We start from the raw sequence: 144,179 nt of genomic DNA, 5'->3' as shown, positions 1-144,179 counted from the left end.
GCTGTGCAGAATTCAGATGCAGGATGGATTTGAGAAGCCCCAAGGAAACAGATATTTAGATTATTACACTAGATCTTTGAGAGGTGTTTGGGGCTTAGCCTGAAGATAGAACAGAAGGAATGTGAGGATTTATTGATGTACAATGAACAGACTTCTACAACTTAACAGATGTGGGAAACCTCATATTCATAGACAGGGTGAATCAGAGGTGTTTTTTATTTCTTTATTTTTTTTAGTAACTGATTGATGCTTTTAGAAGTATTTTTAGGGAAATGTGAAGTTAAAAGTCAATGTGTACAAGTTCATTAACTAATCACAATATATTCTTCAGACCTTCCCTTTAAGAAACAGACAACTATATTTCAATGTAATAAGTACCAAAAATGGGATGGGCAAGAAACTGAATCATAAGAATTTCTTCTGATCAGATCTGGATCTGTTTTTGAGTCTTACTCACTCCATATGTGGCTCTGTTATTCATAGAAAATATCTGACCTTTTATGGGTTACATCATGGATTTTGAGTCTCTGAAATAGGTGTGTTCCTTCCTCACTATGCCCCTTAGTATTTGCAGCTCCCCTAGCATAATGCTCTTCCTGTTCAGTTTACGTGAGCAGCTCTTTCTCATTGCCTCTGTAAAGCTCTCTCAGAGAAGAGGCATACCCTACCAATAAGCACTTGTCTGTTTATTCCTTGAAGCAGGAATAACCTTGTCTGTTTATTCCTTTATTCCTTGTCAGCCAAGGTGTAACCATGTATCCTGGTTCATCCAACAACACATAAGCAGAAATTCATTGAAATGGGAATTCAACAAAAGATTTTACATCTCTGGTGTTGTTAAAAAAAAAAACTGATACATTCTTTTTCTGCTTTCTTTTTCAACCCACCTTGAACACCATTATAGTTTTGAAAATGAGCAATGAACAAATCATTTTGCAGCCATGTAGTACCAATGAGAGAAGGAAAGCCAGCACACTAAGCTGTGAAAGATGTGATAAGTGGGTCATTTTTAGGACTACCTCAGCCCTGTAACTAATTTTATCCTTCCTAGCATAAAAGATAAATAAATGCCTTCTTTCCAAGCCCCTATAACCATGTTTTTGCAGTTATTGTTTTTGTGTTTTTTAATGATCAAAGTCACATTGACACATTCTCAGTTATCTATTGCTGACTAACACACAATCCTGCAAAACTACAGGTCACCTGGGCAGTTCTGCTGCTCAGAGCCAGGCTTCCGCTGGGCTCTGCAGGCACTTTGGGGTCACTGGCAGGCACATTTGTCTAGGAGGGTATCAGCAGGGGCATCTTGTATCTGTATAGTCTATTCTTTAATACATGGATACAGCAGAATTTTTTTTTTTTAAAGTAGAGGGTGTGAGTTTCCAACATCACTTCCATCATGTCTTATAAGGCAAAACAAATGACTAGGCCAAATCCAGTATAGAATGGAGTTGAGAACTGGAGTCCTTATTGTGCAAAATCTATCACATAATCATAGAATATGAGAGATGCAAGACTGGGAATATGTGTTTACTTGTACCTCTTATATAGGAAGACTTCTCTAAACTTATTTTTACCTAAATGTTTTCTCTGTTTAATTCACAGGGCTGTTGGAAGAAACTTTTATTTCTAAGTCCACAGTAGATTAAATGGGAGGTCTTTAGAGGTGCAAGAAAACAGATGCTATATCACAAGCTGAATTGATGCTGGTATTATTATATCTTTGGATGCACAAGTGTGGGAGCAAATTTTTCAACCATCTTCAGGGATTTTGGAAGAAGACAAGGAAGGAAAGAGCTTCATGGAAGAGCTTCATTTTTGCCAGCTGATGTTTGAAAGCTGAATTAACACAAGGTGATCCCTATTCTTGCCACCCAGTAATGGCTGTGTATTCTCAGTGGATAGTACACTGCATTTCAGTCATCTAATCGGGTAATACTTGTCTTTTCTTGGAAGCAAAGCCTTTCTCCTGATCTGTATAGGATTTTCTAGGACCAATTTATATAAACCACCTGCATTGTTACACAGAATAATAGTTACAGAAGCTTAGGAAACATGTGAAATGTGAGATGACATGTTACCTTCCCACCCCCAGAAAAAAAAAAAAAAAAAACATTGCTCACATTAAGCAAGTTGGAATTAGACAGCAGTATATCCACTGTCTCAGGAAAAAAAAAAAAAAAAAACAATGAACACTCTACTCCCGATCCATGATGTCAGAGACCTGATAGACGCTCACCAGTTATTTTTGTTTTATTTTGCCTTGTTTTTCTCTTCTTGGCTGCACAGCCAAACTAAATCCCTGTGCCACCCGGCATCTAGGGAAAGTCAAGTGATAGGGTTTTGCCATTGGAATGTGAATGGAAGACATCCCTTTGGATATAATGCAGAGTTCAGCAAAGCAGAGCCTATAGGTTGAATTTGGCCATAGTTGCCTGACTTTGTAAATACAGTTCTGCTGGACGACAGCCACACAAATTAATTTATGTATTGCCTATGGCTCCCAGTGCAGTGTAGCAGCAGAACTGAGTAGTTTTAATAGAGCTAAAAATATTTACTATTTTTCCCATTAGAAGTGGTCCAAAAAGCTTAAAATATTTACTACTTGTCCCATTACAGAAAATATGTTGACCTTTTTTTAAGTCATATTAGAATTAGATGCTGCTTCACTTTTTCTTTTTTCTTATCTGCCACCTGTCAGACCAATTTTGAAGCCTTGCAGAGGCCTGTAATAAAAACACTTAGATTTCTGAAAAAAACGTTTGACATAGAGGTCCCTATCCATATATAACAGGCCTGCTTCCAACTCCACATTGGGGAAAAGAAAAAGCAAATAAATAAATAAATACTGTGTTATATTACAGTAGTGAGATTTGGGGATTGTTTGTCAGAGTAGCTAACATCACTTACCCTGACAAATATAAATGGGTAAAACAGAGTATTTTATACAAATTCTAAATTTAAAAATTGAATAACTATAGCCCAGAAAAATGACCATCCAAGCTTGGAAGAGACAAAAGTAGGTATTTCCTCTGATATCATTTCCTCTGATATTGAGATGAATTGGCAGAGAATTACCAGAGAGAAATTCCATCACCCACTTCAAGGTTCTCTTCATGTGACATGACTTAAGGACAATTAAACTTTTGAGTCCAAAAGGACATTCACTTGCTGCCTTGTCACTAATGTCTGCCTGATTGTTTACAATATTAAAGTCTGCCTTATCTTGTTCAAATGTGAGCATTAGGGATATTCATCAGTTACTCTACATTAGGAAGGACTTTTTATACCCTTTTCAAAAGAAGACTAGATCAATAAGCCAGAGATATATTGTTATTCTCTCAAGACAACTAGAATCCCAGGCACCTGTAAGAGAAGGCTATGAAAAATAAAATAAAGGTAGGTAGTTTTTGGAAAAGTGAGCAACTACCTAAATTTGCCCCCATCATTGAGTATTTGATATGAAACTGAGATATTCTAATGAAACATTAGGAACCTAGCAATTACCTTTAACACAGAGGACAAGATATGCTTCCCATCAGCACTGTCCTTTCTCCATCCTCTGTCTTCTCACTTCCTCTTCACCATGAGTCACTTCCCCTGAGAATCCTTCAGATCCATCCCAGGTCCATCCTTTGGTCTTCTGTAACCCCTGTAAGTAATAAATGGCTCAGGAAATCTTTTACTATAGTGCATTGCAAGTATAATTCTACACATCTGTCTCTCTGACCAGGCTCCAGGCCAAGGCCATTCCCTGGCACCATTTCTGGAATACAGAACATGCTCACTAAATATTTGTAGAATTAATGGGAAACCGCTCTCTAGGCCAGTGGGCTTCCAAACCTGGTTAAGACTTAAAATGACTTCAGGAACACATAAAAATATGGATTCCCAGAACTCCTGAATCAGAGTCCCCGAGGAGTAGGACTATGAAACTACATTTTTAACAAACTGACTGTGGAACATTGAGTCCTATGCGCCAGTCATCCTAACCAGGAAATCTTCCCAATCCCAGGGACCTAGTCCAGTGTTAGTCCTTTCTTTTATGCTTCTGCCAGAGTCTCGGAGTTGCCATGGGAGTGAGGTGGAGAATATCGTTCATTCCTTCATTTAGTAACAATGATTAAGCAGCTCCATGTATCAAGCACAGCTGGGGGCCTGGGGGGGGGGGACTAGGAAAGAATCCAAGGGAAGAGAATTCCTGCCCTCATGGAGCTTGTACTTCAGGAAGTTAAAGGAAGATAAATAAGTCCACATTATAATGTGTTTTAAATAAGTTCTCACAGGAAAAAAATTGAACCAGGAAAGGGTTAGGAAGAGTTTAGAGAGGGTCCAGTTTTGAGTACAGCAGCCAAAGAAGGTCATGGTGAGATGACATGGTGGCAAGATCTGAAGGAAATGAACATGAGAACCAAATCTGGGGAAAAGGCATTCAAGGAAAAGAGGAAGTGAATAGATCCTAAGTTAGGAATGTTCCTGGCAATTGATCAGCATAGTGGAGGTAGAATGAGTGAGGACACCAGTGACATAAAAGAGAGCCCCAAAGGCTAGAGAGATCCCATCACACAGGGCTTTGGAGGCCATCGTTAGGTCTTTACTCTTCCCTGTAGGAGGAAAGCCGCTGGAAGTTCCTAGGCAAAGCTTCTGGCTCAGCTTTTAACATCAGCATTATATGTCATGGTTTGCATATGAAGTGTCCCCCCAAAGTTTCCTGTATTCATGTAGTAATGTTCATAGGTGAAGTGGGAGGATGAGAGCTATAACCTAACACCGATCCATCCCAGTTTGGACTCACTCGGTGGTAACTGTAGGCAGGTGGGGACGTAGCTGGAAGAGGTAGGTCACTGGAGGCCCTCCCTAAAAGGGTTCATCTTCCCTCACTCTGCTTCCTGGCTGCCACCCATGGAGCCGTCCTCCTCCCCCATCTCTTCCACCCTGCTCTTCTGCCTCATCTGGGGCCCAGAGCAATGAACTCAGCTGATGATGCACTGTCATCTAGAATCATGAACCAATATGTACTATTCCTCCTGAAGTTGTTCTTGTCAGGTGTTTTGGTTACAGCAAAGCAAAACTGATTTGAACATACTTATGGGTTCTAGGCTAAAATTAGATAGAAGTGAGGAAAAGGTTGAAGCAGGGGGAAACTGTTAGAAAACTGTTGTCCTAATTCCCACCTGAGATGACAGTGGGTGAGACCAGGTGCTACCAGAGAGGTGGTGCTTCAGATTCTAGTTGAAAGGCAGAACCAACCGTTTATGCTTATCATTCAGATACACAGGAATAGAGAAAGGAAGAGAAGAGTCAGAGACAACTCTAAAGTTTGCGGCTGAGCCACTAAAAGGATGGCATTGCCATTTATCCAGATATGGAAAATAGAAAATTGAGAAGATAGGGTTGACACACCCAAGGGAAGATATCATCAATCCATATATTTCTTCCTCTCTGATCTTCTCTGGTTTTTATCCACAGAGATCTAACTCAAACCTCAGTTTTCTAAGGAAAGGGATAATTGCACATGTTTCTAAAATTACACATGAAACCATAAGACTATCAAGTGAACATTATCGTTAGGTAAACGTAAAAATCCAGGGATGATGCCCATTGACCCCAAGAAAGGCCTTTCATTAGACCTTGAAAAAGCAAGTGAAAGGAAACATGAGTCCACAGCACCCTTAGGGTTCTTGGACCACAGGAGTACAGGTTAGATATTTTGCAAGTAAATGCAGTGCCCTTTCTGGAAAGCTTCTGTTTGCTAAACTTTCGAAAATGAAACATCAGTCATTAAATCATAACTTAAAGGAACATGAAGTAACAACTGACCATGCATACCTACCTATTCTTATCCAGGAAGTAAAGATTACGTGCAGCTAGAGAAACTATGGGTTTCAGAATATCTGAAACCAAATAGATTTCCTTTTTAAAGAAACCAGAATCCATTCTCCCAACCCATCTCCCACTTCCATCCCATCTTGCAACCACCAGCTCTGCCCTCCTTCCCACCGGTCAAATCTTGGTAGAAACAGCTGTCACCACAAAAGTCATACCGGTAGGACAGCCAGCTGGCTCTGTGACTCACAAACAAACTAACCTTTGGACTTTATTTTGAGCAAAGGGGCTTCCTAGCCTGTGTTCTTTGCGGCTATCTATATTTTTGCTCTTGGGTAAATAAACACCAACTCAAATGTCATTTTGAACCATATTGTGGGTGTTCAAGGTCATTACCTATCATTGCTTTTTAACATTTTTTCTTTCTTAATCAAAGTCTTTTATCTCTTGATAGCTTTGCTAATGAAGGTGCAGATCTTCATTAAGTTTAAGTAGCAAACTCCTGTTTGAGATTTTGCTTCTCTTAGAGGAAGAGGTGTGAACACTGTTTTTTTTTTCATTAACAATTTAATGACCCTTTCTCAAAGGGTAGGCAGAAGTCACAGAATTAACAGATGACATAATATGGTATTTATAAATTTTAAGAAACCATCCAATATATGTGTTGCAGCATAGCACCATCTACTGACTAAATAGGGAAAGAATGTAAAGAGAGGGAGGGAGACATTGGCTGTGAAGGCTATGGGGGAAGGAGACAGGGAAAGGAAAATAAAAAGGAAGAGAAGAAAATGACTTTGGATTTCTTCTGGTTCAATTCCTCATTCCAAAAATAAAGAAACTGATCTCAGAAAGTTTGTTTGAATTCATCAAGAGCACAACAATTCTCAAGTCTTCAATTTATAAGAAAAAATCACTGTCACATTTACAAAGCTTAAAAATTAAGTAGCCTCTGTAATATTTGAGAATAGACATATAGATCAAGGGAACAGAACCAAGACTCCACATATACGTGGAACTGCATGCTGAGTCCATTATTTTTTCAGCAAGGCCCAAAGCCAATTCCATAGAGAAATGATAACTCTCAATAAGTTGTGTTGGGCCAGTTATGCAAAACAAATGCAATCTCAATTCATACTTTACACCTATATGAAAACAAATATCATAAGCCCAAATAAAAATCATAAACTACAAAGTTTCCAGAAGAATACATAGGAGAAATTCTTTGGGACTTGTATTCAAAAAAAAAAATCGTACACTATTGCTTATAATGCAATATCACCACACTTAGTCTCTGAATAGGCAAATGATAAACTATGGCCTAAAGAATACCACTCGACAATGGACATAAAGAAACTACTGATTCAACTAATGACAAGGATGAATTGAACTCAAATGTATCATGCTAAGTGAAAGAAGTCATTCTCCAAGGAGACCTACATTCTGCACTATTCTATTTAATGGCATGTTGGAAAAGTGAAGACCATATCCTAAAGACAGAAAAGAGATCAGTGGTTGCTGGGACAGAGGAGATGCTCACCACCAAGGAACAAAGAAGAACGTAGCTGTAGCGGGAAATAGGAAATGGTTCGGCATTTCGACTGAAATGGTGATTATAGGACTCTATGCATTTATCTAAACTGTCAGAACTATACAATGGAAAGAATGGATCTTACTGTACATGAGTATAACAATAAACACTATAAAGTATAATTACCCTGTCCAGAATACAACACACACACACACACACACACACATTTTAAAGATGGGATTAAAAGTTTTCTACATTGGTGCACACCTGTAATTACAGCAGCTCAGGAGCCTGAGGTAGGAGGATCAAAAATAAGCCAGCTTCAGAAACTTAGAGAGGCCCTAAGCAACTTAGTGAGACCTTTTCCCTAAACAAAATATATAAAGGGCTGGAGATGTGCCTCAGTGGTTAATCACACTGGGTTCTATCCCTGGTACCAAGTTAAAAAAAAAAAAAAAAAAAAAAACGCCTAATCTTACACATGATTTGTTTACACTAATCAATGTTCTTAAAAGGAAGTGCTTGCTAAATAAAATGGTCTCTGACTTCTGCTTCAAGTATTCCCTATTCTAAAATATTAAACTCTCAACTGGCAAATTTTAGTGTAATAAGAATATTTTTTGTTATTTGTGTTTGAATGACCAAAATAGATGGCAGAGAATACATTTAATGCATTTAAATTTATATAAAGTCAACTTTCAATGTGAATTTTCATCTTTATTAAATGTCTTTAGAAATTTTTCTGGTAGCTGATATAATAGAAATAAGTAAATACATATCTCTTTCTTTTGAAGCTACAAATTACATTCTCATCTGCCTTTATGGATCCATACACTTGTACTAACACCTCAAGTGACATCTCTTCCCCAAAGAGAAGAAGTCTAATGTCACAACATATAAGCAGAACATTTATTGTGCTGGGTTTATGATGACAGTGGTAAGGTCGACCTAAGCAAGAGGATGGTAAATATTGAAATATCATTTCTGTACTATCATTTGCCTCTGCCATGATTTGATCACTGCCTCTCCTTAGATCCTAGATCCAGAGGGATATTGAGCCATTAAAACTCATTTATTTGGGGGCTGGGGATGTGGCTCAAGCAGTATCGTGCTCGCCTAGCATGCATGTGGCCAAGGTTCGATCCTCAGCACCACATACAAACAAAGATGTTGTGTCCGCTGAAAACTAAAAAAAAATAAATATTAAAAACTTCTCTCTTAGCATTATCTGCTCTAATGCCATCCATTTCCCTGCAAATTCTATGATTTTGTCATTTTTAATGCAGAGTAATACTCCATTGTGTATAAATGCCACATTTTGTTATCCATTCTTCTATTGAAGGGCATCTAGGTTGGTTCCACAGTCTTGCTATTGTGAATTGTGCTGCTATGAACATCAATGTAGCAGTGTCCCTGTAGCATGCTCTTTTTAGCTAGCCAATCCCTAAAAAACAAATGCCAAATGTTTTCTTTGATATAAGGAGAGTAACTAAGAACAGAGTTGGGAGGAAGAGCATGAGAAGAAGATTTAATGTTAAACAGGGATGAGAGGTGGGAGGGAAAAGGAGAGAGAAGGGAAATTGCATGGAAATGGAAGGAGACCCTCATGGTTATACAAAATTACATACAAGAGGAAGTGAGGGGAAAGGGGAAAAAAAGGGGGAGAAATGAATTACAGTAGATGGGGTAGAGAGAGAAGATGGGAGGGAGGGGAGGGGATGGGGGATAGTAGAGGATAGGAAAGGCAGCAGAATACAACAGACACTAGTATAGCAATATGTAAAACAGTGGATGTGTAACAGATGTGATGCTGCAATCTGTATATGGGGTAAAAATGGAAGTTCATAACCCACTTGAATCAAAGTGTGAAATATGATATGTCAAGAACTATGTAATGTTTTGAACAACTAACAATTAAAAAAATTCTCTCCTCTCTCACTCTCTCTTAAGAAAAAAAAACTCATTTATTTTAAAAAATATTTCACATATATCTGTCATATAAGGTATTGTGCTAAAAGAAAACTCAGGACATTGTAGAGAATAAGAAGACCAAGAACCCATCCTATATCAGCTATTTTAGCAGGACAGACTAGATGTATGAAGTTAGAAATGATGAGGAAATAGGATCAAAAATGGGGAGGGAAGCTTCAGGAACATAAGAGGAAAGCAAGGTCATAAAGCAGGTTGGAATGGTACATAAGGGAAACAATTATGAGCACATGAGCATTAAGTTGTTTGATGACTAACCTCTTCTAACCAGGTTGATTGGAGAATGTGAACAATAAAAGAAGATACTAAAACCAAAGCTGTCAAGACTTAAAAGTTTCCAGTTGTACCTGATCCTGTAATTCAAGCTTTACTACATTATAAAAATGACATTTATAGGGAAAAAGCACCCTGTAAAACTTTTTAAAAATACAAATTTAATTGATTTGTTGATATCCAATGGAAGTAATCTGATTGATGCTAAGTAGAGAAAGGAGACAAATCTTAGAGAAAATTGTATCCCTAAATGGTCTAATTCATTTATCTTTATTTACAATATTAAAATGACTTAAACTACCCAAATAAATTCTCCCAGAAGGTTGTCAATTGGAATAAAAGCACAATGTGTTAGTCTCTATCATCTTTTCTGGTTCTGGAACCTGATATATTTGGAGGTGAAACCTGACAATACAGGTTTTTGGTAGAGGTCATTTTGGAAATAGTTACCTCTTACTTCTCATGAATTTTCTGCAATAGAAACACATCTCTTGACCACCGAGTCTTGCTGTTTCTTTCCACAGAACTTTGCCATTCATAGAAAAGAACATTCATTATGACTCCAAATCCTCATTTGTATTATGCACTTGAGTAATTGCTCTCATCAGTCATATAAAAGTCTGAAGATGTACGTAAAATTACTTAACCAGTAGCTTAAATGGTTAGGTAAGCAATCCCTCAAACCTCAAAACCTACAATAAAACGAGGGCTAAAATGTCTCAAACCTAGCCATATTTTTGATCTGTGCCATTTTTTAAGGTAGAGTTTCAATAAATATTATTCCTTTAACATGCCATAAATTCACTTCTCTGTAGCTGCAATGGCTTAGTCATAGTTTTACAGTGCTCAGTTTTTGTGAATTTGTCTATCTTCAACCATCAGTCTTTGCCCTTCCACCATAATCGTAATAAATAATTCAGAAATAGTGTCTCCTTTTTTTCTTTGAAATTATTTTCATCATTGTTTTTATTTTTCTCCTCCTTTTTATTTCAGGTCTCCTTTAACCCTCATCATCTAAATATAATTTTGATATTTAACTATGATACTGACTTAACTAATAAACTAAGATTTTTTTTTTTTTTGAAGGAGCAGTCTGACAGTTTAAAGTCATGATCAAAAAAGCAACCTGGCTGACATAAAAAGATTTTTTTTAAAAAAAGCCATTATTTTGATTGTTTCCTCAATGAACTAAGCAATAGTGGAGGGAAAATGTCTTCTTTGCATGTCCCTATAATATTCTGCCTGATCCTAAAAAGCTAGACACGTTGGGGCCTTATTTCTCCTATGCCGTAATGCATGGGTTGCTCTGAGATACTCTTTCTTGTGAACATTATGTTGCTTCAGGTTGTAGGAAGTACTCTTCTAAGTCCTTGGAGTAAGTCTCCTTCATTAGAGTCTTAAAAAACAGAGCACAACATCCAAAATACCCACAATGCAACATGAAGCAATTATCACTGCTGACATGCAAAGTGAAATACACTCACTCCATTTACCACATGTTCCTGCCCAAGCTAGAAATCAATCAGTATCTCTCTTCCTCTCTTTTATTTTTATAAGCCAACAGAGAAATGCAAGATTAATTCTTGCCATCTATGTTTATTAGCCAAGTGGTGTGGAAAAAGACAAGAAAAGGGTGAAATTTTTTCAGATTATTCAATGTTTGCTTTGGGTCCTTACCAATAGCTCTTGAAAATTAAATCAAAACCTTAACAGGTTCTGCCATTTGTGAATAGTGCCAGAGAAGGCTCAGCATCATCTTCATGATGGTTGTAATGCACCTTCTACATTAGATATCACAGAATCCTGGTTAGGTTGAAGGAAACTCACTGATAAAGGGCAAATTCTTCTTACCCTACCCATGTGGAAGCCATCGCTACTGTGTTCAAGATCACTCTTGTTAATGTTTCACTTTGGGTTTGGTGATCAAGTTCACTCAGGTGCCAATGTCCTCTTCACAAAACTGTTTTGAAGAATTGACTAGTCTTGAACCTGTATGTCACGATCCCTAAGTCCCACCATGACTAGGAACTTCCTGTGGAGGATGAAATGTTCACATCCCTTGAGATTCCTGTCTTCGACTTCACATCTACAAGTCCCCACTTGCACTACAGTGCTTCTTAGAAAACTGGTCACAGGAAGTGCCTGTTACAAGGAATATGGCTGCATTCCATTCAGAGGCCCTTGGATTCCTAGGCCTGGCTACAGCCCATCCTCCCACTTTAGTGGACTTTTTATACCTGCGATTCCCTTTAGTAGGATGAACTGGAGTTATTGAAACTACTTTGCTGTCCAAAATGTCAGAAGTGTCCGGAGGTTTCTGGTCTTTAAGGGTGATCAGCTAGCATGGTTTGCTTGATATTGAAGGATTTTCCAAGATAAAAGATTTTTAGTGCTAAACACAGGACAGTCCCTGAAAAACCAGGGTGGTTGATCACCTAGTTTACCCCCAACATCATTAGTAAACAGCCTTTAGCCAATAGTGGACTATGAAGGAACATCAAAGCCAGCTCCCTTAAGTTGGGACAAACTCTAAGAAGAAACTCTGCCTGTGGTTTCTTGAGGAATCCAGCTGAGGATGGGATTTCCCTTGCTTATTATTTCCCATTGTGTGTCAGGTTGGGACTCTCACTTCTGTTTCCTGAAAGGACTTCCTTCATAAATTACATGGACCCCCATTGTCATCTGCATAAAGATCTTTTGGGGATCTGCACTAAAGACATCTGCATCTCCGTGAGTGTTAGAAAATAGCACTAAAATCTACAAGGCAGTCACATATTTCATTATCACTAAACTTTTAGTTCCTCTACTGAATCCAAATTGATAATAGAAAAACCATTAGGTAGAAAAGTTGCTGATCGTAGTGAGTTTCCCTTCCTTGTCTCCAAAGCCTGGAGGTGATAAATATGATAGGGATGGAAGAAGACCATGAAGGTTTCACTTATGGGCAAGGAAACAGTAAAAGGAGGAGTATGGAATTTAAATAATAAACCCATGATCAAGACATGATGAGTTTTCAATAGTGTGGATCAAGGAATATTTTTCCTGAAATAAGAATAAATCTCCAGTACATTTTTAAGAAAATATTTTGTTTTGCTGTGATCATAGTAGATTTATATAATGTTTACATATACTTAAAAATATTTTCTGAAACTGTAACTCAAAAAAATATTAACCTGGACTGGAATCGTCCCTTTAAAAAAAAAAATATTTTAAAAGATCCTTCACTTACTTGCTCTTTCTTTGAACCACTAAATTACTATACAGTGAGGAGCAATTTGCCATAATTTACCAAAAAAAAAAAAAGTAATAAGGTAGCTGTATACCCTGTGTGTTTGTTTTAAGGAAAAGGGTTTCCCTTTCAGGACCCCACGAATGTACAAGGTTCAAACAAAGTGCGGGGTGCTAATGAACAGACTGTTTTCCTATGCAGGGCCCCGGCACAGAATGACTTCATTCAGGACTACTGCTCGCGCATGGAAAGTGTTGGTAAAAAATCCCACAGAGTTCAGACGACCTTTTCCTAACTTTCTTTTTTTTTTTTTCTTTTTTTTTCCTTGTTTGTCTTTCGGGTCTAAGCCAGGGATAACATAAATATTCATCAGCTGATATTTGCAGTAGCTGTGAAGTTATGAATGAGGCCATGCGGCTTCTCTCCTATGCCTTCTACAGAGTGGCAGCCTCTCCACTCAACTTCCAGCCAAACGACACTTTCTGAAATCCCCAGAGTGTACCAGTAGGCTTTTCTAATTCAGTCCTTTTTTTTTTTTTTATCCCCCCCTTTAATGCTCAAAGCAGTAATGCTGTCTGCTTAATGTTTACCCTGGGATTATAGAAGAAGAAAAAGAAAAACATTCTTTTGCCAAGCTTTAAACTTTCAAATGCCTTGACGTAACAGGCAAATGTGTTAGCAGCCGAAAATATTGGTGATATATATCAATGCATACAACTGTTGCAAGATTTCTTTTTTTATATCAAACACTACACAGATAACTGGAGCGTGTATTGTGTGAAGAACAGAGGGAAAATAACCATACCTTTGATCTTTTTCTTCTGCTTTGTTAATTATCTGGACAGGTGTTGGAGATGTTGCAAAACACTTTAAAATAGGTAACTTCAAACAAGTTCTCAGTGTTCAGACATGAAAGAAAGACAGATGGAAAGTGAGAGAAAAAAAACCTGGGCCAATCCCATAAGGATAGGAAGGAGTTGGTCTTTCTGTAATCCAGGTTTCCTACAAATCAGGGCTTTAGAATCTGGAAACTTTTTATTTCTCAGGGTCTCACTCAAATAAAACTTAGTAAAAGGTTAGATGTGAATGGAATCAGGGGACTGTGTGGCAATAAATAGCCCACAGCTAATTCATCCATCCAATCCCCAATGGCTCATAAATATAAATAAAATGTGTTTTCATAGAGGTAGAATAAATGTACACAATATTTTCCTTTTGATTCTGCTCATTAGTGTGTTTTATTCAAAACTTGATGTTTGGTCTTTCCTTGTCTATGCTGTAAATAAATTGGGTAGATCAAGAACTTGAGGATCATTTATAAAATGTCTTACTACAAGTACATACTTGGAAGACTTTTCTTGGAAGTGTTCTGTATTTATGAATTTTAAATCACAATTGCAAATCAAGATCTCTTATAATCACTGTTCTGTATTTTTACTGGGTTTAGCCATCTTTCCCATACCTGACAGTGGAAATAATTGTCTAAAACCACCAAACCATAGAGATGGAGAGAAGGTCTCAGGTGTTCAAATAAGGACCAGATCCAGGCCTGGCAAGAAACTGACTGGAACAGATACTCATGGCTGGATTCCTGTGTCTGTCTCCATCCTGGAGTTAAGCTTTGCCAGAGCCAGAATGAAAGCCAGAGGTAAGTGCTCAACTGTATTCTCCCAGGCTCCAGCCCTTACCAGAACAGGGCCTGCTGAAGAGCTAATTAGAGGGAATCAAAGGTAACAAACTTCTGTAAGAAAAATCTCAACAGTAGACAGGAATGATGGATTGTCACGCATACTCAGAGACATTTGAGAGACCAGCTGAGTTAGTGTAGGCGAGAACACATTTCCTCTCTCCCTTTTCTTTGCCCAATAATGAGCATTCCGACATGTAAGTAGCAGAGAGCAGAATTACTTATTGACCTTCTCTTTGAAACTTGGTTTTTGTTTTGTTTTGTTTGGTTTGGTTTGGTTTAGTTTTTTGTTTTTCTAAATCACATCAGATATCAGATCTCAATGTCAAGTATTCCACTTAGATACTTCTTACTCTTATTTTGCCAGGAATAAAAAGTAAGTTGATTCAACAGTACCCTATACAATCTTGTATACAAATGATTCTATGTTTCAATCTTAGGCACAACCAGGCTGGATTTTTTTTGTGTGTGTGTGTGTGTGTATTTGCTTATTTTTCTTTGTTTTTAAAGGATTACTTACATGTGAAAGACCACTTTCTATGTCCTAGTATTTCTTACATCTTTCTGGCTTCTCTATAAATACTGAATTTTCCTCACAAATACCTCATTTATTCAAGTATGAAGCTAGAATATTAAACAATTCAAGAAGACTGAAGATCTTTTGAGGCATATTACAAGTACACTCACACTATTCCATCAATGTGGCCCATGTAATTTGTAGTCTAAATCAGGAGATTTTGAGCATAAATGTGATGTTAATTATTATGAGAGAACAAGTATAAAGCTGGGACTCTTATGGGCCAACTGGAACATCACTGGCAATAAGCTGCTTTTCTCTAAGGCAATTTAATGCCGTATTTGGAGGCTAACAACTGCTATACCCAGTCCTCATTGATATGCCTGAATGACCGTGCATTCTCCTAAGGTTACCTAGGAAATATCAACTTCCTTATGATTCTCCTTGATAATTTTTTTAAAGCAATCACATAAACAACTCCATGCTCTCTCTTTAATGCAGGACCCACACTATGTCAAGAAAAGTAAAATAATGGGTGATTAGATAAGTTATTTCCATTGCTTCTGAGAAACTTCTCAGTGCATTCTGGGTATCCAGAGTTGGATCTCTATACTTAAGTGTGCTCAGCTCCTGATAGCAGAATCAAGATGATTAACAAGGTACAAAGGGAGCCTCAGAAAATTCCCCTTAGGCTGATGTTCATAAACATTATAAAAGAGCATCTGGTTAGAACAGCAATTCTCACACATTGGTTTGGGATCTCAGGGTGCCATGGTATCAGTTGATTTCCAACTCCTCTGTGGTGAATACTTTTCACTGTTTGTTGATCTTCTCCTGCTTCATATCATTTCTTTAGCATTGTAAGAAAACAAAATTATACTATTTTATCAATAATTTTTGAAGTACTAATTACTTCAAAGTAAAATTAGTACTAATTACTTGAAGCCTACTTGTGCTATTTAAACTGGTTAGGAAAATTATGTTAGGGCTTTGCATTAAAATTTTTTTATAATTTTTGCAACTAAATATTGCTTTATATCTACTGAAATTTATCAGTTATCTCTAACTCTACTATTATTAATTGATCGCTCTTAAGTCAATCATCTTTCTAGATTAGTTCTTTACTAACCTGCCCAATGAATGAAGGGACTGGATTTTTAACATTTCTCACACAGCTTTCACTATATTTGGGGGTGGGGGGCACATACACAAAGTATTCAGAATAAATACCTGCTTTAATAAATATTATTTGCTAAATAATTATATTTTTAATGTAAGACATAAGATAACTTAACAGCAGAGAGTCTTATAAAGCATAGTAGAAGACTCAACTTTAAGTCTACATAATTAATGTAGGCACTTCAAGAATAAAGCAACCTAGAAGTTAAATGTGCAAGACTGAACACATTAGCTTTGGAATAACATGTTAAATTTCCATCAAACATTCTGTGGTCTTCAACTGACACTATGGTTCTGGATCACTGATGGGGGTGTTGAACAAACAAAGTGAAAATCTACTCACAGTGAGACTCCAGGCAATTTCCTGGCAAGCATCTCATTTCCTAGTTGTCACATGATGCTGTACCCATAAGGTATTGTAAGATTAAGATCAAAGAACTAAAGCAGTTGTCCCTCAGTATACACAGGGAGTTGATTCAAGGATCCTGCCCGCTATGCTTAAATCTCTCATACAAATGGCCTAGGCATATAACCTAGGCATATCTTCCAATATACTTTCAATTATCTATCCCTAGATTTCTATAATACCTAATACAATGTAAATACTGTATAAACAGTTGTTGTACCATATTGTGTATGAAACAATGACAAAAAAATCTGTATATATTCTTCGAAGATATAGGTTTTTTTCCAAGTATTATTTTAATCTATGGTTGGTTGAATCAATAGAACTCACAGATACTGAGGCCTGACTATATGTTTTCTAACTTTCTTTTTATGACAATATAATCAGAAAATATTAGTTCATTTGGAAGGTGGCTGCTATGGTTTAGATGTGAGGTGTTCCCTCAAAGCTCCTGTGTTAATATTCAGAGTGAAAATGATTATATTATAAGAGTTGGAACCTAATGGGTGGATTAAGACTTTGAAAGGACCATTCTACTGAGTGGTAACTATACCAAGGTTGGGTGTGGCTGGAAGATGTAGGTAACAGGGGATGTGCATTTGGGGTTTATATTTAGTCTCTGAGGACTCAATCTCTCTCTCTGCTTCCTGGCCACCATGAGCTGAGCAAATTTCTTCTGCCACACCCTTAATCCCAGGATGCTCTGCCTTACCTTGAGCCTGTGCCGTAGAGTCACCAAACCATGGACCTGGGGAACCATGAGCTCAAACTGAACTTTTCCTCCTCTAAGTTGTTATTGCCAGACATTGTGTGTCACTGTGACAAAAAGCTAACACAGTTTCACACAGATAGCAGGGTTTAGCACACATACATATAAATACAAGGCACCACATTAAATTTGAATTTCAGATAAATAAGTAATTTTTTTAGTATATTTCCAACTTACTGACTAGGAAATACTTATACTAAAAATTTTGTTGCTTTTGCAAGGGACACCTATTGTTTTATTCCCAATTAAGCTTGCTTTCTTTCTTTCTTTCTTTCTTTCTTTCTTTATTTCTTTCTTTCTTTTTTTTTATAGTTGGACACAATACTTTTATTTTATTTATTGTATGTGGTGCTGAGGATGAAACCCAGGACCCTGCATGAGTTAGGCGAGCACTCTACCACTACCACTGAGCCACAACCCCAGCCCACCAATTAAACTTTCTTACGCTGGGAACAGCAGTAACCTTTCTCTTCCCTCTCCTCTTAGGACAATTACACCTATATTCATTTACTACTCTTTCTTCTTGATCACAAAAGACTGGTCAAGGGACACATATAGGACCCAACTCTAGTTCTGTTCTCAGATCATCTTGAATGGGAGCTAAAACCACAGAGTGATTTTTTTTTCTTTTTTAGAACTTCTGAGAAAATTAATTTTTACTTAAGCATCATAAACAATGTCCAACTGAGATTTTGTACTTCATGATGCTCAGTTGGAAAGAACAAAACACAATTAGAACTATGTCAAGGAAAAGGAGGAGGTAGCATCATAATAAGTCACACAAGTATTGAACCACCAAGCTGTGAAAAGAGCGTGGAATGTGCGTGGGAACAGAACTGGAAGATATGAAGCTGCGGGGGGCGACAGGCAGCTGTGTTCCCTACATCCTCCCTAAAAGGAGGATGCCAGTTTGCAGTAAAAAATCAGAAGGCCAACATTTTGCAGGAACAAGAGTGGAAAACATCAGAAAAAGTCCTTGTTGCTTTCAAACCAAGCTTCTCAAGACTCCATCAGCCCCCTGTTCTTCCCATAGCTTGGTTGTCAGTATTTCCTGTGATGAAGTAAGGTGCTAACTTGTACTTTTCCTTGACTCAGTTCAAAAAGTATTCTATTCTTTTCAACCCAGTATCATGAGTTACAAAATCTTACAAAATCGTTTCTGATGCTTAAGTAAAAATCAACTTTCTCAGAAGTTCCAAATCAATATTAATTACTCACCACTTTTTAGGAGCTAGCTGTTGCATGATTGAAATGCAGCACACACCTTCACCCAACTTATTTGAAAAAAGGATTCTTTTTTTAAAGAGTGGATTATAGGACTGGTTCATAGAATGCATAAGAATAACATCTAACCATATGATCTTACATATTTCAAGCAACTTTTAATATTCTGACTTTTTGAAATTTGAATTATTCATCAATCTCAATTTGATATTTGCTGAAAATAGAATAAAAGGAAAATTTAAATAATCAAATCTGCTTGCAGGAAAATTATGCTGTTTGATTTTCTAATACTCCCGTTTTTATTTCTGTTTTGAAAATTAAACAATTTCATAATAGCAATTTATGGACATATAATACTAATGCATAAAATCAGTATTTTTAGAATTCTCTGTTAATATTAACATTTTAAATTTTCTCAGTTGCATAATTTTCAGTACTTGCTTTATTTGTTCCTAAGCACAAAATGTCAGAGTTTGTTCAAAAAAGTCTCTGCAATATCCCTGATAAATGTTGATTTCAATAAAGATTTATTAAAAAACTATAATTTTTCATGCAAGGTGTTGCATGAAAAATTATAAACAACAACAAAAAAAACCCCAAAAAACAAGACAGAAAAATTGGTCATGCTTATGACAACCTGGTATAAGGCATTGTTTCCCCATACTTTTTTTCACATTATATGTTTTTGTTTTGCTCTTAGGACCACACTGAGTAAGTTTACCCATGCATCCACTTAACAGCAGATAAGAAAGTAAAGATCATCACATGTCAACCCAAAGACCGTGGCACATTCTAGAAGCATGACTTGATTTCTGGGCATCTTTACCCTGTGGATTTCTTGCCCCTGAATGCATTCAGTGTGAATAGGACTGAAGTCAGTGTCACATGAGTAAACAGCACAAAGTTGGGGGGCTGGGATGGTACTCTTTCTATGGGCCTGGACACTATTTTCCTGTCAGTGTGTGAAAGGATTAGTAAGTCAGTTAGTAACCATAGAGCCCACCCTCTCTAGGATAAATGGGCATCAAACAGCAGTGCAGAAAGCAGTGCATCCTAACAGAAAACATGATGGCAGCTCAAACTTCAGTATGCATCACCATGGCAGGTCCCTGATGCTCAGAGAGATACGAAATAGCATCTAGCCTGTCTGTAGACAATTAAAGATCATATCCAAAAAAAATTAAAGATCATGTCCAAACAATTACATCTGCCTACCCTTCCACTCACTCTGAAAACTATTTGAAACTATTCAAAACTGCTTTTAATTGTATCTTGCTTTAGTAACTGATATGTCATCATGCAATGGCCAATGACAGGCCGAGTGACTCCTTTTCCTGAACTGCTTCAATAATGCCAAAAGGGTCTGTGCATAAGTATTTTCAATAGGGTCTGATACTTCTCAGTTTGTTCCCAACTTTTAGACTGAGAGAAGCAAAACTATAAACGAATCATACTGACTCTTATATTGGGTAGATGATTGAGAATGCCGGAGTTATGATGCTTTATTTCTGACTGAGCATCAAAAAGTGAGCTGGGTCAGGAAAACATAAACCACAGTGAAATGGACATGAAGCATCTGATTCCCTCACATTGTGAGCCCCTCTTTGTTGGGATTGTTGCTGCCATTGTCTTTTCTCTCATTTCCCATCCATCAGACAACACAAAAAACACTGGAACACCGTGTGACCTTCATGAGCAGGAAGGTGTGTTATTTATGAAAACTGATAGAGACTAATTAATTCCTTATATAACATTTCTTGGTCCATGGGAAAATGGTATGTTGTTACCTGTTACTTACCTGGAGCCTGTAAGAACCTTGGAAGTAGAAGTGTCCACAGACAGGCCATTTTGTCGAGGGGAAGAGATTCTCATTCTTGAGCTCTGGAGAGAGGGGCATTTCAAATCAGGAAGCAGTTTGGACCTTAACCTCCCTTGCCCTTCTAACCACTCCCTTCCTGCAAAAGGCCTGACAACCCTGAGGAATGTCTGGCTTCTCAGAGACCTTTCTTTCTATGTTTATTTGCTTGCCTTTACATCATTTTCTCCAGCATTTGCTTGCCCAATAAAGGATGGACGACGAGAGATGGCAAAAGAGTTGAAAACCAATCAAATAATCCTGGTTAAATTGTTAGCAGACCTAGAATAAGATCAGCCAAGAACCATTTATCTAAAATGAAGTTTGGGGGAAAAAAAATCTGTGGATTTCATTGAGATTGTGTTTACATGACAACAAAGCATCTGGTGTATTTAATGGAAAGTAGGCAAATTGTTTATGCAGTTGTGTGGACAAAACCGCCAGCTGATCCAGTGATTGCCTTTTCAAAGTTATGAATTCTGGCTTTAGGAGTTGCAGCTCTGGCCTAAGCATGAATATTTAAGAGCTGCATAAATTAAGTTTTTTTTCTTTTTGTTTTGATAGATTAACTGTTTACTAATGCTTGAGTCTTCAAATATTATGTTGCTTTATTGACTGCTGTTTATTGTGTGTGTGTGTGTGTGTATGTGTGTCTACGTATGTGGGAATGTTGAAAATAGTGAATCTTAACTTTAGTTAATTAACTGAAGAGTTTCTATAAAAGGTTTCTTCCTAGTTTTTGAAGGCATTAAAATGACTTCTTAAAACAGGATCGTTCTGACCTTGACATGTATTATATGAGATTATTATTATTCCAAAATTCTCAAAAAAGATCTGCAGTGTGATCACGTCACATTTAAACTAGATAATATATGTTATGTTTTGGATTTTTTTAAATGTTCCACAAAGACCCATATGTTAAAGGCATGATCCCAGCCTGCAGCACTACTGAGAGGTGGTGAAGCCTTTATGGCTTAACTGGAGGAAGTCAGGTCATTGAGGTGTTGTGACCTTGAAGGAGATATTCGGACCTTAGTCCTTTTCCCTCTTTGCTTCCCTGCCACTGTGAGGTGAACAACCTCCTCCACTGCACACCTCCATCATGATGTCTGCCTGATCAAGACCCAACACAACGAGCCCCATGCCCATGGACCAAAATAAATTTTTGTGATCCAAAATAAATTTTTCCTCCTTATAAGTTCATTATCTCAGGGTTTGTTTTGTTTTGTGTTTTTGTAACAGCAATGGAAAACTGACTAGGACTGTGTGATTACAATAAAACACAGAAATCTGAAACAAAACCATAATTTTGACCAAGGGAAAGTTATTGTCAACTATTTAAAAAAAATTCAGAGAACAATCTGAAAGATTTGCTAACATTAAAACTAGATAACACAGTATTAACAAATAAAGAAGTATCAGTGCCACTTATGTTCCTGCTATACAAATAACTTTATATGGCAATGAAACTTGCACTCTGAAGTCAAAGAGATGCCAAAATTCCTTAGAGAAAGAGTCTTTACTGGTGCCAGATTGCTATTGTGGATATAGGGATTTGTCCTGTCTATTGGTCGTATTTCACTTCATTACAACCTTTATTCATCCTTTTCAGTTTTCCAAAAGGTAAGCCATTACATGTGCCATTTATACTTATTACTATTATTTTATAATGACTTACACATACATCCTTTCTCAAAGGTTTTGTCACAACTTATTATTACATGCAACTCTTTAGTGATTTTACTGCTCTACCTAAATGATGAAATCTAACATTCAAGATTATTTTTTCAAGATGGTATGTCCACTCAAGATCTCAGCTGGGTAGAGACTCAAAACGTTAAATAAAATTCTTGGTTTATTCCTAATAAATCATATCTGAAAAGATGAAGAGGAAAAACACACAAATAAAAAACCTAAAGCTCTTTTAGATCCATAGAGCACTTTCCTTACAAACAGTTTAAAAATATTTTCACATTTATTATTGCAATGTATGTTCCTACTCTACAAATAACTTACAAATGATATTATATTTATTATTGCAACATATATGCCTACCATACAGGAAAGAGCTACTATAACATTTTAAATCAGAAAGTTTAGACTGAAAACACTTTAAGTAATTTTCCCAGGGGAACCATGTAACAGAGTTGACCAATTTATATTAGTCTTGAGTCTGTTCAATTAATTTTTTTAGTGATTAAGGTTATTCTCAACATCTGGTTCTGTGCTATTCAAAACACACCCACAAGTTACATATGAGTACATAAATTTAAATCAATTAAAAATAATTAAATCAAGATTTCAATACTTGGCACATTTCAAGGACCAGTGGCCATAGGTTACTATACAAAACAGCATAGATCTAAAACATTTCCATTATTACAGAACATTCATGGGACAGCACTGGTTTAGATAACTGAAATCTCTATATAGGTTTGTTGTCATAGAATAAATGTCCAACAATTTATAATAACCATTGTTATTAATGTTTCCATAGCATTGATGATGGAAGTAATGTAGAAAAATAGAGGACTTCATCATGCCTGTAATTCCAGTGGCTCTGGAGGGTGAGAAAAGAAGATCTAGAGTTCAAGGAGTGAGGCGCTAAGCAATTCAGTGTGACCTGTCTCTAAATAAAATACAAAATAGAGCTGGGCATGTGGCTCAGTGGTCCAGTGCCCCTGAGTTTAATCCCTGGTACCCCCCCTCAAAAAAAAAACAGAAAAAGAAAAATAGAAGACTTTGTAAAAATGTATGTCAATAAGTGATATGAGACATAAGCTTGTTGTTTTTGTACATTTTTAAATTAATACTTCATTTTTATCCAAACATATATTTTATTTTATTTTTTTATTTTGTATTTATTTATTTATACTGGGGACTGAAGCCAGGGACATTTTATCACTGAACTACATCCCAGGCCTCCTTTTTTTTTTTTTTTTTTTTTTTTTTTTTAACACAGGGCCTTGCTAAGTTGTTGAGGCTGGCCTCAAACTTATAATCCTCCTACCTCAGCTTTCCAAGTCACTTGGATTCCAGGTATGCACCACTGCCCCCACTATCTTTATATATTTAAATTTAAAGAAAAACAGAAGGTATTAGCCATAGTTTTGTTTTAAAAATTGTGAACTGTATGACAGTCAGCCAAAAGATAAGGAAATACATTTTTAGAAATCAGATGGTGTTGGGGGAGGAGGAGATTGAATCAACATCAAGGAGGAAAAGTTTGGCCAGTTTCAATGTCTCCAGATCAAATTTAATGCCAGAAGACAATCCAAAACTTGTGCCAAAGAAAGTGTGACCCCCAAATATAATACTCATCCAAAGTGTCAATCACGGATAAAAGCATCCAACAGATTTTACATATTCACAAACTCAGGGAATACAGCTGCTCTTTAAGTTACAGTTGGCCAGTAAAATCCAGGGAATGAAGACATGAATCAAGTTAAGAAGAACAAATAATAGAGAAGATCTTAAATGGATAGTAACTGCTGAACCCATTGAAATGAAAACTATCAACACAGAAGAGGAACTTTGTACCATAACAATATAAAAGCAATAATATATTAACAAATATGTTATATATATGGAGAGAGGAGGGGAAGAAAAAAGAAAGGATAATAGGTGTAAGAGACTACTGTCTTTATTTTCTTTACAAGTGAACTGATACTGTTCAAAATTGAAACGTGTATAAATCAAAAATGACTCCAACCACTTAACTTTCTATAAGTTTTTAAATACATTGAACAAGCTCTTTTAAATTACAATCCTTTCATAAAAGAAGTCCATTCCTTAATTTTAAGAAATTTTTCAATTTCACCTTCCGTCATACTAAATTCAAGTAAAAATAAATTGAATGTTTTACTTAAATGTAACACTTTTTTAACAAAGTCATGTCTGCCCATCTAGTTGTTAATTACTAAACACACAGCAATCTCTGAACTGACATAAGTGCTCTCTGTGTGATAAAATCTGGAGATTTTTATTTTCACTCTGATTAATTTCTTAAAATTTTTAACCCTTTTTACAAAACAGTCTTTTTGTTCTTAATAAATACTATAAAATAAAATGCATATTGTAACTTATTATATTATCTTGTTGATAATAAAATTTTCCTTTGTCAATTTGCAATTTGTGATATATTATCACCTATTTTTCCTACTATTTTCATGTTGAACCAATGAAGTAGGTGGATACTACTGCCCTCATCTCAAGCTGAGATATGAAGGCCCTACAGTGGCCCACAGGGCTAGTTTCTTGGGCCCTCAGGATGCTAATTCAGTGCTTTCAGGCATGTTAGCCTTAGACCTTTGTTAGGTGAAAGTAATAAAGAAGTTCTAAACAAACTCAGGGGTTGACTATAATGGGGAACCAGACAACTTTTTTGTTTTAGAATTTTTTTATTTGTTCTGTTTAGTTACACATGACAGTAGAATGTATTTTGACATATCATATATACAGGGTGTATAACTTCTCATTATTGTATGTGATGTGGAGTTGCATAGGTCATGTATTCATAAATACACATAGGAAAGTTGTTTGATTCACTCTACACTTTCCCATCCCCATCCCTCTCCCTTTCCCTCATTACCCATGTCCAATCCCCACCCCCCACCCCCACCCCCACAACCCTGCCTATTATGAGTCAGCATCTGCATATCAAATAAAACATTAAGACTTTGGTTCTTTGGGATTGGCTTATTTCACTTAGCATGATATTCTCCAGCTCCATCCATTTACCAACAAATGCCATAATTTCAGTATTCTTTAAGGCTGAGTGATATTCCATTGTACATGTACCACATTTTCTTTAACCATTCATCTATTGAAGGGCACCTAGGTTGGTTCCATAGCTTAGCTATTGTGAATTGAGTTGCTGTGAACATCGATGTGTCTATTGTCACTATTGCATGCTGACTTTAAGACCTTTGGGTATATGCTGAGGAGGAGTATAACTAGGTCAAATAGTAGTCATATTCCAAGGGAAAACCAGATAACTTTAAAGATAAATAATCCAATGGAATAAGATAGATAGCAAATTATGCCAGGCTCTTTTCCCACTGATGCTAAATCCACAAACAAAATCAGACATGAAAATCCCAACTCTTGTTCTGACAGCATTCAGGGAGCCACAATTCTTGATTGTTAGAAGATCCTACAAAGTTTTCAGTTAAACCTATCTTCATTGTCTAAGTTTGGAAAAGTATCAGTGGAGAAACAACCAGATAACTGAATTTTTTTAAGTGTCTTTTTATTCCCCCACCTACCACCAACTATGAGCAATTACATTAGGGAAGAAGGGAGATCTTTATTGCTCAAGTTAGCTTTGGGTGAGGACAGGAAGTTGCATCGTTTAAAATAGATAAGATTTCTCATCACATAAACATACAATAATGGCCTTCTGTCATTCAGGTTTACATTTATTTTGCTTAAAGTGAGCTCTTACCCTGATGTCTTCCTATAATTGACATATGACCGAGGGCACATTTAAGCAAATATAAGTGCAGAAAGCATCCTCTGTCTTTATAAGAAATCTTCAGACTTTCAAAACAGACAAACTTTACTTTGTTGCTAAGCAACTGTCAGGCAACTCAGTCCATCAGACAGTAAATAAATTATGACTTTTACAATGAAGAGAAAACTCTTTTCTCCCTGTTGGTGAACAAGCCACAACTTCCTTTCATGCTATCCTAATCCACCACAGCCCTTTAAAGCTGTTTTACAAACACCAGTGTTTTGGCAAGATAAACAAGCAAATGAATAACACAGCAATGACCCAGATGCCGCTTGCAAACTGCACGCTAAGAAGCATCAATTCCATTTTCTTCATTCCTACAGGCCTGAGAACCTAAGCCCCCAAGCCTGGTGGAGAGAAGGAAGTTTACTTCACACCCACATTCTTCCAAGGAGCAGAATATAAGCAAGCTTAAACAAAGAAGATCATGGAAGTTTCTGTCAGCAGACTCACATCATGGCTACAGGGTCAGGCCTGATTCTTTAGAAGGGAATAAGGGTGATTTCAGTCATGATAGAAACAGACATCTGAAGGGACAAGATGTTACAAGGGGGTGAGAACTTTGTGGCTCATGAACCAGATGTGGGCCACATTCACACTGAATGTGACCTGCTCAGTGTTTAAAATGCATTTGCTACCATTTAGACTCTTTGCATGAAAATCTAAGTAGCTGACTTTCCTGGAAACATCATAAAATAACATTGTTGTTGTTGTTGTTTTTATTTTCAGAGTAATCAGTTAGAATTTGCTTTCAGCAGGAAAACTGGAAATAATCCAAACATCTAACCATAGAAGAAGTAGATTAATTGTGGTCTAGTCCAGTAATGGATTACTACAGACCAGTAAACAGAGATAACTACTGATATACTCCATAATATGAATGGATTTCACATATGTCGAGCAAAAGAAACCAAATATCAAAGCACATGCTTCCTGGTTCCATATATGTGAAGTTCAAGGCCAGTCTAAACAAGTTCACTTCTTATGCAAGGGGTTTGGGATGATGAAAATGTTCTATATCTTGATCTGGGACGGGTACTGTGAATGCATATATAAAATTTATCAACCTATACACTTTTTCTTGAGCACTTTACATAACTCACTATGCATTTTATACCCTAATAAGAAATAAAAAATCAGCTAAAAGAATATAGTGTCAAAGAGCAGCTGGTACTAGAAGTGGGGCATGACTTGCATCTAGCCCACCCCCAACTATTGGCTCTTATATCTGGTTGAATCTGAATCTGTGGGAGGTGGAGACCCAACAATCTGTTTTAACAATTCTCTAGCTAGTCTGCTACACTCTGAAGTTTGAGGAAGAAAAAAAAACTGTCCTAGCTTACTATGTACACTAAATGACATGGTAGAAAAGTAGATGTCCTAATTAAACCATCCATGCCCTATTGCCATTCCCCCCAACATAGTCCAAGAAACTCACTGAGGAGATAGTTAAATGTGATTTAAACATTGTATTATTCATGTTTCAAAAACATAGCATGGTACTCTGCTAATATGTTAAATGTTTATGCTTAGATGTATACATTTTAAATTTTTAATTTAAATTAAAAGAAGAAAATAAAGAGTAGAAAAATCACTTGGCTTGTGCAAAAAACTTCTGTCATGTTTAAGTAATGAAACCCCTGGAATGAAATGAGCAATCCGCACACCTTATTCCTGTTTCAATCACCAGACACCTTTGGTGTTAGTTTTAGTACAACTGGATCCAAGTTCCTCTCTTAAAAAAAAATGAAAAACAACTATATCTTTCTGACTATGGGAAAATTACCAAGACATTAGGCATTCATATGCTGTGAAGATATAAATGGAAATCTATATTTGGCTCTAGAACTCATTTAGAGAGAGTAGGTCAGGGAGGGAAGGAGATCTGAGAATAACAAAACACAATAATAAAGCAATACAGTGATCGTATTTTCGGTAGTAAGTCTCTGAAAGGTTTTGCTCGATTTCTTATGGTAGATAATAAGAAATCAAGTTCAAAATTACTTTTGACTACTAAACTTACCACCCATTTGTCAAATGCATGGTTTGAAAATAAACCAAAAAATTATATGACCAGGGTTTCATGGGCATGCCACCAGGCACTCACCAAAACACCACACTCACAAGGAGTCCACAAGCTTGGTTGGGGTTTGATACTCTGTGGTATTTTAGAATGAAGTTCAATGGGACAATGCACTAAGGATTGGAGCTTACCATCACACATCATCTATTCTTCTGCCATCCAACCACATCCCAGGAAATAGGTTCTTGGTTCCTGGCTCAGCCATCCTGCTCAGTAATAGTTGTCCTGCACCTGTAGCCAGAACCTGGGCACAGGCAATAAAGGGTCAAAGCAAGGTGCAGGGGAGTACCTCAGATACCTGGGAGGGTTTACAGTTGCCCTGTTGGGCAGTCTCCAATTCTCCATGACCAACTGTCCAAGGATATTTGACATTAACTAGCAAATAAGACACTATGATCAACTAAAAGAAAACCACAGATAAAATGAAACGTTTTTATTTTTTTTCTTCTTTCTGAGCAAGGAATCCACATCTTTACTTGTAATCACCCTATAAATTATGTAGTGATTCCCAAATGTGACTATCAATGAGCAAAAAAGCAAGTGACTAAAGCAACGGGTATAGGAGAAATAGAAGAATTAATGGATATGCATCAGAGGAACAGGGAGATAATTATGGGTCAGAGATTAACTGGTTAAATTCCATATTGTTAACATTGAACCAGATACATTATTTTCAGAATTATTTATTTCTGATTAAGAAAGCGACACACACCATAAAACATTCAGATCTACTCAGATAATAACAATGGGAATAGAAATCTACCTTTGAGGCAGCAGCATAGCTCAGGGTGTTGGAAAGTAACAGTATCTACAAAAATCACAAATTACCAACATCCATTCCAATTCCCAGTACTATTTAGTTTGCCTTGTGATTCCAAATCTCATGTTTCTCCAAACATCTCCAGTATGTCAAAAATGAGCACTAGAATTTCCAAACACAATGCAGGTTAATAAAGAGGGAGAACATTATCTTTTTACCTCTGAGTTAGCTACCTCCAGTTTTACCAAAGGATATCTTTTGTTTTCCAGCACTTTTACCTGCCAGAGGATGACGTTGTCTAAACACATTTTCAATGTTTTCTTTTAACAGTTAATATATTTCCAGGATGCAAGTCCATTTCTTCTAAAAAGTTCCTATGACACCCATTGAAAAGTCAAAAGCAATGAACTAAAAGGGATTGCTATTTTGTTAGAGAAGAACGACACCCTTTGTATTGAAGTAGGGAATTACAGACTGTGGTCACCCTCTGCACAGTGTCTCTTTGTCAAGTAATACATGCTGAAAAAAATAATACAGATGGGAAAATATTGTGCACTGTCAGATCTTGGAAACAGCCAAAGGATTTTTCCTCACCAATGTCTTGTCAATGACTTTCACATTCTGGCACCCTGAAAAAAATAATGCATACATTTAATATGGAATGAATGCAATAATAATCAGGCAGGTAATCGTTTTCCCAAGGAATGTAAAACTTGACAAATGTAAGGTTTATGATTCAAGGTAGGCTTGCCAAATCTTATGTGGCATGAGACCATTTTTATTACCTAAACAGTCCTTAACACAAAATGACTGGCACATATTTTTATTAACACAAAGAGTGTATTCTTTCTGCCACATTTAATAGAGAGCTAGTGGCTGAAAGCTCTCTTTTAGGATATATGTCTGTACCAAATTAAAATGCAAAGTGAGGATTCAGGGGATGGTATTCTTCTTGGGGATGCTCTGTCTAACAGGCTCAAGACAGTAGTGAGTAAACAGTTTAATTTCAGGAGTTCTCTCTTTTGAACAATCTGGATCCTTTGGGTCACACAAAAAAAGAATCCCTCTTTAGCTTTGAAACTGGGGTAGTGGATGATTTATTCAAGGTCATTCTTTGCAGCTAGAGGTTCATTCTGTGCCAAATGTGAAATAGTCGCTAATAATAACATTTATCTATTCTTTCAACAAATATTTATTTGTTGTTATTTCAATGTCAAGTACTGCAGTAGGCATTGAAAAACTACAGTGAAGACAGCAGACAAAGATCCCTGCTTAACATTTCTTAGATCTTAGAGGACATGTAAATTAAAAAGTGAATCATATGAAGTATTATATATAGAAGGTAATGGATGCAAAAGAAAAACAATGGCATAAGAACACTGGGAAAGAAAATTGGAAGTCAAAGGGATGGGAAATGGATTGTTATTTTAAATAGAGCAGCCAAGGTGGGCATTTGTGGAAAAAAAAAAGTACAATTTCTATGTGAAAGTGTTGAGAACCCAAGGACGTTCTTCATAGAGATACCTGTGAGGAATCATCCATTAGGAGGAAGCAGCCAATGCAAAATTCCTAGGCCAAGATGTGTCCAACAGAGATAAGGGACATCAAGGAGGCAAGTGTGGCCCAGGAGGAATAACCAAGGGTGACAGTGGAGGAAGCTGTGATCACAAAAGCAACAGAGGTCAAACCGCATATGGCCTTGTGAACCGTGGTAAGGACTTCAGTACTTGGCTCTGAGTAAACCAAGAGCTCTTGGACAGGTCTGATCAGAATATTAATGTGATCCGAATTAAATGATTTGAATTTAAACTGATCATTCAGCTACGATGATCAATAGAGAACCTCAGAAGGGAGGTCAGATGGAGAGGCAGACCAGCAATACCCACAGGGATGGCCCTGGCAGTGGAGGTGATGAGTGAGGGCAGATCCTCATTATATTCTGAAGATAGAGCCCTTGTGGATGTGAGGGAATGAGAACAAAGAGAAGACTCAGGAATGACCCAAGTGCTATCATCTGGATCATAAATGTCCTGGGGTATTCCCTGGGTGTGTTACAGGCTTGTTTCTGGAGCCTATGGGACTATTGAGGAGGTAGTGAAAGGGTTAGATCCTTGAGGGCAAATCTTCAAAGGAGATATCAAGACCCCTGCTCCTTCCTTTCTCTCTTTCTCTTTCTCTGCTTCCCAGCTGCCATGAGGAGAAAAGTTTTCCTTCCAAGGTGCTTCCACCCTATGTTCAGCCTCACTCCAGACCCAAAGGTATAGGATCCAGCAACCATGGACTGACACCCCTCAAATCATGAGCTAACATGAGTCTTTCCTCCTTGCAAGTTGATTATCTCAGGTTTTTTTGTCACAGCAACAGAAAGCTGACTAAGACATGTCGTATAAGATTGAGACAAGAGAAACTACAGGTGGAACTGATCTAATGGAGAAAGTTAGCAACTTAGTTTTGAACAAGTGGAATTTGACATGCCACTTAGATAGCCAAGTGGAAGTGTTGACAGGTCAGTGAGATTTATATATTGATATGTTATGAGATGAGAAAGAGCATAATGTAGCACTCACCCTTAAGGTACTCATACCCACCAAAATATCCCTAATAAAACTATCAAGGATAGAATCTAACTGCTCACTGTAGAATCCCTCAGTTCAGAGTGCTCTGAACCAAAACTGAAAATAGAAAATCATCTTCAAATTTAATGTGCACCAAATGATTCCATTTTCTTCCTGCTCAAAACCACTTCTCTCCATCAAGGAGCCTGACTTAAAGTCCACAGAAGAAAATAAAGATGTAGATGTGAATAAGAGCCTTACCACTCAGAGCCATGGCCAACCGAAATTCTTCCTTGAGTATCTCAAGGACATCTTGGACACCTTTCTCCCCCTAAAGAAGTAAAAGACACAGAACTATTGGGTAAATCAGTTGGACTGGTTTCAGTAACTGGAAAAAAAAAAGCAAATTTGAAATTGAATAGCTTACTTTTTTTTAAAAGTCCAACTATATCACTATTGATTCACCTTGCTTTATACTTGCTTTATATATTTATGTATTTGTCTAATTACCTGGAAGGCTAAGCCCCATATGATGGGTCTCCCCACAAACACAGCCTTGGCACCCAGGGCCAGAGCTTTCAGAACATCAGTGCCTTTCCTTACACCCCCATCCAGGAAGACTTCCACCTTTCCCTCCACGGCCTCAACAATTTCTGGCAGAACGTCAATCTGTGAAGAGATAAGATCAATAGTGTCATGCTATCAATGTTGAATTTTTATTCAATTCCACTTTCAAGGACCACTAGCCCACCCAACCAAGTCTTAAGAGAGAAAGAAGCGGAATAGGCCTGGGTGAACAATAAAATTATTTCCCCTTGAAAGAAAGAAGTACAAATGTTAGTAACTGAAACAAAACAATGACCAAAAATAAAAAGCAAATTTGAAATTTAGTAGCTTATTCTTCTTTCAAAGTCAAATATTGGCTTGTTTTACTGATATTCAAATTCTAGGGCTATGATAAAAAAATTATAATTTTGAAGCAATTTGATCTTTTATAGCTTTTCTTTTTAAAAAATGTAAATTGACATGTAGAGTGGCATGCTCCTGTAATCCAGCAATTTGGGAGACTGAGACAGAAAGGTTGCAAGTTCAAGGCCAGCCTCAGCAATTTAGCAAGGCCCTCAGGAACTTAGTGAGACTCTGTCTCAAATAAAAAATAAAACGGGCTGGAGATGTGGCTCAGTGGTAAACTGCTCCTGGGTTCATTCAATCCTCAATACCAAAAAAAAAAAAAAAAAAAAAAAAAAAAAGGAAAAAAGAGAAAGAAAACAAAAATTATAAATAAAATAAAGTATCTTGTTTACACATTATTACAAATCAGCTGAAATTCACACTCAGATGATACTGCAAGCTCTGGTGTATAAAAATGCAAATTGGCCAGAAATGAAAAATTTAGTCTTGATTCCCTTGTCTAACTAACATGTTTTGCATACAGAAACATATATTAGAGAATTTTCTGAGAAAATGTTTTCCTTGTTTTTAAAGAGATAAAATCACCTGAGATTTGAAAATCCCCGTCTTGATTGACAATAGATGACTGGCTCAGGTTAACACTAGAGAATACAAGATCCTCAGAGATCTGCTGGGTTGTACTATTCTCCCTTATGCTTCATACCTCTCAGAATTCACTTACTTTCCAAGGCAACTTCACTTTCTCTCACTAAAAGAAACAGAATACACTTGCCCACTCCGTGACTTTGGCCTTGGCCATGCCACCTACTCTGGCCAAATATATGTAAGCAGAGATGGCAAAGGGCCATTTCTGGGCACAGGCTTAAGCAACTTCAGGCTTTTCTACTCACTCTTGTACCTTGGTTATTTGTCCTAAGAAGAACACACTCTCCCCCGCCCCAGTAATATTCCCCACTTAGCTTGGACCCCAGGATGTCTTATTCAGGAAGCAGAGCTATCCCAGCCAAGCCAAGCTGGACCTGAAACTTGGAGCACAGCCAGCTACCAGGCCTAGATCTATAGATCCTTGTTAACACAAAGCTTCAAGGGAATAAATGACTGTCCATGTAAATCACTGAGTTAGAGATCTTTTATTTTATAGCATTAAGTGGCAGTATCTAACTGATACAACTGGCTAATTTGATGAGGATCTTTGCATTTGAAAATTGAAATAGTTCCTGTAGATGAAAATCTGTAAAACTATCCACATCCATCCTCAAATGTTGACTTCTAAAATGAAGCCCAGACTCTACTTAAAATGCATGCTGTAGAAACTACCATACACTCAAGTGCATTTTTTTTCCAGAAATAATTGTGCTGAAATCACTAAAAGGCTTTTCTCCTTCTCCTCTAAAATTTTGAGGCTAAACTCAAGTAGATTTTTATGTAAAAGGGTGAAATCCAAACATGGCTACAGAGTTAGAGGAAGCGGAGGCAACTCTTGGCATATGGCCCTTAAATGTTTGGCAGGTAATGTGATTTTCCTCTTTTCCTTTGGTTTTTCAGCCTTGCCAAACATGCTTTGGATCCATTTACATATGTGCCCTTACCTATACATAGTCCTCCTTTTACATTCAAGCAAGTTACATCAACATATAAATGCTACAATTTCCAGGCCATGATGCAAGCCATAATTAAGCATATTTCCCCATTTGAAACCAGAACCAAAGAAAAATATTAGCTATCTTAGGTTCAATACACATTTTCAAAGTCACACAAATCAAGTCTGTTTAGGTTATTTCCAATGCCTAGCATGGCCTCAAAGTAAACTAATAAAGATACTTAAAATGTGAATCCTGGGTTATAAAACAGAGCCTACGTTTGTGTTCCTGTGTCTTTGGACAAGAATGTTCTGCCCATTGCTGAGCATCTCCATTCTCCCTTTTTCCTTTCAGTAGCTACAGTTTTATGAGATATAAATTACACAAAATAATTCCAATCATGACAGGTTGAATAAATAAATATAGTAGATAAACCCATTATTTTAAGACCCTGTTTAAATTTTCTTCTTTTCAGTTCACATCCCTATAGCCTACATTGTTATTCTTTTGACTTCTAACATTTTGGCAAAACAGCTGAACATAAACAAAATCAGACAAAACCAGATCTTCTTTAGTTAAAAGCAAAGAAGACCAAGTACAAGTCATTGCCCATAAATCTTCCCCTGATTCTGTACCTGACCCTAGCTATCACATTTACTGGCAAATCTGAGGTTCCTACTAAGCACATTTAGGAAAAAAAAAAAAAAACTGGGCCACGAGGTTCAGCTTATTGTTTGCAAAATGCAAAAAATGGTAGCCATGATTTCCCTCCCTGTCTTCATTTCTTGAAGGATTATGGTGCAAGGGAATAGGAGCAGGGAGATCTGATCTGGCTTGCTTTCACCAATAGAAGATTAGAAAAGTTGACATTCAGTTTTAAACCCAGATTTTAAAAGACCTAATTAGTTCTAAACCTAGGTCTTTAGGAAATCAGCCACCTCCTGAGAATAAGCCCACGAGAGTGTAGGAAGACATGAGGCAACCACAGCCACCCCTACTGAGCTCATCCTACACCAGCCTGCCCTAGTAGACTGGGCAGCTGACCACAGGCACAGATGAGTAAGCCCAGCCAGAAACACAACTCCACTCCCCAGAAGATCTCAGTCCAAATTGCCAACCCACAAAATTGTGTAATGAATAAATGGCTATTGTTTTTTAGCCAGTAAATTTCAGAATGGTTTGTTACACAGCAGAAGCCAACTGATGATGTCAAGTGTTACTCAAGGATGAAATTACATGGGCCTTTTTGTATTTTCCTTTTATTTATTTACTTTTTTGCTTCTAAAATAGACAAGTGCTGTAGCACTGTGCTATAATCCCAGCCCCATAGACCCCATTTCAAAAGAAAAACATGAATCTCAAATCTCACAAAATATGCCTAATAACTAAATTTTATGAAAATGTTTTGCAATTGAGAATTTTCAGTGGAAAAGAATGTCATGTTTGTAAGTTTGAGGTACTTTGGGTCCACTTAGCACCAAAACAATATGCAGCCAGTGTGCAGTGGCACACACCTATAATCCCAGCAGGTTGAGAGGCTGAGGCAGGAGAATCTTGAGTTCAAAGCCAGCCTCAGCAAAAGCCGAGGTGCTAAGCAATTCGGTGAGACCATGTCTTTAAATAAAATACAAAATAGGGCTGTGGATGTGGCTCAGTGGTTGAGTGCACCTGAGTTAAATCCCTGGTACCTCCTCCCCCCACTCCACAAACACACACACACAAACACACACACACACACACACACACACACACACACAAAATGCAGATTGAAAAAAAAAATACTCTTAAGATTCAAACATACCAGAGAATCTGTCTTTAGACCCACATTTGAGATTTTAGAAATCAATCTGATTCTATCATACTATGCTCAAATGGCTTCAAGGTCAACCTGGGCCACATTATTACTGTAATGATAAGGTCCTTGAAGTAAACTGGGTTTCTTGTGTGTGTGTTTTTTTTTAAGTTTTTACTTTTTTATTGATTCTTTTTAGTTATGCATTATAGTAGTATCCATTTTAACATAATTATTCAAGCATGGAATATATCTTATTCTAACTCAAACCCTAGTACACCTCCTTCCCCTTCTCTCTCCCCACCTGCTGCTTCCTTCTCTCTATTGATCTTTTTGCCATTTCCCCATAGTTATTTTTAATTAATTTCTTGTGGATATAAACAATGATGAGATTTGCTATGATATATTCATATGTGTACATAGGAAAGTTATGTCAGATTCATTCCCTCTCTTTCTCTCTTTCTCTCTTTTAATCCTTTTGGTAATATAGCAAAGACCTGGAAGCAGTTATCAGAAGCAAAGTGTTAAGATGAACTGAAGTTAAATTTCTGGTCGAGGGCTCCTAGTGATAACTATTTCTTCATACTAAGGAACCCCAAGATTATTAGAAATGTAGAATAAGAAGAGGCTCAGGCATAAAATTATCCTGTTTCCCCATCTCTCATCCCAAAGGAGAGGCAAGACAAAGATTTAATTAAACCCAAGACTCCCATTGCCGTATTCCTCCCATGACATCATGCGACCTCTGTTGTTCTGACTTATGATGTAACCAATTCCTCTGGACAATGAGCCCTTCTGTTCATTTGTTGAAAAGTTCAACACCCCAGCCTCCTTCAAGGCTCTTTGCCACTCAACCTCAAAATCCACACACTGAGGGAAAACCCCAATTTGCCATAAATGAAGTCTTCTCTCTCACATTTCTCTCATCATCACGGGCCTTAATTTCCTCTAAATTAGGAGGCAAAAACTCAAGTATCTCCTGTCATACGCACAGCATGCAAAGGGAGTGTTATTGTTTTTTTTTTTAAAAAAAACAGTCTCAGAGACCACAACTCAAAAAGCCCTTTTAGATAAGTTTCCATATCCCCTCAGCCAGAGGGAAATAAACCACACCATTTAGATATTTTTTTTCCCCTTAAGATCTAGTTAGATTTGATTTCAGTAGATTTATATTTTATTTTTAGAAAACAAACTTAATTTGGGCCGCACACTGAGTCTATGTCTTCATACACAAGTGAGGCATAAATCTGAGAGAAAGTCTTGATCGCTGACCAACTTCTCCACCCTGCTCACAGGACGGCTTCACTTTCCACCTCCATTGACTTGCAGGCAATATTTAATATCACCTAAAAAGATGTGTCTCTAAGAGTAAAGCTGAGCTGGAAAAGGTGGGACACTTACAGTCTTCGTATTCTAAATCTTAGTATAATCCTGCAGTGTACAGACTTGGTTGATGGAAATCAATAGTACTATAGAAAGCACAGGGCCACAAGCACACCCAATATTCCCCACCCAATTTACTCTCCCCTATGTCACACTCAACTCATCTGTCGATGTAGCTAAATTGACCTGCCTGTTCAATGAAATGATAACCTATGACTACTTGGGTAAATTATTGCTTCTACTCTCTACTCTACCTTCCAGTTGTTTAAATATAGTCCACTAGTCATCCCCATCACAGCCATCTATATCAGAACTAGGATTAAATTGTTCTAATAAAAGAGAGAGCAATGTATATGCTGATTCAGTTTAGAAAAAAAAAATAATGCGATCTAGAAAGACCATCTACATTATTTAATAAATATAGATATTTTTTAAATTTTGTTATATGATGCTAGTTTCTTTGGCCTGTGATAAATCAAATGATAATGCATTACAGTTCAAACACAACAAAAGCATTTCATCTGATGTCTAACTTCAAATGATAAGAAAACCAGGATTCAGAGTAGAAATCCCCTCAGCTGCTCAGGTTCTCCTTTTCTCTTTCCTTGGATATGATAGTTATGAAGATCACCTGATTGCTATTCATGCCAAAATCCAATTTATAAGACTCACTGCTATTAAACCAAGTCTCTTTTGCTGTATATCCAATGACTCATAGTATTTAAGAAACTCCTCCTTTGTCTATTCAGGCAGGTATATTTCTCAGGACTCCCACATTTCCACCAGACACTGCAAACAGAATGAACTACCTCATATTCCCCAAGCATATCCCACTCTTTCCCATTCTACATGAAAGCTTATAGTTCTAAAGATGGAGGCTCACTCAAGGACAGGGCAGAGCTGAAAGATACTTGCAACATCATTGCTCATCTATACAAATCTTAGCCAACTCCACGACTCCACACAAGCATCATAAGGAAATGACTTTTTAACACCCTATCCAGAGCTTCTGATCTCAATTCTGGATCATTGATCCATGAAATCTATCCAAAGCTATGTATGTATCTGTCTCATGGTTTAGATATGAGATGTCTCCCAAAAGCTTACGCGTTAGATAATCCAAGAAAATTTGGAGGTGAAATGATTGGGTTATGAGTGCCTTAACCTAGATCAGGACATTAACTCAGTTGAGTGTATCTAACTAGGTGGTAACCTAGGTAGGTGAGGTGTGGCTGGAAGAGGTAAGTCATTGGGATGTGCCTTTGGGGTTTATATTTTGTCCCTGGTATGCAAGAGATCTCTCTCTCTCTCTCTGCTTCCTGTTGTCATGTCCTGAACTGCTTTCCCCACCCACATTCTCTGGCCATGATGTTTTGCCTTATCTCAGGCCCAGAGAAATGGAGTTGACTGTCTATGGACTGAGATCTCTGGAACCTTGAACCCCAAAGTAAATTTTTCTTCTAATTGTTCTTGTTAGGTCTTTTGGTCACTCTGGTAAAAAAAAAAAAAAAAAAAAAAAAAAAAAAAAAAAAAAAAAAAAAAAAAAAGCTGACTAAAACTGTCTCCACAATTTTTGATCCAGTTCTCATTCCCCAATCCTTGATCCCAAAATCTGCACTAAATAGATTGCTGGTATCCTTGGCTTTGGGTTTCCTTGAGCTAACTGCTCTTTGTTATAGATCTAACTTATTGCCACAATTTGCAAGCCAGTTTAGTTTTTGTTTTATTTTGTTTTGTTTTTTTGGGGGGGCAGTACCAGGGATTGAACTCAGGGGCAGTCTTCCACTGAGCCACATCCCCAGCCCTATTTTGTATGTTATTTAGAGACAGGGTCTCACTGAGTTGTTTAGCACCTTGCTTTTACTGGGGCTGGCTTTGAACTCGAAATCCTCCTGCCTCTGCCTCCCAAGCTTTTGGGATTACAGGCATGCGCCACTGTACCCAGCCAGTTTAGCTCATTTTTATATCTAGGTTATGAACTCTAATTTGTCTAGCATGGTGTGTAAAGTATTTAATAACCACAGATTCACACTGAAATCTCCTGGATAGCTTTAAAATGTATTGGTGTCTATGTGCCTCCCGATGATATGAGATTCTGATGAATGGATCTGCACAGTAGCCTGGACATCATGATTCTCAAAGTTCTCCAGGTGATACAATGTGCAACCAAGATAGTTCACAGCTCAACAGAGCAGCCTTTTTGCTGCTGAATTCTGCTCAACTGGGCCATAGGACATCTACATTCTTTCCTCTTTACTTTCTTTGTGTAGCTTTCCAATTCCCACCCCTAGGAGCTGCAGACATAGCTTGGTAATACAGTGCTTGCCTACCATACACCAGGCCCTGGGTTCAACCCCAGCACCACAAAAATCATAAATAAACAAATTTTTTAAATTCCATTCCCACCTCCTCAGGAAATTCCAATGTATCCCTCTTCCTGACTTCTTGTCATAATTGAGCCTATGATCTCTAACTCCACCAAAGCTTTTTATAATTTCCACAATTTTCTATTAGCTAATCTTTTTTAGGTTCTCATTGCTTAATATTTCCTCCCCTTTATGATCTCAAGGACACCCCTGCTCACAAATGCCTGATTACTTAACAAAGGCTTACTTATGAATTTATGAATAAATGTACTAGATTGATTAAAATACTCCTATTAGTTAATTTCAATTATTCTGTGCCACTGAAAATCTGTGATGTCGCATATCCACACATAGTTCACCTTGTGTGATGACAAAAATTTGCACATAGAATAAGCAGACACAGAGAGAGTCAAAACTGAGATGGAAGTGGGAGCCAAAGAGAAATCTCAGCACTTGAGGAAACTCACGGTGGCTGGCACTCCATCAAGTTGTCGAGCGCCATGATTGGACACCAAGATCCCATCCAGACCATGCTTAACTGCCTTCCTGGCATCATCGCCTGGGGAAAAACAAACAGCCTATGAAAACTACGATTTAACACGTTTGGGTTTAGAGGCTGCAACAATCCAATTTTTCTATCCATTTATACTGAGAATTTAGTATATCCTCAAGTTCTTCAAAATTTTCCATTATTCTGTCTAATCTATGTCATTCATCTTATGGCCCCTTAGAGGCAACTGCCTAGAGCCCTCTACCTTCTTGCTCATTTCTGTATTTGTAATTTTGGGGACCCATTACCTATCTTCATCCTCTATAACTGCTCCGATTCTATTGGGATTGAAAGTCTTGTAATCCATGACATAATTTTCCTTGTCTCCTCTGTGTTCCCAGAGAGCCCACCTTGAGCTATAATGTTCTATTTTTCTTCAATCAAAATTCTCCCTTATTGTTGTTTTTTTTTCATAAATTCCTTGAAAGTTTTTGGCTATTTCTGCTCTTCATCTGTTTAGCCTTGCTGTCATTGATTTATATATGTAAGTAAGAATGAAGTCATGTGTTTGATAAGAGAGTCCCTGTGTATTTAGTCCAATGCATATCAATTAAAGTGTATTTTCAAAATGGTTCTCTAATGGTATGGTCCTAATGCACTGCTGTCTAATTGAATTCTGGGTGAAAATGAAAATATTCTTTATCTGTTCACTTCCATACAGTGACCACCTGCCACATGCAGTAATTGAAATGTGGCACTGTGACTAAGGAACTGAATTTTACATTTATTTAATTTTACTTAATTTAGGCAGTCACGTGTGACTGGTGATTATTATATTGGACAGCTGATGTTTATATAAGCTTACCTATCCTAATAAAGATATACAGTAGGGTATATTTTTAAGTTTAGATATAGTCATAAATAACATTAACAAGCAATGTAAAATTATGTTCTAAAATGATGTGGTTTGGTGTGGTTATGTACTTGTATGCATAATACCAAATAGAAAAGTCAAATATTTTTAAAAATCACATATTGAAATATGTGAATTATGATACTATGTGAACCCCATAATTGAGCATGGATGTATTCTTCCTACTTGTATTTGATTTCTGCCACCATAGAATATTATTAATAAATAGATCCTATACAGAATGAAGAAGTGATTGACTTCTTAGACTAAGTCATAGGACTACCTGAAATTTTTTATTGATGTATATTAAGTAAGTAGAATGCTGGGTTTCATTGTGACATTTTTTCCCATATATAAGAACATAATTTGATCGATTTTACTCCCAGTATCTTTCCGACAATCCCATCCTCCCTTCCCAAGATCTCTTTCCTCTACTCTAATGATTGTTCTTCAACTTTCATTGAATCTCTTTTTTCTCCTAGTTGTTTTCCCCCTCTTGCTTCCACGTAAGAGAAAACATACAATAATTTCCTAAGTCTGACTTATTTTGCTCAAAAATATGGTCTCTATTTTCCTGAAAATGCGTAATTTCATTCTTGTTTATGGCTGAATAAAAGTCCATTTTGTTTGAATGCTATATTTTCTTTACCCATTCATCTCTTAACATACACCCAGGCTTCTTCCATAACTTGGTTATTGTGCATTGTGCTGCAATAAACATGGATATGCCTGTATCTCTTGGATAAATATGAAGGAGTGGTGTAGCTGGACCACAAGGCAGTTCTGGTTTTAGCTTTTTAAGGAACTTCCATATTGATTTTCAGAGAGACTGCACTGATTTACATTCATACCAAAAGAATTCCTTTTTCCCCCACATCTTCATCAACATTTATTACTATTTACATTCTTGATGTTTGTCATTCTAACTTGAGTGAGATATAATTTCAGTGCAGTTTTGGTTTGCATTTCCCTCACGGCTAAAGATATTGAGGTTTTTTTCATATAATTGTTGATCCTTCATATTTTTTAATGTCTGCTTGATTCAGTTGCCCAGTTGTTGATTGGGTATTTGATTTTTTCAATGTTGTGTGTGGGGAGTGGTATTTATTTGTTTTCATTTTTGTTTTTTGCTTCTTCATGCATTTCAAACATTATTAGAAGAGTAACTGGTGAAGATTTTCTCCCATTCTGGAGTCACTGTTAATTCTTTACTCTGCTTTGCAGAGCTTCTTAATTTGATGCCATCCCATTTATTGATTCTTTCTCTTATCTCTAAGTTATAAGAGTCCTAGTCAGTGGCTTTTGCTGAAGTATATGTATATATTGAATTGTTTCCCCTATTTCTTCTTCTAACAGTTGCAAAATTTCTGGTCTTATAGTTCTGTCTTTGATCCATTTTGAGGTATCTGTACAGGATTAGATATAGGAATCTAGTTTCATGTTTTCTATATATGAATGTCCAATTTTCCCAGCACTGCTTGTAAAAACAGGCTGTTTTGTCTCCAGTGTATGGTTTTGGAACCCTTTGTCAAAAATCAAATGACTGTAGTGTAGGTTATTCTCCCATCAGACTGGTTTGTGGAATAAATAAATTGAGTGTTTGGAAAGTGTCTGACACATGTTGAGTACTCAGATGATTATGAAATATTACTAATATAGTCATCTGGTAGTGCAGGGAATATAAACTAAGAAGATGAGTTAGGTAGAGGAAGATTCATTTGCTGGATGCTTTGGGAAATTTATTTGTGTTCTGTTTATAGCAATAAAGTTTCATGCTAGTCTGGAGGATGATTATAAAGTACCCTGCATTTGGAGTAAGTGTTATTTAAGAAATAGATTGGTGTTTTCCATTATTTCAAATGGGTTTCCATGTTCTCCAGACAGTGTAGGACTATAAGGCCAAACAACAACAGAAAGATTTTCTCAGGGGATAGAAGCAAGAGCTTATAGAGAAGAGAAGACAGTAAGAATAATTCGTGAGTGGATATAAGTTCTTTTAATTAGCTGCTTATAAATCTGTCTTTTGCACTTAATTTTTTTTTTATTTATAACCTGGACAGGAAAGCAATTTTGCCTTCATGAGAAGGTCAAAATATTCTGACTTAGCAAAATATTCATGAATCTTTGATATTTTCATTAACCGTCATAGGTCATAGTTTACTGGTTTGTCATTCCTTATGTGTTAATTTTCCATTAAATTACACTGATCATTTAAGAAGCAAAATAACTGATAAGTATTCATACTGTTTTCTATCTTATTAATATACTGTTTTCATATTTAATCTAAAATATCAAAGTGGAATATAGGTCTCAAGATTTACACTAAAGTCTTCTGAACTCTAGATAACTGGACAACAATTTTGAACACAATTGAGACAGCCTGAGGAAAATATTATTTAAAGTGTCTTAAATCAGCAAACCAACCATGAAAAGAATTAATTAAACAACACTTCCGTAGATAAAAAAAAAAAAAAAGCCACCGTGGAAGTGAGATAACCTCATTAAAAAAAAAACAAAACTAAAAAGGATTATGCCTTTGCTCATGAGTCATTTGTTTATTAGTGTGAATTCTGGCAAAGACCAAATCCTGTCTGAAGTACACGTTTGGAGCTTGTGTGGATGTTCTCCAAGGACCAAGTTTAACCACAGCAAGGGATTACATCTTGCATTCCAATGTGCATCCACTAAAATGTAATTCTTAAAATGGTGGTAAGGATGGGATGTTTCACCTAGATCTTTCCAGATGCTCATGAGTTTATGTTCCAGTGAACATAATCTGCATACTTCTGGTAAAAGGAAAATGAAAGGAAAGGGATGACTCTCAGTCAATCCATGTGATTCTGGAAGAAGGCTTGTGACGTGAGTACTGGATTTCCCAGAACTCATCCACCTGCCCCTCCTAATCTCCAGATTGTGCATGAGCATTATTTGATGTAGTTGCTGTTATAGAGATGATTGTTGTTTGCTAAATAAATGAAACAAATAGTTACAGGAAAAACTGGACAATATAAACTTACATTTATAAATAACTTCTTTTCAAAAGCCAAATGCTCTATTTCTTTATCTTGCTTTTTGAGTTCTAATTATATAGGCTTAGAGTTTTTACCAAGTATTTTATCCAGTAAACATTTGGGCTACCTGATATGTGCAAAACATTGTGAAAACATGTAGAAATGAGCCAGATAATCCATATACACAAGAAAAAAGAGAGGTGATGATGATGATGGTGGTGGTGGTGGTAGTAGTCTTGGGAAAAATGATTACAGACTAAATTCTAGAAGCAAAAGTATTTTTCAATGTAACCCATGATAGTGAATGTAATGTAATGGATTTGCATAATAACCTATTGGGCAAAAAATAGAAAATGACATAAATTGGGAATCCAGAATTGAAAACTGGCTTCAATAAAATGACCTCATTTTTTATAATTATTTCTTATTTAACTGAGACCATTTGGGAACTAGACTAAAAGTTTGTTCTTCTTTAGTGATTTCAAGCCAGATCTCCCAGGCCATGTCTGAGATTAACCATATTAATCTTCTAATTCAATTTTATCTTCTCATTCCCTTCCCTGACAATCATTTCTTACCTGGACAATCACACTTCCTGAATGTTCTTCCTGGCCACCTCCATCCATTAGGTCAATTTTACAAAACATGATTTTTCTAAGGTGCTGATCTGATGAGGTGGCTTCCCTGATTCAGATGCTTCAGTGATTCTCAACCACCTTAAAGTCTACATTCCCTAAAATGCCTTACATTTTATATACGTTGTTACCCATAAGTGCTTTATTACACTACTATTTCATTCTGTAATACAATCTGTTGACCCATTATCAGAGTGAAATTCAAGTATCTTCATTCTGAAATGAAACCTTTTCTAATCTGCTCTTCTAATGGTCCAACCATTTTAAAGCCACTGCCTTACACTGCCTAGTATATCTTTAATGTTTTATACTTCAACATTTTAAACAACCCCAAATGCTTTTTTATATGTTTGTCTCCTATAACAACAGGCTCTTCTTTAGGCCAAGCATCTTAAATTATAACCATAAAAACTTTTAGCACAAAATAAGTACAATAAATGTGCATGGAATGAATGAATGAATGAAAAGAAGCAAGAATCAATGAATAAATGACACAGAACATCCCTGTTAATGTTCTTTAGTACCTAAGGTTGTGTGGCTACAGAAAGTAGGGGGACAAGATGGTTGCAAATATAAGAAGTGAAACTATTGTTTAAAGGTGTATGTAAATCAGAATTTAATCACTATGGTATAAAACCCACAGAAATTTTGAATTCAGATAATGATCAATAGTAAACAGTGTGACAATGGATTTTTCAAAAGCAAAGATTAAGCTAGACCCCTGTTTAAACATATCTCCAAAAGCCGCACTGAGCCCATTCTTTCATTTATTTTTTTTTAGTGCATAGATGACACAAAGTAGGCAGCATGCTTAGAGATTTGTAAGTAGAGACCACGTGACACACATTCAAGTACACTTCATGAACAAAGTTTGATTTGTTAGACTCTTAGATAAGTTAATACACTCTCTCATCCCCAAACCACTTACTCAAACATTTCTCTTTTTTTCAAGGTTTTTTTTGTTTTGTTTTGTTTTGTTTTAGCTATCTATATAACCATGCTGGAGGTGGGGGGAAGCAAAATGTTTTCAAAGAAAACATTTTTTTTGAGAGAACACTCCAAAACATTGGCACTCCAAAGTCATTATAGTGATTATAAATCCTTGTGGGACTTGTATACATGTGGATTCTGGAGTAAGAATCAACTTCCTTACTATCCATGGGTTGATAATTGAGAATTATCCACCATTCTTCACAGAGAGATAATGGGAATTTCGCCACAGTCAAATATTAGCCCTGGCCATTGGTACTTGGAGGTAGCACAGGAAAAAGAGAAAAGACTCTTAAAACAACAGGTCTGGCTATTCTAGTTCCTTCATTTGGGGCGTCTTTGGTCTAAGAGCAACTATTGTATCTTTTAGGTAAAGCCATGTATTCCTGATGTTCTATCAAGATTTTGCCAAGTTCCATGACTAAGTAATGGCTCCAGAACAAGTCAATGACATCACAAACCCTTTGAAACAGGTAACTTCTTACTTACCAGCTTTGTTTCTGAATATTACCTAAGAATGAGTAGATATTTACTCACTAACATCAGAAGAGAGAATTGAGAATTGGAATGTGTATTTTGATAGTTCTTTCTGATTGTTTTCCCTTAAAAAAAAAAAAAGGCATGGCCATATCCACTAAAGTTAGCATGGATTCCAACTGAGAAATAAACAAACCTCTTAAGATGCCCTTTGCAACAATAGGCAGTGACGTCAGTCCCCTCAGCCACTCAATATCTTTCCAACTGATGGATGGGTCTATAGCTTTCGCCACGTATGCAGCAAGTCCACTGTCATCTCCAAAATTTTCCGTAGGAGAAAATGCTAAATCATTGGTTTCAAAATTCTTCATCCTGAAATAGTTACATAAAATAAGAAATTCTCAAAGTCACAAAAATATTTATGATGATTGAGTCAATGAAAAAAAGAAAAGTGACTCTTTGCAAATCAATTAGCTATTCATTCCTCAATCACTCACTGAAGGTTGCTTGCAGTTATATTTTCCATGTTTTGCTGTAGGACTCTAGGCTAAATGTGACAATTCAGTGGTCTTCATTGATTAACTAAAGAGTATGTGTGTGTGTGTGTGTGTGTATTGTTAAACATTTGTATATTTATAAGCAATTTCAAAGAAAAATATGTGGCCATGTTCAAACATTTCCTGTTTAGGCCAGTTTATGGATCTAAACAATAGACTTGATGTTATTTTCAGCCAGAAATGCAAATTAATCATAATGAAAAACATTTGCATGATGCTTTATAACTTACAAAGGGTTTTTATATATCTATATGTTCACATTTCTTTAAAAAACTTTTAGAAAGTAAAATTGGCTCTTTGTCTCCCATTTTACACACACACACACACACACACACACACACACACACACACACACAAATGAAAACAGAAATGTAGAATGAGTTGCCCCAAGAATAAAGATAGCTAATGACAGCATTTGGGCTGCAACCCAGGTCTCTCCACTGAACTCTTGATTAGGTTCTCTTTGCTTTTAAAAGTTGCATCCTGGCTATTACAACTGGCCTCAGGCAACCTGACAATGCCCTAGGGTCCAGACTAAAGAAGGCTGGAACTGCAGTAACATGTGTTAATATTTCCTGTCTGTTCCCCTGTGGTCAATTTTACCTGCCATATTGTTAGGGTAGTAGTGGTGGTGGGTACTGGGTACAAGAGGTCTTTTCTGGTAGATAAGTTGTCAGAACTGGCTTTCCATCCATCCTTCATTACTTGTTCCTTCTGAAGCTCTGTACCTGCTGATTCAAAATCATGAGCTGTCCAATTATCAACACCTTAACCTGTGGCTTTTTCTTGCTTTGAGGAGCTTAAGTTACTAGCCATACAGAAGACTGGAAGTGTAAATAACCCAGCTCCTACTCCAGAGACTAACTCTGAGATGCAATCTACATACACTCCCAGAGTTTTCCAGCAAGATTAAGCCTCAGTTGCCCTCTGTAACTGCCTTGATAAAAAGTTCTCTGTATGCTGCCTACCCCTCCTCCCCACTTTCCTGGCTCTCTAACAATATTTCTTCATATTACAAACGAACTACCTGCATTCAAACCACTGGCTCACAGTCTGCTGCTCAAGGAACCCAATCAGATACACCACTGAGTTGCTAACTTCCCGTGTCTAATTGCATTGACCTAGGGTAGTCCCGAGTTTCTAATTCACCTCTAAGTCTCTGCTGCTGGCTCATCCTAAACCTGAAGTCATTTCATTGGACCTAATATCCTCATATTCTAATTAGACTTTGACAGTTCCCCAAACTAAAGGAAAAGTCCTTTCTGCCTACGGGTCTGACCACTGGGTGAATACATGGTCACCTGGACACAATAGCACTATCCATGTGACTTATCTACCCATAGCCCCAAATCCAGTAGCAGTCTTCAGTCCCTGAAAGGCTGCTTGTAAATAATGACAATGACTGGGTTCACCTTGATCTTCTGCATATTGTAACTTAGCCTGTTAGTCAGTCTCCTTTTCAGGTATAAGTAGAACTATATATTGACCTCTGGCTTAGTTCTAGCTCTCTGCTCCCCTCTGGCACTGAACATAGAAAAGACCTTGGAGCCATGGCTATAAATGCCTTTATATAAAACTAGAACTATCTGGGAACATAGTTTTTAAATTATTTTTTAAATAATCCTTTAATACAAAACTCTTTTTGATACTTTTTACATTTCAGTGTATTTCAGCTCAAATAACAGGTTGTATAGCTCAAGTGGCATATATTATCATAAGGACATGAACATTCAATTCCATAATCCTTGATTCAAGCCATTGGCAACATTTTCTCAATAAGAATTGAATAGCCCTATAGTTTTATGGACTCAGGTGACCACTAAAAGTAATAGAAAATTCTAGCTCCTTGAGAGTCATAAGAACACTTATCTAGCTGTTGGGCTCTGATAGGGACATTAACTGGGCTTCTTAAAAAATCAAACCACATAGGATTGTACATTTTATCACAGCCTTTGGTCTTCTGTGGTCACACTAACTTGAATTGAATTTACCTTTCTGGTCAATGACCATACACTTATGGTGAGACCTATTCCACTACTTATAAATTATATTAAAGTTCAAACTTTCAAGTAATGTTGTTAATAAGAAAAAGTGCAGTCTCTCTATCCCAGAGCAATAACAGGAGAAAAAAAAACTTACTATGTGCATGGAGTCTAAATGGCACGCCACCCCCATCCCAAACAAGCCACAGTGCTTCAGCAGGGGTGGGGTGAAAGGGTGAAATGGATAGGAAAAAACAGAAACATGGATAAAATTATATAAATAACTGTTGTTATTCTTGGACGGTGAATGCAGATCAACACTTGAATGAATGTTGCCTTACAGAAATCTCAGTGCACAATGAAGCCTTGTTGTTGCTCTCAAAATTGTTCAAAGCCAGAAGCCAAGAAAAAGTTTTCAGATATCTTGACAGAGACCCACAATGGAGTGTTTTACCAATGGCTCCAAGAGAAACCGCTATGAATGCTATTTTTATTCAGATTATGACATATATATATATATATATATATATATATATATATATATATATACACACACACACACACACACACACACACACACACCACACATATATATCACTTATGGCGCTTCTGATAACCAAAGTATTCCATTTCGTAAAAAAGGAAAAGAGCAATATCAAAATAATAACACAATTGCTTAGGGCTTAGTTTTTAAATACCAGTCTGTTTAATGGCACAAAGGCAAGTACCTTTTTTGTAAAATATTTGTTATGCCTAGAGGCTCTTAATATAATTTAACCTATTATAGAAATGGCTTTAGCTTTTAGTAAGTTAGTATATGGTAATAGTGACAATTACTAAAGAAGGTTAAATATTATTAGATAACTACTAGCAATGCTATTATTATAGAATAATGTATAATATCTAAGATATATATATATATATATATATATTTAATGTAACACTAAAGGTAAAGCCACATCTCTATATTGGAAAATCAAAATAAAGCTTGAAATATCAACACAGTAAAAATTAAAAGAGAGATTGAGGGAGACATTCAAAATCCACATAGGATTGGTTCACAGACCACCAGCCTTGAATTCTTTGATTACAAAAGTAATTATGTTCATATGATAGCCCTGGTCATTTGTTTCTCAGTATGCCTGGTAGTTAAAAGATGGGCTAGAGCTATAAATTTCGAGTTCAAATCCATGATCAACTTCTTCATAGTAATGTTATATGGAGAAAATCTTATGTTCTACTACATTTTTATTTACTGACTCAACAATTATTATTGAGCAATTACTTATTTACTGTCACCAGTAAATAAGACAGTGCAAATTCCCTATCCATTGTCAAGACTATATTAAATTATAGAGCATATTGGAAGGTAAGTACTAGCAAATAAGAAAAGAAATAAAAATAAAAATGGGACAGAATAAAGGGATACGAACCAGCAGAATTTCCCATTGAAGTTTTAGTTAATGGTGACCAGGGCTGACTTGTTGAGAAGCTACTTTGAGAAGGAAATAGGTAGTGCTACATAATGTTTATTGTAGCTGTAACAAACAACCACTTCTGTGGAAGCATAAGATGCCACACAGATTTATTACAATGAGGTTCTGAAGGTCAGAAATGCAAAATGGGTCTCACTGGATGGAACTCAAGGTTTCCTTTAGCATCATTCCTTCTGGAGCTAAGGAGAATCCATTCCCTTGCCTTTCTCAGCTGTGGGAACTTCCTGCTTCGCCTGCCTGCTGGCCACATCAATCCAGCCTTTGCTCCTGTTATCTCATATCCCTCTCTGGCTCTGACACTCATGCCTCATGTTTCCTTAAACATTAAGTCTTCTAGGCTAAGATAGGATCACCACCTATCTCAAGGTCCTTAATCAGATCTGCATGTGAAGTAGAGGTTCCAGCCATTAGGTATGGACAGCTTTGGCGTACCTCACCAATTAGCAAGGACATTTTCCTCCATGATGTACCTCAGTCTTAATCAAGTGATCTCTCTTCTCTTGAAACTGCACTGAAAGAGCCAAATCCTAACCCAATGTAAATTAACCGTTTCCATGAGGGTTCAAAGAAATGAAAAGACAGACTATTGTCTTAAAGCCTCAAGAATCAGCATGATTCTTCAGCTTCATTCCTTGCTTCATCCAGAGCAGAGGGAAATTTTCCTTACTCTTCTCAGTTTCAGGCACCTCCGTGCCATTTATAATGTGCAGACTTACATATGTTTTGCATATAGACCAAGCAGAGATTTCCTACCCCCTGAACTCTGGCTGCTCCCAGATGCCAACAGTCAGGAGCCTCCCCCATCCAGGCAGAGGAAGTAGCAAGGGATGGAAGGAACCACTGCTTTACAGACTCATTCTCCTCTGGATTTCCTGCCTCCTTCGCCTGCCAAACCTCACTTCTGAAAAGCCAGGCTTCACCTTCTGTTTGTCAGGTCAGTTGTGAAACCAATTTCATATCAAGCTGTAACAGATGAGCTTCTGGGGTGTAATAGGCTTAAAGCGGAAGCCAGGACCTCCCATTAATACACTGTGACTTCAAAAGCTGAATGAGAGCCACTGGGAAGCTGACCGGATGGCACGAACCTGCCCTGAAGCCCATCCTGACAAGCAAAGTCAGTGTGCACCCTGGGGAAGGGAGTACACTCAGCTGCAAGATGGTTCCCATGTTCCCCATAAACTGGATGTGTGGCTTATTATTTGCTCATCTTCAGACCAGAGATGTGACAAGCTGGGGATCCACAGCCACTCCTGTGCACACAGACAGCTGAAAAGAATCTTTGTTTCATGGTCCTTCACGTCATCTGGGCAGAAGCCCAGGAGCAATGGAAAAGGGAGAAAGTAAATCCCCCTCCCCGCTCCTCACTGAGTGGCCCCAGTTTGGAAGGAGTAAGAGGAACCAGCCAGAATTAGTAACCATGTCATCTCACCCACCTAATTAGATACCTCTGCAAAATGCACTTTGCTATGCAAAAAAAAAAAAGAAAGTATTTAAGTTTCAAAGAACAAACAGAACAATAAAAACAAACCCTGCTCTATATTATTATTGTTGTTAGCAGGAGTGCTCTTGCAGGAAGGAAGAAAAGTAATAGCAAATTCCTTTTCAAATGACCAAAGGGAAATAATGAGGAATGTTTCTCAAAAGAAGCCAAGATAGTGGGAAACTAATTATTTTAGAAAGTCTCAAAGAAATTAGGTAGTCAAAATAGAGAAATAATGTAATTACAGGTTGCATGTTAGGGAAGTTTGAGGTCATCTGCTTTCTGACGAGTTTGGCAAGGTGTAGGATTATGTCAGAGGTTTTGTTTTTGTTCTCTTTAAAGACAGGTTGTTTGGGTAATATGTGCAGCAGCTTTATTGGCAAGCCTGAAAAAGGACAGTGCATTCTCTCTCTGGATTGGTCCACTACATGTACCATACACAGAAATAATATCTTAACCTGACTGGAAGAATCTGAGCAATAACATCATACTGTTAATTTACACCTGGCTCAACCACAAGATTTTATGGACAATAGTTTATACTTGCATATGTACATACCAAACACAGGTAAATGACAATTATGTGTCACATGTATAAGACTATATAGAGACTTACAACTTACATGGTAGTAGAGATACATCCTAATCTGATTATATAATGTATCAAATTATTGGTTTCCAACAATCCTTTTGTCCTTACATAGAATTCTGATTTGATTTTTGAATCTGTTTAGTGTGGGACTCTTAGAAGGGTAGACAGAGTGTGCGTGTCTGACTTCTTTTGTCTCCACTCTTTTATCCTTTTTCAACCTCCCAAACCCAGTTGCTCTAAACACAATGAAAATATACACAGTGAGGAATGGATGTTATGGAATGAGGTTAAGTCTCCCAAATCCATCCCTCATCATCTCACACTCTGCTGGCTGCTGTGGAATTCCACCACCAAAAAGTCCTCCTGTAACACTAAGTTGGATCTCTGTTTGGATACTTACAGCCCTAAGGATGATCACACATCAGTCACACATTGGTATTAAAAAAAAAAAATCCAAGGGATGATTTTTCTGGGAACTATAGGAAGGAAAAAGCAATAGGGAATAGAGGTCTAGACTTAGGATAAGTTGGATTCTCAGTAAGTTCCACTGAGTTCCCAGCTCCAACTCATTTCTAACCCTAAAATACTGCAAGAAATGGGACAATACTCAAAGTTAATATAAAGGCTGAATGAACTAATAAAAATCATCCCAGTTCAATTTAACATTATTGGATACATAGTTTTTGCTAAGATGACTGATTGAGTGAATGAATGAATCTTGATCCATGGATGAGCCACATGAAAGCAGAATATTGCTGAAAGGGGTAGAAGATGAAGGATCGAAGATGTGGTTTCTTTCACTTCAATTCTTTTCAAGTTTTTTTTTTTAGCCCTAGCTGCTCCTAATCCAATTAAAAATAATATCTAAAAATGGCTATTTGATTTCAACACACAAGAAATAGGGAACCAAGATCATGGTAACAAATTGTTGTCTATGTTAAATTCATTATCTTTCATCTGTATGGTATTTAGTACATATCAAAGCTCCAATGTGCCCTGGCACATAAATATATTTTAATTTTATAAGTATTTGGCAACTCATGGCCCCGTTTTATAGCTCTAATATGTGACACCCACAAAGAAGATGTTATTTGCTAGAGAGTATGTGGACATTTAGCAATGACAGTTACTAGAACCCAGTGCCTATCATGCCTAGATAAGATAGATCCCTTTTTCCATGTGTTATTCTTTAAATATGAGGTGTAGTCCCAAACCTCCTGTTAATGTAGGAATATCCAAGGTGAAATGATTGTATTGTAAGCAGGGTACCCTAGAAGTCCATCCTAGTTTGAATGGGCTAAGTGGATGGTAACTGTAGGCAGACCAGGTTTGGCTGGAGAAAGTGTTCACTAATGGGGCACATCTTCCCTGTGGCCTCTCCCACCCGCTCTGCTTCCTGGCCTTGAAGAGTTGAGCAGCTTTCCTCCCATGATGCACTGCCTCACCTTGGGGCCCAGAGCCATGGAGTCTGCCATCTATGGACTGAGACCTCTGAAACTGTGGGCCCCAAATAAACTTTCCCTCCGCTGAGTTGTTCTTGTCAGGTGTTTTGGTCACAGTGGTGAAAAACCGACTAACACACCACACTTCAGACTCTTTGGAGATCTAATTCCCCAGAGCACCTTCTGAAAACGGGGCAAAGCCTCTGTTGTCAGCTCATGGCAAGCCAAGAGGACGAGCAAATCATCCCAGGGACCACACCGTCATCCTTACCTGAGTTGAGGAGGCAGCTTGAACCTGTTCCGCACATCATCAAAGCGGTTTCCCAGGTAAGGGGTGTCCACGGTCACGAATATGGCCTTGTAGCCCATCTGCTCTGCTCGCTTCACCAGCTGCCTGGTGACCTCACGGTCCTTATAGATGTACAGCTGCAGCCAGCGAAGGGCCTCAGGACCAGCGTTGGCCACTTCTTCAATTGAGGAGGTAGCCCAGGAACTCAGCATCATGCCAGTTCCCATGGTCTGACAGGCTGAGAAAGAAAGGAGACTATCAAAGCAGGTCAGCTATCTCTCCCTCTCCCAAGCCTTTAAGTTGTAGATCAGTGGGCAAAGACCTCAGCAAGAGCAACTTGGCTATAGGAAGCCACATCTTTAAAATATTGGAAATGGATCCTTTTCACGTTGTGTATGTGGCTCCTATGTAACATCAAAGATTTGCCATATACATATGGGAATATTGAGAACAACCTGAATGTCTAGTCTTGGAGGATTGGTTTACCAGTAATTCCCACACAAAATTAAATATGCACCACAAACATTAAAGTAATGTTATTGTGCTGGTTAATTTTATGTATTAACTTGGATAGGCTGTATTACCCAGATATTTGATCAAACACTCTGTGTATTGCTGTGAGAGTATTGATAGATTAGATTTGCAGATTATCCACTGTAATGTGGATGGGCCTGGTCTAATCAGTCGAAAGTCTTAACAAAAGACTATTTCCCAAAGAAAAAGGAAATCTGCCAGCAGATTTAGATTTTAACTTTAGACTTGAGCAGCAATCTTGACTTTTCCCTAGTTCTCCTCTGTGCTGTCTAACCTGCAGATTTGAGATTTATCAGACTCCATAATCATGTGGGCCAACTCCTTAAGGTAAATCTCTATCTCCTGTGAATAGATAAAGAAACATAGGTAGAGATAGGTATTGATATAGATACATATTTATGTGTGTATGTGTGTGAAGAGAGAGAGAGAGAGAGAGAGAGAAAGTCTATTGGTTCTGTTTCTCTGGATAACTCTATTACAATTATTTTTATAAAATGTTCACAGTCATACAAAGTTGTTTGAGATATAGATATTTTAAGGAAAAACATTCTACAAAACATGTATAATTCCATATTTGTTCAAATTATAATTATTGGTATAGGAAACTAAATAAAATACATGTTTACCGTGGGAAAGATAATTGTCAGTGAGTTTAATTTTTCTTCCTTTATTTTTCTTATCTTTTCTTCCTTAGTTTTTAAAATTTCATTTTTAACGATGTATTCTACCACATGTTTTGTTTTACAATTTTAAAAAGGTGTATATGTTTGAAATCTCAAGTAGACTCAACATTTCTTGAGCAAGATAGCAAGAAACAAGAAACAAAATGAAAAATTAGTAAACAAACATTTGTCTTAGAAGACTTTAACAAATATGGATCTTAGGTTTTCCTCCAAAAGTATTAAAATTGGAGTCAACTTAGTGGAGGAAAAATTGATAGAAAGTTTGAATACTAGATAGAGGAGGACAGAAGATACATTATAAATATCTAAAACTGACTATATGACTCCAGGTGTTTGGCTGCTCTTAGTGCCTTGTCCTACCAACTGGGAGTAAATGTAGTTACAAAGTGACACTCATAAGATAATGATGATAAATTGGTGAGATGCTACTTAAAAAGTTGCACTTGCAGGTTAAAATGTTTCTGTACTATAGAGCATGGTGGTGCACACCTGTATGTAATCCCAGCTACTCAGAAGGGTAAAGCAGGAGGATTGCAAGTTTGAGGCCAATCTAGATAACTTAGGAAGACCCCATCTCAAAATAAAAAATCAAAAGTGCTGTGGATGCAGCTCAGTGGTAACGTGTTTTTCTATCATGCCTAAGGCTCTGGGTTTGATCCCAACCACTGCCAAAATACCAAAAAAAAAAAAATTTAAAAAATGTTTAAGAAAACAATAAATAAATAAAGCTTCTGTGCTTCTCAAACTTTAGCTAATAGCAATAACCAAGTCCCTGGAAGGCTTATGAAAATAGATTTCTGTGTCCCACCTTCAGTGTATGATTACACAGGTCCAAGATGGGGCCCCAAGTTTTCCTTTCTAACAAGGAAAACTTGTTACAATACTGATGTTGCCAGTGCTGAATCATACTCTGACATTTAAGTAGTAGCATCACCAGTTGATAGTAAAAGTCCAAGTTCAAACAGTAATAAAATGGATTTGGTTTTTGAAAAATGCTACTTTTCCCATGACTTTGAAGGTGATTTCATCCTTGTTCTCAGGTCATTTGGGCACATTCAGAAGATGTAAGCTGGAGATCATTAAGTTTATGGGTCATTAATATGTTGCCCCAAGAGTTCCTCCGAGAATTTCTATCATAGGGTCTTATGACTTGCAAATTGTTGTCCAAGAAAAACCCCATATTTTTCTAAGCAATAACACATATGAACATCTGGACCATTGTCTGATTTTCATTAAGATTTGGAAATATGGAAATAATGCCAGGGGACATTGATTGCTTGGGTCAGAATCTTCTTAACCATCAACTTACCACAAAGAAAGGATGTCCTGGAGAAGATGTGACCTAACTAAGGTCACACAGTGTTTGTTGGACAGCAAAGTAGCATAAAAAACCGAGTACATCTGATAATTCCTCCAGGGAAAGGATCTTTCTAGAACTCTCAGATGTCCAAAAGACTCTCTGGTATCAAGCATGGATAAATTTACTTCTTCTGTATTTCATAGTCATGATCTCCAAGAGAGTAGGTTTGCCATGTGCCTGAGAGATGCTAGCATACTCACATCTCTGAGGAGGCACAGAATCTTGGAATTCAATGAGAAGATCTGCCATATGCCGGAGGTGCAGTGAGGTGGCACAAAGGAGATCCAGCAAAGAGGACCACTCAGATAAAGGGCATCTTTTTATAAATAACACTAAAGCATCCTGTAGGCTTAGCAGTGGCTCTGCCAACAATAACATCGAAGTCTGCAAAAAGATTTGCTTGATTTCATAAGAAATAGCTGCAGACATTAAACCTAGATTGTCAAAATGCCACACACGGAGACATGCACACACACACACACACACACACACAAAATGCACAGCTAATTCCTAAGGCACTCAAACCATCTAATTTGTCCAAGGTGTCAGTCTTCACAAGCATGGTACCCAAGTGGCTTGAATGTGGATGTTCTGGGAAAAGAAAGGACAGTCTCTCCATAACATCTATTTCCAGAGTTTACCTATTCTGATACAAGCAGCTTATGGAGCTATTGCTGATCCTTATTTGTTTTTCATGATTCAAACTTAAGAGGCTGAAATTTAGTATCTGGATCCCTCAAATTCCAAGTTACTATTGTTTCCAGTTTTTAGGCACTTGATAAATATTGGTGATTTAATGCATTTATTCAAAAAGAGTCTCCAAGATGCAGGGGGACTATCAGAGGCTATGCTTATATATTATCTGTTGAGACTGTTATTACTCCCAGGAGAAAACAGAAGGAAAAATTTTATAAGGTCCCATGCCTCTTACACCAAATACTGCTGATCATGGTGTTTACCTTTACTTGTGATTATTTTCTGTGATAAAGGGAAATTTTTTGATGAATTGCATCCATTGTATTTAAAAAAATTTAATATTAAAATGAGCTACAAGAGCCTGAGATTTTACAAGAACAGATTTTACAAAATAACAATTAAAATTTTGCTTATTCAAGCCAGTCCCAAAAAGTCAAAGGCCAAATATTCTCTGTGATATGTGAACATTAATCTACATAAGAGGGTGGAAGGGGAAGAATAGAAGTCCATCGGATTAGACAAAGAGAAATGAAGGGAAGGGAGGAATGAGGCAAGTAGAAGGACAGTAGAATCATTTGGACATAACTTTCCTACGTTCGCATATGAGTATACCACCAGTGAAATCCCACATTATGTAAAACCACAAGAATGGTACATTAATTAGAATAATCATACTCCTTGTATGCATAATATGTCAAAATACACTCTATACTCCCATGCATATCTAAAAAGAGCAAATAAAAATGAATAAAATGTATGCTAAACTACAATAAATAAAAATTTAGAGAAAATTTTTTAAAAATTTGCTCTTTCAACTAAGGACAGATCTAAGATTAAGTTGATACATACCAGTATGGCAAAGAGCCTTGCTAAAATATCAAATTAATTCCATCCCAATTGGTAAGTAACCATGACTTTGAAGTGAATATCACCAATCTTGGTTTCTTTCAATGTGCTTCAACATGTCATCCATTCCTTCCCTCCCCAAGGAAACATCAGACCATTCTATCACCCAACAGCTTAAACATCAATGCCTGAAAGGCCTGGAAGCATACAAACCTACTGGAAGACTGGAGACCATTATCCAAACACCATTCCTAAATGGTCAGTTGCTAAACTTGTTGTTAAGGATTTCAAATATCAACTTACTGAGAGATGAAGATTAAATCCTTCTCGCTCACATTTATTTGGGTGGATAAAAATTATAATCTTTCAGATTGTATGAATAATTTAACATGCTGAGACTCATTAGAGATATCCTGGTCTAGGGTTTGAGAGGACTCCTATGTTTGGTCCTTTTACTCTACGTGTGCATCTCTGAATTTCTCTCCTCCTGCTCTCAAGGGTAAGAACAGTCAGATTTCATGCTACAAAGGACTGACTGGCATCAGTTTTTATTTCCATTCCAAATTTCTGGCTTTTTATCAAACTGTACTGAAGATTTTCACAACACCTGACAAATGGAGTTTATGGACAAGGGGTTATTACTATAAAGGCAAGTCCTGGCTCATACTGATGATAAAGTTCTCTATTCGGGTTTAGATATGAGGTATCCCTCAAAAGCTCATGGGTGAGACAAAGCAAAAATGTGAATGGGTGGAATGATTAGATTATGAGACATATAATAATCAGAGAATTAATCCACTAATATTGATTAATTGAGTAGCAACTCTAGGCAGATAGGGTGTGATTAGAGGAAGTAGGTCACTGGGATTGTGCTTTGGAGGTTTATATCTTGTCCCTGGTAAACAGAACTCTCTCCACTTCCTGGTTGCCATATCCTGCGCTGTTCCCTCGGCCCTTCCGCCATGATGTTCTGCCTCACCTTGGACCCAGCTAACTGTGGACTGAACCTCTGAAACCATAAACCAAACTAAACATTTCTTCCTCTGAGTTGTTCTACCATGCCTTTTGGTTACAACAGTAAAAAGGCTGACTAAACAGTCCCTAATGTTATTCTAAGCCTAAAAATCTGGGCTTTTCTAATAGCACATCCTAGAGATAACATATCCGGGAGCCTTCACCATGAACTAAACATCAATTTCATATGAAAATCCAAAATTTCTTATTTTTAATAAGAAATTTCTTATTTTTAATCCTCTCTTTTATCACCCTTAAGACATATCTTCGAGAATAAACAGCTACACTTTTGAGGCTCTCTAAATTTATTCAGACTCTGGTTATATGTTGGCATTTCTTTCTCATCTATACTTAGGGGGAGCAAATCGAAAAATGCATAGGAGTCACATATTATCACTTAAAGAGACATTGGTGAGGTTATCGGCACTCAGGCATCAAAGATAAAGCTACATATATGAACTGGGAGATAATATTGATATCTCACAATGAGATATTTGGTTGATTGAAAGTCTAAAGGCCTTAGTTTCAGTGCCAACCTTGAATCCCTGAGGCACATTCCACCTGCAAAACATCTGTATGCCCAGCTGCCCTGCCCAGTTTATAGCATTGCTGGTTAGTCCAATGACACAGATGTTTGAACATTTTCTGCATAAACTCTGCAACTGAGAGACAGCCTGTCTCAAAATATAAATTTTACAAAGGTCTGGAGATATAGCTCAATGGTAAAGTGCCCCTGGGCTCAATCCCCAGTACCAAAAAAAAAAAAAAGACAAATAATAATAAATGTTGTCTAGAATGGGAAAAAGGAACTCTGGAACTCTGGTGTACACTTGGCAGGAATATACACTACTACACGCATTTTGGAAAATAGTATGGAAGTTTTCCTGCCATGTTTTTGATGTGCAGGAAACCCATTCTTCTCTTTCTTTCCTTCCCAAATAGTGTCAAATGCTCACTCCTTTTAAGGGAAAGCTTCTTAAAAAGAGAAAAATCATTTCCATGCCAAGGAATTCCCTATAGGGCCTCGTATAGGAAGCAATATCTAAAGAAATAATTTCTGAATTCTCAAGGCATATATTTCTGGAGAGTCAGTGACAAGATAACAGCAAAAAATTCAGGAATTGCAGCAAATCACGTCTCTCCCCACCTCCATCCACAACTGTTTATAGATTTCCATGAAAAGAATTGTAGAGTAAGTCTAAAGGAGGGGTCAGTATTTACATTAGCCAATAATACCTGGAAGAATGAAGAAATCCTTTGTATGTATTTTTTTTTCCTTTATTCCACTTGTGATTTAACTGCAAATGTGAACCAATGTTTACAGTAGCCCAAATCACAATAGCCAATTTATGGAATCAGCCTAGTTATCTATTAATGGATTAACAGATAAAGATAATGTACATATTCACAATGGAGTTTCAGTCATAAAGAGTAATATATTTATGTCATTTTTTGGTAAATGGATGGAACTGGAAAAACACCTAAGTGAAATTAGAATCAGAAAGTCAAGAGTCAAAAGTTTTCTCTCATATGTGGGAGTTAGAAAGAAAAATGGAATCAAGAAAGTTATCCAATGAAAATAGAAGAGAGAACTGGATTCCATAGCCCACACCTGTATTCCCAGCTACTCAGGAGACTGAGGCAGGATTGCAAATTTGAGATCAGCCTCGGCAACTTAGGGGATCCTTTCTCAAAAAAAAAAAAAAAAAAGTAAAGAAAAGAACTGGAGATATGGTAGTGGTAGAGTGCTTCTGGGTTCAATGCCAAGTAAAATAAATAATAAATAAATAAATAAGCAATTGAGTGGAGAAATGGGATCAAGAGGGAGGAGCCATGGGGAAGTACTAGTTAATAAAATCTAAAATTTTGCTATGTCCATGCACAAAAAAAAGAATCCTATTTTCTATATAATTATAAGGCACCAATTAAAATAATACTAATAATAGAAGGAAGACCATAGAGTAGAACAAGAGAATCAAGGGAGGGGAGATGGAGAGGAAAACAGAAGGTACTGGTAAGTGAGATTGATCAAATTATATTGTGTGCATATACAAATATGGCATAATGAATCTCCCTACCTTGTTTAATTATAATTCACCAATAATCTTCTTCTATTTTAAAAATAGCACAGCTTACTATCACCCCTATCTGTGTCCCCCCCCCAAAAAAAAAATGGACTCTGGGCTGATGGAAAACATTAATGCTTTCAGTTTTATAGAATGGATGATGTCCTCAGACCCAGAAACAATACATGCTCAGATTAATATCAAGTCCCAGCACCAGAAAGACAAAATGCTACAAGGACCTGCAATAGCCTGGTGTAGAGTGTGGTTCTTCCTCCCTAGACCGCCATTCTATAGAGGGATAGCTGAATTCCATACACTATGGAACCCATATTCAACTACTGAGGTTGACATCGACTTGTACCAGACACGAATGCCGTTACCTCTAGGGTTGACACCATCCTGAACACCAAGGGACAGTGATATCCTGGACTAGAACAGGTCAAAAGCTTTGCAAAGCAGCCTGCACTGGGAGCACCTTCCTTAAAGCTAAGGATCGAAGTTATGCTTCTAATGACTGGAAGTTCCCTTTAAATATCAAGCCTTAACAAAAACTTTCATTTCTGATCAAGGTAATCTGGATGTGAAGAAGTGAAAATGGGAAACATATTGTGTACTTCAATTTTGGGGATCTGGATACTAAGCTCGCCCATGCCAGGTCTTTAATCGAAAATTTCCTGAGTGACCCTCTTATTTATCCAGTCTGTTTCTTACCTCCCACTCACTTTGGAGAGTCAAGTCAGACCTTAGATGGTCTTCAGAAGGGAATGTATTTGTACTCCACCTAATATGCTTCATGTTTGAGAATTTCAACTATGCTTCTAACTGGGAACCACCAGTAACTTTCATACCAGACTTCTCTGCTTCTTCTCCAGCTTTGATGTGCATGGCGATCACATGGGAATGCTGACAAAATTCAGATTCTGACCCATTTGTTCTGTAGTGGGACATGAGATTGTGCATTTCCTAATAGATCCCAAGTGACGTTTATTCTATTGACTCATAGACCATAATTTGAAAACAATGAGGTAGATATTTTCTTTCATGAGTACTCATCTAAGGATATGTGTGGTGGTCCTCCCATCTTTGAAGGGCCACTCAAGATTTTCCTTATGGAAAACAGGAAAGAAAAACTAACCAGGGTGGCAAGGTGGGCAATGACACGCATGCCAACATCCAGTCATGCCCTGCTGATTACTCGGTCATTACCTGTTAGTAACCTTCCAAATAGGGACACAAATTCTCTTGCCATGGTTTCTCAAGTATTCATCTCTTACTTATTTTAATGTCAAGGAATTAAACAGCATTAGAGTGACAACCCCTCAGCACACTTAACCATCATCACTTGTATTTTATAAGCCTGCTTATATGTGCTTTGGACTGCTTCCTAGATTTCAGATTAGAAGGGAAAATAAATAACCAAATAAAAATGAAATGGCAGAAGATGAGAAAGAAAAGAAAGAAGTTACTCAAAGCTAAGAAGACACAATTTACCAATTATAAAATAGCTTCCAAATGTTTAATATCAGGTCCAACAATCTTACCAACAGGGTGCTCAGTCATCAGTTAAAACTAAAGCACATCACAAAGGCTTGACATGGAAGGAAATTATAGTGCATCTGAGAAGGATGCCAATCCACAGCCACCATCACCCTCACGACACCAGAGAAAACATTATCAAGGGGAGTAAAGGTCCATTATTTGGAAAATTAATTCATGTGGAATAAACCATGTACCCAGACTGGAGCAGAACAATTAAATAATGTGTTACTTTGGGTACAAATGGTTTCCTTGAAAATACCTCCATTTAATGGGAAAAAAGAATTGATTTTCGCGAGTTAAGTTTCTAAAGAAAATGGAAGAAGGGGAGGGGGTGGAGGAGAGAAAGGGGTAATTTGTTCAAAGGGCCTCAGATTTTTTGAAGGTACATTTGATTAAAAGGCTTCTGCAAAACTTAGTCACCAAAACAGCTGCACTGAAAATAATTTTGTTGAGAAAACGAATTTTGTCATCTGCACAGGAAGTCATTGTGTAATGGGGAAAATATGCAATGACAAAGTATCAAGCCGTTGTGTGGTTCTAAACTCAAGGTCTGACATATTGAAGTGTTTGCGTAAGTGTGGGCCATAACGTCCACTGTGTGTGTCCGCCTTTCATCATAAGTGCACTTGGGTTACACAGGTTTGCTGAAGACACAATTAACATTGTTGCATAAATATCGAAAATTACGATTGATATTACCCAGAAAATAAAGTTCTGAAGCCTCTGCTCTACACAAAGAATAAAACTTCCACTACAATTATGATCCAAATTCTTTGACGTAGTCAAACAAATCTTAATATACTATTTAGGGAACTTAACCCATTTAAACACTTTCAAGAAAGGCCAGGAAACTAAGACTTAATTATTCTAATACTTCCACGATGCTTCATTGTCTGAATCAGGAACAGAATAAACCTGAGTGACCACACTGCCACTCTATCTCTAGATTTCTTTTTTACTATGCAGAAATATTTGCAAGGAACAAATAGTTTCAGTAACATCTTAGACCTCCCTTCCTTGCCTTTGCTTTATATCTGGGACAGAACTCTACAATAGACTAAAACATTAGCTCTACTGCAATGACTTTCAGGTTATTATTCTGTCATCTGATCGAGCTGTCAGGTCCTGGCATAACTGGCAGATCACACGGAGACCACACCACAGTGAGATGCCTTTCTATGATGACTTTGAGCAGTATCAAGTTTGCACCTGACAACTTCAATCAACCTCTCACAGTTTAACAATCTCAGTGTTGGGACACACATGTGAGCCTCTGACTTCTCACTGTCTCATTTTAATGCACACAGACATACTAATTCAGAGGAGAAGCAATCCCATGCTCTCAAGAAAGATGCTCTAGAGGCTAAATTTTGGTAAAAAGTTCTTGATAGTATGGCATTTGATATTAGACTTTAATACTGGTAGGTTTTATTATGTTTTAAACATCATTAAAAATTGGATTGCAAAGTGAACTGAATGCACTTTTGTGAAAACAAAAATGTAATTTTTATGAAAATTTTTAGAAATGAATTACTCACTGTCTAGATACAGACCTTTCTCAACTTACAATAGTGCAATCCCTGGTTTTCAACTCTATGATAGTACAAAAGCAATATGTATTCAGTGGAAACATTTTAAAGTTTGAATTTTGATCTTTTCCCAGACTAACCATATCTCATATTTCATGTTTCTCATGCAATACTGAGCTACAGCTCCCTGTCAGATATGGCATCATTCAGGCAAATGAAAAATGCTCTTCAGTGTACTACGAAGCTAAGCCACAGTGATCATTCGGTTATGTATATTAAATGCATTTTCAACTTAATGATATTTCCCATTTTCAAGGTATTTATCAAGTTATAACCCCACTTTTTAGTCAAGGACCATCTATATATAATATAGCATCATAGGCACGTACATATACAAAGGAGGCCAATAATCTTTCAATATGTGTATATGTACACGTGTTTTGTGTGTATGAATGCACATGTAAATATAATGCGTATCACATGCACTACTTTTCCACTCTTAGAAAAGCAGTTCAAAACATGAAATTGAGCTAAAACTGATCGAAATAAGGGTGAAAAGAGGCACGAACTAGGATTTTAATTTGTTTTTACTACAATGACACCAGGAAATATTTGCTTCCAAATGTTTAGTTAATATAGTTTGGGCAAAACTTTAGGGAATCTCTTCCCTTTTGTTCCTCCCTAGTTTTGTTTCTTCTTAATAAAAATGCACAAAATAAACCATGATGTCAGACTTTACAGAGTGAAACAGAATGGGTTCAAGTTCCCTCTCCGCCATTGAATGGTTCTAGTGCCTGCTCAAGGGTTTCCTTCCCTCTACTACTAGAAGCCACTGACAAGGACCTTAAAGGTCTATCCTGAGGAGAAATAATAGAGATGTAAAGTCTGAGCATTACACCAAGTGCATAAAAGCCACTTTACTTCAGAAAGGCTAAAAGTTTCCTTTAAAGCAAGTCCGGTGTTTTGCCTGGATTAAATAAAATTGAGAATCATGGGGATATTTTCCTAGTAGTTATGCTGAAATGTATATCTACTCGGTCACATAGTACAACACATAAACACATAAATCAATAAAACTTTCAAAAATAATTGGTCTGCGTTTGGAGCAAAGGAAATGACAATTTTTCCTGTAGATGTTCTTTCACTCAATGTTAAGTTTGATCACTTAATCTCGGAAAATCCAAAAATTCAACAGCTAAAGCTCTCACCTACGCCCTAACTCAGTTCTCTGGGGTCTGTATGGCTCTTTGTATTACACTGCAATCTGTTCCATCTGCACCTTATAGGTGGTCAGTGCATAGCTGAGTCCTCAAACTTCACTTTGGAATGTTCTGGCTTTGGGGCTCAAAAAGAAAGTGTTTAGATTTAATGGTTTTATGGTCCATCAAATCCTGTGTAGTAGCCTCTAATTACATTCAGGGGCAGGAATTTCTTTTTAAACTTTTTTTTTTTTGACAGCTTAATACGAATTTGCTAATATGCTGAGCATTCCTGGAACGCATTAGGTGGATTTTAATTTTCCTCTGTATGAGGTCCCAGTGCTCCCTCATGTGGCATTTGTCTATATAACAAGTCAGAAGCCCAAGGATGAGTGAATATTTAATCTTCTTAAAATTTCTTTTTCGCTACCCATGTTTAAAAGCTGGGGAAAGGAGGAGTTTATATAACCATGGAAAGTGAAGTAAAATTTTATTTACAGCCATTATTCGCAAACCCAGACGATTCCCTTATTTATGTTCATAAAGCATCAAGTGACAGAGAAAGCATTGTATTAATTGGTTCTCTGATAAATCAGAGATGCTCTATTTATCTTGCAAGACTGAAATGATACTACCTATTGTATATACTGATGGCACTTACATTTAATATTGCTGTTTTCTTAAATATGTTAAATACTTTTAGAATGGATTCTGTGCCCTTCCCTAAAGAAAATAGTGAAAAAAACTTTATAATTAAAAATTTTTTAAATAATCTACCAGAGCCTCAAGTGGATGTGCCATTATTGATAGCACCATTTATCAGATTCATGATAATATTATAATGTTACAATAATTGACAATTATTAAAATGCTAATTAAATAATCTGTAGCAACATCTTTCATGCATAGCACAGCATGTAAGAAATTCCAGTCAATGTTTTCTAGTGATTTTCTTCCTTCAACAGAGATCCAGGAATTTTATTTTTAATTTTTTGATATTTTAAGACCTTTATATATGCTCCCAAATTTTATGGAAATCTCATATTTTCTGATAATTTTCATTTTCTATGGCTTGCTTCATTTTCTCAAAGTCAAAAGGATAAAATTATAAAAACATAATATGTTTTCAATTAATATTCCATGATTACAGCATAGGGTTTGCCTTAGGCTACAGTTCATGACATCTGAAATATCAGTAACTGACCAGGATATTATAGACACAGCTCTTATGAGAATGATAACCTTGAGAAAGGTAATTAACCTCCCCAAGCCTCAGTTTCCATATCCACAGGGATTGAAGAATAATCGAGGAAAGATTCTCAGGAAGATAGAGAAAATGAGGAAAATAAAGGGAAGAATCCCACAAATATAGAAGGGCCATCAGTGGAGTAGAGGGAAGATATAGAGGGGGAGAAATGGAAGAATAAAAAGGGAGGGACTGAGGAGTGAAATTGAACAAACTGTACTGTGTACATATATGAATACACTGCAGTAAATTTTGTCTTTATTTAAAGTGCCAATTTTAAAAATTATAAATAGATATATAAAATAAATATAAAAAGTTATAAATAAACAATAGGAAGAGGAAGGGAAACAGGGAGAAGGAGGAAGGGGAGAGAAAGAGGTAGCACTAGGGACTAAAGTGGAACAAATTGCGCTCCATGCTTGTATGATTATGTCAAAGTAGACCCCAATGTTATGTGTAACTATCATGCACTCATAAAAAGACTTTCTAAAAAAAAAATAATAATGAACTTTTATTGGGCAAAGGGGAGGGAGGAGTGGGGGAGGGGGCATGGGGCAGGAAAGATGGTGGAATGAGATGGACATCATTACCCTAGGTACAGGTATAACTGCACATATGGTGTGGCGCTACATCATGTACAACCAGAGAAATACAAAGTTGTTCTGAAATTGTGCACAATGAATCAAAATGCATTCTTTTGTCATTAAAATAAATTAATTAATAATAAAAATACAAAAAAAAATAATGCTCTTACAGCTTTGGACTCTCATATTTTTAACATGGTAATAAGGAACAAATGAGATTACAAACTCAAATTGCCAGGCACACATTAATTGCTCAACAAATGTTGACTTTGATCATTTTTCATAAGATTCTGAAGTATTACTTTCAGAATTTGCAATATTTATTAAATGTGTTTTTGTGTTTTCAGCAAGATCCAAAGATAAATAGGTATCTACTTCCTCTGCTCTATCTCAGGCATACAGTATGAGAAAGAAATCAAGCACATACAAATTCTCCCCATTTAAACTCTCCACATTTGGTATAAAATGTGGTAGAAAGAGGTAGGATTTCAGGAAACTAAGGAAGGGCAGCTCTGTCATTTGTACAGAGTATTCAATGAACGTTTAAATGGGATAAAACCATTTATTTATATACTAAAAAAAATGTAAAAAAAAAAAATCCCGCATTTCTGTTAGGAATTTTCAGGTTTTATTTTTGGAGTTTTCTTATTGAAGAGATTTTGTTGTTGTTGTTGTTGTTGCTGCTGTTTAGTTGTTTGCTTTGTTTTCTTTTCATCTTAGCAGCAATTTAAAAAAAAAAATTTTTTTTTTTCTCCTAAGATCCAACATGAAACACAAGTACCTGTATGTTTGGTGACACAACTAAGGTCTCTAAGATCCTGGAAACCACCCTAGCACCACTTTCTTGGCTTAAGCCCCTCATTTTATCAGTGAAGAAACCTAATCCTACACAGTGAAAATGACCTGCCACAAGAAGCAAAACCAGTTAGTGGCAGATTTTCACATAAATCAGACGTCCCAGCTGAGCAGCCCAGGGGACAGTTGTAGCCCACAGAAGTATTTGCTTTGGCCCACATATTGTTTCCTCAAATAGTGTTTTAGAGCATTTTGATTTATTTGCCAACATATAAAAACCAGGAGATTGTACATAAAATCAAGATTTCTGACTTCTCTTAAAATATTTGAAGATTTGGCAACCCCTCATCCTCACTCCTTGGGGGGAAGAGTCAGTGAGCCCTAAGATGTGGCTGCCCTCTTTGGGATACAAATACAATCTCAGCAAGGATTGGATGGAACTTGTGATCTCAGGTTTACTACTTTCTCCACCACTTGTGTGGTTGTTTTCTTAATTCCTTCCCTCTTCAGACATTAACTTTACAAGCTTAACCCTTAAAGGCCTTTTTTGAGGCCCCCTTTATAAAGCTTAAGACAAAAATATTTTTAGCTGAGAAAAAGGAATTTTCATTCCCACCAAGGTTAAAATGGAGAGGACTTTCTGAAAGTGGGTTTTCACATGTGAAAGAGAAATATTTGGAGGGCTTTGGATTTGGAAGAAGGATAAATAAGAAGTATGCCCCATTTCTGTAAGCACTTACTTCAAGAATCCTCACAAGAATCCCTGAAAGTTCTTATTTGTATAGGTTTGCCACGTTTAGTAAATATTAGGTTAAAAAAGTGATTCATTCTTTATCTAAAATTCTCATGTAACTTGTCCCTGTATTTTTTTCTGGCCACCTTATACTCATTGCCATTTTATATTTTTAAAAAAAGTTTAGCTCTGCTGGTAATTCTGAAGTATAAAATAGCAATCATACTATGAGGTGAGAGAAAAGGCCAAAGTTTCTTTAAAGTCAGACTCTGTGAAAACGTCTGAAGAACTCATTGGGAATTGAAGACTACATTGCCATGGCAACATTCAGAACTTTCTGGAGACACATACTAATTACTCAAGCCAGATCATTCCCTATAGATTCAAATGGCCTTCACTCTCAATGACTACAGTGATGGGGACATTTTCTCAAGAGACAGATGGCTAACTAACCTCTGTCCTCTCAACTTGGCACCTACTTCTCTTCCTTGCAAGGGGCTACATCCCTGAAATCTGGAAAATTCAGGGGCCAGTTAACTAGGAGAGTGACAGAAAAATCTCTTCATAATAACATCCATAGATTTCACAATGTTCCCAAGGATTGTGATTACTAGAAACGATTCCATTTTCTTTTGGGGGATGATGGAGTAAATCAGATAGAAGCTTCATAATTGCATGATGGTTTTCTGAGTTTCAGAAAAGAAAGTAATCTTTACCAAGTATGAATGTTCTTATACTCTTACTTAAAATTTCCCCATGGCTGCATATAACCCTCAACTATCATCCTGGTATTTATTCCTCTGGAAGCCAAAGATGACAGGATGATTGAGTGCAAGTTGTTCTAGGTAGGGATGATCCCAAGGTGATCACTGGAGGATGGAGGGAGTGAGAGACAGATATAGGAAGGTAGCCAACCAGGAAGACAAGGCTGATGGGCAGGAAACTTTGGTGGACAATTAGAGCTCAATTCCATTGGTTGACAGTATTAGTAAATTCTTCAGTTACTCTGCCCAAAGAGAATTGAGCTATTTATCCACCAGTTACTAGACATCACACATTCATTCATTTACTCCCAACTTAGCCATCCATGGGCTCCTGCAGCCAGAGAAAATGTCAGGCAAAAAGTTGCAGGTTCAGAAAAAAAGGAGGAACAATGTTAGAATATATCTGGGGCACCAACAGAATCTACTCCAGGGACACCTCCCTCCCTTCCAAATAACCCATCATTCTGCAACGAAAACACTGTGACCGAGAAATCCACTTGACTACAAGCCAATAACCACTGGTTTGGGGGCTTAATCTGAATGTTAAACAGACCAATAACCCACTGATGAAAGCCTTAAAAATTCTGAAGTTCTCCAGGGAGGTTTCTCTCACAAGTCTGGAATATAATCTTTCTGAAACTCAAGAAGTCTGGAATAAACCTCAAGGGAGGTTGATCTTATAAATCTGGTTACTCTTGAGAGCAGTGTAACCATTCATTGACATCACCAAATCCTCTATGACCTCAATGTCACTATATTCTCTTCATTCTGTCTTTTCCACTTTTTTCAAATGTCTCTTATATATTTTGTTATCCTGGAAGAACTACTTTGCATGCATCTAAAGTTATAAATTAATTACTTCCACGGGATTGTGATTGGCAAATAAATGGATTTCTTCTCTTGACACTTCAGAAGATTTTTCCAGACATTCAAGGCCGTGAGGAACTCCAATTCTGGAGACAGAATAGCTGGATCTGAATCTTACCTCTAACCCTTATTATCCATGTAATCCTGAGCAAGTTACTCATCTGGTGTGTAACTTGGTTTCTCATGCGTAAAATGGATTTAACAATATGGCTTGATTCTCCAGGCTGTTTTGAAAATTCAATCCTTTAATAATTGTAGTGGCCTTCATAGTGATTTATAAGTGTCCGCTAAATAACTCTAAAGGGATTAGACTCTAATGAGCATTTAATATCCTCTCACAGTTTAGTGCTCAGGAAAATAATGTTAGATAAAATAATCCTACCTAGGGGTTGTGGTTGTAGCTCTGTGGTAGAGCGCTTGCCTAGCATCTGTGAGTCAATGAATCTGATACTCAGCAGCACATATAAATAAATAAATAAATAGATCAAGGTCCATTTATATAATATATATATATATGTTATATATAAAACTTACATATATATATATATATATATATGTGTGTGTGTGTGTGTGTGTGTGTAAGTTTTATATATATTTAAATCCTGACTAGGCTCTGAAGTCATTCATAGTTTCTAAATAGCTTTCTTTTCTTCTTTACTGACACCCTATATTCACCAAGAATAAGGAACACTAACCTTGGCACCATTAAAAGTGACCTTACTAACTAAGAAACCTGCTTTCTCTGTAATTATAGCCATTTGGCCAAAATGAGACACTGACACCTGTCAAACATCAAGTAAAGGTGTATGTATAAAAGCAACTTGTTAGCTCTGGGATGTCTTACCCACTGCTTATTAATTTCTATACTTCATTCCCTTCATTTCCATTCTCTTTATGATTTCCTTTTTTCTCCCCTATTTTAAATCTAACTTGTATTGAATTCTTCTTAAGAAATCATCCAAAGAGCAGTTTATAACTATGGACCAAGAGTCAGAAGAATAAAAAATCAGGAATAATCTTATCACTCACACATAAACCTTTGTAAACTCTGGTAGGCATCCTCATCTTTAAATATATACTTTTTAAAATATTAAATAATAGCAATTTTCTATGTCATTATACTCTATGATATCATTTTTTAAAATTTCATTCCATTTTCAATGCATCCTACTTTTTGCAACTTATCTCCAATGATTGAGACATTTTTCCAACTTTTTGCCTATTAAATATATAATAGATGTGCTAGAGATGAAGCCCTGAGTTAGAACCCCAGCACTGCAAAAAAATAAAAATTAAAAAAAAATAAATTAAGAATAAGAAAAATAACAGATGGCAAAGTCCTTGCAGAAGTGTTTTTCCTCAAAGTACTACTTTCTTGGAATTCCTAGAAAATAATGTGTAGCATCACATGGAATTCACATTTTTAGTGCTTTTTACTATGCCAAAATACTTTTAATGCCTAAACATTTTTAGAAAGATTATTCCACCATACATTGTTCCTCATCAGCTTTTTAAAATGCACAGTTTACCTCTAACCTCAGCATACTGTATGATCTGAAAATAACAATTTGATATTTAGAAAATGAGAAATATTGTTATGATTTACATTCCTTTGCCTATCAGTGTAATTAAATATTTCCATCCGTTTATTGGTGGTTTTAATGTTTCCATTTGTTAATTTCCTACTTACATATTTATTTCCACTTATATATTTTTGTACCTTTTGGGTGATATGTTATTTTCTTTCTCAAATATATGGGCTCTTTATACAGAAGGGACATTAACCCATTGCTGTCACATTTTATCACTTTTTTCCAGTTTGCCTTTTTCTTTAAATTTTTAAAAAATTTTAGAGCAATAATGTTTTAGTTCTGTATGTTTGTTTGCTTTTCTTTACTGGTTGATTCCTATGGCATCTTAGCCCAACTTTAAATAGACATATACCCATTTTGTATTTAGTAACCAGTTTTTCCTTCTCCTTGCCTAATTTTCAGGATTCCCATAAATCAATGCCAAGAATCCCAAGGCCACTTACCTACATGTGGTCTAGGATTAAAAAGAAAGAAGGAAGGAAGGAAGGAAGGAAAGAAAGGAAGGAAGGAAGGAAGGAAGGAAGGAAGGAAGGAAGGAAGGAAGGAGGAGGGAGGGAGGAAGGGGGGAAGGAAAGAAAGAAAGAAACAAAAATAAGTGCCAGCCCCAGTTGCCTAAGTCTGCCCAAAACCCAGAAGAATCCATTCTGACATCCCTGGTAGAATTTTGTGGCAAACATTTCAAAGAGGAAAATGAATCCACAAGATCTTTAATTTGTAGAACTAAAATGCCTTAAAATAGTATTTGGTTCATGCTCATTTGGCCTTCATTTCCAGTTCTACTGAGCATCAAAAGATGTCAAGTAAAATTTATTACCAACTTTTACAGGAATTTTTAAAGCAGAAATTACAGTGATATGTGCATAGCCTTTTAAATGCTAATAATTGCTAAGGAACTAGGAAGTTCAAAAATTAGGCACAATAGGAGATTTCTTTACATCATATTTGATTTTCTCTTTGCTGTCTCTTAAGGCAGTTGAAAATTCTCTATTGGAAAAATAATGCATCCATAAAAAAGAATCTTAATCCAAAATCATAGGAGAAAACACAAGCAATCTGATTGCTTCTGTTCTTTTCAGTGTGAAATCACTTTGGCGTGGAGAAAGTAGAAGATCTTTGAAATAGGGTAGCTACCTAGTTGAATCCCACTTCTGCCCCTACATAGCTGTGGCCTTGGAAGAGCCATTTCTCAGACCTTCATTTTCTGAGATGTTGATATTAACACCCATAAGTAACATTTATTGAGCCACTAATCTATGCCAGGAACTTAATATGTGTGAACTTATATTCTCAGTAACCCAATGAGGCAGGTATGAATTTTATCCTCATTTTATAGCTGAGGAACCCAAGGTATAGAGCAGTATGTTGCCCAAAGACATACAACTAGAAAATGGAAGAGCAGGATATATAGCATTTTTATGATAGAACCAACAAGCTTATTTTTTCTGAGTGCAGGGAAGTGTTTGCTTGATGCATCAGAGAAGATTTGCTAATCATTTTTCTTCTTCTGTCCCTGTGCTAAGGACATTCTTCCTACCTCTCACAGTTGCAAGTTCTCCATCCACATGAGCCATGCGCTGCATGGCAGTAGCCCCAGCACATATTGGCATGCTGACCCACTGTCCTAAAACAGAAGTTGACAAATCGATTTCAGCAACATTCTGGAGCATCCTTGGATATAGCTTCCATCTACGATTAAAAAAGATAAATAGCTTTAGAATTTGAAAATATAACCAATGATTTGATATGGCATTTTATTCAGAAAGAAAAAAAAATATTATATTTTTTTGCATCAAGCAGATGATATCACAAAGCTAAAAGACAAGAAGCAATTTTAATTGTTAAGGCAGAAAGTTAATAATAAGATGATAAGGAATATGATGCAGTGTGTACATGTATTGAACAATACATGGCACCCCTTAGCACGTAAAACTTTATTTTTATGTATGTATCAATCAAAATTCAAACATACAAAAAAGATGACAATGAATTTCCCAAGGTATTTATTTATTTATTTATTATTTCTTACTAGCATTTTTAAATTAAAGTATAAAGAGCATACAGTAGAATTTAGTAACACTTTTGTACATGTTTGTAGATTGTAAAAAACATATATAGTGGCATAACTGCTAAGAAAATGAGGAGCCTTAATAGCTCAGTTACTCCTAAATTTTCCCATGCCCGCCACCTTTCCTGAATATGCAAAGTGCATTTAGTCCATCTTCAAGAGTTCCCAAAGTATTAATGGTTTCAGTGTTGCCTAAAAGTCCAAGTCCAGAGTCTCATGTTAGATTTAAGACAAATTCTTTACTGTAAGTGTGAGCCACTGTAAAAAGCAAAAGCAAGTTATATATATCCAATATATAGTGCCATGAGTAAACATTCTCATTACAAAAGGAAGGAATAGATGCATGTAATGAAGGAATGGGTCTAAAATCCAGCCAGGCAAACAAGTCCTGCATGTGTACAGACACTTGGTAGTGAGATGTGATAACCAAAAGACTTGTGTAATTCCATCCCTGTGGCCTTGTTGGTTGCCATCCAACTGGCCTCTCTCTTAGGCAAACTGTCTGCAGTCAGCAGCTTCCCTTGGCAGGTGTTCTATTTAATTGGCATCTCTGAATCCCAGGGGTCTTTATTGCAGCTTTGACTTCATTCTGCTGACTTCATGCATTGTCTTCTCAAAGATGCCTGCAAGGATTCCAAGCCTGCTACACTTTGCCTGGCCTCCCAGACCTTTGAAATCTAAGTGGAATCTTCCATGACCCCCTAACTCCAGCATCCTGCATTCCTGCAGAACCAGCACCAAGGAGATATCAACAGCTGCTGCCAGCTCCAACAGTACATGGGACTCCTTGGATCAGAGCCGCACCAGCTTCTGAAAGCCGGGGCAGCTGAGTGCAGTGAAATCAATCCTGGGCAAAGAGATTTCCAGATTCCCCCCATTGGCAGAGTTCCACCAAGGTGTCTTCTCAAAGGAGTTTTCATTTTTACACCCTTGAACAGGCCATAAGTGTGATCTTGCCGATTCCTCTCAAAGCATCTTTCCTATTCTTTCTGTGCAAAGTACTTAACTTCACTTTATTGGTGGTAATCTCTTCAGCAACCACATCTTCTTTGGCCCCAGTTTTATTTGTGTTTTTTTGTCCAAACCACAAATTTTTAAAACTTATTTTCTTCTGCATTCTGCTTCTGATTCTCACAGTAAACCCGTGAAAATAATTTAGAGGAGGAAAGATTTATTTGGGGCTCATGGTTTCAGAAGTTCAGGCTATGGTCAGCTTATCCCATTGCTGTAGGCCTGAGGTGAGACACAGCATCATGGAGTATAGCACAGAGAAGCTTCTCAGCTCATGGCAGCTGGGAGGCAAAGAGACAAAGCCCCACTTGCTTTTAGAGTAAAACACTCCCCATCTTAATCCTCTGACAACCATAAATGTGTTTTTTGTTGTTGGGTTGCTTTTTTTGTTTTTTTGTTTGATTGTTTGGTTGATTGGTTTTGTTTTTTGTTTTAAAAATTTTGCTTTGCAAGAATATCCTAGAGTCTTTAATAATATTCTTTTTCCTTTGAATATAATGAATTTGAAATCTGTCCATGTTGTTGCATTTATCAATAATTGGTGCCTTTTGAGTAATGACTAACACTCCACCATACAGGGGTATCACAGTTTGTGTAGCCATTCCCAAACTAAGGGACATTTGAAATGTTTTCAGTTTGAAGTGATTATACATAAAGCCACTATAAACATTGACCTACAGGTTTTTGAGAAAACATAGTTTTTGTTTCACTCCCCTCTGGTCATTTTGAAGATGGACAGAGGCCCAGAAGGTGGATTAGAGTTGAAGAAGATATATTACATCACTTTCTCTTCTTTTTTCTGTAATGCATAGTAGCTGCAATTGCTTTTGAAATTATAATTTGCTTTCTTCAACATGGTTGAGCTGAATGCTGTACTCATTGATGTGTGATAATGAGGAAGGATAACCCTTTTTAGATGAGTTGAACATTTTCCTTGAAAATGTGAGTTAACTGAAACCAGAATTTTGGGCTTAAACAGTTTTTGACTCCTGAAAATTATCTTACATGATTTTTTTTCTGTGATTCTTCCATGTTGGAGTAAAAATTTTCAAAAACAAAACAAACAAAAATTCACTAGTAAAACTTACAGATGCAACAGTTCTCTTTTCTCCAAGCAAAATGTACATCTCTAACTCATTTGGGTTCATTATTTTCCTCATTAATGAATGACTAAAGCTGAAGAAAATTCAGTCTTATTACTAATGAGTATTGGTCTAATGAATTGCTTGCACAGACACACATCTATACCTAACCAACACTTAACTCACACTTCCTTTCCTAGAGAGATTGAAGTTTTTTTTTCAGTAAATATGGTGAAGTGTGATATAGTAATGGAGTAATTGAGAAAAAAAGTCCTCATTTGAAGCCGACTTCAATTGAGAAATTCTGCCTTAATATTGCTTGTGAACTAGCTAAGGGTCTGTAATCTAACCCGTCCATTATAAAGTAAAACATCCAGTCCTTAAAAAGCACCATAAAGTAGTTTCACTGTGTGATTTCTATGCTATTCCTTTGAACATCATAATTGTCATTATTTATGTCACACCGCACGCACGCTCTGCTGCTGGAAGTCTTTTCTTCTCCACTGACCTTCACAGCATGACTCTTTGATCTCCGTGTTGAAGGGAGAGAGGCAAAAGCCTTGAAGGGAGCTTTTATTACCAACCATGTGTGTTCTTAGAATGAGAGAAAAAGATTTTAATAGCAGCCATTGGCATGCCAGCTAGGAAGGCACTAATATTGACTCAGGGCTGGGGAAACAATGAAAGCCTTTGTGGAGAGGATACACAAAGCTGCAGGGTATGGGCTAAGGGTGTGTGTGTGGGGGGGGGGCAAAGGGGACTTTTTCAATGTCTTATTCCTATTTGAAAAGCCAGGCTCTCTCCAGACAGCAGCTTTACACTTCTCCACCTGGTGGCGCAGTCACCTTAATAACTGTGCTGCTGTTGCTGCTTTCGCCACAAATGCTATTTTCTGTGCTGAGGATGTTACAGTGAATCATCGGCCAATGAACGAAATCCAATTCTGGGCAAAATCAGATAAAGCCAATGGAGCGGGAAAATGTTCATCCTCTAAGAGCCATCCACGTTTGGACATTTTCCAAAGTTCAAGGACACTGAGTTTGCCAGATGGTTCCCATAGCTTTCCAAGCCCTACCCAGCCCACCCCAAATGAAACTGTCCCAGAAACATGCAAAAATGATGCTCTCATGGGGCCTCAGCTTTGGAAAGTCTTTAAAGATGCGTCGAATGGTTGAACCAACTGAAGAATAAGACTTTTTTCAAAGGATAGAAAATAAGATGCCATTAACAGGACTTTTAGCCCAAGGAGGCCCTCAAATTTAACTTATCAAAAAAAAAAAAAAAATCAACACAGGCACACACTCTCCAAGAGGTGACTGCTCTTGGAAGACATCCCAGCTTTAAAGCCTTGTGCTTATTGATCACACCTACCAAGCACAATGAATGACTGTTGCCTAAGTCCTTCAAACACTGTCACCTTGCATTCCAATTCCCTTACCTTAATATTTTACTTTGAGACAGAATGCAAAAAGTGCCTTAACCACCTCTAGTGGCTATTAGTTAATAGATATTGTGATGAACACTGAAAATGCTACTGGTGAGTTTATATGGCTTCTGGAATATCAAAGTAAGAACATCATCACTTTTATTCTTCAGTGATTAACAGAAGTAAAGCACACAGTTGTCAGTGTCATTAGGTGACCTAGAGTGAGAGAGAGGAGCTTCTATTTTTGAAACCAGAGGTCCTTTGAGTACCCAAATTATAGAATGATTTTCTATCAATAATTATTTCAGAAAAAGCACAATATATGTGCAGATCATGCTTTAGGAGACTGCTTTGAGAGCATGTAGATGAGAAAAAAATATATACCATTCCTTCTCAAATTAGCCCTAATTAGGTCAGGTCACAAAAAATGCAGCAAGCTGACATTCACTCTGTTCTTATCATATTTATATTTGCAATAGGAAATTTCGTTCTTCTGAGTGGTTCCATTTATTCTTCATTTTGTTTTTTGTTGTTGTTGATTGGTTGTTTGTTTTTGTTGTTTGTTTTTGGTTACAGTAATACCAAAGTCCCAAGTCTTAATCATAAATGTCTCCAAGCGATAGCTGGGTCACATGAGTGGCCCCAGTCCCCAAAACTCCAAAATGTAGTTGTCCGATCTGAGTACAGAGAGATAAACACTGTTACTTTAAATGACTCTTTGTTGTCCTTGTGGTAGGAGGAGACCATTTCACAAATGTCTTTGAAATACCCTGACCTTAGGTTACAACGGGTTATCTGAGGTTTCGGTGTTGCACCCTTTATTTGAATCAGAGTCAAAAAAAATTTCAGGGTGATTTCTTTCATGCTATCAACCCAAAGCCACCAAAACCGTGGCAGAAAATCTTTTAGTTACATGTGACAGCTAGATAATACAAGACAAAGAATCAAGGGTCACCCAGCAAGTCACACAGCAAAAGAGGAATTGAGATGTGAAATAGGTAACCATGAGTATGTGTTGCAATACAATCTCAAGTGCTCGATAACAAAAGAGTATCAGCTGTCTTCCAAAGTTGATAATGTCTTTTTTTTTTTCTTTAAGGATGAACAAAAATGAATTGTCAAGATTCATGGAAAAGGTGGCATTGCAAACTCTTTCCCATTACCTACCACCCTTCCCTAAATTTCTCAGTGCACACATAGGAAGGTAATAATCTCTGGAGTGCCACATGATTCAAAACAAGCCACAGGATGGTTTTCCAGTTCATAACTTGAAGTGCCCAAGTCTTCTGGTCTCACAAAGTTCTCGAATCTCGAGGGTTGCAGCACCCTTTGGCTCTTTTCTCTGAAGGCTTCTCTGAGCCAACTGTTTGGAGTCCATTTAATATTAATTCAATCCTCCAGAATTATGGGAACCCAAAGTCAATATGCATTCATGGGATTTAGGTTCCTGTGGATGGAATTTGCTCTGGCTCACTGCTCTGTCCTCAGCTGGTAGTACAGAACCTAGCCCCTAGAGACTGCTATAAGCAGAAGTTAACTCATTGGCAAGCATTGGGGGAGGGGCCAAGGAGTGTGGAAAGCTGTATAGAAATGGCCTGGGTGATCACCAGCACCAGTGCTGAGACACCAGCTCCCTGCGTCTATCAAGGGCCTGAAATTCCCTTGGTTGTAATGGCCCATTTGGTTTCAGGTGTTGTTTTCAGACCACTCACAGAAGAACCATGTCACCTGTCGAATAGAATTGATATGGGGGCAATTGACATGACAAGATGTCCAAGAAGGGATATCTTCCAGAAGCAGAAAATTTTGATGGGGTCCAACATAGGAAGAAATGATTAGAAAAGATTAGATTATGCAGAAATGTAAGCCCCTCCACTCTTAGGCAACAATCCCTATCATGAATTCCCCAGAATTTTCCAGTTCAAATGGGGGAAAACCTGAATCAAGGGTTGCAAGGTCTGGGATAGGTCCCACCCTTTATACCATGGCCAACCTGGGGCATCATGACCTGTGGGTCAATCAGCACCGCCTGCAGGAGACCAGCTGGGTTAGAATGATTTTATCTGTCCTAATTTACATATAGCAAAGTTATTTTGAGTGATTTCACTCTAGATTCAAGAACTCAAAAAGAAGCAGACTCTCCCTCCCTGGATATTTTCTGTCTCTTTTCCTTTAATTTATCACCATAATGAGCACCTACACTATTCATTGCCTTTAGTAAGGACGGTAATGGAAGATGGATGGAACTAACAGTGTATTGCAGCCTCCCCTCCCCTCCTCCAGAAAATAAACCATTTCTGTATCTGCTGAGAGAAAAACACTCCTTTAAAGATATCTTGTTTCTTGTTTTTATTACAAACAGAAAACATAAACCATGACATTCACCATCTTGTATCTTGAAATATGAAAGTCAAGGGAAAACTAATTTGGGAAGAGAAATGAAGCTTTTTGCAGGAGAGATGAAACAGTGAAGTTGAAAGATGAATGTTATGTAGACAAATTGAAATCTAAAGTGGAAGTTTAAACAACAGTAATCAAAATGAATGATAACACAGGAAGCCAGCAGGATGGAAACATCTGAGGCAGTAATCCTACCTGGTTCAACCAAATAAGATGGCTATCTTGCAGTTAGTGTTATTTCCTACCCCATGAACATGAGCACTCACTGTCACTCTCATAGAAAAATAAATAAAATAAAATAAAGGCATCAAAATTTATGACTAATGTTATGTGTGGTTAAATTAACTACCATCATACTTCCAAGTGTAGACAGAGGGGTAGCTTTTACAGTCAATTGTTCAAGATTCTCAGCTTTGGAATATTTTCAAACAATCCAAGAACTCAAGATTCTCCACATCCCCCCAGAAATTTCTCCTCTCTATTAAACACATATCTAAACAAATAATTCTACACCACTAGCACAAACCTGGATCTCATTTTGATGCTATATCTTAGTGTAATATTAAAGCACAATTTTACATTAAAAAAAATTCTTACCTGGAGAATGCTGTAATATTATCAGCCAAGGTCTCCTGATCATTTGCCCCAGATCTATAATAGTCATATATAGACTTTTGAAGCACTGATTTAGCATGTTGTTCATAATCATCGATACAAACTAGCCGGGAGAACATTTTCCTAGCTTATTGCGACCTTGGCTGTTACTGGCTTTTTCTTGTTTATTTTTTGAGTATTGCCTTCTACACCCTGACAATTCCATTATTTGTCAATTATTAATAGACTTTTGTCAAAGTTCATATTTAGTTCTCTGTTGCTTACATCAAGTAAGCAAACATTATATGCTTAGACTTTGAAATTTAATTTGCAAGGTTATCCACCAAAGAACACCTAAGCCACAAGAAGTTGAGATTGGGGAGGCAGAAGGGGGCAATGAAGTGTCTATCACATTGAAAAAGCAGAGAAATGAATAAAAAAATAAGGACTTAGTATTTATGTGAAATCACTTTTGGTTTAGTTGTGCCTATGGCTGATTCTTCCACGTTACCTGCCTTTGGTCTTTGCTTTGTTCCCAGAACAGGCTGCCCTCTCATTTTCCTTCCACATTTGGATCATGTACATATTATATGAAAATGAAATACACTTCTACCAAATATGAAATTTAGCTGATTATAAACCTTTGGCTTTAACACGGAACATTATGGCCACATTCACAACTAATTCTTAAAAATTATCCCTTGGAGGGGATATAGGGAAGTGCCATTCCAAAGGACAGTGTGATCTCAACCTAAAATTTCACCCAATCACAGAATATCCAATGAAGGTTTGGATCAGCAAGATGTGATTAAGAAAGCAATGCCTTTAACATCATACCTGGGTTTCAATCTAGGAGCCTCTACTTTAAGTTGTTCCCATCTCTTCAACAGCTGAACTCCAACTGCTTACAACTGTATGAGAATTTTCTTCTAAATTTGGAGCCTGCTTTTCCATCCACATGACTGAAATGCTTAGTGTTATGAAATCAATATCTCATGGAACAGCCTTCAACCATGAACCTAAGGGAGATGGTGCATAAATACCATCTCAAATCCCTCACTCCTCTGGTGGGACCATTCCTCTGTTCTGATTCTATGACACAGGCTGCAGTTACCCACAGTGAGTTGTTTAATAACCCAGCGGTAGTGAGTGCTTTCCTTCCAGTCTCACTGCCCTACCCCTTATCAATGCTCTTTCCATCTCCCAAACAAAACCCTTTTATTTGAATGCTTGTCTCACAGTCTTCTTTTGGTGAAACCCAAACTAAGACAAGGATAAATATTAACAACTATTTTGAGGGTTGACAGTCATGAATGAAGTGCATATCATTATTGAAACACTTAGCATGTATGAGATATGTAATAAATACTCTCTGCTCTTCTCGATATAGTTTGTAAGTATTTTTTTTCTAAAAGAGTTTTGCTTAATACCAATTATGTTAAAACAAATCCCTCACATGCACAAGAATGAAAAAATAGGTTCTTGGGCTTTTATGACATCATTGCTGTTCTGCAAGTCCATTGGTTCCTGAGTATTTTCTTGTTACATTTGCAATTAGTTCAATTTATTTTCTATGCCCTCAAGAACAATGCCTTCCTGAAGTAATACAGATTTTTATATCTGGATCTTTTGAACAATTGTCTTAACTTGTACTTTATGAAATTCCATAGAGTAAATAGGATAGGATGTAGAATCATAGGGTCTCACACTGGGTGAGGGTCTTCTAAGTATTTTGTAGTGAAAAAGCATCCAAGGTGAAAAGAATCACTAGGATTTGGTATGTAATCTGTAATACAGTTTTGACCTACCTGTGGCCACAGAGCAGACAGAGTCCAGTCAACTATCATGTAAAATTCCTGCTCTGTGCATCACCAAACAGAGCAGAGGCAGGATGTGGACCAAATCCACTTGTATAACTAACAAAGCAACTAGAAACCAAAGATGCTTGTTCAATAGCAGTTCATTGGACAAACTGGGAATGAAATAAGCACCAAAACTATAAGCATATCTAGGCCTTTCTCAGCTTTAAGGAAAAACATAATTTTTAAATTGATTTTTTAAAAATAAATGACAGTGGAATACATTATAATTCTTATTACACATATACAGCACAATTTTTCATATTTCATATTCATGTATGTTGACACCAATTCATGTCTTCATTCATGTACTTTGGATAATGATGTCTATCACATTCCACCATCCTTGCTAACCCCCTGCCCCTTCCCTTTCCCTCCCACCCCTCTGCCCTATCTAGAATTCATCTGTTCCTCCTATGCTCCCCCCTCCACCACTATGAGTCAGCCTCCTTATATCAGAGAAAACATTTTGGCATTTGTGAAAAACATAATTTTAAAAAGGAAATGAGTTTTGATTTAATCAAACACATTTTGTTTGAATTATTATTTACTTAGGATTGATATTAATTATACCTATGTTGATTCTAAAGTTTACAAATGCTTACTTAGTGATAAATAAAATGATATACAAAAATTGCTATTAAAGGGCTCAATTCCCAGCACCTAAAAAGGAAATAAAAAAATTTTTAATTTAAAATTGCTACTGGGGCCAGGCACCGTGGCACACACCTGTAATCCCAGCAGTTCAGGAGGCTGAGAGAGGAGAATTGCAAATTCAAGGCCAGCTTCGGAAACTTGGCAAAGCCTTAAGCAACTAAGTGAAACACTGCCTCAAAACTAAAAATTGGAAAAAAAATAAAAAAGAGCTGGGGATGTAGCCCAGTGGTTAAGTGCCCCTAGGTTCAATTCCTGGTACCTAATAATATTAATAATATAAAACAAAAATAAGAATGTAAAAAACCTGTTGATAAGATAAACAAGTTCTAAATAATTTATTTTGACAATTAATAAAGCCATCATGAACGTTGATCCAAGGAATCTCAGTTGCTATTGAGTATAGATTCAAAATCTGCAAACTAAACATGATCTTTTATTTACATATTCCATCACTGTCAATTATTAAAAGTTAATTTGCCGTTCTTGAAAGTTGCATCTTGCAACTAATATCATTGGGATGAACAGGCAGTTTGGTGTTCTATGGTGAAACTTCAGCAGGTCACGTCCCGGTACTACTGAGGAAGAGAAATAAGGGCCAGCATCTCTCAAAATGTGATCCTGTACCGACATCATTGATTGGCCTCCCCAGAAGGCTGATAGGAACAGGCAGTCTCAGGCACTAGCCTGAAGGAGAAATTATGGCCATTGGTGTGGCAAGAATCATCAGATGATGCTGACATGTAATACTGTTTGAGAGCCAGAATTTGGGCAAAAATGGGGAACCGAGAAGTATATTGAAAGAGGCTTGAATTTAAAAAGAACAAACAAGCCCCCTACTCTTCTTCTACAGGAGGGCATCTCATCCATTGATTTGGAATAACATCTTAGTAGATGGAAATGCAATCCTCACACTGCTTCACTCATCTCTCAGTGGAAGGACAAAATGAAGTAGTTGGTGTTTAAAACAGATCTTGTTAATTTGTGATGATTACGTTCCAGAAATATCTCACATTCTTTTAGAGACAATGCAATCTTGTAAACCTCCTCTGGAGGCTCGGTGAAGTGAGATGCTTAGGCAGGACCCAGGGGAAAGCAAGCTCATGTCTTGTTCAGGCTGCTAAGGGCGGCATGTGTCACAATTGTTCCCTCCTCCACTCCCTAATTTGAGAATCAGATAGTAAATTATGCAAATGACATCTTCTTAGTTCAGGTTCACCCCCTTTCACAGTGGCCAAAAGACCAGGGTTTTTTGTTTGTTTGTTTGTTTTCCTGCACTGGACTGTAGAATCTCTACTTCCAACCTTCCTTAGCATCCTAATAAAATCTTAAGCAGAACAATGTCCCAACATCTCCACAACTGTGGGATGGTTTCCAAGCCACAGGGCTCTCTTGCAGAACTCTCACCTGATGCTTAAACTCTTAAAGCAAAACTCTTAAAGGAAAACTGAAGCATGAGCTCCGAGGAATCCATGAGATCTCTCTCTATCTTTTTCAGGGTACTCATTGTCACTTCACAGGCAGTTTAGACTGGTGTTTGAAGAATGTCTTGTTTCCAGCTTTTATCCTTTTACAAAGCTTCTTGTTTTAAATGAGAGAGGTTTGGTGGAATCTTAGTCATTTCCACCATCCTAAACACTGGAAAAGGCTAAGTTTTACAATTACCCAGCACCACTGACAAGCAGGCACTGGGTACCCTGGATGGCTAGAGAGAGTGCCTCTGACCCATAGGGGGACCATTTTGTTGTGGTTTAACGTATATTTCCCTGATGATTTACAATTTTGATCATCTTTTTATTGACCTTTTATTTTCACACTTTAGTGAAATCTTTGGCCATTTTTTAAAATAGAATTCTGGTTGTTATTGATTAGTAGATTTTCTTTATATATTTTGGCTATAGGTCCTTTGAGGTTATGCCCAGGTAAATTGCACTTTTACTAAGCTCTTGACTTGCCTTTACACACTAATAATGTCAGTGTCAGCCTCAAATCTGCATGATTGTGAGCTTGTGGTTAGAACTTCTGTTTTCTTTCTCTTTATTTTGGCCTCCCTTTTCCCCTTCCTCACTCCCTCCCTTCCTTTCTTCCTCTTTCCTTCAACATTTTTGGTGGTGTGGGAGATACTGGAGACTGAACTCAGGGGCACTCAATCACTGAGCCACATTCCCAGCCCTATTTTGCATTTTATTTAGAGACAGGGTCTCACTGAGTTGCTTAGCATCTCGCTGTTTCTGAGGCTGGTTTTGAACTCTCGATCCTCCTGCCTCAGCCTCCAGAGCTGCTGGGATTACAGGCATGCACCCAGCTTTGTCCTCATCTTTGACTTTTTTTTTTTTTTTTTGGTCTTCTCTTACTTTTTCCCTTTCTTCTTCCTCCTCCTCCTGATTCTCTTTTTATTAATTCTCTCTTTAACTTTCCTTTATCTCCCTCTCTCCTAGACAGGTAACTTACCTTCAGCTAGTTGAATTTTCTTTTTCTTGTTTATACTCTGAAAGCATTGCCCTTTGAGGTCCTGGCTCTGAGCTAGGATTAAAGGGTATATGAGTACTTACAGACTTCTGGGAAAGGTTCCCTCTTTATTTTCTGCAATAATATGACTTGGCAAGCAGTCACCTGGGGTGGATGAAGGCTGATAGGAGGGGTGCAGAAGGTTGACTTGTGCTTCCACTACTGTGAGTTAACAACCTTCTGAGTATTGGTTTATAAAGTGATAAATAAGATTTGCCCGTAGTTCCTCCAAGGTCCAAGAGGCCATTAAAAACAGAGCCCCAATGCCATATTGGGTTCAGCACATGTTCCTGAGGTAAAGGTGGCTTCAAGATGCTATTTACTTCTGTGGGCTCTTGCTCTCACAGATTTTGATCTGTTTAGTCCTTATTACTTAAAGGGACTGATGCCTTTAGAAATGTGTTTGTTATATTTAAAGTAACTTTCCATTATGTTCAGCAGAGTGGTTGAATTGGAAGAGTTGAAATCCCTTTATTAGCATGAAAATAAACAACCAAAATCATTTGACTACTAACTAGTGCTCACGAATTAGCAGGTTCTTTTGTTTGTTTGTTTTTATTATCCCACATACAGTATTTCCCATGGATCATCCCTTAAAGCAAGATCTTCCAGAACTCTGTTTCCTGGGGGTGCCCTCAGCATCTCATCTTTGTACAGCATTCTCCATAGCATGCTACTTAAAAGAGGCTCAGCAGATGGGGAACTTTCTGCTTTTTGTCACTTATCAGCCTGTTATTGCTTTTATTTTTACAGATTTGTTGTATTTTTTGGCTCCTTGAAAATACTCCTTACTTTCTTGTCATTCCAGTTACACCCTGTAAAGTATGCTTATAACATTTTATTTCACATCTGTAGGAGTTTTGTGAAAAACATTTTAGTTAAGTAAGTCCATGTATCTCTAATGATGGCTCTTTAAATATAGGCCTTCTCTTATACAGAAATGTAAATGCTTTATATAGTCAAACATGTCATAGCATTACTGATGAGCTTTTTAGTCTCATTTTTTAAATCTCCCAGAGGTCTTAAAGGCATTCTCCCATATTTTCATCTGGAACTGATCGTTGTGCACTGGTGTAGTTGCCATTTTGCTTTGGTAAGTTAAGTGGACCAAATGTTTGACTCAGGAAATGTATCAGCTCCTCCCTTTCAAGGCACCGTAGTGAGACCAAATATTCTGGTTCCTTGTGGACAGGGCCAAGCTGGTTTGAGTTCTTGGCAATGATTTGTCAGTGTATGGGACTCTCAAATTGGGGTTGGAGCACAAGATCGCCAATGCAACATCTTTCCTAGATGTGTTTTCCTTGGCAGAGTAGCCAGCTCTGTCCTAATGCTTGCCACAGTATCAGCCTGGGTGATGTTAACCCCAGGCATCACATTGTGTGATCTCAAGTTATATCATTGTCACTGAGTCACATGACAATTGTACATATATATGTATATATATGTTGCTCTTAAGTTATATAATATATATCAATGTTTTATACATGTATATACACGCACACATATACACACATACATACTCACATATATACATATGGCCTAAGGTAGGAATTAATTTAGTTTTCCAAGAAAATAACCAGTTGTTTCATCATCACTTGCTGGATAACCCATCCTTCCCCACTCATTTAATAATAATATTCATTAAAACAGAATTGTTCACACTCTATGACCAATAAAACCTAAACCTCTCCTTTTAGTTTACAAAAGACTAACTCTATGAGGATATTTCTTGCATAGACATAAAGATATCTGCAAGGTGAATAATGAAAACAGAAGGGTTATAGATGCTAGAAATTATGGGGTTTGTAAGCAGTGAACAGGAAGGTAAAGCTAAGGAAGCTATTCTAAAAACACAAGTGTAGTTCGGACCAGTGAGCAAGAGGGGAAAGACCAATAATGAAATGCCATACTCTCTGATTTTGGAGATTAGGATTCAGAATCAAAATGACCTTCAATGATACAATTTTATTTAAACTGTTGTCTTCTGCTTGGAGGAAAAGCCCTCCATATTTTTTTAAAAAAAGACAATTTCTTTAGGTTAATCACTTGATTCTAGGGAAAAATCCACAAGACAGTGAAGATATCTCTGCTGAAAGGCCATGGTAAAAGGGAATCACTGTGCTTGGATGCACATCCCACAACAGATGTGCCTTCAGGGTCAGGCACGAGGTTCCACTAGGTTTTTTTTTAACTAGTACCTGACCAGTTTTTGAGTGTAATGGAGGCCTATTAATAGCATTTTTTTTTTTTTTGTAAACTATTCCTGATCACCAAAGGCTAAATTTCAAAGGCCATTTCAAATGAAAATTTTCTTTTAGCATATTTGAAAACCAGAAAATTGTTAAGAATGACTCTTATGAAAGTTTTCAAAATAATATTTTTATGTCAAATGTGTTCAGGAACCAGGCTATTTTTTTCCAAAGCAAATGGACTTGAGAAAAGGATCAGGTTGAATAAATTTCTATCCTTCCCCTCTTCTTGTTGATAGACATAAAAATAATATTAACTCAGTTTTTTTTAAAGATATATAAAATGCTTTTTTAATATACTGGTACTTCCACTCCATTGTTGAAATATCCATTATGGTAAGCAAAGGTAGATGCCCAACCACAAAGGAGAGTGCATAAGAAGGAAAAAAAAATATCTTCCAATTTATTATCACTGAGGAAATTGTTTACCGGAAATATTATTTCTTTTTCTGTTTTTCAACTGTTGCTGGCTGTTATAGCTTAGATACAAGGTCCCCCAGAAGCTGATGTATAAGACAATGCAAAAGTTTTCAGGGGTGAAATCATTAGATTATGAAAGGTGTAACCAGATCAGTGGATTAATCCACAGATATAGATTAACTAGGAGGAATGTGGGGCGTGGCTGGAAGAATTAAGACACTGGAAACATGCCTTTAGAGTATATGTTTTGCCCCTAGTAAGCAGAGTTCTGCTTCTTTGTTGTTGTCTCCTGAGCTGCTTTCTACGGTTATACACATCTACCATTAAGGTCTCCCTCACTTTTGGCCCAGAGCTGTGGAGGAGTCAGCTAACCATGGGATGAAACTCTGAAACCATGAGCTGAAATAAACTTTTACTCCTCTAAATTGTTGCTTTCAGGCATTTGGTCACAGTAACAAAAAGCTGACTAAAATAGTGGTGAATTGTTCAGTGTGGGAGTTAAGATCAACATATATTAATTATGTGAAAATTGATGGTCCGTTTTTTAAAATCTTAATAGAACTCATGAATTCACACATTACAATTCATAGACTATAATAGCCTCATTGCCTTTTCTTACAAAAACATCCATTCAATATATCATATTATATTGACATATGTGCATATTATGATATGCATATTGCATATCATATTGCATAATATAATGTCATTGTAATATATATAAGCTCACTAACAAAAGACCTTAAGCTAAGACAAAAAAAAATGTTGGGTCCAAATGGCATGAAGGGGGATGGAAATAAGAAATAAATTTCTCTTTATTTAGTGGTGCTACATGGGAAATGCCATCTGATTTATATGAAATTGCAATTTAACTTATATATAAGATAAGCTAAAACCATGGCTAAAAGTTAAATGCATAAATATTATAGTATCTATAGATAGTAGAAATCATTGAAAGTCTGAGTTAATTCCCCAAAACCCTCCTAAATGTTGACTCATGTTGTTTTGTTTTCTCTTCCATAAATTTATTGGGATGGCTGTATGGATATGTTTTTGTATATTCTGTAACGTTGATACTCAAGATTAAAAGAAAATTTTCAATTTGAAGGTTAAAATCTCATAAATGTGGGTTTTTAGCAACTAGAAATTTTTAATATAAGCAAATATTATCTATGAGGACATGGAGGAAACTAGGAGAATATTCACAATAGTAAACAATATTTTCTGATGTACCAGGTGTTGAATGATTGATTCTTCTTGATTTCCCTTGTAAAATATACACAAAATGATATTCGCAGACCTGGGGAAGTAGCTCATTGGTAGAGTATTTGCCTAGCATATGTATGGCCCTAGACTCAAGCCCCAGTACCACAGGAGAATAAAGAAGGAAGACCTCAGACCTTACAGTTTCTTAAGCTGGGAATAGTAAGGTGACTAACAACCTCTAAGCCAAGTAACTTGGCTTTTAGAAATTGCAGAAGTAGTTTTCCATTCTGTTCAAGTGGATGGATACAAGACATTTTCTGACACTAAATGCCTACTTCTCTGATGGAATATTAACCTTTGCCACCCTGCCAGGGCAATGCTAACATGATTTTGTCCTGAATAATGGATTTTTTCCTTAAATAAACTCATACAACAGTTATTAGTTTTTTAAAAAGACTCAATCAATTGAATGAGACCATCACTATTTTAACAATCTCCTGATTATTAAAAACAAATCAAAATGTTCCCAAGTTCTATAGGTTATTACAAATATACCTCATGCCAAGAGCTTCATTATAATCGGGGGAAAAAGCTTCTTTTCAACTTCTATATGGCATTTATGTGAAGTCTATCACTCGGGACACTATAGAAATATAAAAGTAGTAATTTTCCAAGTGTATTATTCTTTATGTCTCCCTAGCCCCAGCAAAAAGGCAAATCACAGGTTTTGCATGGCTGTCTTCCTTTCCAGGTTGAAGTGAGACCATTTTATAATGAAACCTTATAGTTCTTTTCTTTGTTAAGCTCTCCTTTACCTATTGTAAAATAACTCCTGAAAATTAGATATACATGTGCTTAACGTTCCTATTGTACTCCTTGTTTCAGAGAAAGAAAAATCACACACAAAAATGTAGGTTTTCTGAAAGGTTGAAAAGAATATGGTGAATTTGCAACAGAACGAAAATTAGAAAAAATATCCACCTTGACATTCTTGGTATCAAATAGTTTTCAAATTATTATTTAAAGCAATGGTCCCCCTTCAACTTCTCATGTTCCTTTTGAAAATATAACTATAAATTGTCTCTGTTTTTTTTTTTCTCCCAAGACCTTAGCACACCAGCTTCTAACATTTTCTCTTCTCCTAGTCTCCACATTCATCTCCTCAGTGAGACCATAGTTAGACAACTTTAGGAATCAAGCCAACTCACAACTCTGCCCTTTTATCTTAATAGGGTTTTCCAGAAATCATGTGGATAAGGATCATACCAATTATTCTGCTTTTTCAGCTCTCAGTAACAGGAAAGTGTCTGTTAATGAGATTTCGGTATTGATAGACATCAACATTTTCCAGAAAGAAAATGGCATAATTTCCAATGTGCAGGAAGCAATTTCTCAATGGATAGTCAGGTTCAAAAAGCACAGGAAATATAAAAATGATAGACTTAGAAATTATGGTCATGTAGGCAGCTTATTTATTTTAACCAATATTTCTAAACAGAAATTAAATGTGTTTTTATGATTCTTGCAGTCTGGAGTCCATACCTACTGGGGCAGAAAATCAACATTTAATAATGCTAAGTAATTCCTGCCCATAGAGGATATGTAAGTTCTCAAAATGTTTGGATACATATAAAATGAGCAGTACCTGGAATTCAAGTTCAACCCCTGAGACACATAATCTTTGTGTTGCCTTTTTCCATATCCCTTGATTGGCATGTGTAGGAAGGCAGCAACTCCTAAAGAAACTGGGTTTTGTGGGTCATTAATAAATGTTCTTTCAGAGAAACTATCTTACATGTAAGAACAAAAAATAGCTTCAATGAAAAATTATGATTATTGAGATCACAGACTCCAAGCTTATTGGATTCTAGTCTCTCATTGTCTTTGAGCAATTTTACACCTCATAAATTAGAGAGAGATCTGATGGAAATGCAATCTAACACAAACATTACATCCACAGGAGTAGTTTAACCCAATAGTTTCATCTTGCATGATCACTCACACAGATGCTCATAATGAAAACTAGAAAACATTACTAATTTTTCTCTTTACCTTTCACTGTCCACAACTTGTCCAGTAGCATTAAATTATATGCCAATTCTCCCCATTAAATGATACATGTATTTAACCATCTTGGCCCAAGCCATCACCCTATCTCTCTTGAAGTGATAATCAAAGGACAAACTTTAGAACTTAAGTCAAATCATGTTTCGCCCTGCTTTCCACCCTCCAATGCCTTTTCATCATACTGAGAATAAAATCCACCTTTCCTACAGGTGATTTTTACTTATTGAATAGTCTTTTCCTCTTCTCTCTCTCTCTCTCTCCACACACACACACACACACACACACACACACACACACACACAACTGTTATTCCTCTTGCTTATTTTTGCTTGAAGATATCAAACTTTATCTTCAAAGACTTCATGATCACTCTCCCGTCTCCAAGAAACACTTTCTAGAACTTTCTATGGCTGACTCATTACTCAAATGCTGTTGACAGAAGCCATCCTGGACCATCCTATTTAAAAGTGTATCTTCCTTCCAGAGCCCTGACCTTTTCCTGCTTTATTTTCTTAATTACACATATGAAAATCTGAAATTATATCACATATCCATGTGTTTATTATTATCATTCTCTCATACTAAAACATCAACTCCTAGAAATCACAGGTTCATCTCTCTTTCACAGTTGACTTGTCAATGTCCACAACTGGGTGTGGCTTAAAGGATGCCATTGTGGGCTGAATAATATCCTCCTCTACCACCATTGGGTCACATTCTCATTCGAGAAACTGTGACTATGTTACCTTAAGTGGCAAAGGGACTTTTCAGATGGGATTAAATTAGTGATCTCAAAATAGGTATATTATCCTTGATTATCTGGGAAGGCCTTAAATGTAATCAAAGATTTTTTTATGAGAGGCAACTATATCAATGATGATCTGATGATGAAACTGAAAATGATAAGGGAGGAGACAGAATTCTGCAGCCTCTAGAAGCCAGAAGAGGCAAGGATGCATTCTGCCATCAAGCCTCCAGAAGACAATAACCTCCAGACACTGTGATGTTAGCACCTGTTATGGTTTAGGTGGGAGGTGTCCCCCAAAAGCTCACAGGTGAGACAATGAAAGAAGGTTCAGAGAAGAAATGGTTGGGTTGTAAGCATCTTAACCCAATCAGTGATTTAATCCCAATAGGGATTCACTGAGTGGCAACTGAAATGGTAGGATGTGGTTGGAGGAGGTGGTAATTACAGTGTGTTTTTGGTGTGTATATTTGTATCTGGAGAGTGGAGTCTCTCTTTCTCTGTTTCTTGATCACCATGATGTGAGATGTTTCCCTCTGCCATGATGTTCAGCCTCATCTTGAGCCATGAAAAATGGAGCCAGCTTTCCATGGACTAAGACCTCTGAAACCTTAAGCCCTCAAATAAACTTTTCCTCCTCTATAGTTGTTCTGGTCAAATCCTTTAGTCACAGCAACAAAAAAAGTTAAGTTAAACTGCTCCATAAGACCCATCATTTCTGACCCACAATTTTTAGCTAATAAATGTTTGTGTTAAGCCATAAATTTGTGGTCAATTTGTTTTAGAGGCAATAGCAAACAAATATAGATGCAGTCAATAGGAATTCACTTAATGAGTTCACTTAATAGAGGAATATAATACTTTGGAGGGAGGTTGTATATTAAAAATTTTTAGGTCTTGTCTGTTAGGTTCATGAGAGTGTATGTATAAAGCACTTTATATAATCACTCAATACTTACCAAATGTTATTATTTTTATGTTTTATAGTTCAAGGGAAGTACGAGTTCTCTGTTCCTTATCTCTCCCTGTACATTAAAACCACTTGAAGAAGTATAAAATGCTCATGCTGTATCTCCTAACAGCAAGGACCAGCTATATAAGTTGCAGGACCTCATGTAAAAAGTATAGGGCTCCTTAATCACAAATTATTATAAACTTCAAAATAATACCAACAGCTTAGCACTTAAATCAAGCTCTGAGTTCTTGTAGGGATGACTGCACACATCATGTCCCCCATAGAGTTCCCTTTATCCAAAGCATTCTGAAATAAGTTGTATGGACTTGTTTTAAATGTCAAGTTATTCTAGTGTGAAACCACAGTTGAGTACAACTGATGTAGTTCAACAATAGCTTTCAGTAAGTTGAAAACACTGAGACCCTTTGGTGGTACACCAGAATATCTCTAAAACAAATTTTAATGAGACAAAATCAAGCTTTTTTGCTTACTATGGTATGGCAGAGTGCTACCTCAAAGAAGTCTTCATTGCACCTCAGATGAAGGATGGCAAAACTGAAATATTTATTAAAATTCCAAGTGACTGAAGCCTTGGTTAATTAGGATTGGGTAAAGATCAGAATGCAATTGTACAAGATCAGAGAACACAGTAAGGCAAAATGATGTGAAAACTACTATGTGTTCTATTGAAGAATCTGGTGGGTCTTTTAGAAGGTCCCTGGATAGAACATACAGTTATTTGTCACTTTTATTTTCCTGGGCAAGTGTTTTCTGGAAACATTATCATGACAAACACAGTATGGAATAATAAAGTCAAGTTAATTTAGACTTTAGGCAGTGTAGACATGCTGGATTCGCTCCAGGAAGGTGAAATGTCTTGCTCAGTATTACACAAGTAGTGAGTGAGTCAAGATGGACCCTGAAGGTTCTGACTCAAAAGTAATGTTCATACCACCTTCCAGGGTGCTTCTGCACTTAGACCTGTGTAGGAGAGAGCAAGAAAACAAAAGAAATGTGTGGAGCTTTTAATATATGTTAATCTAGACAACAAAGTAGACCCTACTAAAATTCTTTCCAGAGATAAAAATAATTATTTGTGATTCTGAGTTTTGTTAGCTGGAATTACTGGACCATGTAGGGTCACTAAATTTAGTCAGTTTATATTCTGGCAGTGAATCTATAGGTCTTCAGATTTGTGATGTGACACTTATCACACCTTGGATTAAATTATTACCCAAATCAATAGTGCATATTTGGCATGAAAGCCAAATGCATGAACAATGGAATAAAGAAGTGGGAACTGAAGAATGTTTTTTTTGAAATAACTCCAGAAAGTCAGAGCAATGTGGTTGAGGCTTTGATAATATGAAAACTGATTTGGTGGTGGGTTGCGGGTAGGGAGATGCATGTTTCCAATTAGAGAATCAGACTGAAGGAACAAATTTGATGTAGTAAACATGAGATTCTCTTCAGAAGCAAATCTTCCCCTGTGAAATTATAAACTGGATATTATCTTTGAGACAGCTTCAATAGCCATCTGATTTTTTTAAGACATTATATTATACCCTTACAAAGAAAAACAGCCTACGTCAATACCACTTGGAACCGTCAAAAGCTGTTGCCTTGCTCCATTGGTGGTGAACGGTTTCATTCCACGGGGATCTGGCTCTGCCATGGAAGTCAACTTCAAGCCAACTTTGCAGCAGTCAGAACAGGCTAATAGCTCCCAGAAACTTGAGAAATTTCTGGAAAAATATGCCAATGAAGGTCCAAATAAAAAAGCTTTGAGTTGTGATTAGAGCAGTCCACTAAAGTGATACAAAGGCACAGGCACAAAATTAAAGAGGTGCAGCACTTACCATCCTACTCCAAGGATGACTTATGCAGGTAAAACTAAAGAGGCTGAAATTAATGTCATGTTTGGTGGACAGGATGTGCTCATATGTTGCTGGGAGAATTCCTGAGGTGGAATGTCTGCAAGATGTGACTCATGAGCCCTGGAGAATCCCTTGGCTGAAGTAGATAGGTAGTGAGCCACAATTTGCTACATTCTTAATCCAAGAGCAAGAACCATATAAATTTTTAGCACTAAAGTAGCTGACCAACCTGAGGAGGCAATAGAATGGATAGCAACAACCTCAAGAACCATCTCATGGGGCCCATACTATATTCCTTGAGCAGATTTAGGGAACTGGGAGTGATAGCAAGCATAATCCATCTTTTTCATATCTTAGGTAAGCATAGACAGGGCCCAAATTCCTTCAGGATCCCCTACACACACAGTTCTTCTTGAAGAATTGGTACCAATTAGACTGCAGTACAATAGGTTTCCTATGGTGAGGAATCTAAAAGAATCCAATATGGGTGAGTCCACAGGAGGATCACCCCAACCTGCCCAGACAAATCTGGAGGGCTGAGAGTGTCCAACACTTGCTTCTGTTGTAGAGAAAGAATTTCCAGAGTAGTCTCCACCATGAGGGTGCTTAAAAGCAATATAAGCTTTCCTTACACAAGGAACAGGGACTGGAGGAAACTGAAGATTCTCTGAATGGGGAGAGGGTATGAGTGTGATTAAATCCTGAATCTGATAAGTAGGCCTTCAGGAAATTTTCCATTTTCTACCTACAATGTTTGTGGAGAGGACAAAGATGAATTTTGGCAGAGGGAACTAAGTCTAAATGTTCTATGACAAAAGCCTGGAAAGAATTCTGATCTGGCCAGCATAAACTAAATATGTCAGATAAGGGCTGACAGATGGAAAATGTAGTAGGTATACAGGGACAAGTCCTTTGGACACATGGATATGGAAAGCCTCCTACCCTTTTCCTCTCTCAATAAAGGAGAATTCTGGCCATTGTCTTTGATATTTAGTACTTTCCTGGAGATCCACGGTTTTGTTGTACAGCAAGATGAACCTTAGAAACAGAGACAGTATATTTATATCTATATCACAAAGGATCTGTGGAAAGAGGATCTTCCTTTAGAGAAAGTAAAGAAGAGAGTTAGTAGTAAGAGGAAAGTGGCTAGGAGAAGAAAACAATTGGTGCTGATACTTTGGGGGAATACCACAAAGAATTTTTAGGGAGAGAATAAAAAATATAATGAGCAATACACTAGTTTGGAGAATGAACAGCTTCAGGGAATAAAAAGAGAGAATTGTAATAATATTTAGAAAATCATTTATACTTTCAATTTCTGATTATAATCCTTTGAATGCAATAATCCACAGATAGGGCTATGTGAGCCTCAGAATTTAATTAGTATCTGGCATCCTACCTCATAGCAAAAAAAAAAAAAAAAAAAAAAAAAAAAAAAACAAATCATCCAACCTAAGAACACATCATCACCAATTAGCTTCCTCCCAGTATTTACACTTGCTTCCAAGATCATTTTATTCTGATTTCAGGAGTTGGATAGATAAAGGTTGAGTGTTGATCTCTGATGGATCTGTTTATTTCTGGTTCATCCTTATTCTTAACATTACTTGTTTCAGAGACCCAACCCAAATGAAAGGGTCTCATAAACCCTTCCACTCTTAACCAATCCGTCTCCTCAGCCAGGGAATACTCTCAAAAGCATCCCTAAGCTTATCAACACTCCCCTATTTCTCCTCTTAGAAAGAGCAAATGCCCTCAGGAGAAAAATAGCCCCAAATGCCAGGATAACCCCTAGCTCTTTGATGTAGACTCTAATGCCATATAATACAAAATATATACATGCATATTTATATTGTTTCTAAAGCAATTTTTCATGTTGTTCTCATTGAAAGAGCTAGTTAAAATCCTCTACCTCCTGATTAATGATGTAGAAGTTTCCTATTAATACCATTGTAAATATGAGACACAGAAATTTTAGGTAACATGCTTAAATTCAGATCCATGGCAAGCTGTGGACCTAGATTCAACCCCAGGAAGATCTGTTCCAGTGTCTATTCTCAATCATCAGCTACCCACCTGCTAGGGAAATATATGTTGCTTTCTAGCGTTTCCAAAACAAATCATGGAAAGTCCTGAGGAATATATTTCTAACATTATGGTATTTCTCCCAAAGGTGATAATAATAATCATGATTATCATCATCATCATCATCATCATCATCATCATCATCCAGGGAATGTCTCAGTCAAAATGTTCAAAAGATCAGTTACATAGAAACACTGTGTATACCTGACAATAATAGAACTTATGGGTAATATGTTCATATAATAATAAAATAAAAAGTATTGAACCAATATATACAGGATGAATGAAACTCAAATACATTATTTTGAAAAAAAGTACCTTTTTATATTTCATACTCTTTCAGGTTTCTAATGTTTTTCCAAAAAAAAAAAACTATGATGTTTCTATAATAATTTTGTCTCAAGAATTTAGACAAGTCTAATCGGCTGTCTGATGAATTGCTTCCTTGTGTGATTTGTAATTGTTATGGTTTGGATATGAAGTGTCCTCAAAGAATCATGTATTGAAGCCTTGGGTCCCCAATGCAGGTATGTTTAGAGGTAGGGCTTTTGAGAAATGATTGAAATGTGAGGGCTGACTTCATCAGTAGATTAATCCACTGATGATCTATGACCACTGGGTAGTGATAAAAACTGTAGGCAGATAGAACATGGTTGAAAGATATTGGTTCATGGAGGTATTTCCTTAGGGGGACTGTAACTTGTCCTGGCCTTCTCTCTCTCTCTCTCTCTCCTTCCTCACCTCAGGTCTCAAATGTTGTAGGCAACCTACAATTGACCAAAATGTCAAAAAAAAAAATTTAAATTCTTTCCTCTTCTAAGTTTCTCTTGTCAGCTATTTTGGTCACAGATAAGAAAAGCTAACACATTAATTTTGGATTGTGAATTCATCTTAAATAGGGTTTTACCAATGTGAATCTTTAAGCCAGGATGGGGATGTTTTAAAGAGTAGTTTTGTTGCTTTCATATATATGACCTTACCTGCTGCTCCATTAGCCTTATAATTTCTTTGAGACTATGGAACTAATCTCAAACTCCAAGTTTTATAAGGTCACACTCATGATTATAATTTCTTAGAGAAGCCTATTGTGTATCAACACATACACCAGAAAGGTTTTCTTGTGCTAGTGAACAGACTTGTTTTGCCAAGTAGGTAAATGGGATATTATTTAAATTCCAATATCCCATCTTGAGGCAGCCAACACCTTTTATCCTCTAACCATGTGGCCAATAAAACGTATATTCTGCGATTTCCTAGGGCAACAGCTTTCCACCACCACCATTACCATTATCACCAGCACTGGGAGAGTCCTGGTACTAACTCATGTTTATTTGTTTCATGGTAAATTTTCAGCCTCATGTTCTTTTTGAGATCAACTTTGCCTTTAAAAAGATACCAGTTATAGTTTAGCCAAGATCTCTAGCTTTTGTAGTGAGCTTTCAAATGTTTTCTACCATATTTCTTGAAAAGTGTGTTTTAGAAATGCTAGAGATTAAACTCCTCCTTGAAGATTCACATTATTAGCTGCTTAGAGGACACCAATTTAAAAATTCCTTTGATCAAAAACTGTTTTTGACATACAATGCAGAAAAATCTCTTTTTGGGTTGGGCCATAAATCACCACTTCATGCATTTTATGAATGAGACCTTTCTGCTAGCCCAAGAAGAGCCATGAACTAGTTTCTTGAAGTCATTTACTTGGACCTACTAATAAGACCATGTTTGAATCACAAGACAGGGGCTTATAAGAGCAGAACTACAGTTTTAAAACATGTCAATATCTACGTTAAAAAAAAATCACCTTCCTTTATGCTATTTAAAAAGATAATTACCTCTGTTAGAAGATAATTCCTACTTTTCCAGAGTCTACAGAACAAATGCTTTGAAAAGAGGGTCAAATGTCTTGATGCCAAAATTATAATCCAATGGCTTGGCCCATGGTGTTATATATGGACTGACCTAAACAAACAAGACATTTGGAAAACTCCATTCTATACCTGGCTCTCTCACCACTATTGCAGTAGTATGCTATTTTCCACCAGTGGAGAGAGCCTTCCCTTCTATTGACAGTCAAGGATATCAAAAGTATTAAAGAATGCATTGTACAATAATGTTAGTGGCCAAAGTAATTACGAGTGTGTGGTCAACTTATAAACTGCTAGGTTTTAATGCTATTTATTAGACTGAGATTCATGCTTAGAACTTATACACAGAGAGCTTGTTTGAAGAGCAGTTCCATAGAATAACAGCTCAGTAATTAAGATTGTCCTAAAACACATATATTCTCTGGGTCTATCCTATAGTCTCTATCTAAGCAACAACAACAAATAATTTTAGAAAAGGTCTCCATAAGTGACAGTAGTACACAATGAATTCTGATGGTGAAGTCTTTCCAAAGGATAATATTTAAGTTAACATGATTAGTCAAATGTCTACTAAACAGAATATTTGAGAAATCTATAAATTTTTGATAAGAGTATCAGATATTGAAATGGGAGGAAAAGCTCATGCAAAGATTAGAGAGAAAGTGAATTCATAACTTTCTCTTCAAAAAGAAAGTAAGGGCCAGAATTTATCTCGCTGGGTAGGCAAAGAATCTCTACCAAGAATAACCAAGTTTATATAGGCTGAGACAAAGCTAACATACATATTTCTCTGTAGGAGGAAATAAGATTCAGAGTTAGTTACTCTGAGGGAGGGATTTAGAGGTATACCAATTTAATAACTTTCTTACTACATATCCCACTATCATCTTCCAAGAGAAAAATAAAATCTCCAGTCACATTAAGGCCTGAATGTGTTTAAAGAATTGCCTCACCTCCTTTGTGCTATTTTACTGCAATAGTGGCAAGAAAGCCAGGTGTAGAATGGAGTTTTCCAAATGTCTTATTTAGGATACCAGGTCGGTCCAGTGTCTTGGAGGAATCACAGCATCATTTGCCATCGGTTCCAGTCCTGCCACCCTAGACCTCAGGACAAAGTGAACCTGGGAGGTGAGTGGAATGATTTTGTAAAGGCAATACAATTGGCTATGATGATGATGAGCTCTTGAATCATAGAACTCGTCCTTGAGCAGCTAAATGGCACATAATTTGGTCTTTACAGATTTGGGGTGGGAGAGGTGGGGAATGAACAGACAGATAAAGAGCAAACACAGAAGAAAAAAATTTTTTTAACAAAGTAATATTTTTAACTGCCTAGGCAAGTGGTTTTGTGAAAATATTTATATGAAAAGCAATACACTATTTTGCATTTATGTAGTTATCACTATTGAGTTTTGACATAAATGAAAATTTACAATAAAGTGAAACCACACAGGATTAAGGTTTATGTACAATTCTGTATCAGATGATCTATAATATAGGCAATGTACTGCTTGAAACAATATCTTGATTTCTCATTTCACTTGCTAAAGATGCTTTTTAAGGAAACAAAGAATACATGGATAAACAGAACACTAAATGAAACGGCAAAATAATCAATACCATTACAGAAAATATACATAACAAATTTATAATGCATGACAGTACAAATAAGCAGTGTCTTTAGTATAACAACTGCATTCCACAAAGAAAGTATCTACTAACAAATATGATCTAACTATACCGAAAACATATCACATATATAAAGCATCACAGTCTACATAAATTTTACTGAGAATAAGCCATCTAAGGCCATATCCTGGGCTGAAGTTTTCAAATAAACCTCCACTTTCAGAAATCTGTTCACAACAGCCCCATCAGGTTTCATCAGACTTGATAACATTTGGCTTTTGCAAGATAAGCTATAATCTTCAAGAGAATCAAAATGTAAGACTGAGGTAAAGAGATACTACAAGAGGGAACATTTTGTTGGCACTAAAGATTTACATGAATAACTTCCAAAATGCTGATATATTTGACAGGATGGGTTCACCACACATGTATAATACTGACAGAAATAACACTACAACACTGAGATGAAGGACCTACTGACAAACACTAGCAAAAGCACCAATCCCGCTTCTTTCTCTCACTTCATGCTCAAGATTTTACACTGAAATTTACTCTTCTTTTCTACCTTTTTATTTTAATTTGGACCCTTTAATGTTTCCCATCCTGTAAGCAAAAGAGCAGCTAAAGTCCCAAAAGCCTTGCTAACAAAGTTGGATGGCAAGTATTCCCTTAAATAGCATTTTTTATCATCCAACCCAAAGGAGGTACAGGATGCAGATCCGAAAACTTACATACACTCAAATCATGTAGCAACCTCCAAACTATCAACAGAGTTTGGGATCATAAAAAATCAAAATGCAGCTTTCATAGCTGCAAAAGCCAACCTATTCAAAGCCTGTTTACTTTTTATAGGTAGTTATTTTTAGCTTACAGAGATCATATTCACAAGATAATGTTGCAAGTACTTGCCAAACAGTGCAATGCCCTGTGAATTGAACAGGCACTATCCCTGACCTATTCAATTATACTTCAAAGGGAAAGAAAGTGGAATTGCTTGTGCATTGCTTCAGTGAGATCCCTAACCAAGCAGGCTTCTTTTAGCAGATCTAGCAGGAGATGAATAATAAAAGAAATCAACAATAGGGTAACTAGAAGTTTCACATTCCTTCTAATCAGTGACAAGGCACCCTGCTCCAACTACCTGCACATAAAGTGCTATGTACCCACACTCCACAATCATTACTTTACTTCATTCACCTATTTTGAATTTGCAATAAAACACAATTGTATGATTAAACAAACTGATACTGCAATAGAGGGAAGTATGACTTTTTAAAAAAATTTTAAAATCAAAATCACATTTTCCATGCATTTAACCATTGGATTATCTACAGAAAAAAAACAATTGAAATGCTGATCTGATTTTAAGTTTAGGTTGATGTTTTTCTTTAGGTTTATATTAAGTATTGAAAACAAACCTAGAGGTTCAAGTGAAAAGATAATAAATTAGATGTGTATGGATCAGGCCACCTCCTAGAAAAGCTATCTTTTGTTAGGATGTTAAAAAAAAAGGAAAAAATGGTTCTTATAGATAAATACTTAAACTTTTACTGGATCCTCTTCCCAAGATGTTTTTCTTCCCACTTTATATTTTTAAAAAAGAAAATACATTTTTCTTATTATGTAGTTAGGTATTATTTGAGGTCCAAGTGTAAATTGGGCTTACACTTAAGAAAAAAAATAACAAAAACAACAACAAAAACAAAAAAACAAAGTAGAACGTGTTTTCTTTCTCATGCCTTTCCTCTAGTTGAAAACTTCACTTTAAAAAATTCTATTTGCGGGAGGGACATTATATAGAAAAGCCAATCTATGAAACCTTTCTTATTTCCTAACTCTAAACTTGAACTCACTATTCTTTGAAATCTTTGTTTACACAGCTGAGTTTGTAAGAGAAAGAAATCCAGTGACAGGAGGACAGGCACAGCTTAGCTTGAGAGTATCCAGAAAAGCGTCCTGGTGTCAGGGAGTAGAACTGCCCCCATCAGAACCATGGCACTTTGGGTGAAGGTGTGTCAGAGGGGCGGGAACTGGAGTGAGGGGAAGAAACAGGCACAGGTCAGGTCAAAATTCTTCCTCCCAGTCCATCAATTCTGTGATGGTCTGAAGAACACAATTACTAGCAACTTTAACAAACTTCAGCATATTAGGGAAGAGACTATTAGCTGAGTTGGAAAGATGAAAAATAACTATCTTTGAAAATCAGTTCTCCTAGTAAAAACCTCCTTTGGGCAAAGTTGAAAGGAGCTTCAATCAACTACAGGAGGGTAGAGAGTTTCAGAGCCTCCCCCACCAGTGAGCCCTGTTGTTCACAGTTAATACAAGGAAAGGGTTATATAAATAGTCAGATAGAAATAGACTGCATTTCCTTTTTAAAGATGACAGAAACTTTCTGAATTTCATAAACCTGTACTCATTATTCTGTCTGGACCCAAGGGGTATAAGCCTGACTTTAAGCATCTTTCATATGCTTGGAATCTAATTTTATGAATTTATTCTAAGACATAAATCAGGTAAGAAAAAAGTAGATGGATGGATTTTGAAAAGAAATTGGGTTCCCTGGGTACTTATAGTAGATTGAGGAGTGAGAGATTTACAAAGATACAATTCTCTAGAAGTTAAGGAAGATGGAAACAAAATCAAATCTTTTACTTCCTGATACTGACTTTCATTAATTTTTTCACCAAAAGCACATCAAGTGAATGAAACTAGAAACAGTTTCCAGTTATTATTAAAGTGTTTCAAGAGCCAGGGAACCTCCTGAGATGGAAACAAAACAACACAGTATTCAAGTTTTCTTCACAAGGCTACCCTGTACTGGGCAAGACTTAGATCACTTCTGGCTTCAAAAAAATATAAAGCATTGCTAAAGAAACTTTCTGAAAAAAGAAAACTACTACAGGTTGGCCAAAAAATTGTTTTAAAATCTGTCCTGTAAAATCCCTACTTCCTTTTGAAACTCCAAAGGTTACAACATTTCATTTGAGATAGCTGGCAGTCAGGGCTTCATCAGTTGTGTTAGATTTTCTAAACCTTCAAATGAGAATAAACATGGTGGAAGCAGACCTGGCTGCTGCATCTCCTAAGTGAGAAACAACTGTGAAGAGTGTGGGTAGTCTGCAGGCTCATAGTAGAAAAGTTGGAGAAATAAAAAATAAGAAATAAAACATAACAAAGGAGATTTAGAGAGCTGGCATATTTCCAAGCTCTTTTCTAAAACTGTATCCAAGGGCCCTCTGGATTTCTATCTCTAAACAAATATTTGTGCACTGTGGTGCATGATGTTTCTTACAGTTTCACAAAATAAATAGTTAACACATGAAAAGGAAGCAAGACTTATGCTATTCTTTGAGGATGCTCAGAAGTAAAGGCTGCTTTGCCTTCATTTTACGGATCTGTAGCTTTTTCTCCAGAGGGTGCTAATGATTGGGGGTTGCCTCCTCTGGTAAAGACTCTCAAGCCCCAATTAAATGAACTAGTTCCCATCCAGATCCCCCAAACAGATCATAACAGCATGTTGTTTTTATCTCTGGATTGTCATGACTGAAAGATTGTCCTTAGGGTACATGAGGCCTGTGCCTATGATACAATGCCACTAGAGATCATCTTTTAAGGGAGAAGCTTTCTCAGTCAGGAAAAATTAAGGATTTGGTTTAAATTGCAGACCAGAGGAAAGCTGACATATTCTTTTGGACTGCACTGTTGGAAACTGCATCACCGAACCTATCTATGGTCCCTTACTGGCATTCTGACTCTTGCGCTGCCTCAATGCATCTTCTGCCACTTCTGTATCAGGTGAATGGGGCTGCTCTGTGACGTCTTCTTCAGCCTCATCAGGTTCAACTTCTTCCTGGGTCACACTGCCCTCTCTCAGGGGCCCTTGGTCACTGACTTCACTTTTCTCCTCATCCATACCACCTGGCAGATTGTCCTCTTCCTCTTCCTCCTCTGCTTCATCCTCATCGCCAAGGTCTTCTTTCTCTTCTTCATCATCAACAAGGCTGTCCTTGTTTTCTTCTTCATTTGAATCATCTTTTTCCTCCTCTGCATCCTGCAACTGTTCAGCCCTGTGAGCTTCCTCAGACTTCTGATTCTGCTCTGTAGAGAGAAGACAGGAAAAACATCCTCCAAATAAATGATGGTAATTCAGTATTCAATTGAGTGTGTTTATCTATGAAATGAAAAAAACAGGTGAATTGATAGTTTTATCCACCTTGAAGCTCTTGGTATTATACAGAACAATTCTTTGCTTAGCATCTTAGCCCCCACCTAGGCTTCTCCTTCCCTGAGGGCCTTCAGTTACTATGTTGACTTTGGCAGAACATGTGGGCAGAGAGCAAAGGTTCCTTCATGCTCTGTATTTTGTAGCTTTTAAAAGGGTCAGTGGCTGACTGGTCATAGCAATTGGTTCGGAAATGTGACTTGAGCTGAACCAATCAGAATACTCCCCAGGAGAGTCAGGAAGAAAGGCCATCCTGTTTCTTAGAAACTGGTTAAACTGGTAAGATGTGAGTTGGGACTGCTGATAGCCACTAAATGAGCACCATGGAAACAGAAACCCAACATCACTCAGGCTGGGAATGATGCCAGAACACCCTTGGACTTTTCAGACAAGTAAGCTAATAAATTTTCATGTTCCTCCCTGAAGATGCTTTATACTGAGTTTCTGTTACATTTAAGAATTCTAAGGATCACATATATTATTCAATTATCTATGGAAGTCTCAAAGCCCCCAAAATTTCAAGTATGAAAATACATATTTTATCTAAACTTCAAATAAAATTCAACAATTACAAAGTCTTTATGCAAAGTCTCAAAAAATAGACATGAAAAAGACATTCAAATCCAGGGCCACTTAATTCCAGAAGCAGTGTGAAACATTGCTAGGATTCAGGAATACTGCCTTAAAGGACAGTAACACACAGTAGAGACTCAATAAATGTGCACTTCTCTCCCTCCTATTGTTCAATTCAAATGAGGAAAAGCTGTCCACTGATTAATAAAGGGCATAAAACTAAAGAGCAATTACCAATATAAAATATACTCCAACTTAACAGAGGAGAAAAAGGATTTTTTATTTTCAAATATACTCAGAGAACATATTTTAAGAAAATAGTCAAGGTGATATTTTGTTCATCTAAAAAATCAGGGGAAACCCCCTATGTATAAGAAGCACAAAAAGAATTCCAAACCATAGAACACCACAAAATTCTAAACATACTCTAACATATGAGCTTTTCAGACTTACCAGAATGTTCAGATAAATTCCTTGGAAGTGGCACATAGAAACATTCTGATATTATCACCAAGATCTGGGGGAAGAAAAGTGATTTTATAGTAAGTTCACATAACAGTTATTACCAAAGGGTATAAAAATTAGGCCTTGCTTCTATATAAACAGACATTCTTAGACTAATAATTAATAGCTGATCAAAAGTCTTCAAAAAGATAAAGATATAATTAAGAATTTCCTCCTTTCAAATGTGACATAACACAGGAAAATACCAATAATTTAGACAAGGGCCACAAAGTCAAAAGCCTACAGAGAGTCTACTATAAATAGATAAGTGAAACAGGTATAAGAAAACAGGCTCTACAAGCTAACTCTAAAATGGTCTCCCTAAAAACACTATTTTGAACAAACAAAACTACTATGTATTTATTTGAGCTGCCTCACACTAATAAGTAACCCTCAATTGAGTGGAAGAAAATTTCAGGGTCTGGAATTCTTATGAATACCATTGCAATTTCTACAGACAAACTGTGAGAAAACTACTAAAAAAATGTGAACTAAATCCTATTTGAGGCAGTGATGGATTAGTTTCATCTCTGACCTTGACTGAAGCATAAGTCATTTTCTATTGTAATAACCATGTCTTTTTCCTTGATGAACTCTAAGCTCCTTAAGGATAGGATCCATCTGCCATGGCCATACTGATGATACTAATGGCTACATCCAATAAGGCACCTGGTGCCAGAACAAATTGAGATCCACTCTCTTCGTGTACAATTTTCCCTGCCCTTAAAGCACAACACGAACAGATCCAAGGATAAAGAAAGCTGCCCATTTAGAAGGCTATACATTTCTTCTTGTATTTAATGCTTAGATTACAACTTCTTTTTGAATAACTGTCCAGTCTTTAAAAACAGGAATAGTGCTACATATTCTAGTGTTTTACATGTGCTCTAAAATTTTAAATAAGTCAATTCATAGTCCTTTTGATTCAATTTTAAAAGCATCAAATGAGTACTCTACTTTGTGTTCAGGATTACTACTAGGCATATATTCATTTATTACTGTACTTGATATTTGGTTCATTAGGTTCAAGGTACCATGCATGTTAATATCTGGGGCGTGTGTTGCAAAGAGGAAAAAACTATATTTATGGAAAATAAGTCTCATACAAAGCACTCTGATACTTAAGAGATAAAGAGCTTACATCCAGGTATGGAGTGGAGAAGGATCAAGGATGGAGGAAGCATTGAGCCAGGGCATAGAGTGGACAGCATGGGCAACATTCACTGCGTGGCTGCTCTAAGCTGCAGCCAGTGAGATTCCTGAGGCTCCTGGATCTCGATAAAGTCACAAGTGCCAGGTTCAGGAGACCCATGAAGTAAGGCAGTGCATTTCAGGAAGGCTTTGTGGGTTGGGGAACAATAAGCTCCAAGCCATTAAATCACCCTTACCAGCAAAGAGGAAGCATTTCCATGTGTTAGGACTGAGATTAAGGATCTTACATTTTTAATGTGATATTCATATGTTTACTAGCTATTTTCAGGACATAATATCTCTTGTGACTTTTTTTCTTTCTTAATTTCACCAGGAAGGACAAAGTCTTAATATATTGCAAGTGAAGAAGAAACATCTTTCAGTGACAATACAAGCATTTCCAACAATGCCACAGGGAGAAACTTGCATTTATGATACTAGAGGGCAGGCTGGTACTGGAGAAAAGATTCACAGGGGACCAGTCCCACCTTTGTCTTTCTTGCATTAGCTGAATAACCTGAAATTCCAACTGCTTTCCCTTGTGCTCAAAAGGACAGGTTTGAGCTAGCCTACCACCAAGGTCTGTTGTCTTCCTTCTCAGAAACTGGGAGGAAATCCTCTCATCTTTTCATTAGATTCTTTCACTTCAAGGTCTAATTCTGGTCTAGAAAACCTTTCAGAAACAGTCTATAGGAGAATGGTACCTTTCTCTTCATCTTCTACAATGACCATAATAGGTTTTGGCTTCTACCTAGATGCAGATTGCCATGCTCCAAAATGAAGAGGTGCATTGAAAGATGGAGTTTTTTCACAGAGTTATTGACATTCATGATTCTAACACTGGGGACCTTCCTCTGTGGAAGGCCCCAAGCTAGACATTGGTTATCAGCATCTAGAAAAATAATCTACTTAAGCACCAGAATTTGGATAGTGCCTATATATGGCAACAGAAATAGATATGGCAGAGGAGGAAAGCAAGTCAGCCTCTTCTTTTTCCATGAATGAACTATCTGAACTGAAAAGCTTTTAGACCTAAGCTATTTGGATCATAGCCTGTGTTCTGCAGGACTTTTCTGCTTCTCTAAAACTTTGCTGCCTTTCACCCTTCAGAGTCCAGTTACTGACAACAGAATGTGATCCTGTCACAGTCATTTGATCTATAGACTATGAACTAAAGATCACTCCAATGTTAGTTAAAAATACAGAATATATACTTGATTCTAAAACTGAGCTCTTTATTTAATGTGAAAAATAACATTTTATAAAATACTTCTACCATTACCAGGCTCAATCAAGAAAACAAACAAAAATCAAATCAGCAGACTTGTTTTCATTTCCCATATTTTAAAACTGGGGTGGGGGGGAATAGTAAATACAATAGTCAAGCTAAATGAAGAAATAATAGAGAACATTTCTTATGGAAAACATCTTGCCCTCCTAGCACTATGAAGACACACAATAAAAGGAAGGAATGTCTCAAAAGTCATCAGAACCAAGTTCACATGTCTGCAAGCCTGGCCTTGACTTTTAGCCCCAGGTAATGGCAGAGGTGTCACAGAGTGCTGAAACTCACATCTGAAGCTCTGGCCTCTAATCCTGACTGTAAAAAGCAAGTGAGTCACAAAGCCTCTGCTGGCTGCAGCTTCTCTGGGAAGTGGGTGGTGAAATAGAGTATTTTAAAGGCTGTTTCCTTTGAGTACTCAGGCAATTCCTACTCTTCTATTTTGAGAAATCCTATACTCAGCAGTTTTATCTCGGATTTATTCTATCTGAACTACTCATCTTTACATCCTGGCTTCACAACATATGTGTCATTCCCCAGGGAATGTGGGCAAGATGTGGGGCAGCTGCTTCTCTGGGCCATTTAGAGCCAGTCTCAGTGATTCTGTTGAGCAGCAGCATCCTTTTCCCTAGTGTGCTACATTCTCTCTGTGGCTAAGAGGTGAAAACAATTGAGAAATGCTTCTTCTATAATCCTAGAAGCTAGTGAAAAGGCCATTCTGGAATAGATGATTTCAAAAGAGATAAAAGAATTCAGCTCTTTCAAATTGTACAACTAATTCCTAAAGATAAGATTTAAAACTACAAAAAATAAAGATTTCTGAAGGCAAAAATTCTACATACTTTAGAATTTTACAAAAATGTGATCTTAAAGATGTTTTTACTATTTCTGATTAACATATTATTTTGCTAAATAACATTATCTTCCCAAATGCTATTTAATTACTTGATTATACACAAAAGAATGTTTTGTGTTTTTTTCTTTCTTAGTCCCCTTTGAGTTTTACAGGAAATCCACATTTCTTTAAAGAAGAAAAAGATTGGTTTTCTCTCTTACCAGACCCATAAGGAGGCCAAAAAGCAAAGTGGCAATGACAAAAAAGACATAAGAACACCAGGCAGGAATTCCAAGGGTCACTGTGAAATAGTTGTGAAGATGCTGCAAACAAAAGAAAAAAAATTACTTGTAATGAGGACCAAAAATATTTTAATCATCTTTTCTAACACCAACCTGCAAATGGTCTATCCATACATTTTTCCACAAAATGACCCCAAATATGTACCCAAATGACTCTTAATGAGTAAGTCAAGTTTTTCAACATTGAAATACTCAGAGTAATTATAAAGGTTGTATCTAAAAAGAGTTATCTTTCCCTAGAGCTCTGGACCTGAACAGAACTCTAGTAAACTGTTTTGCTAGTCCTTTCTTCGATCATGATTGTTTTGTTTGTTTTGTTTTAGTCCCTCATATAAATAATTATATATATTCAGTATTTAATCATAACATGGCATCTTTTAAAAAAATGAAATTCTTGGTCCTTTAGAAATTTTTAAAGAAAAATTACTACAGAACCAACTATTTAAAATTGTCTCCATATTTACTTTTTCAAATCAGAATTATTATTCTACCCCTTAACAACTTTATTAACTACTACAAGTAATAAATGCAATACTGAACAAAATACATTTTTTGATTAATTTATTTTAAGCAAATGAGATTTTATTAGTCTTTCAGTAGAGCATACATTATCTTATGCTTACTATTCTCTGGGACTCTAATCACAAATACTTGAAGAGACACAATCTTAGCTAGGAACTAGTTACCTACTAACTCACACAGGGTATAGACATGAACCTGCTCATTTAATGTCAAGATCCACTTAGATGCGAAGTTGCAGAGCTAATGCTGCCCCATGGTAATTTAGTCATCTGTTTTGATCCTTACATTGCCATCAACTATAATCCAAGCAATTTCTAGACACAGGGTAAAATGGTTCCAAGTTATATAGATATAATCAACAAACAGAGAAAATGATTAAATGATCTGCCTAGAACTGATAAAATAGATGAAAATGAATTCAAGTTTCTGTTTAATTTCATATTTCTCAAAATTTAAATCATTCCCATTGGTTTCCTAGTTTATTTTGGGCAATTTAATAATACATTTTACTCTGGCTTAATTCTGAATGAAAGACAAGCAAACAAAAAAGTTGGTTAAATGATCTCATATAATCTGATAGATCTAAATGAAGACTCAGCAAACATTTTAAGCACTAACCATGTAATCAAAGTATTCAATCAACACTTGTTGAATAAGGAAAAGATACCAAATGCTTGAACTAATCACATGAAATATAAACAAACAATTTGTAAAGCTGCTCTCTTTCTTCTGTTGATGGCACTTGTCATCAGTCCGTGCTTAGTCAGGACGATTGCTTATGAAGGGTAGTTTAAAACTCTTTCAATGTAAGTTCAAAAGGTATTATACATTTCCTACTTTAGAACATAATGTTTATTGGACAATTTATGCTTTTCTTGATGACTCAGTGCAATCAACATGATTAAGCTCTGAAATGTGCCAAAAAATTAAGAAACTAATTAAGATACTAAAAGTCAATCTGCCTCCGTGCTGACTCAGGGATGCATTCTGGAACTTGTTTTGTGTCTTCTGATTTATCTCATTTATGTGATTGGAATAAAAAAACTGAAATTTTTAGATGACTGTGTCTTATGCTCTTTCTGCAAAATAAATTATTGCAACTTTCAAGAAAATTTCTAACTTTTAGATTTTAGTAAGTTATTTGCTTTTGAATCATTGCATTCTGAGTCCAACATTTTTTAGCATTCTCAAAACATTATCTTATTGTAATAAGCTTCACTTCAATTCTTATACCAACCCACTCTTGAAGTGATTTGAGCTTCTTAAAGAAACTCTGCCATCTTGTGGTTTTTCAGGTAATTATTACTAAAGACATTAATCAAGTTATGTTTTCACAAACTGTAGATATGAATCTTTATCTGTTTACTTTGAGTTCATAATGGCTTTAGGGACCCTCTGTGAATGTTATAAGTCACAATATTAAGTACCTGGAGTTTTGTTTCAAGATCTGGATAGAACTATGATAAAATTGTTTTGCTCATTTTTTCTTCCATCATCAAAGATTTTTTTGGTCCCCCTTGCCTATGTGTGCATGTGTGCATGTGTGTATGTATGTGTGTCCAAAATAATAACTGACTAACACTTATTTGATTTAATTTTAGATTTTCATGCTTGTTTCTTTAGCCATGTTTCTTTAAATACCTGTTTTCACTTGTGTAAAATCCTGGTCCTTGTTCAACATTACATGTTCTCGTTACAAGGAAGTATTTACTGAAAATGCACTCAAATGTCACCTGATGGGTATGATAACCTATACCATTATATATTATATTATCTCACTTAGGGCTAATTTCTGGCTAAATATATAATTGAGTTGAGAAGACCAAATGAAAAACATCACTACAACAGAGTAAATGAGAACAGACCAATCAGTGGTCAGACTGGATTTAAGGAACCAGGCCAAGGTCCCCATGGTCAGAGGCAGAACCTTCCTTCCCCATGAAGGCCAGGACTCCCTCCAGAAGTCTAAACCATTACAGGCTGAATAAAATGCCACCCAGAGCATCCACCCATCCAAACCAATGTTTCACAGTCTCACTCAAAGCTGAATTGGCCCTGAAAAACAGAGAGTCTTTGGATTTAGAACTTGCCTGTATCACAGGATATATACTCTGAGGTCAAGGACAGGCTTGATCCCTCACACACACAGATCAGAACTGCCAAAATATTTTCCCTATGTGTGAGCAGGCAGAAAGGACTCCTCAGTGGTAGTGGAGTACTCAATCCTCCTCCATGTTCTACCCCCAATATTTGCAATGAGACACAGACTTGCAATCTCTTGTAGAGTCCATGAAAGGAACCTTGTGAATGGCACAGTCTCACTGTAATGTTCTATAAAACATTCTAGACATTTTTATAAGAGGGGGAGAAACACAGTAAAACAAGAGACACTGCTATGTAAATCACAAGGGAATGTTTTCAAGTTCTTTTTAATTTTTTTAGATGTTGATGGACCTTTATTTTATTCATTTATTTATATGTGGTGCTGAGAATCAAAATCAGTGCCTCCCACATGCTAGTCAAGCAGCACTACCACTGAGCCACAACCCCAGCCCTCAAGTTTTAGAAAAGTATTATTCTCCAATGTAAACATGCAAGACCTTTAATTCTCATCCTTGGATATTTATGAAACACTAAATTTTCTGTTATGATAATCTAATCAAAAGAGAAGGTGCTATTCATCAAACAGATTGTCCTCTCCAGGATGTAGCATGCCTTAGTTTAGCTAAAATTTGCCATGTCTATGCCCTTTCATAACAGTGACCTTTAGGAGACATAAGTTATATCCTATATTAGTTTTAGTAATTCACCAAATTTGATCAAACAATATTTTAAATATTTAAACACTAAACCTAGTTATCAAAAGTATGTATGTTGTACAAGTGCCACAGAATTACGTTTTAAGTTTATAATTAGTCTTGTTTAAAATAAAAAAAACAACAACAAAAAAGTATTCTTGTTGTCTATCACCAGAAGGGGAAAATAAAATAATAAAGACTGCAATGATTAATGATTATAACTACAAAAAGTAGTTATCAAATATAACATAAGTGACAGATTCTATGTTAAACATTCAAATAGTTCTGGTAAGAACAGTCTATGTCAGAGAAAGCAAACAGCTTCAGAAACATGAACACAAGGAGGAAAAAGATGGCTTGTGTTTTGAAAGGGAGAAGGATAGTGCCTCTGAAGCATGGTAGCCAATCATAAAGAGAGATAAGAAAACAAAGACTAGAACATCTCTGTCCACACATGTGCCATCGGACAAAAAAATCTCAGCCTGGAGAACCCTAGTCCTGACTATGAAACCAGAGCCAACCGCAGTGCTTCCTAAAATGCAATCTTCTTCACATCACCTTCATGACATCACCCTATACTGCTTTCAGAGTATTAACATTGCATTAAGTTGAATCATTTTAAGTTTTAGTAAAAGTTTAAAAAATTTTTTATATTGCTACTGCCTTAGAAAATCAGTGTCAATTCTGGACTTTGAGGATGTCTCCTCTCTGAGAAACTTTTCAAGTTGTTCACCTCCTAGACTTCATTGACTCCTTTTATGAGTGAAGCATGTGGAATGTCAAGATAATCCATGAGGACAGGATTACTTCTATGAGTTTACACAAAGATATCTAGTATACAGGTGAATGCCCTCATGATTGGATTAGAAAGACAATTTGAATTTGTTGATGGAGAGAACACTGATGATCATTTACTCTTAGCCACATTGTGGTACAAATTACCAATCAAAAATTCCTAGGGTTCCACTGGCCATGGTGGAGCATGCCTATAGTCCTAGCAGCTCAGCAGGCTAAGGCAGGAAGATCGCAGGTTCAAAGCTGGCAACTTAATGAGCTATAAGCAAACTAGTGAATCCCCGTCTCAAAATGTAAAAAGTTGGGGATGTGACTCAGTGGTTAATTGCCCTGGGATTCAATCCTTGTTACAAAAAAAAAAAAAAAAAAAAAAAAAAAAAAAAAAAAAAAAAAAAAAATCCTAGGGTTCAAGGTAACTGCAAAAAGGCTATTCAAGAAACTGCCCTACTTAAGGGTTCACTTCAAATAAGAACATAGGGGAGGCTGATGCAAAATGAAGGAGGACAAATGCAAACCAAATAAAATCTCTTGAGTTCATAGGAATTCAGCTAAGTGGGTATCACAATACCAGGCAACCCTAGAATTCTAAGGTCCAGTTTTAAACTCCAAAATGTCAGACAAGCAAGTTGACTTCACTCCTAAAACAGAAATTCAAGGACTTTAAGGAATCACTAGGTTAGTAGGATCTGATGTTCTAGATATTGACATTTTTTCTATTGTTTTTTTTTCCATTACAGAAAAATTAGAGAGTACAGAAGAAAACAGGTCTTTAAAATCAGCCAGAATTCCAGTATTAGAGAATATCATTGTCAAGAATCTATTTGATCTGTCTAGGCATTTTTCTATGTAAGTGATACATAATGTTTTGCTCCCCCCAATTAATAAGTTGCATCTTTCTTTTCAGAAAAATTTACTTCTAACAGCTAGTCAAGCAGGAAAGTTGACTGCTGAGGAAAAATTGACTTCTATTTGTATACATATCCACAAAATCTCAGTAGGATAAAAGACTATAGACAGACATCACCAATCTTGCTTCTCTAGCTTTAGACACATTACTTCTTTCTTGCTTAAATGTTTTTATCTTCTTTCTCTGAGACTTTCCACACTTTGTTTTAGCCTCATCCATGATCTCTCTGTCTCTCCCTCCCACACCACGTGCTGTGCTTCTTCTGTTCATTGTTAATACTACAGTTTTACTTCTGTTCATTGTTAATACTACAGTTTTATTTTATCTAGACATAAGTTAAAAACAGATGACATTCCAGACAATTATATATTTGACCCTGACAAGAGACTCCTGAGCAAAAGAAAAAGTCAGATAACTAAGCAGGCAGGACAGTCAGCTAAGACTGCTAAGTAAGGCCAACAAAGCCAGACTATGCCAAGATTTGGAAATGGGGACCAGAAAGAACTGTTGGGACATCAAGGACTAGGCCTCATCAGGCCAAATATCATAAATCTTGTAAATAAGAAGTCAAGAGCTAGTAGAATGTACTAACTATATATCTTCCCTGATATAGTCTTTCAAAGTAAAACTCTTATCTAGCATCAATGAAAGTCATGATTTTTTTCTCAACCTGGAGGATAAATTCACCTATTAATTTTTACATCATAGGTTCTGTGCTAAGATCTTGCTCTCAGTGCTGTCTGATAGCCAACAAATCTACAAGGCTCAGATATCTATTAGACTATATGATAATCAACCTTTAATGTCAACATACTGCAAAAGGCAAAATCCCTTATTCTCAATTTTCGGATTGCAATTCACAGTTCTCAGCTCTTGACTAAACTTCACACCAATGTTAATAAATCAACAGAAGGAAAACTTATGAAACTTAAAACTATTTAGAAAAAGGAAAAATACTAATTATTGTTGAATGTGATTTTAAAAATGCCAAAAAAAACAGTTAAAGTTTAACCAAAAAGACTGAATCCAAGTCTCTGATTAGCTTCTTGTAAAAAAACAAAACAAAAAACCCCCCATGAAATAGATATCTAACAAGGCAGAATATATAATTAAGAAACTGGTATATGAAAGGTTGTTTTTAAATTTCCCTCACTATATATAAATGTGTATAAGAAACAGAGTCTTCTTGAGTTCTTTAAATGTTAGGTTTCAAATACGATACCATGACCTATGATCATTGTTTAGAAAAAAACATAAACAAGAATTCATGTCTGAAGAATTTTTTAAGTATTTTGAGCTATAATTAATTCCAGAGCACTTTCATTCAATCTTTGAATTTAGCCTCCTCTACAGGAAAGGGAAACAAAAGGTCAGAGACATAGCCAAGGTTATATAATGGTTCAACATTTTAACCTGAACAACAGTACACTGAAATAACTAAGTGAAATTTTATAATTACATACAGCAAAGGTCCACAAACAATAAAAAGGTCAGATAAGACATATTTTAGGCTCATGAACCACAACTCCCTGTCAGTAACATCTACTCAACTCTACCACTATCATATAAAAGCAGTCATAGATAATGAATACTGAATGAAAATGGCTGTGTTCAAATAATGGTTTATTTACAAAAATAGTGGCCTACCCATAGGCTATCATTTAGTGACCTTTGAAATATACTAATACCTTCATACTTAGATAATCTGATCTGTAGGGAGATTTGTCAATGAGAAAATTAAAATACTATATATGAAATAAAATGATATAAGCCCTTTTGCCTTGATAAGAATTTTAATTTCCAATACAAAAAAAAAAAAAGATATGACTTAGACAAAGTAGCGACAGATCCCTGATCAAATTATGCCCTTGTAAACACAATTTGTATAACTTAAGGAGAAAAGCAGAATTTTCCTTTTGCCTAAAAGCTACACATTTATTCTTAAGAACCTCTCTGCAAATATAATTGTGATGGTTTTACTTAAGATTACTCACCCAAATCTTGCCAGAGATGCTAAAAAGACCAGCCATTCCAGACATCCTTAAAAAATAAAGAGAGAAGAGAACAACTGGTCATGTATACTAAGAAGAAAAAGAAAAAGAAAAAAAAAAAAAACCCACTCAGATCAGAAGGACTACCCTTCAGTGATTTCACTACACATTGTTCTCTTTCTTGGATTGACTTCTGTTCTTACACAGTTTACAATCTGTGGTCGTCATTTGAATCTGCCTAAGGTAAATACATTACAATTTCTTGGCTTTTTCTCCCTTCATTGTATATGTCTGGCAAAAATCCCAAACATAAACATCTGAATGTCTCTGGGGAAAGATTACATGTACAGATGAACCCCAGCCTAAGTGAATACTCAGTTCTACCTATTCTTAGAGCATTTTTTAAAGACTCTGGGATAATAGCTCATTTCCTCTTCCCTCTCTTTAAACCTTACATGTATCCCCACTCCTAAAATACTCATTGCTAACAAACACCTTGAAATCAGAAGTCATTATGTGATCTCTCTTATCTTTCTACCACCAAATCTAAGTCTGGTGTATACCTGCATCTACCTTATCATTTCAACAAGAAATTCTATCTTCCCTACTATGGTCCAATTACTCTTGTACCTTAGTTCTTTTCACTTTGTCCTATTAATGACTTGATTCTTTCCATAATCCCTTCTTCCAGTGTTACTCCATCTCTGCAGGACATCTCTCCTCAGCATGCATATATATTTCCTCCCATCTTTTAAAAAGAGCAACCCTAGACCTCAAGTGTTCCTTCAGTTTCACAGATGAATTTTTCCAAAGAATAGTGCTCACTATTTCTTCCGTATCATATCTTCTTAACATTCAAACCTGGCTCTTACTTGTAAAGTTAATATTACATGATCTCACTTCTATGTCCATGTCACCATTTGATCTTCCTTAATCTCTTGGTAACAGGAACACAAGTAACTACTCCTTCCTTCTTGAGTACCTGTTATCTGGAAAATGGTACACTCCGTTTTTCTTCCTGCCTCTCTGCATTCATTTTGAGTTTTCTTTTGCTGACTTATTCTCTATGCAAAATCTTAATTTGGAAATAGTTCCGGGATCAATACTAAGCAATCCTATTTCTTTCTAGGTGTTTTTTTTTTTCCCCTTCTTTAAACACCATGTAGGCGTGTCCTAGATGGACACCTCTATTTGTGTTCCTGAAATCATGGAGACCCATTTCCATGTAACCAATTTAACAGCTCTACAAAGTCTACATCTCAAATTCAATAAGTCCAACACAGAGTCATTGATCTTCTCTTGCCTAAATAAGTAAGTAATACAAAGATTCATCTGCTACTCAAATGTGAAACCCAGTTTTCACTTGTGAATTCTCCCTCTTTTCACCTTGGCCAAGTCTACCTTCAAAACATACTTTAAATCCATTCATTTCTCCTTCTCCACCACTGTCACTCTCCTACAAGCTATCATCTCAAAAGATGGACACTATGAAATACTTCTAACTAGACTCTGATCATTCATTCATTTCTCATTGCATGGACTGATAACTTCCAAGTTTGACTCTAGGGTCACAGGCTCTACAGAATCTAGCTTCAGCCTGCCTCTTACTTGTAAAGTTAATGTTACTCTTCTCCCTTGCACCATGATCCAATCTGGTCACCACTTTGCTCCACGTGTACATCAAGGTGCTTACCAGACTGGGGCTTATGTTCATGCCATACTTGTTGCTGGGAATAGTCTTCCCCTGCTCTTTACCTGGGCTAGTCCTTCTCCCTCAGATCTCACACTTCAAGTTCTTCCCTCCAAGCAATTCCTCCTAAACCCTCCCTTCTAAATTAATAGGCCCAGAACCCCTCAGTTTCTACCTATCTTAGTAAAGTACAGTTTTGTTTGTTTGGTAAGTTGGTTTTTGTTTTGCAGTGCTGGGAACTGAACCAACTATGCTATTTTTGTTTATCCAGATTATGACTCTTGATATCCCCAGTTTTTTCTAATCTTACTCACTTTGAGTTACCTAAAAATAATAGAGGGATCATGTCTGTCTCATTCACTGATAAATACCTAGCACCCTGAAAAAACATCTGGCATAAAATTAAGGCTTAATTATTTGTAGAAGAAAGGCTAGAGGTAAGCTGCTTTTAGGGTAAGTTATATGTTTCTTGAACATTAATATAGAAGCCACTAGATGATTTATTCCTGAAATATTAAACCATTTGTTCCTATGTTAGTAGGGAAATTATGCCTGCATGTTAAAATAAAATTAATTATAAATATGTCTATTTGAAATTAAAACCAACTATGGAAAAAATTATCATGATCTGGCCTTATCTTTCTTGCCAAGTATTATAAAGTTTATGATCATGGCCAAAAGTTTTTGCCACTAATATTCTGCCAGGCAGTTAAAAACCACATACGCTTTATTTTCACATAAAACACAACAAATAATTTATTCCTTTATAAATTATTTCCTGAATTACTATAATTCAGGAAAGAACTGCTCCTCTATCTTACCAATAATATAAAAGAAAAAGAAAGAAAAACAACTGGCATTCAATATGATATTTTATAAAGAGAAAGTGGTCAATAGGCAAAAGCTGGAGGGGAGGCTTTCTGTAACCCATAGAAATCTGGCTACTCAGTTCCCAACAGAATAAAAACTACCTGAAATACAAGTGGATCATAAAATCAGAAACCCTCCATGAGCCAATTATGGGCCTGATTTTATGATCCACCTGTATTTCAGGTAGTTTTTATTCTGTTGGGAACTGACTAGCCAGATTTCTGTGAGTTACAGAAAGCCTCCCCTCCATCAGGGTAACTTGATACCTAGTATTTTGTTTTTAATACTTTATCATTAAAAAATTTAAAAATTACGTTAGAGAAGCTGGAGATTTCCAGCCAGTCAGAGGTTCAACTGACTGCCATTTCTTCTCTAAGATGTAATTCTGTAGGTCTTCGAAGATTCCTGGACCACGGTAACGGCGGAATATTCCATCCTTTGCACTACAGATTATAAGAACAAGTAGAATAGAAATAAATCAAAATATAACTGGCTATAGATCATAAAAATCAAAATAAGTATGGCTATACATGAGAAATTCTAAAACTGAAAGCATTTAACATTTTGAAACTTCAAGCAAAGTTCTCGACAGTGTTTAATTTGCCAAATTATTTTTCATTACTTTTGCTAGAATTATTTTAATTTTTCTGCCTAAAAGCAAAATAGCCATTATTATCAGATTTAAAATATTGTATTCACATTTCCAAACTTATGGCATTCAGTCCATCCACTGGGAATCACAAGAACAACAAAAAAAAAACTCACAATCGCCTTCAGTCTTCCCTCCCTCTTACCTTCTTACCATGGTCAAGTCTCACCAGGGCAAGTGTCTGCATTTACCATTTTCTTCTCTTCATTACTCATTCACCACTCAGGGAGACTGTTGTGAGGGAGGGTCCTACTCCTACAACTCCACTGAACTTGATTGGGGTTCTCCAATGACTCGTAAATGCCACGACAATGGAGTACTTTTCTAACATTTTTCTTTCACATGATATTGGCACTGTTGACTACTGGACACTCCTTCCTTCTTCCCTTAGCTTGACATTTTTTTTTGAGGGGAGGGGAGTGCTGGGGATCCAACCAATGGCCCTGTGCATGCTAGGTAATTGATCCATTAATGAGCCACACTCCCAGTTCATTTAAGCCTGAATTCCTACTACTCTGACCATCCCTTCTCAGTTTCCTCAATCACTGTCTTCCTTGGCAGATGTCCTATTGGTCAACCCCAGGCTCTAGCCTTCACCTGCTTCACATCTCATTGTATATGCTCTCCCTACATATATTTCAATTGATATTACCCAAGCCCAAGGAATCCCCAACATGTATTTCCAGTCTAATCTTTCTTCATAGTTCTAGATCCTGACATCAAACTGCCACTGGAACTTCTCCATTTGGAATCAAAATAAGCACTTAACACTATATTCTCCATTCTGGTCTCATTTTATTTTAAGGGCTTCTGATTTTGTAGGCCAGAAATATTACATGATAGTTTTAAATGACCTGTTGGTAGTCATCACAGACTGTTCCTTCCTTGGATAATAAGTCACCAAACCCCAATAATCTCATCTATAAGAACCTCTGAAATCCATCTTTTCCTTTCTCTTTCCCCTGCTACTGAATCTCTCTAGTCTCATCACCCAGCATGATCCAACCGTACCTGTGGACCAGCCATACAGAAACCGTTAAAATTCTCAGAAGGTGTCTCATTTCTCTGAGCTTATTTATGCTATTTCCTTTATCTGGGAAGATTTTCTTCACCTTGTTGGTTTAATTCATATCTACGTACCCATTAAGAGTTATCATACTTTATATCTATATATAGGGGTCAGAGAATCATCTCTGACCCCTACTTATACCTTTTTCCCCATCTGATATTAGGCTCTCTTTCTCCACAGCACTTCAGGCAACCTGATATTTTGACATCTATCATTCAGAGCAATGCAGGCTTTCCTCTCCTCAAACACTCTGCTAAACTAGTGGTAGTCATGAAAAACTCCTCAGAATACCTGGTATATACTGACTGATTTATAATCTTTGCAAGACCAGAAAAATTATGTCTACTTACTGAAAAAATGCAGGAAGAGTGGTGACAAAGAAACGGCCACTCAAACCTATAAGAAGCATAAACAGAAAGGGTTATAAGTCAAATTCAGAGTAAACCGAGCAACTTAAGTACTAAGAAAAAGCTTCCTCAAACTTACCTTTATATTTATAATCAATTATTAAAATAATTAAAATTTTTGAATCACATTTATTATTTCTTTTTTGACTTAAGGAAACATTATTTTTATATATTTTGATTACATAACACTTTATAGTCACTGACATACAATTTGCTTATCCTCCATGTGTACGCTGGAATTTCCTAGCTATGTGCCAGTTGGTAATATAGAGAGGTTGAAAAGATACCTATAAAGTCATACAATCTTAAATACTAACTTCCCTATTTATTAATTTTATGGCTTTAGATCAATTATTTCACTTTTCTCTTTTTTATTGGTTCTTTTTAGTTTTACATGACAATAGAATACACTTTGTTCTAAGCATGAAATATAATTTGTTCTAATCAGTCCCCTTCCCTTCCTTTCCTCCTACCCCCAATTCCATTCCCTATACTCAAGTGATCTTTCTGTTCTTTACTTATAGTTTTTTTTTTATTAGTGTCTTGTGGATATACTTGATGGTGAGATTTACTGTGGTATAATCATATATGTACCTTTCTAAGTCTCAGTCACTTGCTCCATAAAATGGGTATACTAAAACCTAATTGAGCCAGGCACAGTTGGATATACCTACAAACCCAGTGGTTCAGGAGGCTGAGGCAGGAGAATCGTAAGTTCAAAGCTAGCCTCAGCAACTTACTGAAGCCCTAAGCAACTTAGAAAACTCTGTCTCAAAATAAAAACTAAAAAGGGCTGGGGATGTGGCTCAGTGGTCAATCATCCCTGGGTTAATTTCCCAGTATCAAAAAAATGAAATGAAATAAAATAAATCTAACTGAATTATTCTGAAGTTAGATTACATCAAGGATGTTAAGAGCTTAGTCTGGTGCCTAATAAAAAGTGAGGAACTCAATAAATCACAGGTAATATTATTATGAGTTATCAATTTAAAAAGAAGAGTAAAGAATATAAACTGTATAAGATCACATATAATCTTTGTACATTCATAAAATTCCCAAGTACTATAAAAGGAATATGTGTGTGTTGTGTGTGTGTACACACATGTAGGTATATATACACACATATTACACATATATCTCATATAGATACATACACACATATATCATATACACACATACACATGTATGTATATCTATGTATGCATGTACATATATACATATATGTGTGTGTATATATATATATATATATATATATATATATATAAAAGCATGGTTTATATAAACCATGCTTTTCCAATTTGTCTTAGCAAACATTACTGAACACTCAATACAAATAAAATGCTATACTACATATATTTAAAGGCAAAGATTATGAAACCCTTAGTAACTCCAACAAATATTTACTAAGAACCTTATTTGTCGCAGAAACTATGATGATTGTTCAAGACAGAGAACTTTGCTCTCATAGAGCTTACAATCTGGAGGCAAAGGAAAAGAATTTAATCAAATAGTCACAATCATGATTATAAACAGAGATAGATGATGTTGAGAAAAAGGGGCATAAAACAATATTAATGAGACTAGAAGTAGAGAACAGATCCCTGCCCTTCAAATGTTTATAAAAATGATATTTTATAAATAAATTGTATTAATGAGGGCATCAAAATGAGTAAAGAGAAGGAATGCAAAAGAACCCAGCATATAAAATTAACAGAGACATCATTCTAACATTTCTCATTACTTCTACCTTTCCCATTCAAGAATAATCCAAACAAAATGAAATAACTATTAAAGTAAACTTGCTCAAATTTTAGATCTTGAAAGTCACCTGAACTTTGAAATACTGAAGTGTTCCTTTTAACAACATGAGAGATTTACTGTTAATTCATTTTATAAATTAAATCTATATTCAACATAATACTTTACTGATCAACAATAAGTCTTCTTAAAGGAAGATTCTGTATTTCTTCTCATAACAGAACAAATGGACTCTAATAAAACTCTTAAGAAAACACAGCACTTGAGGGTATAAAAGTCAATGTCACAAAAAGAAACATTTACTATAAAAATTTTTCACTCTATCCTTTTTTAAAAAATTGTTTTGTCAGCTATAAATATGCCAGTGACCCAAGGAGAGGTCAAATGAGGATTTTATTTTGACAAGCACTTCTGAGGGCATTTTCACCTCTGACGTGACTTGGAATTCCACCAGAATAAAAAGCAAGGATACCTCTGCTGTACTAAACTTTCAACTCTAAATTGCCATGTAGAAATGTATTGGTATTTCTAAGTATTTAAAAATTATTACATGCTTTGATTTAAAATAATTACAAATAGTGTCATGTTTTACTTCTTTCCTAGCTATTAATTCTTATACCTCTCCTGAAATTTTATCTGAGATTTATAGTGTTGGGGAAATACATTTTTCTTACATGGTTTTTTAGTTGGAATAAAAAATAAACAGTATCTCATTTGTTCTTAAAGTTTTTTTATTTAGATTTTGTCAGAATAAATGGAATTTCTAATAAATGTTATATATCACTGCAATTTTCTTAATCTGCTTTTAAAGTCCTTTATATATGTTTAGTCATCATCAGCTATAGCAATAAATAAGTAAATGCATAAAAGTACAAAAATTTTCTTAAATATTTATTTACACAATACAGAAAATACTTCCAATTTCAGAAGCCAGCATACCTGTGATTTAATCTCACTTCTGCCTTTTTAATCTGGGGTAGATAATTTTAAATTCTTTTATATTTATTTTTTGTTGTAGTTGGACACAATACCTTTTTATTCATTTATTTTTATGTGGTGCTGAGAATCGATTATTTTATGTGGTGCTCAGGGTCTCACACATGTGAGGTGAGCGTTCTACAGCTGAGCCACCCCCAGCCGGATAATTTTAAATTCTCTGGGCTTCATTTTTTTTCTTATACATAGGCACCATATTTTCTACCAATTAGTATTTAGGATTAAATAATTTTATATTTATATTTTTAAAACATATAGAATTCAGTACCTGATATATGATAAATACTAATAATTGCTAGCTCCGATATTTTATATTTAAATCTCTGATTAAATAAGATGATGTGATAGGCACAAACTAATTTTGTCTGCAGTTCTTTGTAAACTGCACATTATTTTGGAAAATATAAATTATGTCCATACAAATAAATGTATCCATGAAAATAAATGAGTACAAAGAAAATAAGAAAACGAAACAAGTAACAGATAGTCTCTAAAATTTTACTGCATTTTTCTGGTTCAGGCTAGAGGGTTATACTAAAACACTTGTTGCCAAAATTGCTAGATTAAAATGTAGGAAAATTTTATGGCTCTTGATATGAACTGCTGATTTGTTTTCTGTAACCACTGTATCAATTTACAAGGCCATAAAATGATTCATTTAAAATAAAGACTACTGCTAATAAATAGTACCATCTCAAGATTGCTTTCATTTATACTTGCTTTTGTCAATTTGACTTCAAATGACAATACATGTGTGGAATATTAAGAATAGGATTGCGGCATAATAGGACTGTAGATATGAGTACAGTTTATTCTATAATAATATACCATCAGTGAGGATGAATTCAGTAAAACCAACAACAAAATCTAGAAGAGCCAATGTCATCTTTGAAGTGTGACACACTACTAAAACCCTTGCAGATGTGACACCATAGGAAATCCATGCCAGTGTTCCAAACATGTTCTAACCTTTTATACTGATGCTATAAAGCAACAAGAGACATCTTTTCATTATCTGCAAAATTAAAATATGAACACTCTGTAACATATAGGAACTATCTGAGGTTGGGACTTCAGAATTTAAAACCAGTAAGCCAAGTGTGAATTTTGCAAAGAATTAGAACAGCATGGCAGCAGCCATTTCCAGGAGCACATGATAATTCACTGCAGCAAGCTGCAAAAAGCATGTGGATTCTGAAATTCAGAGTCTGACCAACACTCCCAAAATTTCTGTGTGACTTTTCTATTGTAAGGGTGGCTTCTACTTTAAAGTAAAGACTATAGCACAATGTAAAAAGGGTATAAATCCAGAATACACAAAGTTTTAAATTTCTTATCAGAAAACACATAAAGATTAAAAACTTAGAGGAAAAAAATTATACTGGTATGCAAAAACACAATAGAAATTAAGGTCAATATTGAGAAAACTAATAGCTTTTGTTCTACTTTTTATCAGCTGTGATACCTTGGTCATGTTACTAAACCTCCTAAGGCTAAGTTTTCTGAGTTACTGTCATTCCTCACAGAATTATTATAAAGCTAAAATGCATATACCTAACACAATTACAAACAAAAATAAAGGCTTATTAAATTCTAGTTATCACTAAAGAAAGTGAAGGAAAACAACAACTAAAAAAAGTAGAACTAACCTAATCTTTGAGATTGAAATAACGTTGCCAATTATAGTAGAATACAAAGTTGTTATATTATAAAATTTAAAATATAACACTAACTGAAGTTCAGCAAACTAAACTGACTTCTGCTGTATTAAATTGTGGTTTAAGAACAATGTTTATTCTTAGCTGAGGTAGGGTCTGGTTTCCTTCTAATCCAGTGACATAGCCATCACCCATGGGTGATGTATGAGCAGCTACTGCTTTTCTATCCCTGTCAACTAAGCTCATCTGTATGGAACAAAAGGTTCAAGTACATAAAATTCAATTTCAAAAAGAGAACCCAACTGAAATATCACCCTATCTATACAGTATTAAACAGCCAATGTAATGTAATGTAACTTAGAATCTAAAGCTTGTCCTTTCCTTGAATTCTACATCTCAGCTATAAAAACACAATATGTTTATAATGTCTGTTTTCATAATTGTGAAATATCTTTTATTTAGAATACATAAAGGAGAAGAATCATGGGCATGACTAATGCATTTTCTTATGTATGAACACTTAAAAATATTGTTGCTTTCCTGATTATAAATTTTACTCTTAGAGAAAAATGAAATTACTACTGACTAACATGCCTGTGGCAAGTCAGTCTTGATGAAAGAATATGCAAATGAAGCTCTATAACCAAATAGAAATTTGCACAGAAAAATATCCAGTAGAGAATACAACAGACACTGGTATTGCTATATGTATAAACGTGGCTGTATAACCAATGTGATCCTGCAATCTGTACGTGTGGAAAAATGAGAATTCAGACCCCATTTGAATCAAATGTATGATATGTCAAGATCATTGTATTGTCTTGAGCAACTAATAAAAAAAGAAAGAAAAAAGAAAAATATCCAGTAGAGTGCTCAACTTGGGGAAAAGTAATCAATAACATTTCAATGGTTTTCCATTACTCATTCAGGATAATAAATTTTGTAAAAATAAATAGTAAAATTGTTTCTAGGCATAGGGACAAGCTGCCACATAGGTTTGCCTGAGAGTTGGTACCAGGTTATATACATGCTTGCGCCCTCTCTCCCCTCACCCCTCTCCTCTACCTTACTGGCTTCTACTTCTCTGCTGAAAATTCTTATCCTCCAAATGTTGGAGTGCCCAAGTTCTCATTCTCTAGCACATGCCCCCTAGGCAATCTCAATTCTTCCTTTCTCTAGTTTCAAATATCTGCACAAATGATCCTCAAATACATCTCTCTAGCTTCTTTCTAAATGGATGTTTATTTAACACTCTGAACTTAACCCATCCCAAATATGCTCCTCCTCAGAACTTCCTCCTGTCTCCCTATTACATTCTACAAACAATCCATCAGGAAATCCTACTCTCAAATCCAACCACTTAACCATTACTGCTTCTAAGCTAAGCTATAGTCTTCTCAACTCTGAATTACTGCATTAACACCCTAATTGTTCTCCCTACTTTCCATTTCTGGCTCCCTACAGTCAGCTTTTTCCACATAGCAGCCAAAGGGAATTCTTTTAAAACATAAAATCACATCATGTCACTTCCCTACTCAAACCTTCCAGAATCTTTCTTCTTATCATCCTTCATATAAAATCTAAACTCCTTGCCTGGCCAAAAAGACACTTACATAGTCTGCTGCCTAGCTACCCCTCCATTTCCATTCATTCAGAGTACACTTCATTGGCCCTTTCATTGCTTTTGCAAATAAGCCAGGGATACTCCTACCTGCACATAGTGTTTGCTCTACCTGCAATGCTCCTGCCCCAAATCTTGTTGAAGTTCACTCTCTTATTATATCAAGACCTCTGGTTTAAAGACTTCTTCCCTGGCCATCCTATTAAAAAAAAAAAAAAAAAAAAAGTTTCTCCCATTGATTTCTACAATTTTTACCTTTTTATTTTCTTCTTATCGCCAAACCCTATCTGACATTATTTTTTATTTGTATTTATTACTACTTATCTCCTTTACTAGAATGTAAGCTCAATGAAGAACCAGCCTTCTATATTCCTTGTTTACTTTTCAAGTCTGATGCATGGTAGGAATTCAAATATTTGTTGAATGCATTTTATAAGTCCTATTAAAGGGTTAATGAAAGCATGAGGTTTGAAATTTCAAGTAAAATTATAAACTTAAAACAGTATAATCAGAAGCATATAGCCATGCATCATTTAAAGATCAGAACATGTTCTGCCAATGCATCATTATGTAATTTTTTGTGTATGAACATCATAGAATGTACTGACACAAACTATATTCTACAAACAATCTACATCATTAGGCAATAAGAATTTATGGTACCACAGTCATCTATGCAGCCTGTCCTTGTCCAAAACATGATTATGTAGCCCATGACTGTATTCTCTAGGACATTCAAACATTCATGCATGTATAACTTTGTCTCCTAATTTGTATTTATGAATTGCAGTCTTCAAGATTTTATCATTTAAAATAATTTTAGAATCTTTTCCTTAAAAAATTGTGCTAATACATAAAATACTTTTATTTCACTGAACTTTATTTTCTTAGTTATTCTTGTAAAATACCAGATGAAACAGTCATTTTTTTTGTATTTCAAATATAATTAGTTTACATCTACATAAAACTTTAAGTTAACAATAAATGTTTTAAAAATATTTCTTCAAAGAAATTTCTCTTACTGTATTCTTGATCAAAAACAGCCAAAACCAAGAACTAATAATTATAATTGTCCATCCCCAAGTACAGGATGGACAGAAGCAACTTTGTTCCAATGCTTAAAAGGTAGAAGCCTGAAGACTCATGGCTTACATGGCTTATAATAAAAAATATCTCTCCATGGGTTTGTTCTTATGTCCGTATTAACATATATCATCCATTCTTTTGTCCAAGTAAATGGTACTTCATTACTTAGTTTTTTTTAAATTCACAGTTATTATAGAAAGGTAAATAGCTACCTTTCCACGCTTAACTTCTTTTTCACTTATAAAGTGACATCATAGCTAAAAACTGAATTTCTATAAGATGACTGATAAACTTTGAAAAATAGGCACATTCAGAGATTTAGATCATAAAAGCCCACAACTTCTCAACTTATATATAATACACAAAGTTATTTTTAAACTACAAATACAAATTTATTGTATATTAGATTTCCAAAATATGAAGTATTCGCTTTTACTCTTTGGTGAAGTGATTCTTTTTCTTAAAAAATTACAGTCCTCAGAGCTTATAAGTATAGATGGAATGACAAAATTAGATATTCACCATTTTGGAACCCACTGAGTCAGGTAAAATCATCATGAATCTTAAAAATCCTAAAGTATCATTTCACTGATTATTTGCTAATAAGCAGGTTGTTTCTAAAATATTTAGATAGTTAGTGTTACCACCTTAACCAAATGCACACAATTAACTTCACTAATGGTGATAACATTTGGCTTTTGCTGAGATGCAACACAAAGTCAGAGTATCACCTATGAAGTACTATTGCCATAATGTCTAGCCAGAATTGAACTATACCTCTGGATCAAAATCCCACTTTATAGAAAATGCATAAAATACGAGAGTAAGTTAAATATCACCATAAGGAACACATAGGTAGAGGGGGGATCCAACATGGCGGCTGGCGAGGAAGCAGCGATTCCAATGTCTCCACTTTAACGGGATAAGAAAGACCCATTGGAACAGATGCAGCCTACCTACGGAGGAACTTCTAGCAAAATTCCCTTAGGAGGAGAGCTGCCGTGAACTGGTAGGTTTATTCGAAGTGACAGCTGATCTCTCAACACAGACTCTAAAAGCTAGAAGATCCTGGAATAACATATTTCAAACGCTAAAAGAAAATGGGTTCCAACCAAGAATCGTGTATCCAGCGAAATTAAGCTTCAGGATGGAAGATGAAATTAAAACCTTTCACGATAAACAAAAGTTAAAAGAATTCGCAGCCAGAAAACCATCTCTTCAAAAAATCCTTGGCAAAACATTACAGGAAGAGGAAATAGAAAATAACATGGAAAACCGACAGTGGGAAGTAGGACAGTAAAGGGGGGAAAGTAATCAAAGAGGAAAACAAATCAGGTTTAGTAACATTAATAAACAAATATGGCTGGAAGAACAAACCATATCTCAATATTAACCCTAAATGTTAATGGCTTAAACTCACCAATTAAGAGACACAGGCTAGTAGAATGGATCACAAAACAAGACCCAACAATATGCTGCCTACAGGAGACGCATCTGATAGAAAAAGATATACATAGACTGAAAGTGAAAGGTTGGGAAAAATCATACCATTCATATGGACTGCGGAAACAAGCAGGAGTGTCCATACTCATATCTAATAAAATAGATTTCAAGCCAAAGTTAATCAAAAGGGATAAAGAAGGACACGTCATACTGCTCAAGGGAACCATACACCAACAAGACATAACAATCATAAATATATATGCCCCAAATAATGGTGCAGCTTTGTTCATCAAGCAAACTCTTCTCAAGTTCAAGAGTCTAATAGACCACCATACAATAATCATGGGAGACTTCAACACACCTCTCTCACCACTGGACAGACCTTCCAAACAAAAGTTAAATAAGGAAACTATAGAACTCAACAACACAATTAATACCCTAGACTTAATCGACATATATAGACTATACCACCCAACATCAAGTAGTTACACTTTTTTCTCAGCAGTACATGGAACCTTCTCAAAAATAGACCATATACTATGTCACAGGGCAACTCTTAGACAATACAAAGGAGTAGAGATAATACCATGCATCTTATCTGATCATAATGGAATGAAACTGAAAATCAATGATAAAAGAAGGAAGGAAAAATCAAGCATCACTTGGAGAATGAATAATAGGTTGCTGAATGATCAATGGGTTTTAGAAGACATCAAGGAGGAAATTAAAAACTTCCTAGAGTTAAATGAAAACACAGACACAACATATCGGAATCTATGGGACACATTGAAAGCAGTTCTAAGAGGAAAATTCATTGCTTGGAGTTCATTCCTCAAAAAAAGAAAAAAAAAAAAAACAAATAAATGATCTCATACTTCATCTCAAAATCCTAGAAAAAGAAGAGCAAAACAACAGCAAAAGAAGTAGAAGGCAAGAAATAATTAAAATCAGAGCTGAAATTAATGAAATTGAAACAAAAGAAACAATTGAAAAAATTGACAAAACTAAAAGTTGGTTCTTTGAAAAAATAAATAAAATTGACAGACCCTTAGCCATGCTAAGGAAGAGAAGAAGAGAGAGAACCCAAATTACTAGCATACGGGATGAAAAAGGCAATATCACAACAGACACTTCAGAAATACAGAAGATAATCAGAAATTATTTTGAATTCTTATACTCCAATAAAATAGAAGATAGTGAAGGCATAGATAAATTCCTTAAGTCTTATGATCTGCCCATATTGAGGCAGGAGGATATAGACAACCTAAACAGACCAATAACAATAGAGGAAATAGAAGAAACCATCAAAAGATTACCAACTAAGAAAAGCCCAGGACTGGATGGGTATACAGCAGAGTTTTACAAAACCTTTAAAGAGGAACTAATACCAATACTTTTCAAGGTATTTCAGGAAATAGAAAAAGAGGGAGAACTTCCAAATTCATTCTACGAGGCCAACATTACCCTGATTCCGAAACCAGACAAAGACACTTCAAAGAAAGAAAACTACAGACCAATATCACTAATGAACCTTGACGCAAAAATCCTCAATAAAATTCTGGCGAATTGGATTCAAATACATATCAAAAAAATTATACACCATGATCAAGTAGGATTCATCCCTGGGATGCAAGGCTGGTTCAATATACGGAAATCAATAAATGTTATTCACCACATCAATAGACTTATATAGACTTTGATGCAGAAAAAGCATTCGACAAAGTACAGCATCCCTTTATGTTCAAAACTCTAGAAAAATTAGGGATAACTGGATCATACCTCAACATTGTAAAAGCAATCTATGATAAGCCACAGGCCAGCATCATTCTGAATGGAGAAAAATTGAAGGCATTCCCTCTAAGATCTGGTACAAGACAGGGATGCCCTCTCTCACCTCTTCTGTTCAACATAGTCCTCGAAACACTGGCCAGAGCAATTAGACAGATGAAAGAAATTAAAGGCATAAAAATAGGAAAAGAAGAACTTAAATTATCACTATTTGCAGATGATATGATCCTATACCTAGCAGACCCAAAAGGGTCTACAAAGAAGCTTTTAGAGCTAATATATGAATTCAGCAAAGTGGCAGGATATAAGATCAACACGCATAAATCAAAGGCATTCCTGTATATCAGCGACAAATCCTCTGAAATGGAAATGAGGACAACTACGCCATTCACAATATCCCCCAAAAAACTAAAATACTTGGGAATCAACCTAACAAAAGAAGTGAAAGATTTATACAATGAAAATTACAGAATCCTAAAGAAAGACATAGAAGAAGACCTTAGAAGATGGAAAAATATACCCTGCTCATGGATAGGCAGAACTAACATCATCAAAATGGCTATATTACCAAAAGGTCTCTATAAGTTCAATGCAATGCCAATCAAAATCCCAATGGCATTTTTTTGTATAAATAGATAAAGTAATCATGGAATTCATATGGAAAAATAAAAGACCCAGAATAGCAAAAACATGCTAAGCAGGAAGTGTGAATCAGGCGGTATAGCGATACCAGACTTCAAACTATACTACAGAGCAATAGTAACAAAAACAGCATGGCACTGGTACCAAAACAGTCAGGTGGACCAATGGTACAGAATAGAGGACACAGAAACCAATCCACAAAACTACAATTATCTTATATTTGATAAAGGAGCTAAAAGCATGCAATGGAGGAAGGATAGCATCTTCAACAAATGGTGCTGGGAAAACTGGAAATCCATTTGCATCAAAATGAATCTGAATCCCTTTCTCTCGCCATGCACAAAAGTTAACTCAAAATGGATCAAGGAGCTTGATATCAAATCAGAGACATGGCGTCTGATAGAAGAAAAAGTTGGCTATGATCTATGTACCGTGGGGTCGGGCTCCAAATTCCTCAATAGGACACCCATAGCGCAAGAGTTAACAACTAGAATTAACAAATGGGACTTACTCAAACTAAAAAGTTTTTTCTCAGCAAAAGAAACAATAAGAGAGGTAAATAGGGAGCCTACATCCTGGGAACAAATCTTTACTCCTCACACTTCAGATAGAGCCCTAATATCCAGACTATACAAAGAACTCAAAAAATTAGACAAAAAGACAACAAATAACCCAATCAACAAATGGGCCAAGGACCTGAACAGACACTTCTCAGAGGAGGACATACAATCAATCAATAAGTACATGAAAAAATGCTCACCATCGCTAGCAGTCAGAGAAATGCAAATCAAAACCACCCTAAGGTACCATCTCACTCCAGATTGGCAGCCATTAGGAAGTCCAATAACAACAAGTGCTGGAGAGGATGTGGGGAAAAGGGTACACTTGTTCATTGTTGGTGGGACTGCAAATTGGTGCAGCCAATGTGAAAAGCAGTATGGAGATTTCTTGGAAAGCTGGGAATGGAACCACCATTTGACCCAGCTATTCCCCTTCTCGGTCTATTCCCCAAAGACCTAATAAGAGCATGCTACAGGGACACTGCTACATCGATGTTCATAGCAGCACAATTCAGGATAGCAAGATTGTGGAACCAACCTAGATGCCCTTCAATAGATGAATGGATAAAAAAAATGTGGCATTTATACACAATGGAGTATTACTCTGCATTAAGAAATGACAAAATCATAGAATTTGGAGGGAAATGGATGGCATTAGAGCAGATTATGCTAAGTGAAGCTAGCCAATCCTTAAAAAACAAATGCCAAATGTCTTCTTTGATATAAGGGGAGTAACTAAAGACAGAGTAGGGACGAAGAGCAGGAGAAGAAGAGTAACATTAATAGGGATGAGAGGGGGGAGGGAAAGGGAGAGAGAAGGGAAATTGCATGGAAAGGGAAGGTGATCCTCAGGGTTACACAAAATTACATACAAGAGGAAGTGAGGGGTAAGGGAAGAACAATACAAGAGGAAGAAATGTTTTACAGTAGAGGGGGTTGAGAGAGAAGAGGGGAGGGGTGGGGAGGGGAGGGGGGATAGTAGAGGTTAGGATAGAGAGCAGAACTCATCAGACACTAGAATGGCAATATGTAAATCAATGGAAATGTAATTGATGTAACTGATGTGATTCAGCAATCTGTATATGGGGTAAAATGGGAGTTCATAACCCTTTTGAATCAAACTGTGAAATATGATATTTCAAGTTAGATGTAATGTTTTGAACGACCAACAATAAAAAAAAAAAAAAGAAACACATAGGTAAATCCTGGCTTATCTTCATCAAGATATTAATGTCATGAAAGAAAAAAGGGATTATTCTAAATTGAGAGAGACTAAAAACACAGAACAATACAAATGCAGGTTGAAAACCTTGATTCACTCCCCCTCACCCATGGGAAGTAATCAGGAAGATTTTACATGATAAAGAAGTGAAGCAGTAAAGCATGAACTGTCATGATGCCTGCAACTTACTGCCAATGTCTCAGAAAATACAAATACATATGCACATACATAGACAGACCCAGATGTGCTAAAATGTAATCTGATGATTTAAGGTAGTCCTAGTCTCCCAACTTTTCAATAAACTTTAAAAAAATTACAAAATAAAAAGTGATTTTTTTGCATATATGTTCAACATTTACAATACCTGGTTCTTGAATGACATCTACTTTCCCCACACTGATTTGAAGTGTTTCACCATTCTTTGCAAAAGTCTCCCATTCAGAATCAGTCTGCTGGCAGGATGGACACCATGGGGCATAACTAGAAGAGAAGAATAGTTAATTAGCACAAATATATGGAAAAAATTATAAGAAAAAATAGAGGAATAGAATATTTAAATGAAAAAATAAATTCTAAACTAAAGAGAAGTATAAAAATCAAGCTTTTCCAAAGTCCTTTAAAATAGAAAAAGAGAAGCATATTTTCCCTCTAGAATTTAATACATGAATATCAATTCTATTGGAAAAATTAGTCAAAGTTTGAGGAATTATTGCTATATATAAAATGTTTCGATACTATTCTTACACTTCAAACTGAACTTTGTTACTTTCTAAATATATTTTGATCTGAGGATGAATGCACTTTGAGTGCCCCACTAAAGGAAAGTAATTTTCACAAGGTTACCCCTATGACAAACCAGTTTCAGATCCATCAAAACTGTAGATCTACTAGGGAGAGGCCAGAAGTTTTGTCATTAGTGGGTCCTCAAGCATGTTTCCAAACATCTGAATATCTGTGTTGTGAATCATTCCAAGAAGCAAAGGAAAAGTTCTATACAATACTTTTTTTAAATTGAAAAAGAGTTAAAAATACTTGGGCCTTCAAGCAGAAATCCCACTTTTTATATATATTTCTTATTCAATAAAAAATATTAATTTACATTTAATGTTTACATAAAAAAAATATTAAGCACTCTACTAAAAGCTGAGGTCACAACAGTAAATGGGACAGATGTGGTGTCTCCTTTCCTTGTGGTTTGTATTATCCAGGGGTGAAGAGAAGATACAGATGGGTAAATACAACCAAAGTGACAAATGCTATGATTGAGAATGCTGAACAGATGCTATAGTGACATTGAGGAGCTTGGGTACCTCAGAAAGAGCCACTAAGAAAGATTTAAAACAGGAATACCATCAGGGAGGGGACAAAGAATGTTCAACCCTTAGCAGAGAAAAACAATATGTGTGAAGACTTACAGCCCTGAGACAATACATTAGTGGCTTCACCTTGCCCTCCCATGTCTGGAAAACACCATAAAGATACATACTATAAAGCTCTAAATTTTTTTCAGGGTTTAATCTGCAATTGTTAAGATGAGAATTCAGAGAAGTTTGCTGCTCAGAAAGTGTTGTCAGTTGAATAATATTCCCCCAAAAGACATGTCCAAGTGCTGGCCCTGGTATTCATGAATATGACCTTACTTTAAGTAGGAGTCTATGTACATATAATTAAAGATCCCAAGATGAGATCATTCTGATTTAAGATGGGCTCTAAATCCAATAACAGTTGTTTGAAGAGGAAGAACAGGGAGCTTTGATAAAGATAAATAAGCAGAAGACCATGTGAGATTGGAGGCATAGAAATGAGTAATATAGCTACAAGCCAAGGAACACTCAGGGATGCCAGCAGCCACCTCATAGAGGCACCAAAGGGACACTCCTACAGAGCCTACAGGGTCCCCCAGCCCTGCTGCATGCTGGCCTTTGAAATTTGACCTTCAGAAAGGTGAGAAATTTCTGTTGTTTAAAATCACCCAGTCTGTAATTTGTGACAGCAGATCAAAGAAACTAATAGAGAAAGGAAGATATCCTTTGAAATTAGAAGGAGTTAGATCAAACAAGCTGTATAGAGACTTAACAAAGCTTGCAGGATTATGCTTAATATAAAATATTGTGAACAAACAATACCATATGCTTGAAATACATTCAAAATACTATCATGACAAAATTAAAAGGAAAATTAACATTTTCAGAATAATGGCACAAAAATACATTGGAACAAGTGGAGAAACATTTGGTTTTGCTGAATAATTCCCAGAACAATAGAAAATAAAATAATTAGTGCTCACAAAATAGAACAGGATACTCCAGGCAAAAATAAATAAATCATTGGGCACATTTTAAGTAACATTTCAGGATGCCACCAACTAGACATATTTTTTTAATCTACTTAAACTTTTGAAAAAATCTTTAATGCATGTCAAAATATTGAGGAAATAAATAAAATAGACATAAGAAAGAATTGCTATCCCTAGATTCATCACATGTAATGAGTCTCACAGTATAAAAATTATACCACCAAAGGATAATGGACAGAAAGTACAGATGAAACAAGTCTGACAAGGTATTGATAACTGCTAAACCTGAATGATGGGTAAAATGAGAATTTACTACACAACTTCTATTTTTGTGTAGTAAGATTTTTTAATAATATTTTTTAAAAGACTTGATTGAAGAGATAACCAAGTTTTTGGTGAACATTATAAAATGCTCAATTTATTTTTTATGTTTTCAATTCCAGAATTATTTTTACAAAATCGTTTTCACAAAAATTATTTCTGCATTAAGAGGGAAGAGGCAGGGGAGAAAAAGAAGTAGGAAAAAAATGCCTGCCAAAAAAACAAACACATACACCAAGTCCTAGGAAAGGAAACAGAGTAAAGGGGAAAGGTAGTAAATTGATCCAATTTTTAAATAAGGTTTAGGGTTAAAGGGATGTCAGATCACCTGTGCACGCAAGACTTTTTAAAATCTTGAACTGTGCAAAGTTCCATTCAAACAATCAAAGCAATTATACACATGCACTTTGCAGAACAACAACAAAGTAAAAAAAAAAAAAACTGCAATCAGGAAAAATTTTAATATTTCACATTATAAAAAGGTAGGGTGGGGATGTTAAAAAGCCAAGACTAGGGGAAAGGATGCATTTATTTTAGGTAAAATACTGGAAATTAAGCAGAAATCAGAAGAAATAGGATGCCCAAACCTCTATCCAATCAGGCCCCAGAAGCAGCAAGACTAGCCAAACTCCCTAATGACATCTCTAGAAAAGACTATTCTAGCTAATCCAAAGATCGCTCTAAAAGATCATTAGTCTTCCCATTACAGAAGATCTAGAAGACATGGGCTAGAGAACATTCCTGTAACATTTTTTAACATGGATTTTTTTTAAAAAATTTTATCTCTATATTTCCAGGGCAAAGTATATTCCCGCTACACAGTAAGTGATCTAGAAATGTATGCTGGATAAGCAAATGTATAAACTTCAGTAAAAATTTCATTTTCATTCTTCATAGGAAAAAAAAACAGTTATTTTCTATATAACTTCTAAATATCCAAAAGGCAGATGAGTCTTAGGCAGTTGGCAAAATTTAAAGAAAAAGGAACACTAAATCATTCAGAATATTTCAATAGGCATTTCAGGATTTTGAATAAGAGCTCTGCTACAGGAATCAGATCAACCATGAATTACCCATGTGATTTTGGGCAGGTTAATAATCTTTCCATGCTTAAGCTTCCTCAACTATAAAATGAGATAGTAACAGGAGCTACCTTACAAGGTTATTGGAAGATTAAATGATACATACAAAGCAAGCACACAGTAAGAATGATCATTAACACAAACTACATTTGCAATACTCTGCTAGGTTTCCAAGAAACTTTTATGATACCTCACCTCAGCTCATCTGAACTTCAAATCCTTGCTGACAAAGAGAGAAAGCAGGTTTAGAGAGACTTGCTTAAGTCTTAAGACCACTTAAAGCAAGAACACAGATGGAGGTATCTGTGATTAAAAAAAAAAAAATCTTCAAGATACAACAACAAAAAGACAACATCAACACCAACATTCAGAGGGAAAGAGGTAGAAGGCATAAGAAAGAATGTACAAAAATAAGGAAAAACCCTTGAAGGACAATTTAATGGATTTTAGATATTCTCTGCTCAATTTCTCTAGGACTCTGTCTTTGCATACATGTGCTACATTGCTAATTATTAAACCTTGCAAATTTCACAAGTTTTAAAAAATCAAGCCCTTAGTCTCTAGACTGTTATGTAAATTAGATTTTTGGTGAAACTGGTATTCGGATATGCAATTATGATATACCATCAGATAAGCCATTGAAGTAATTTTAGTTATTCCATTTTCTATGTTGCTGCTACCACTGGGCTATGGATTGTCAAAGCCATTATTTCTGATATTTAGTCAGAGCTGGTTGTGGTGAAATACACCAACATGTTCCTTCAATTGTGGAGATAAGCCAGCTCTGGGTTAAGTAAGAGAACTGACCCATTGTTGCCACAGCTTTTAAAATTATGTGTACTCCTGTATTCTTCTGTATATAAGGGATAATGATTTAAACAAGAATTTAAAACCTATTATAAATAAAATATTGACAGGGGTAAAATGAAGGAATAGATATACCATGTGATCTTTGCGTTTCTCTCTCCCCACACATATACATATATATAATTTATTTATGTACATGTGCATGTAAGCATAAATAAAACTCCTTGGAAAGAACCAAACATGGTCTTTCTTTACATTGTTTAAAACAAGGAGACAGGCACAGAGGCAGATGTCTGTAATCAAAAGTTCAAACCATCCTGGGAAAACTTGTCTTAAAATTTAAAAAATGATTAAAAGGCTGGGGACACAGGTCAGTGTATAGAGGGCTTGCCTACCATTTTCTAGTCCCTGAGTTCCATTCCCAATACTGAAAAAAAAAAAAAGTTACCTCATAGTAGCAGTCTTTTCTTAAGAACTATAAAAAAATCTTATCTGCCAGTAAGTGTGTCCTTTACACATAACGTAATCCTCTTTGATTTCAGAGTCTCTATGGGGAATTAGTATACCATTGTACTCCTGGAAACTAGGTCAACATATTTTCTATTAAAACATTTTGCAAGTCACAGTGATATGTAAAATTACAAAGCTTCATAAAGACATCTGAAATATTTTTCAGATAACCAAAATGCTGTTAAATTACATAACTTGGATATAAGTTTAATGTTTTTAATCATTTCTGGGCACACCATTGTTATCTATGGTAGTATTAATATACAAAGTACACTGAGGTTCTGCTAGATGCACGGTGATGATTCGTTTATTGTATGAAGTCACCAAATTCAATTTCATTAGGTGTACTAAACATTTCAGAGGGAGGACTTAAATTTATTTTATGGAATTTTTATTAAAAATAAGTTTTTATTCACCAATAATGGACAATTTTTCTTCTGTCTTCACTCCAATCTCACTAGTATTTCATACTACATTCATAGAAGTGAGAAGGACAATGAGACATGCAAACATTTGCTAAATGAAATGAATGTAACTTATGCTATTTATTTCCTTCAGAGCATTATAAAATGCCAGTCCCTTAAAATCAAGGTTGTAGCTCATTCATCTCCACCTTCCCAAGTCTTCAACCCTGTAACGAATCTACAACAAGAATTTAAGCAACTACCTCATTAACAGTGAATCAATAAAATCAAGACAATCTATAAACTGCAGGAAATGACAACTACTTGACACAGATAAGTTAAGGAAATAATGTTCAATACACCCTCTAGGCATGAGAAGAATACTAGAAAGAAAATTCCAAAATCTAGAGGTCCTAAGCAAATAAATGAGGCTTTACTCCATCACCAGGTGTCTAATCTGTTTTGAAACATGAGCAGTCCAAGAACAAGGTCAGAAAAAGTATTTTACAAAAATCAACCTGATTTGATTTACAGAAGTAATGTAATTTAACTCAAATATTTTTATCTTTTTTCATTGCATTTTGGTTTAGCGATAAGCAGGTCAAAAATAAGCTACTTGGATATCTGCTTGTTTATCTGCTTTGTTTAGATACCAAAACAGTATACAGAGTGTATCATATTACATACTCTTGTGTTTCAAAAGAATAAAAGCGGTATTCTCAAGGACTGACATAATGGAAGCCAAGCAAGTATTTAAAACAGCAAAAGGTTGCAAAGCAACAGAATGGAACACAACATAAAAAAGAAAAGAAAACATGGGAAGATCTTAAAAAAAAAAAAAAAAAAAAAAAGCACAGCAAGCCAGTTGTAGTGCTGTGGCAGAAATGAATGAGTGTTATAAAATGATTATATGAAAGCAAACAAAAAGAGAAAACAGAGAATACAGTAAGCCCTTAGCATTAAAGAAAATATAAGCAGTAATAAAATTCTTTTGCAGATTTGTAAAAAGGTTTCAGAATAGAAATGAATTACTGCAAATATATTCTTATCTGATAATTTCTCTTTAACACAGCACTGCTTTTCTAAAACTGGAAATTCAGCTACAAGGATCCCCAAAATTGACTGTTTGAAAGACACAGACAATATAACAAATTGAATTTTGTATTTGGATCTTTTCATGTCTCAGAGCCAGGCAAACACTGGTAGTTCCTTAAAACTAAATGAAATTAACAGCACAAATATAACCATAAATTGCATTACAGAGGCTTTATATGACATGAGATATAGAACAGCAGATTCCCAGAAGAAAAGTTCCCTATAAGCAAATGAATAAAGAACTGTCATTCAAAGTGATGTTAGATTCTCAAACTTTTTTCTTTTCTTAAATTTTTTTAGATGTTGATGAATCTTTATTTTATTCATTTATTTATATATGGTGCTGAGAATCCAACACAGTAACTCACACATGCCAGGCAAGTGCTCTCACACTAAGCAACAGCCCTACCCCCCCTTATCAAACATTTAATACCATGAGAAAGTTTCCCAACATTTCTTCTTTAGGTAGTTCAACACATCATCAGCAGATTCTAGTTACCTCCAATTATAAAACCAGTTCACTTGAGCACAGTGTTGATCTGGGAAGTATCTTAAACACATTTTGTTTTTCTCTAATGAGAAAAAAAACCTGATAATGTTTGAATCCCTAGAATGTCATAGGCCTATAGTGGTATCAATAATATAATGAATCTTAAATTTTTATACTGTTGGATTTTTTTCAAAGGGAAGAGAGGGAGTATCATCTAATAATACAGAAAAATAAATCAAAAATAGACAAGAGCCATAGTATTTATTCAGAGGAAACATTTCTGAAGAGGTTCTGGTATGCAGAAATTGGAATGTAATTTGGGTGAATCCTTTCCTTTCCTGTCATTTCCTATCCACTAATTCTGCAGAATACTCCATGAAAAGAGAACTCCTACTAAAATGATCTCAATATGTACACAGCTTACTTCCAGGTTACAAGACTCTTTTTGCATCACAGTCCAAGCTTACACCAGACAACTGGACAAATGGCAAACTTATCACAAATGATCTCTCCCATTTAGGCTTATACATTTATAAAAAGGTACAATGTGAACCATCAACATAACCAAACATAAGAGATATTGGCTGTCACTCATTTTTAGAAACTTAGTGGGGCTTCAACTCACCATTGATTTAGTGTTCTTAGTTCTCTGACTTACCAAAAAAAAAAAAAAAAAAAAAAAAAAGAAGCAATTCCAAAAGAAACCATAAAACACAAAGGAGCTGAGGAGTTGGCAACATTAAATATGAGGGTTTTCTTCTTTGACTGTTATCACCTACATACACAAACTGTTTTAATCAGAAAATTAACATCCAGGAAAAGAAGGTGATGTAAAAATCTACTAGAAAAAAAAGACGTTTCCGTAGTATTAGCTGGCAAAATGCAGTTTCTCTAAAGTTCTTATAGTTATTCGAGGGAAACATGGCATTTCTAACATAAAGTTCCACTTAGTTTAAAAGTTTTTCTTAAATATGATTTCCTAACTTCCTTCCAAAGTAGTGGAGCGGTTTACTTTAATAAGTTATTCGTGTCTCTAGCTTTCTTCCAACAGTTTTACTGATTTATTATGATAACAAGGGCATTTGTTTTGAGTTCTAAATATTCCCTTTTTTGTAACCAAAAGCTAAATGCAAATTTGAAGAGATAGTATGCATTATGTTCTTTGAGCAATGTAACTTGTTAAGAGACAACTTCGTCCATCATCTCAACACTGTTTTTACTCTATTAGGCATCTGCTTGCAATCTAAATTGCAGTCTAAAGAATCAAAATTTGGTCTTGGATAAAGACAGTTCCAATTTTGAGTCTTTTGTGCTGAATGAAAAATTAACTATCAAATATTAGGAAATATATATACACATATATGTCCTGAAACCACAGGCTACAGAGATGTGGTCTCAGCCATTATTTCTCCAGAACTTCATTTTCCCTAAAAGCCCATCATGATGGTCTCTCAAGTCTATTCAAACAACTGTCCTCTGTCAACTTCAAGTCTTCTTTCAAATGATCACTCCCTTACTATTCAGAGTTAATTGAAAGCTACAACCAACAAATCCTCTGCCTTCTCCTAACTAAAAAACAGTTGCCCATCTCTTTCAAGCAAAAGCACTGAAAACATTTTACCTTCTGTTGCTAAAAGGAACAATTTGTTAATCACCTATCTTTATAAAGTCAGCATAATTAAATTATTAAATCCACCTAAGAGTCTGACCTCTAAAAATTATATAGTATCAGCATTTATTTGTAATCCTGTTTTAAAACTAAAATGCACGCGTGTTAATGTTTTATTCTCACAATGACATCTCAAGGTCTTCAAAAGAAAAACTAAGACATTCGTAAAGTGGTTTCCCTTCTCCATTCTGCTGTAACTTATTCAACACAAATGTCACCTATCCTTTCCTCCATATTCATACTGTACATGATGTCACTGAATGACTGCCAATTATCCCGTACACATATACTCGCTCCTGTGAGGGCACGGTTTTCATGCAGATTTCCTCCCCTCCACCCTCTTTCCCTTGTTAAGCTGCATTCTCTCTCCCTGAAACAATCTCCCCTAAAGCAAGTGAGAAAAGTGTGGGGATGCTCTTCACCCCTAGCCGTCAGCGCGGAGGGTCGTGCGCGCATGCGCAAAGGAGGTCGGCCCCCGCGCCGCCGGTCGCTGGCAGGGTGGGTACCCGGCCCTAGGTCTAGCCAAGCCGGACCACTCTGCGAGCCGACCACGCGGGTTGCGGGAAGGTGGCGCCCGCGAGGATAATGTGGCGAGCGGGGCGGGCGGGCACACTCACAATTTCAGCATCCACTCGCCTTCCATCACCAGTGTCCAGTTGGAGGCGGTCATGGGCTGGACTCGGCTTTGCTCCGCCGGCAACACGGCCTGCTCGGGGCCCTCGGTCGCCGCCAATGCCACAACCGAGGCGGCCAGAAGCGTCGTCAGCAGTGGGCCGCAGCGCCCGCCCGCCATGTTGGGCGCGGAGCGACCCACCCCAGCAGGGAGTGTGGGCCAAGGAAACTACAGGGCCAAGGCCTGGTCGCCTGCCTGCCTGGCGGGGCCTTGCCAGGTAGTCAGAGGAGATGCCCAGCCGCCCCGCCTCCGCCTGGCAGTGTGTACAGACCCCGCTCGCGACACCGGCGGGCGGCCGGCACCGCCTCTTATCCGCCTGCGTCCGCCGAGGCCACGCCCCCTCCCGCCTCGCCTTGCAGTTGCCCGGGGTGTTGGTTGCCATGGCAACAGCCGCCCTTTCTCCCTGACTGCCACTCTGAAAATAAACAGATGACCCAACGTTGTTTAAGTTAGTGCCAGCACCGCTCAGGCCCCTGGAATAGCGGGTTGGAGTGCGTGCGTTTCTCTAAAGAGAAAAGTGGCCGGTCATTTAAAATACATGCTCTTTAAAATAGCAGCAGGGGGCTGTGGAGTAATCTTAAGGTCACTGAAAATTGGAGGGACAGGTGGGCTGGCTTCTCGCTGAAAAATTTAAGTGCTTTCTGCATGTATACATTGAAGCATCACCGCGTAGTTGGAGATGATGACGAAACTAGACGATTCGATTTTATATAATTTTTACTAAAATATTTTAATTTTATTGAAAATTAAAACATGAGCACTGACAGATGGTTGCATCAGTTAATAAGAATATGGCCATTGGCAACGCAATGAACTTCACCTTTCTCTCAGCTATAGTTTTGTTAGTGTCTTAAAATAAAAGTAGTCTTCAAGTTCAAAAGCCAACCTCAGAAACTTAGCAAGGCCCTAAGCAACTTAGGGAGAC

The 144,179-nt window shown here is 36.4% G+C and overlaps 2 protein-coding genes across 2 annotated transcripts; both read right to left on the bottom strand.

Annotated features, from left to right (window-relative positions):
* Window positions 1–28,590: 28,590 nt before the first annotated feature.
* On the bottom strand, window positions 28,591–80,570 carry Hao1 (hydroxyacid oxidase 1). Its single transcript, XM_026385818.2, has 8 exons — window positions 80,411–80,570; window positions 73,364–73,515; window positions 53,765–54,020; window positions 46,141–46,316; window positions 39,896–39,987; window positions 31,906–32,064; window positions 31,657–31,726; window positions 28,591–29,469 (listed from the first exon to the last, which is right to left on the bottom strand). The coding sequence occupies exons 1-8, from the start codon at window positions 80,545–80,547 to the stop codon at window positions 29,399–29,401; spliced, it is 1,113 nt and encodes a 370-aa protein (XP_026241603.1). The 5' UTR covers window positions 80,548–80,570; the 3' UTR covers window positions 28,591–29,398.
* A 20,245-nt stretch (window positions 80,571–100,815) lies between these two features.
* Tmx4 (thioredoxin related transmembrane protein 4) lies at window positions 100,816–143,565 on the bottom strand. Its single transcript, XM_026385794.2, has 8 exons — window positions 143,199–143,565; window positions 134,272–134,387; window positions 121,077–121,122; window positions 119,323–119,451; window positions 116,452–116,497; window positions 109,355–109,456; window positions 105,775–105,838; window positions 100,816–104,624 (listed from the first exon to the last, which is right to left on the bottom strand). Exons 1-8 carry the CDS (start codon window positions 143,372–143,374, stop codon window positions 104,254–104,256), a joined length of 1,050 nt encoding a protein of 349 aa, XP_026241579.2. The 5' UTR covers window positions 143,375–143,565; the 3' UTR covers window positions 100,816–104,253.
* Between the last annotated feature and the right edge of the window lie 614 nt (window positions 143,566–144,179).

This window comes from Urocitellus parryii, chromosome 6 (genome assembly GCF_045843805.1).
Source record: "Urocitellus parryii isolate mUroPar1 chromosome 6, mUroPar1.hap1, whole genome shotgun sequence".
Classification (NCBI taxonomy): domain Eukaryota; kingdom Metazoa; phylum Chordata; class Mammalia; order Rodentia; family Sciuridae; genus Urocitellus; species Urocitellus parryii.
This window is presented reverse-complemented; position numbering and strand designations above follow the sequence as displayed.

What these genes read in the sequence shown, in the direction of transcription:
- Hao1 (XM_026385818.2), bottom strand. Translation starts at nt 80,547, where the DNA reads ATGTTCTCCCGGCTAGTTTGTATCGATGATTATGAACAACATGCTAAA. An exon ending in TTGATGGAGTGCCAGCCACC is followed by an intron (nt 32,065 to 39,895) that starts GTGAGTTTCCTC and finishes ATCTCTTCACAG; the next exon opens with ATTGACGTTCTGCCAGAAAT. An exon ending in GTTGGCCATGGCTCTGAGTG is followed by an intron (nt 29,470 to 31,656) that starts GTAAGGCTCTTA and finishes TATTTTTTTCAG; the next exon opens with GGTGCCAGAATGTGAAAGTC.
- Tmx4 (XM_026385794.2), bottom strand. Translation starts at nt 143,374, where the DNA reads ATGGCGGGCGGGCGCTGCGGCCCACTGCTGACGACGCTTCTGGCCGCC. An exon ending in AGATGTCATTCAAGAACCAG is followed by an intron (nt 121,123 to 134,271) that starts GTATTGTAAATG and finishes TGCTTCTTATAG; the next exon opens with GTTTGAGTGGCCGTTTCTTT. An exon ending in AAATCTCCAGCTTCTCTAAC is followed by an intron (nt 116,498 to 119,322) that starts GTAATTTTTAAA and finishes TTATTTTTTAAG; the next exon opens with GATGTCTGGAATGGCTGGTC.